Source organism: Phycodurus eques, chromosome 6 (assembly GCF_024500275.1).
Source record: "Phycodurus eques isolate BA_2022a chromosome 6, UOR_Pequ_1.1, whole genome shotgun sequence".
Lineage (NCBI taxonomy): Eukaryota > Metazoa > Chordata > Actinopteri > Syngnathiformes > Syngnathidae > Phycodurus > Phycodurus eques.
Genome location: NC_084530.1, coordinates 15,708,323 through 15,813,518, shown reverse-complemented (window position 1 = coordinate 15,813,518; position 105,196 = coordinate 15,708,323). Strand labels below are relative to the sequence as shown.

Sequence of the window (105,196 nt, the reverse complement as noted above, 5' to 3'; positions counted from 1 at the left end):
CCCTGGCCATCTGTGTGTAACGTTTAATATTTGTATTGTGGAGTTACTTAATTTGGGCATCTGTGCATGTGGGTTGTTTCATGTGTTCCGTCAGTGTAAACACAGCCATATCGGATACGTGTCACTTGAAATGGACATGTGAATTGACAGTCTACAAATAGCATATAGGCATTCAATCAGAAGTGGGCACGTGGACCTGCAGTAATCTCTCCACTAAGACAAATGCCATTTTAAACTACTTTTAGCCAGCTAGACGATTTAGTGTATTTAGTGTGCGGAATTTAAAAGTCCTCTATGAACAGTGCTGTCTGAAAATTTTAGGCATTTTCAAATGTGTTTTTTTAGCAACGCCATCCATCCATTTTCCAATTCGTAGTGTTTGTCATCATTAGGGTTAGGATAAATTTAATCTTATGCCAGCTGACTTTGAGTGAGAGGCGTTCTGGTGGCCAGTCAGTCGCAGGCCACATAATCCAGACAAAAAAACATTTACGTTCTCATTCACATCTATGGGCAATTTAGTGTCTCCAATAAACCTAACATCCATATTTTGAAATGTGGGAGGACGCTGCATTACCCGGGGAAAACCCACGCAAGCACGGGAAGAACATGCGAACTCCACACAGGGCAGCCTAAACTAAGATTACAAAGTGAGCCCTCTCCGCTGTGAGACAGAAGAGCAAACCGTAACACCGTAAATATCATACTGTATGTATTTATTGATCACAGACAACAATACAGAATCAAACCAAGGAGCAAGTATTATGTGCTCTCCGTATACTGTAAATTTTAAATGTCACTTGTAATTATACTTATACAGGGGGGGGAGCAAAATGCAATGTTTGTCAAAAGTTTTTTGGTGAGTAAAAAAACAACACACACACCAATTCAGCAGGTGCAGGACCAAAACAAGACAATCCAGCAGATTTGGTAGCGTAAAAAGATGAACCAACTTTTACAGGCTTCAATCCTGCCTGTTCCCCAAAGGAAATTAACTGGCGGATTCTTCCTGACAGACAGCTGTTCCTCCCACAGTGGGATTTTTTTTTTATAACCTGCTCCTCTCTCTGACACACACACACACACACACACACACACACACAGACACACACACACACACTCTTCTCCCTCCCAAGAGAATAAATCTGCAATCAACTGGGCTTATAAATAGCCATGGCACACTTCACTGCTGCTGAGCCCCCCTTTGCTCTTCCCCAAAAGCTACTGCTACGCTCTCCAATCCGCATACAAAGTGTCCGATACCCTTCCTCCATGCTACTGTTTTCTACTGCTGACGTTATAACATTTCAGTAAACACATTAACATCTTCTAATTAAAGTAATTTGTCCTTCACGTAGCTGTGCATTAGTCCTAATAGCTTTCGGGCAATTAGGCTTCTGGAGCACCAGCCAGATTAACCATTCCTTCTGACTCACTGTGCTCGGAGCCTCACAGAGGGCCGAGAACCCCTCAGCAAGCTCCTGCTAGTTATTGGTAGCCTGGGCTAATCACCTCATTAGTCGGTAAGATTAATGAGATGTGTTTTTTAAGGCGCTTTTAATTTTAGGCAAGAAGCTCTTATTTTGAAGTAAATGCAGTGCAAACATGGAGAATCATATCCTGGAAATACTGTAAACTTGTATCTACACATTAATGGCTTTACATCAAAGCATAATGAAAAATCAATAATAAAAACTGTGACTGGAAATGCCTTTTAGTCTAACAGGAATGTAGACATAAAAGAAACGAAAAGCCTCTCACTGAGACAATACTACACACATTAGTACAAGCACAAGGGGAGAACCTACAACTACCGGCCAAATAATTAGGCACACCTACAATTTAAAGATATCTCATACAGGAGCTGTTTAAAAAGTGTGCCTTTACAAAAATAAATAAATAAAATGCTCATATAACTATCCAGAAACAATTATATATAATTGTTTATTATTTTGCTTGTAGTTTGCACTCCATCATACTGAGATGTTTCTAATCCTTACAGTTGAAACTAGATATTTACATACACTATATAAAAAGACACATGCTCTTTTTTTCTCACTATCTGAGATGAAATCAGACTAACGTTTGCTGTTTTAGGTCAATTAGGATTACCAAAATTATTTCTAAATTATTTCTGCTAATTGACAGAATATTGAGATTTTGTTTTGGGGGGTTTTTGAAGATTTTTCAACACTTTCCTCCAAGTCGGAAGTTTGCCATCGCCATTGGTACCATTCCTTTTAAACTGTATGACTTGGGTAAAACGTTTTGGATATGCTTCCACAAGCGTCTTACAGTGGTTGGCGGGCATTTTGGGCCATTCCTCCTGACAGAACTGGTGTACCTGAGTCAACTTTGTAGGCCACCTTCTTCGCACATGCCTTTTCAGATCTGACAATACATTTTCAGTACGATTGCGATCAGGGTTTTGCAATGGCCACTCCAATGCTCCTTCCTGAGTGGTATAATGGCTGTATATTCACAATATACTTGCAGATAATTGTTTGAACTGATGAACGTGGCACTTTCAAGCATCTGGAAATTGCACCCAGGGATGGACCAGACTTGTGCAATTCCACAGTTTTCTTCCTGATATCTTTTCTTTTGAGTTTCCCATGATGTTACATGAAGAAGCAGTGTGTTTTGGGTCTGCCCTAGCTCAAATACATCAAAAGGTGTGTCTCTAATTAACTCAAATGTTTTTAATAAACCTGTCAGAAGCTTCCAAACAAAAGACATCTTCATCTGGGTTTCCCCAAATTGTTTCAAAGCAATGTAATCTTACTGTAGGTCGACTTCTGACTTTGAAGAAAGTAATTAAAATTTACCTTAAAAAATCCTTCTCTAATTATTCCTGCATTTAGGAAATAGAAATAATTTTGGTAGTCCTAATTGACGTAAAAAAGGAAACGTTTAGTCTGATATCATGTCTAACAGTGAGTCTTTTTGCATAGTGTGTGTAAATACAGTATCTGGTTTCAACTGTATGTTGACTTTTACCTACCGAGATAAGATACTGAAATGTAAAAATATTGTAAAATGCTCTCAGTAAGCCCATTAGATTGTACATGTGGTCATATGTGTGCCCAGTCCGTTTATGCAATGCTGTAAAAAATGGTCTGATAACCATGCATATCTCAAAAGAAAGCAAAAACTATATAACTCCAAAACAAAGTTAAAAAAATAAATAAATAATCATTGAAGCCTCTCTGTCTCAGTCACACAGGTGTGCTGCATATGTTTTTTGCTTTGTTTTCCAAGATGGAAAAAGGAAACGGGAAAAACAATGTTCGCTCGTATACACTGTTACTCATAAAGTCGGGATAAGTCTTTCCATAAAATGATTATGACAACGTGATTCATTCTTGACACATGGAGTGGATATATTCTCAAAAGTAATAGTTGCCTCTGGTCAAAAGTGCATTTAAATAAACTGAGGAAACAAAACTATTCCAACATTATGGGTACCAGTATATTATCACTAACATTGCAAACAGCAAAAATGTATAAGATATTGCAGATTAGAAAAAAAATATTATATTTTTCCTAATCAAAAATGAAACATTGAAATGTGAATATTTGACACGTTTTGAAACAATCTTTTTCATATTTATGAACAATTTTTTATTTAAACCTTTTTAGCTGCATTGAAAAAAATGGGTCATTTACCAATTCCATTTGTTTGTTATTTTGTTTATATCAATACTACAATACGACTACTACTAGTACAGTGAATTGTTTTCTTTATTTTGTATCTTTTTCACGGAAAAAAGATCTGAAAGGTTTTTCAGTACCTACAGTAAGCATCACAAGCACATGAAAGATGAAAGACCAAAACGGCAGCAGACACTATTTATCTTAGCACCGAAAGAAAAAACTCATCCCTTTATTGTGAACATCTAATAAAAGATTCAAAGATTCTGCTTTTGAAATAATTTTACAACTCCAGAAATGATTTGTCTGCAGGTGCTTTTTGTTAGCAGGTAGATGCTAAATATATATATATATTTTTTTTTAAAGCAGGTAGATGTGCATATTATTGTGTGCGTGTATGTGCGCTTGTGCGTGTGTGTGTGTGTGTGGGTGGGTGTGTGAGTGTGTGTGTGCGCGCGCGCACGTGCACGTCTGTGGTTACTGCGGTGCTACCAGACCCCTGACCTTTCCATGTCCTGATAGTGTCTCCAGGGAGAGAAGGAGGGAGGGATGGGGGAGAGGGGGAGTCAGGGGGAGGAGAGCTGAAGGCCTTTGTCTTTGTGCTGGAGGCCTTAATATGACTGCAGCCTGCACAATCATGAAACAAACCAGCTGTTTTCTGACACCTGCAACCAGACACCAGTCACAGAATTATGATGTATCTAGAAAAAAAAAAAACATTAAAAATAAAAATCTCAAATATTGATGTTATTGTCAAAATCGCAATGTAAATGAATCTCCTCTTTGTTAATGTGTTCTGCTTGCTGTTAACACAAACAAGAGAGATTTGTATCTTTCCGAGGAGATGGCAAATTAAATTGTCTGGGGCAAAGGCTAGTGTAAACTGCATGCCTCACAGACAATAAGTGCGAGTGTTACCAGCAGGCTGCACGACGTGTTAATGGAGAAGCCGCACATAGCCTTCGTCCTCCTTCCCCCGCTCCGCCTCGTTCCCCCTTCTCACAGCCACCATTTGCTCATCCATCACCATCGCCTCTCGTCTGCTTCTTCCATCACTCCACCCAGCCAATTTAGTCCTCAACCATCTTTCTCTCCTCTGCAGCGTACTGGGCTTTTGTCCTCCATCCTAACCTGTCCCTCACCCGTCCCCGGTGTTGAATGACAGCTGCATTTTTGTTTTTGTGGATGTGTGTGTTTGCATTTGTTTTTTAGAAGGTGTTTTTAATAAATGTAAAGGTGAGTATGTATGTATTCATGTCTGGGTGTGTGTGTCCATGTATCCCAAGTCTTTGTTAGTGATTAAAACTAATGAAGGGAAGAAAAAAGAAACACACACAAACCGCATCCAGGCTTTGCCATCTGTCTAACCCTAAACCTGATACTGCTGAACTGACTGTCTTGATTCCCAGGTTTACCTCAGTCCTCACACACACATACATACGCATAATGTACATATCTGCTTTTCACCCAAACAACCTTTTTCAGGATACAGTGCATAAGTCATAGAGCCAAAGAAATGTAAGGGCATTACTTATGCCTCCCGGCAGGGTACGGAACTTTGGCCTCAACCTATCATGTTCACACCATTTCAAACAGATAGACAAACATTTAAATCGCCAATCCATTCACACGCCCAAGCCGTCCGTCCATATACACACATTTACCATGGTGCAGACCCCTGCTCCCCCCCCCCCCCCCCCGCACCCCCTAGGGTGGTCCCTAGGCTCTCTTTGCCACTCATTAACCTTGTCACGTTTATGCTATGAATTAAATGATACCAGTGATGCATCCCCACGCACCAGGAGCACACTGTCCCAGAAACCCCCACAATGCACCACCACCCCCCTGCCCGCCACAACCACCCCTCCTCGCTGGCTGCAGGGACTGCCCCGGGCGCCACCATGCACCCTCATTATTACAAGCACAGTGGTCGTGGGTTTGGAGAGGGACAAAATAAGATAAGGCAGGAAATGATACATTTCGTTTCATGAAAAAATGCCCCAAATGAGATGACATCAGAAAAAAAAAGTTTTCAAAATGTCCAATGATGATGTCTACTTGAAATTTGTGACTCATAATCTATGAACCAACACCTCATCCATGAACATTTCTTCCTCAGGATCACATGATGTGTGAACACTTTTAACATCCTGGAAGGTCCTCTTGTAGAATGAATCACTCTTCGAGAATATACATTTGAAAACAACACATTTAACATGATTTTCAGTGAAGGGTACTTGTCCTGTTTTATATGCAGTCCGCATCTGCAATCTGCATTTATTACATTGTCTGCTTCGTAATGCACTGTTACTGTTCATTTATTAGGCCATATTTCTATCGATTGTTGGAATGTTTAGGCCTGGTACTTCTTGTAGATTTATGACTTTCTGCATATCAGCTATTCTCATATTGCGACATCCTGTGACAATATGTGCATTATTGCTCGTTATGCCTCCTTGAGTCATCACCTGACCATGCTGGAACGGTTTGTTGTCCCAGTGATCCTAGGAGCTAAATTGTCCGGGGCTCTCAGACCTTGATAGGGTCATAAAGGGCAAACAGGTCCTGGCATGTCAAAGCATGGTCCCTCCCTATGTTGACAAAGAAAATTAGACCTTGTTTTTGCTTTTTTGCGGCAACCTATCCTCCATTATTCGTGGGCAAACTTGCATATTCGTGAATCTCTAACATGGACAAAAAGTCCCCAATTTTATTTTTTTTTGTCTATAGTGTGTATTGTTATTGTAGTGTCACTGTAATTGAGACAAAGAACATTTACTGTCTTCTGTGAACACGCCAAAAAAAACACCACACTAGTTGCTCGCTCAACCAAACTTCGGCAGCTGAAGATAGAATGCTGTTGTGCGTGGAGGCGGAGGTTCCTCTCCACACGCTCGTTAACCCAAATGCAAGAGTAGCCATATTAGATTTGTGTTTGACAGGCAGCGGGAGTTTATAGCAAAGATGGCGGCGCCTATGTTTGCTGGAGCTGCTTTGGCTCAAAATAGTTTCACCAAACTATGACTGAAGACAGCATCAAAACCAGTGGAATCCATAACAACAGTTTAGCAGAACATCGTTAAACCTATCTTAATTTTACGCTGGCTGGCTGGCCAGACATTTCAGAGACCCGACTATTTGTACAAAAAGATTACAAAGTCAGTTTTCTAGAATATTTCCCTTTAACCCATGTTATGACTAATGGTTGCATTGAAAGGTCAAAAAGGTTTTGGAAAAGCTGCATGGAACAACTGAACTTGGCATGAGTTAGTGACTTCTCACTTAAAGCATAGTTACATGGTCAGAAGTCCGAAGTGATTAACAAAGTGTAGTTTTGACTACATCACTTTATTAGAATATTATAAAGAAGTCTGTTTTTATTTTTTTTCAAAATTATTTTTTAGACACTACACAAAACTGACTAACCCAGCTAATTACATACAAGGTGTGTCAGAAATGTTCCAGGACTGGCGTCACAACAAATATACATTTTAAAATCAAATGACAAATTATGAGTTATCACCTTCAATGTGGGCTAGGCGATCAACCAGCACGTCTCCAAATAGATCCTGACGCATTTGCTTCGTTCAGTGTGCGAGAAGAGGCGAGAGTTGCAGCAACTTGTGGCTGCTTAACAATGACAACACGCCTGCTCCCAATGCCCTGAGCATCCGACAGTTCCGAGCTGAGAAGTACATCGGCGTGCTGCAGCAACATCCCTACTCATTTGACCTAGCTCTGCCTATTTTTTTTCCTCTTTTCCAAGCTCAAGGAGGTGATCGAGGGGACCCCTTCCGAAGACATGAACGGCATTAAGATAGCCGTAATGGCGGAGCTGCAGAGGATACCGGTAGAATCCTTCCAGCAGTGTAAGAATGCAAAGCAGAGAAGACTGGGAACGTGTGTTAGACTCCAAGGGGATTACTTTGAAGTGGAAAATGTAGTTTGCATTTGAAATATCTTTTGTGACACTAGTCCTGGAACTTTTCTGACACTCTTCCTATTTTACCCTTATTTATCTTAACTTTCTTATCTTTAATCTTGGAGTTTCAAACTTATTCTATTCAAAGTCTTTCATTATTAAGGATTTGAGTGTGTGTGTGTGTGTGTGTGTGCGTGCGTGCGTGCGCGTGTGTGTGTGTGTGTGTGTGTGTGTGCGTGTAATAACTGCAGTCTACCTTATGCTTTCCATTCTGAATGTCACCTCGAAAGCTGATATATTGAAATATTGATTTGTAGTCACTCGGGACACTTCTTATTTTATGTCATCTATGTTAGAGCCGGCGGCACGGCGGGCGACTGGTTAGGAAGGAACGGAAGATGAATGAATGTAAGTTAGAGCCAGACATCACCTCCCAATGAATAAGGGCTAATAAGGTGTAATCGGTTTATTTTATTATTTTCTAAAAGTTTATTTAGAAAATAATCATCTCCTCCTGAATTATCCCTTGAAATACTGATCATGATGTTGCATGTGGGTAGCATCCCCAATTAGTGCCATGGAATGTAATGTGCTGTGGGTTCAACTGTGTAGTTAAAGTATGAAAACACGGACGCGCGCACACACACACACACTCACATTCCATATTGCTCTCTTTAAAAGGATTGCACGCATATAATCTTGTTCTTTTCGAGAAGAGCCGAGTACATGAATCACCAGTTTTCGGAAAGGAACGGCTGAAGGACTGCAGGGCAAAGTTGAAATTAAAGAGTGACAACACAGAAGAGACACGTGAGAAGGGGAATTTCTCAACAACAATGAAAGAACCACTAATAACATTTCAGAACTTAAGGACAGATTCATTTTCAATTTACAGCCAGAGAGTCGAGAAATTGTTTTCATATTTCGCTGAGGCTTCTCCTACAGTCGAAGGTCGAGTCTTGCTCACTTTGCTTTTTATTTGTTGTGCTAGAGCAATCGAAACATTTTGAGAAGCTTACTTTGAGTTTATGGTTAAGATGGTTTATGTTTCAGAATCATCTCAAGATGTTTGAGGTTTTGTGGCCCCACCAACCGCGTCACAAGGTGCAGTTGTGAATTTTTTCTTATGTTGTGGTTCATGTGCATTTTAGCTGAGTGTTTATGGCATTCTTCTATGTCAAATATATAGACATATATTTTACTTGTTCTATTTAAAGTAAAAATAAAAAATCAATGTAGTGTGATTGTCATTGGAGTTCAGAGTGATGTTTTTACTGTGGAAATGTTGGAAGCAAAATAATAATAATAATACATCAAATCATAATGGAAAAAAACAGCTGTTGCACATGTGTTTAATGTAGTATTAACCAGAAGGTGAACTCTCACTCCTCTGGAGTGCATGTTTGGATCTTCCAGTTTATCCGGTTGCTGACGTGCACTTTAAAATAGTTTTCACACGTTTACAGAACAAATGTCATTAGCATACATTAGCGTACCTCTCAAGTGAAAGATGATGGTATTGCATTTAATCCATTGGCATGTCAATATGTGGAGGACCGTTGACCAGGGGTGCAACGCTGCAGCGTGACATGATGGATAAAATGAAAACTTTACGCTGCTCCACAGCTCTCATTGGTCAGCACTATGCTGATTAGAGTTCATTTTTCAAGGCCTATGTTTTTCAGCACTGGACTTGATCAACAGCAAATCACAGCAGGATATGCTCTCGGGTGGCCACTTGGCCATGGGCCTGACCCCTGGCTACGCCCGAGACAAACCGCTTCCAGAAGGCAATCTGTCATCTCATCAGGAGCATGCGCAGACTGTACAGGCCGTACGCAAAACTGCGCCACTGAGTTGTTTTAATTGGAGTTGGGTGCAGTCTGTATACTTGATGTAATTGTTCTGAGTTTATTTCATTGGGTTCATTATTGATTGATTGTTCTTCCATCATTTTATTCTCAGCATATGTAAATCAGTAAAGATTTTCAACTGTAAATTTTCATTCAAGATGTGGAATATTGTAAAGTGTGTTCTTTTGTTTTGAGCTGTGTAGTTGAATTGTTGGAGCATGGGAAAAGATAGAAGATCTCATAGGTTCACAGCTCGTAAACTTCTTTTTCACTGACTTTAATTATGTGTTACATTTCAATATTCTTTCTTGTATCATGTGTGTGTATGATGCCTCTGTCTTTACACACAGCCCTTGGTAGCTCGTGTTCTCCTTTTCTCGCTGACAACTCTTCTAGCTGCAAACACATGAACTCACACATGCAAACAATATGACTGTGCCCGCACACACATACACGTACATATACACGCGTGCACACAAAACCATACACAACCCACGAGAGAGCTCAAGCAACCAGAAGAAAAACAGTATTGGACGAGAGCAAGTTGAGATTTGACAATTGAAGAATGAAGAATAACTTTACGTATTTCAGGTTTCAAAATGTGAAGGAGTTAGGAGTTTACTACTACTTCAATCAGAAATTTGTTAGTGGATTTGTAGGGCTGTAATTGGAATGGATTAGATTAGACTACATTAGATTAGATTAGATTAGATTAGATTAGATTAGATTGTCATTACACGTGTCACAAGCACAAAATGCAGATTGCATCTAACCAAAAGTGCATGAGCAGAAATGAAATAGCATATACATTGTATACAGCGTGTAAGGTGAGGTTGTTGAAATAAACAAAAACGTTTGCAACTATGCAACAAAAAAACTACGGGATGTATGCCTGCAGTTGCGAAATGCTGAAAGGACTGGCAAGTTTTCAGTCTGACTTTGACATCCCCCCGTTTCAGGGGAGGTAGCCTTCAGTTTAAGAATGATGCCCTCCCCTCAATCAAAATAACAGCACATGATTTTGCAGAACACCAGCTCGAATTTGTCATATCGCACGGGATTTATTGAGACTGGACGAACACGGTATTATCTGAGTCAATATTAATGGCAGAGTAAGCAGTTTAGCATAGGAAATGAAGCATTGGCAAATTGGCAAAAAAGGCACACACTCGGTTATGCTGTACATGCGGCAAATGCATATTCCTCACGAACGGGGGCGCCTGTTAAAAGGCAAATAAATGGGTTTTCCAACAGTATTACATTTATTGTCAAAAAGCATTGTTACAACAGAGAACTAATACACACATTTTTAAACTTTTGTTTTTATGTCTGATACAGTAATTGAATCAACGTTGCAGATGGTGCCGTGGTTCGCTTACCTGTGGGTTCAGTTCCCCCTTGGTTATCTTAATTTATTTGTGGCCTTTGATTGACGGGTTGTCATCTGCTTTTTGCCCAAAGTCGTCTGGGATCAGCTCCAGCTACCCGCAAGCCTGAACACAATAAACAGTATACAAAAATGGATAGATCCAGCATAATCATCTCCCCAAAAGGGATCCACATTCCTGACTAGTCCCTAAAATAAAGATTTTAGCAATACGCCAGCAGGGGACATTCAAGCTGAGAAGTTAGATTGAATTCACAGAGTAAGATTTACATGTGGATGAAAAAGCCATTGTTGAATTGTCTGCATATTATTATAATACTACCTTAGAGTCTTTTAACACTTTCTTGGACAATTTCCAGCTAAACATTCGCTAAATGAAAATTCACTCCACAAAACAAATGTCCAGGTTATAAATAATAACAGTGACTGTGTCCCCTTCATTCTGAATCTCTGTATGACTGAGGGAGTCAACAGAACAGTTTATGCGAAATTGGCATTCTTTGGTGCGATTTGTGGCGTACAGTATAGTTTTCAAAATACTCTGGTTGAAGTCCAGCTTCGGGATATGGCTGTACAGCGCAAACCTTACTAGTCTCAATCAACAAAACAGATGTGATCACAACATGAACTGTGGTGCACCACAATGAGCCAATGTAGAAACCTTTATGATAGCACAGTGATTATGACAACCATTTGAGGTTTAACGTATAGGTCAGTCCCTGTGGACTGAAAACAGCTGAGTCTGCTTGCAGCTCTGAGAAAGATGTGTTGGTCCAAAGAGAGGTGGGGGAGTTATTGTCACAAACACACACACACACACACACTTGCAGGATGTTTTCTACAGCTGTGATTACAATGTGTTACCCCCACAGATACCAACTGAGACACTGAATACAACTCACATACCATCTCAGCCACGAATGTGCACTTGTGGTTTATATGATATGCATCTGGCTGAGCACAAAGTGTATCTGAGGGGCGATGATTATTATTCCCTTCCGTACACACACGAACAACATATACTGTAGTACTCCCCTCTGCAGAGTCTTGCACTCGTGGGCGACCCACATATTACAAAATCTGGACTCCATGACACTTACATTGACCAATGTCTTCTTACCGTCAGCAGAGCTTATCAACTTGTATAATATGTAATTGGAGCCTGTCATACTCTTAAATGAAAAATTACACTTTTAGGCATTCTCAGCTATACAAAGCACAGTGACCCCCCCAATGTATCACGATTTGTCATTAGCACCCACTCAATACTATATCGCAGATTTTTAACCAATTGTTTTTGAGCTTTTACAGTATACAGACGCGTCCAAATTTGTAGTTGTGTATTATTATTTTGACTTGAGTTATAAATGCGCTTCAGACACTTCACCATTCTGTTAAATGAAAAAAATTTGCAATTAAGGTGGAACGTTTTAATGTGACCTCTGTTCACTCACAAATTTGTTGACTAACAAATCTTTCAGACAAACATTGTTTAGCTTTACAAAGTGTACCTCCTGACATCCATGCGAAACATTCACTCTATCTTCATTTTTTGCTGTAAATTAGCCCTCACCATTCATCCCAACTGAAACGAAATGTGCAAAATGTTTGTGAAAAAGTTATTGTGCTATTAAAAATCTGAAGTTTTTGGAATGTCACCTTTTTAAAAGAAAGACAGATGGCCTGCCTGCTGCAGTAACAATGAGCTGCAAAAAGAGAGAGACAGCACTCATTTAAAGGAACAGCACATGAACGGAGGTACCGCAGTGTTTAATATGTATTGTATGTTTTTCAATACGGTGCTATTTTAATTTATTAAAAACGTACCAAACATTTTTTTGGGTGGGGTTGCAACAGATTAATGGCAAATCCATTCATTTCAGTGGGGAGTGTTGATTTGAGATGTGAGTGATTTGAGTTACTCGTAGGTCAAGGCACCACATATCCATCCATTCATTTTCCATACCACTTATTCTCACTAGAGTCGCATGCATGCTGGGGCCTAGCCCTGCTGACTTTGGGGGAGAGGCGGGGTACACTTTGAACTGGTCCCCAGCCAATCGCAGGGCACATATAAACAAACAACCACTCAGCACTCACATTCACACCTACGGTCAATTTAGAGTCTTTGTTCAAGGCTACCATGCATCTTTTTAGGATGCGGGAGGAAATCGAAGGACCTGGAGAAAACCCACGCAGGCACGCGGAGAACATGTAAACTCCACACAGGCGAGGCCGAATTTGAACTCGGGTCCTCGGAGCTGTGAGGCAGATGTGCTAACCAGTCTTCCACCGTCCCGCCAGTATATATATATATATATATATATATATATATATATATATATATATATTTTAAAAATGGTATGTTTTCTTCATATTTTAGGTTATTTTCACCTCCCGCAGGTGGGTCTGACACATATCCCTCGTGAAAAACGAGGCCTCACTGTACTTCTTCAAGGGCACATGCTGCAAGTTTCATTTCTCAAATCATCATCCGTTGCTCTCAACCAAATTTCTAGTTGCCTTGTACGTCTGCAGCCTCATCAGCGAGACATTTCTTCTTTAGGGAATGTCCACAGTTAGCATATTTCATTCCTACATTATGTGTATCTATAAAAAAAAAAAGAAAAGAGGTTTAAAATCCCGACATACATCATTTCAAATGTACTTATGGCACACAGCGTAATACATCGTCATGTGACACAAAAGTTACACTCAGTTACTGCTGTACTTACCATGTTTCATTTGATTGTTTTATATTCATGGCCTAGAAGTGTTTAATGAAAAAAAAAAAAAAGTCCCATCCATCCATCCATTTTCCGGACCGCTTATCCTCACTAGGATCACGGGTATGCTGGAGCCCATCCCAGCTAACCGTGGGCAGGAGACGGGATACAACCTGCACTGGTTGCAAGCCAATCGCAGGGCACATATAAACAAACAACCATTCACACACACATTCACACCTACGGGCAATTTTGAGTCTTCAATCAACCTACCATGCATCTTTTTTGGGATGTGGGATGAAACCCACGCAGGCACGTGGAAAATATGCAAACTCCACACAGGCGAGGCCGAATTTGAACCTGGGTACTCAGAAATGTGAGGCAGATGTGCTAACCAGTCGTTCACCCTGCCCCCAAAAAGAACTATATTTTACTTTTTGGGGGGTTTTCTTTACTTTTCATGATGCATGTACAGCTCTGTACATTCCTGTTACAACAACCGGTACGCAGCACCATCAATATCAACTCCCCCGTCGACACTTTTTTTCAAGTGGTTGGCACCTTAAAAATGTTTTGGGCAAAACATCCCCGTGTGTTGAAGCCCTTTCAGGGAAAATTATTGAGTGTTTAATTCTCTTTTGTTTTATGGTTCAGTTTGAGTGTAAACATCAATTGGGAGTTTAAAAAAAAGAACTCTGAGCCAGACAGTCACAACAGACACTAAGAAATACTTTAAAATGTGTATTTTAATAATTGTAGTTGTGTTTTTAAAAATTTAAATGTGTTTAAAGCATGTGAAAAATGAAACATTTGAAAAAACAAAGAGGGCAAATCAAGATAAGAAAAACAGTATGTTTGATCTTGGCAGTTGACAGTGAACGCTGACTCTTATCTGTAACTGGCAAGACCTCTGTGTGTATGTGTGTGTGTGTGTGCGTGTGTTTGCATTATCAGCACTCGAGTTTTACTGTCTGTGTTAAAGCGTTTCCACTGCAAAAATGTTTTGACCCGTTACCTCGCATGGTTAAGCATTCACCACTTCACACTGTGCCCCTTCTGACTGCAGCCTGAGGACAAAAAAAAGGAGGTTGTTCTACTGCCGTTCGTCCAGCAAGTCTATTCGATCACCCTGACCTCTGTATATTTATATAAATAAATATATATAAAAAATATTTATTAAAAATAAATTATATACTGAGGGATTTTTCTAATTGATTTTTTTTACATTTAAAGTTTCATTCTTGTTTTTGTCATGCAATTCTCTGACTTCACCCATCGAATAGCAAGGGGAAATCCTTCAGAATCCATAATTCACGCTTCACTGCTCCTCTCCCTCATCTCCCACTATTTCTCCCTCTGTAGGCCTCGGTGTGTGTGTGTGTGTGTGTGTGTGTGTGAAACCAAGAAAGCTTTGGACCTGAATACAGATTTCCTCGTAGAGAAGTACAAGAAAATTGTGCATTTTCACCTTTGCACATACACACAAACTCTCAAGCCCTCGTGCAAGCAGCTACCAATTTGAATGATTTGGTATGCGAAGCAGGGCAAAATTTAAACCTGAGAGCACATGAGCACCAGAGGTATATCAAAGAGTTTTGTGGGACACAAATCAAATTGCATGCAAACTCAACCTACTGGGTCGGCAAGTCATCAGGGATGAAATTCAATAAACCTGGAAAATGTTCCCCAAATATTTTGTTTATATTCCTTGCATGTATTTTTTTAAAGTCAGAGGAGAAAAGACTCTATGAGTGTTTCTGTCCAAATGAACAATTCTCCTCCTTTGTAGGACAAAATCCATCAACTGAATTTGTGTTGGTGAAGATAAGCTGCCATTAATTCCATGTTTCCTGTTTTGACAGGTCGATAAAAATGTTATACCAGAGTAATATTGTTATGTTACGAATTCCATTATGTTGCTCCATTTTCTTTTTTATCTCTCATACAATTTTCCTACTATGTGTTGTCATACCTTTTGTACATATCAATCAAAGTAGCGAAAGAGATCGCATACAAAGGCTTCTGCTTTTACAAATATCGTAATGCCCAGTTTTAATTGACACAATCAGAGATTATTTGTATGAATGGAAGCATACTGTATGTTTATTACTGTGGTATGACAAAGGTTGCATTATATTGTCTCTTGAGTAGCTAATCCAATAAACTTGCTATGAATGGGGTTGCACAGGCCTGGTGGTAAGGTGGGCGTCTCCCTACTCAAAGGTTGTGGGTTCGTTACGCAACCCCAGTGACCATGAGCAAGTGTCCTTGAGCAAGATATGGAACCGCCCATTACTTCTGATGCTGATGTGAAGGTAAATGAGGAGATTATACCTTCAAGGTAAAAGTGTTATACAAGTAAAAGTTAATGGATGGTACACAGTAAAAGTTAAAAGTTAAATTAGGAGACGTGATGTCAAAACTGACCATCATCATCTCTGCAAAGGTTTAGTGACATTAAAAACATTAAAAACAGCAAAACATTTAAGATTTTCTACTCCTTATAAGGCCACGCTGAGTGTCTTGTTCAACTGAAACTAAATGATTTGGCCAAATGTGTTTTTCTGAATGCCGAACAATTCTTTACTTTTGCTTTCAATATAAAGAGGAGTCATTCCTTTCGCAATATGGTATGAGTGTCACACTCTCTCTAATCGCCTCAATTACACACACACACAGGCACGCACACACACACACACACACACACACACACACACACATACAGACACACAAACACACGCACGATTGGCCTCATAAATCAGCAGGTTCTCTAAGACTGCTAGAACCCAAGGACAGCCCCGACACGTGGCGCTGACATTGCCAAAACCTTCTGGTCCCACGCCACCCTCAGTGTGTGTGTGCGTGTGTGTGTGTGTGTGTGCGTGTGTGCGTGTGTGTGCGTGTGTGCGTGTATGTGCGTGTGTGCGTGTGTTGCCAAATTGGACTCTGAACCCTGTAGACTTGCACAATACTCAGAGAATTTAGTCTTTTCTTACAACACTGGCATTGCTTTTATTAGAATTATTTATTACATTTCTCTATTCTTTATCCATTTGACGTTTCAAAATGAGAAAACAAAAGACTCAGTGTGACTCAGTGAGATTTTAGTGAAGATCAGTGCTGAAAACGTGCAAAGACAGAACAGATTAAGTACTGGATTTGTTGAGATACGGCGTTAAACTCTTTTTCACCATTTCAGTTGTCTGGATTTTTGGGGCGGGGCTAAAACAAAGCCCAAGGATGCGGACCTTGAACCGGCGTAGCTCGCTAGCTCACTAGCACGCCGGCCCGCTAGCTCTCTAGCCTGCATTGCCGTCATCCAGTAAGTTAGCACCTCACTCGATTTTGTGTCGTGTGTGGGTCCCCAAATTACACAGACACTTCAGGCCAAGTTAACTGTTTATAAAACACAGCGGCACACGTTATTCAGCTTGTGGCTCACGCTACCGACATTGGAGCACATACTATAAAAACATATTTGAGTCACAGGTGAAAGCCGAGCAGAGCGTGCATTCAACGCATTCAGTGAACACGGCAACAGGGTCAGAGAGCTCAGAGAACGTTTTGATCTTTCATCATTTTGAAGCGTCTTGACGATTTTTTTTATTCATTCAAATTTGGCAAGCTGGTTAATGACACTATTTTTTGTGGTGTGTCAAACTTACAAGACATTTTTATTTTCACTTTTTTTTTTTTTTTTCACAAATGACTCGCCACTTCAAAGCTAGAGTGGCAGTCAGTACAGTAAAGACGTCCATCAAGGCCAACAATTTGAATTAGAATCATAACAGAATGTGAGTGTGCACTCCACACCTTCTGTCCAATTTATGTCCACCGACTGACATAATTTTTTTAGATGTTGAAAAATACCCACGCACTGTAAAAATAAATAAAAATCCTTGATCCATACCTAAAGTCCACAGGTTCTTCCTGAAATCAGCATTTCTTTTAGCTTTGTATTTGTTGTTGTTTGTTTTTGTAGTAGTGGCTTTTGCACAATCCTGCTAATTGACCCCAAAAATACGGCAATGAAAACATAGCCTCCTTGGCGTAGGTAATGAGCCGTTAATAACCACCTGTTCAGGGCCTGGTTGGGGGGGCGTGCCGTAGCCAAACACAGTGTTGTTTAAACATGATTACCACAAGACATTGCGGGGTGGGGACACAGGATGGCGTGTGCGTGGAAAGGGAGCCATCGGGTTTTAATGATGTTTTGGAGGCTGGAACAGACTTCAGAGTTGAGACTACTCAAGTGAGACAGAGGTAGCGTAGCTCCTGTTGTCTTCTCTGCATGTGGACGACGACACTGGGGGCAGTTTATGAGCTCCATAAAACCCACTGACCGGACAGCAAAAGGTGACGAGACGCTCACGAGGCCTCATTTGGCAAGACGGTGGCACCTCGACTCCCGAGTTTAATTTGTTCCACGACCAAGTCCGCAAGTCAGGAGCTGTCGTCAGTCGGATTGGCCTGTTACAATGCGGTTAGTTCAGTGCTAGCGTCTTTTCCATGGTCATTCGGACTGTTTTCATTGTGCATTTGTGTTTGACTGCACTGAAAAAAATAAGCAATGCATTACGTAAAACCTTTTAGGTAATCCGTCACTTTTAACATTTTAGCTTTGATTCAATACAAATGATTCATTTAGGGTATCCTGAAAGTTTAACATGAACGTTTTTATTTTATGTAAACCGTGTTTGAATGTTTGGAACAGACATTACCAGTGTTAGCCAAAACGTTAGCTCTTGCTAACTTAGCTTAGTTTAGTTTAAAAGCACACCGGCGAGATTCAGTGTTCATACACATTCACACGCTTATACAAGCTTCACACCAGGAAAAAGCTTTTACCGTTGTTATTTAACGTTTAATGGTGTCTTTATGGTTTATCTGAGAGAAATATATACATTTAAGCAGAAGCTCCTCCCGTCCCCAGCAGGCTACTGTCGAGTTGGCCTGCACACTCCAGACAGTCGTACGTCGGGTTCAAGCACTGAATATTATGTCCAGTCAAGGACAGAGACATGTTTAAAAACATAAATGACTTCAAACTAACTGTAATGTTACCAAATACAAAGTTTATAAAAAACAATTCAACGTCGCTTCTTCCCTCCAAATCCGCAATAAATGTGCTAATTACATTCAATTAAAGAAAATCCTAAATCTAAATGAAACATTTCAGTTTGGTGTCCTGCAGTAAATTTAAATTATGGTGAAGTAACCAAAATCCAGTTACATCAATTGAAACGAGTAAACTAAGATTTTTCAACAATTTCAATTTTAAAAATTCATAAACGAATGATAGCTTTCCTATACTTTTTTCAGTGTGTTTGTCCTATTCAATAAATGACTGAAAGTGCCTTGGTGACTGTAGCTTTCCTTGTTTTGTTTTGTTTTATTTTATTTTTTTTATTCACTTCACTCAAGCGGTGGCGTATCTAAAGCATGCTCAGAAATCAAATTTTGGCTCTCAACACAAAACAAAATATTGACCAAACGACAGCTTGCAACACGAAAAACTCATATTTGGGGTACTCGATTCAAGGTGCCACCGTCCAGCTTTTTTCTGATTCCGTTCACAAAATTCAATCCCATTCCTCTTCTCGCTCACTTTGACTTTTTCCTCTTTCGACTTTTCACAGATCTGAAGGATAATAGTCACCCCCCCCATCGCTCAGCCTCTGAATCAAATCTAATTTCTCTCAGGCCCACTCCTGCTAATTTAGCCTTAATGCTCCAAATCTCCCTCCTTCACCCCCAGCGCTCTTATCTGTCTGCAGCTCTTTTACTCACAATGAAATTCAAGTGTAATTCTAAAACCTCCCTCTGAATCTAATCAAATTCTTCTCACTGTCTCACACTCTAATGTGTATTTAAAAAGATCTAATGCTATACAGTACTTTCTCCCTTGCACACTCAAGACCTATCCCCTTCCTTATACCCATTTGTGTCTATCAAGGAAACGGGTAGGAACACGGATGAAAAAAGGAAGTTTAAAGCATATGAACAGGGTTTAAAATGCCAGATGAAAAGACATTTCGGACTATAAAGGTTTGAGAAATACCCTCCGATACTTAGCTATGCCACCAATCTATTCGGTGACATTATAGCCTATGATATTGTGCCACAATTTCTTCCCTTTCGGAGCATTTATTTCCCACTCTCCTTTTTTTCTCTTCTCACTCTCTCTGACCCCCCTCTCCTCTCGAGCCCATCCTCGCATCCAAGGTGTTACCAAGGGTGCGAGATGTCTGGTCAGAGAAAATGTTCCCACATATCAAAAAAGCTCCTGGGTTGTGAGTGGATGTGTCCAAGAGGAGGAAAAGGTCAAGTTGAATACAGTGGGTGAGGAGAGAGCGATGAGTGCAAAGCTGGTAATGAAGGTGATTAATACCAGCAGAGCAGAGGCTATGCTGCTGAAAGGAGGGGAGCACTACACTGCTTTGTACTTAATTTACTCCTGACAAATCTATTTTTTAATTGTGTTAAATGTTCTAGCACCGTCTCTTGCTTTATTCGTTTTAATTTGGATTATAACAGGACAGCATCTTGCAGCTTGCAGCACTTTGAAGTTGGTCAATCTGATGCATGCCTTGATGGGGCTCACTCTGGGTCTTGCCCAAATTATTCCCACAAAACAAATCTTTAGCCGTAATGAGTTGATCAGATTAAACATAGAAATTCGGGAAGAACAACTTCTGAATGACTGAAGAAGGTTTTTTGGGTCAATAGGGTTTTTAAAAAAAAAAACTGAAATGACATACTCTCATTGTTTGTTACACTAAAATGTTGTAATTGTAGTATCATCATATTTGTTGCCAGCCAGCTGGATCTGTGTCCGTGGAGGGTATTTTTATGTAAAGAATTAGAATCTTAAAAATAGAAGAATTTTACCGATTTGATCAAATCCCACATAGGACATTGGCAGAATTGTCCAAAAGGTTTCGGTAGTAAGCAAGGAGTCTATCCCAACCCTTTATTCATGTGTTGATTGAGAGAAGTGCTTCATGCCTTTGTTCATATTTTGGTCAATGTTTGAGCATTTTCCAAAAAAATATATAGAAGTAATTTTAAAACTCTTTTATTGCCTTATCAAGAGTTGTGCTTTTTGTCTATATCGCAGAGGGTGCCGAATTTCCCCTGTAAACGCAAAGCATTGTGGATTCCTGCACAACAGACAAACTGCTTGCAGATGGGGATCAATCATGTGACTCGAGGGACTTGTTCATCAGCCGTGTACTGTGTGTGAGTCAGATTGTGTTATCGCAATCGTTTAAACTATGTGACTCCAGTTCAGCTATTTTCCACAGAGGAATAAAACTGACTCCTTGTTTTTTTGCTGCATAGTCCTTGTTAGGCAGGTGTGGGCTGTCCATTCATGTGGGCATTAACAATATTTGCTTATGTTTCACTTTCTTTTATTTTTATTTAACATGTCTAGAAACTAATTAGCAATACTGACCTGAGATTACTGTGTCACATCTCTCCCTCTCTCCCTTAAGGCCTGTTTCCTCGCAGCATATAACAACCTCTTGAAAAATTAAAATGAACTCACAATAAGCATATTTGCTCCCCCACAGGACACTATTGAGGGGTGCTCAGCAACAGTGCGAGGTGCTCCAATCAATGGCCTTGTTCCCTCAACGCGGGCCTGCAGCTTGTAATTTGCATGACATTAGCAGATAGGCTCCCTCTCGCTGTCACGCGCACAACTGCTTGGATATTTAGCATATACACACTTAGCGCACCCCATGAGACACAAAAGGGTTTTAGATAAAGTATTAATAAAATATGATGATGACGCAGGAGGGGGAAAAAACATAAAGGCGGTTTCCCTCTACGTGTAATTGAAGATTCCTCCAAAAAATAATGAACACAATTTCAAAGCTTTTCTGCGTTCTGAAAAACTACTCCTAAGAAAACATGTTCTCCCACTCTCCATCAAGAATAAGAAGATAAAAAAAGTATTCTGTCAAATTTTGGGAGTGATATACTGTATACGAGCTTGTGCGAGCTGTGAAGGAGAAGGTACAGTATGATGAAAAAGGACATTTTATTGAGTCACATCACGCCCGCTTTTAGTTTTGCTCAGATAAGTTCACACTTTGGACGGCGTTCCAGAAAAAGGAAGTGAAATGGATGCATTTGCACTTAACAACAACTCTCAGAGCATCCACACGTCTTTTAAGGCTGAAACTTGGTTTGACATTAAAGGACAGGTTTTTTTTTGCACATTTATACACTTGCCAAGTGTCTTGAACATGTCAGTGAAATGCCTTAGTCAAAATACCCTAAAGATCAATAATGACACTCTTGAAAAGCAGCTGTTTTTGACAACCACGAGAGGCAAAGCTGTTTTGAGCCCCGATTCAGAATTTGAAGAAAGTTTTCCCTTGTAAAGGCAGCACTTCATCACACAGTTGCCAAATTACAGTTGTCAATTACATAGTGTGCCTCTGCCAATGTGGCGTATGCGCTAGACACGTCACCAAATGGTGACATAAGAATTGGGCACACTTGGTGGGTGGACAGGCACTTACAGTACTTGTACAGTATATATGATTTGTATACAACCAATTCAAAATTCTAACCCAACATACACATGCACGCAAAATTATTTCACATTACCGTAATGTCTTGGTGTCCATTAAGATAAATATTAATTTCAAATAATTGTTTCAATTTTACAATTGGATAATTTTATTATGTCAAACATGTGTGGATTGTTATCATTGTTATCATTTAAACACCTGACCTATCATGAAATAATATTTTTTTAAATTCCGGTTCTGATGTCAAAAACCCAGGAGGTTGCATGCAATTGAATAAACGACACTGAGGAAATATGACATGGGAGAGATCCATCCATCCATCCATCTATTTTCAACACCGCTTATCCTGATTAGGGTTGCGGGATGCTGGAGCCTATCCCAGCTGACTTCGGGCGAAAGGCAGACTACACCCTGAACTGGTCGCCAGTCAGTCACAGGGCACATATAGACACGGACGACCAGTTGCACTCGCATTCACACCGTCACTGAGTGGGAACTGAACCCACGCTGCCCGCACCAAAAGTCAGGCGAGTGTACCACTACACCATCAGTGACTACATGGTAGATATAAAAACCTCAAATACATTTTGTTGAATGTACAGTATGTTTACAAAATGTTATAAACTAGCCTTAGACGATGAAGTTCGCATTTTCATTGCTGCTCAAGCAAGCTACCCTTATTTTATAGTATGCGATGCTAAAAGAAGCACAGCAACAGTAGCCTGGGTTGGGGGTGCACACAAACGCTCACAATCCGTCTCCACTGTGTAGCAGACAGAGAGCAGAGAAAAGGTTCGTTCATTTGGCAGCTAAGTGACTCAATGTGATATCGACTAGCTCACCGTGGCAACCTGCAGAATTCCACCGCCTCCCCGCAAGCCTGGCAGACTATCTCTTCAGTCCTGCCTCCGCCTCTTTCTCTCCCATCCCCCACTCCACAAGCTCCAGGGAAGCAATGGCACAGGGTGGGGGGAGAGTGAGACACATGGAAAAGAAGGCCTGGCAGCCTTGTGGAGGGTGAGGAGAGGAGAAAAGACAGATCTGCAGCACACAGCAGCCGAGCAAAGGAACAGGAAAGAAAAGATGAAAATCCTCCCACTCCCAGCCCTTGTTGACAGTGACACTGGGCGAGTCATTTTGAGGCAATGAGCCAGAAAACACAGAGCAGTCACTGCCATTCATCCACAAGCACGACACTCACTGCCATCTCACAATCGCATTCATCTTGGGGAGAAAAGGACAGGGGCGATGAAATGTATGGCAGCCTTATCAAAACAGCCCTTTTGGATGCATTGACTCATATTCACGCTGAAGTGTTCAAGCGCTGATAATACTAATAACGGTTTCTCTGTGTATAAAATAAACACCAATGTAAGACTTACAGCATTATTTTCTGTAGTGCTATATAACTTAATTAGGGCTGTACAGCAATGAAAATAACAAAGCTGCAAATGTAAAGTACATTATTTGATTTGATCCCCACCCCGCTGTACTGTATATAAAACTGAAAACACCCACTAATTATTCTGCGGGACATGTTGGAATTGATGTGACGTGAATATTAATCCCCAGCTAGCACTGTCTCTTTCTCTCTCCCTCTCTCGACAAATAAAAAAAGGAAAACATCAAAATATCATTTCATTTCCTCCCAATCAGCCCCAGGTCATGTGCTCATGATAACAACGAAAACACAGCATGTCGTTAAGCTGTCAGCTAATCAGCATTTGCTGGTAATCCTCCTCCCTTCCATCACATCTTCCAAACAGATACCCAACCAAAATCCACCCACCCTCTCTCTCTCCATCCTTCTCCACTACCGTTAGCCTGCATGTGAAATGGATGGCACACCCACTACACTGCACCATCAGCGTGGCTGCAGGGCAATCTTAACATTTACACCACAGGGCTCATTTTCATCTAATTTCATCTATAACGGTAAAGACAATTAGTACATTTGCAATTTTTTGTGCCATCCTGGTTTTCTATGGCTTAAGGCCTCCCATGCTGAAACAGCCACACTTCAAGTCCTATTTTCAAAAAGTTATTGATTATTTAGAATTTTAGGCATTCATACTAAAGGAAATCCTAACTCCACACAGGCAGGGCCGGGATTTGAACCACAGTCCCCAGAACTGTGAGGCAGATGTGCTAACCAGTCGACCACCACCATTGAAGAACAATTCTTTTCAAAAAATGTAAAGATGTGAAAAGCATGAACCGTGGCATAATTTACGTGTTGCCATTCAAACTCTGCCGATACAAGTGCATAAATTATCCTGACTACTCATTAAACCCATTAAACTCATGTCTTTATACAATCGTAATAATGGCAAAGGCATGCAAATAGTTCCGACAATTTCATAAATTCATACATAGTCATTCATATCTCCCTCTGGTGTATTGCAACAACATAATGAGGCTCTCTCCAGTGGCAAGACAGTTTCATTGAAGAAGGACCATTTTTAAATGAAGCAAAAAAACAAAAAGAACTCTGAAGACACTAAGATGTATTTGCGTTTTCATGGAAAAGGCATATTAAGCAAAAGGAGAGAATCTGATATACAGTGATCCCTCGTTTTTTGCGGTTAATGGGGACCAGAACCCCCCGCGAAAGGTGAAAAAACGCAAAGTAGGATTTGCCCCCCCCCCTTGGAATTTTCGTGTATGTGGGTACCAGATTGTTTAAAATATGTAAACAGTATTTATACTTTACATATTTGAGACAAAGATTACAACAGTACATGCATTTACTTAACTCTTTAATGATAAAACCTTACAGAGTAATTAACGTTCATCAACATTGCCTTCTGAGAGAGGCGGAGAGGCTTGCGTTGGTGGCGGAGGAGAGGCTCTCACTTGACTCGTAGAGGCTTTAGGTTCACTCGGAGACTCTTCTGCTGGAGGCGCTGATGGTGTAGCTGGGGTTTTACCTTAGAGAAAATCATGGTGATGGGTAGTTGTTGTCTTTGTTTTTTCTTTTGCTTCAAAATTCCCCTGTACAAGGACATAAGCCCGTCTCTTATTACGCGGAGTTACCACACGTTTCGCTTCCTTATAGGAAGCAGTTTTGCGGATGTTTGCTTCCTCTTTCTTGATGTACCGCACTGTAGAGTCATTCACACCGTAATGGCGTGCCGCAGATGCATAACTTCTCCCCTCTTTGATCATATCTAAAAGTTTCACTTTTTCGCTGATGGTCATCATCTTCTTCTTCCCCTTGGGTGCCCCGGAAAAAGCTTTCGCAGGGGCACAGCGCTTAGGCGGCATTGTAAGCATTGTAATCAAAAAAGGTTATCGCTTAAACAAAAAAAGTTATCACGAACACAACACTAAGATACAGTATGCGAGATAGTCAACAGCGTGGACGAGACTGGCGAGAGACAACAAGGGAAGATGCTGGGTGAGCCTGCGATGATGCGCAGCCTATCAGCTCACGGGGTGAATCCACTCGTGCTCTCATTGGTCGATGTCACGCCAGGAACCAATCATGCGCCTTTGTATGAGTGCCTGTGGCATGTACAGTACAGAACAGGCATGTACAAAACCTCTGAGTCAACTCATCTCTTTGTTTGGCATGGACGGAAACCTCTCTCGTGCATCAACATGAAACAACGCGTCTTTCCGCAATATGGCTGCTGATATTACTTTAAAATATTTTTTTTCTTCGAAACAATTATGACCTTTCGATGGATAACAACTGCCAATAATTCAAATACTCATATCAGTAAAATTAGCTGATTTTCAAAAGGAAATTCAGTGGGCCATGTCTTTTCCCGTTGTTTATCAAATTATATGAAAATAACCCAAATGAATACCGTATTTCTCAGACTATAAGGCGCACCGGATTATAAAGTGCACTATCAATGAACGGGTCTATTTTCATACATAAGGCGCGCCGGATTATAAGGCGCATTAAGCAAAACAAAACAGTCAGATAAGTCACTTATTCACACCCCCTAATATTATGTTGAAGCAAAGTATGTATTACTCCGTGAGGCTCCTCACTACAATAGCCGTAATGCTCCGACAATCCGGCTTCGTAGTTTACCAGTCATACTAAAACATTTTGACAGATTTTTGAGCGCCGTGTACCACATCAAATCGGTTCGAGGTCAGTAAGCACAACCAGAATTCATACGTTCATACAAGGCGCACCAGATTATAAGGCGCACTGTCGATTTTTGAGAAAGTTTAAGGATTTTAAGTGTGCCTTACAGTCCGAAAAATACAGTATACACAAACTAAGAAGTACCTTGGATTTCACTTCAGTTGTCAACATCTACACAAATACAGATATACACTTTTGCCATTTTCCCTATCAAAAAGTCAGCTCAAATATATTCAGTCGAATGCACCTGTTCCTTCGGAGATGAGATACAGTATGTGTGCCACCTCCTCACAGAACGACATCGTTTTATTTCCAAACTGCATACCCATCTTTTTTACTTCCGAAGCCGTATTTGGATATGACGAAGTTGTCTTTGTAAGTCACCACAGCGCTCATCAAGATTTAATTCAAGTTTAGAATTTATGCTTTAATTTAATTGCTTTCACAAGAAAATACTGCATTTCCTTTAACTTGCCTTCATAGTATTTTTAGGGTCACTATTTGTCTGCAGTGCACTGCCCAGACTCAGACACACACGCTTTTTTGTAAGGTATCCTAAATTTAGAACAATCAATTTACATTATCAGGCGCTTCATAGTAGCAATGGAATTGCGCACGGAGGTGAAGTTGGCGGTTGCCACAGGCAGTGATGCAGAATTTCAGAAGAAGAGCAAATACGCAATATGAGTGGTTGTAATTAGGTTTCCAAGGGCATCCTGGCAGAGGCACTGTTTTGCCCAAATCAGTGTTATTAATACAGCTTTAAAAGAGACTATTTTATAGTTTGTATACAAATAGTTGGGTCTCTTGAGTGCTTTACCACCCATCAAGTGTGAAATTAAACAACATAGTAAATCTTAAGGCATCTGTCTCTTTTTTTAAATGTGTCTCAAGGCCTAAGACCATTCGTACTTCTGTCCTACTGTTATGAATTTACATAGCCACATTCACGCGTCTGACCACTGCAAACCTAGGGCGCAATGGGTTTTGGGTCATTTTTAATTCATGATCAAGTTCTGTTAAGTTTTATTACAGTCTATCACTGTATCTGTGAGGGGCCGTGACGGAGAAGTAGCTGCTAAGTTCATTTTTCATGTTCTGTCAAGGCTTTCTATGGATGAAACGAGGAAGCTGGGCAACTGCGGAGCACGTTTGTGGCCACAGTAGACTTAAATGAAGCTCCCCTGCTGAGACTGGCTTTATACTTCCTCCCAGACCACGTATCAGACCATAGTAGAACGCAGCACGAAGTACATTATCGCACCAGCCAGTAAATCGTCACATGCCAGGATGTCAATTTCATATTTTTTCAAAAGAAGTCTCTACTATTTGTCCCTCCCCACTCCATCCATCCATTTTCTGAGCCGCTTCTCCTCACTAGGGTCGCGGGCGTGCTGGAGCCTATCCCAGCTATCATCGGGCAGGAGGCGGGGTACACCCTGAACTGGTTGCCAGCCAATCGCAGGGCACATACAAACAAACAACCATTCGCAATCACATTCACAACTACAGGCAATTTAGAGTTGTCAATTAACCCCCCATGCATGTTTTTGGGATGTGGGGGGAAACCGGAATGCCCGGAGAAATCCTACACAGACAGGGGGAGAACATGCAAACTCCACACAGGCGGGGCCGGGATTCGAAGCCCTGGTCCTCAGTGCGATGAGGCAGATGTGGTCATAAGTCATGCACTCTGCTGCCTGAATAGTTGCCAAAAAGAACATTGCATTATCCCCTACTTCTGTGTTTTTTTTAAAATTTTGTATGTATTTTATTTTGAATTGTATGCAAATTAAATACAATTCTGAATAATTACTATTAAAATGTTTATACTCTTATGAAATTCACAGTGATAAAAGAGCCTCAAACGGTGTTCAAATTTTTATTTGATCTCAATGTAAAAATCTTTGAAAATAGAACAAATTCGAAGTCACACAGCATTACAGAACATATTGTAGTTGGAGGTTCCCCTGTATCAAATACTAAGTTAATATAATATAAAGCATATAAAACTGTCCTTTTAAACAATATGATGCTAAATGACAAAATGTCAAATATTACAGGAGGGGTTGAGCTCCACGCTTGAATTCCCCTCAAATCCCCTTGAATCCTATCTTACCAATACATTTTAGACAAACCTATCCTTTGATTGAACCCCGCTTCTCAGAACTGTGAGGCAGACGCTCTAACCAGTCGTCCACCGTGCCGCCCGTCCCCACTTTTGTTGTTGTTTTTAAGCAATATTAACCAATTTGAAGTGGTGACTAGCTTGAGAACAAATTTATTAACTCTCTTGAACACGCTAAATGTCTGGCAAGTGTTGTAAAATCCCACCTCTTTCCTCATTCTGCGGAAGGCGTGCGGAATATGTGTTCCCTATATTGGCTGGATGTCTTTAGACAATAACAAGTGAAAATAGTAAGTTTTGATGCATTTGAGTAGGCCTGTTTTGCAGCATAGTTTAGTAATGAGATTACTAAACTATGCTGTTTAGTAATCTCATTGTTTTATTTATTGCGTCACTCATGCCTCTAGACCTCTGAAAAAGAGTTTAGGAAGACGATGTAACACAGACGTTTGCTTTTCTGACGTCTTTTTTATGACGAAGGCTTTTTTTACGATCGCCGGCTTTGCGTGAGAGCACACGTTTGATGTGTGGGCGATGTGCTGGTGCCATGTATTCTACCATTTTAATCAATGACAGCATAATAAATTAGCCACTTCTTAGCATATTAAATTAGCGAATGAACATGATTTGGTATATGATAGCAATATAAGGTAAAATGCCAACTTGAACAAAGCGTTTTTTGGAAACTCAAGCATGCATCTTGGAGGTGCGAGAATTCCACCCAACAGCAACGATATGCTTCCCTTCCCACTGCAAAACTGCCTCGAATTTTTGTTATGCCCTTTTAACTACTGACACAGGGCACAGCCATGGAAAATGGAAATTCCTCCAAGCTGTTCCCCTGTATTTGGAAGCATTAAAGCGTTAAATAATAAAGGCGACATGTATGTGTTGAGTTTTTGTTTCAGTATGCCGAAAGCAAAACTGTTTTGTTAAATAAGGCATCTGGTATTTCATACTACCCTAAATTCATTCTCATTGAATTTAGGGTAGTATGAAATTTCAAATCAACTGTGCAAAGCTTTACTTTTATATGTTGCAGTCTAATTGCCCAAAAAATGACATTATATTTTTGCTTGCTATTTCCTGAGGCACTATCCTCCGCCACACCTTGGCTTTTGGTATTGTATTATTATTCCTCCGGCATAAATACTCAGTATCTTTGCTCCAAATCGCCTGAGAAAATATTTTGAAAAATAGTTTGAATCTGTTTGCCATTTTATCTCTCACTCCTGTAGCTCACCAGTCCTTCCTTCCTTCATGGCAGTCTTTCTCACAAACCTAAATTTTAATCTTAATTTTCTTTTAAAATAAGTAAAATACCTTGCCCGCACACTTTTGCATCCACGCTTGAGTTTCTGTATGTGTGAATGGTCACAGTTTGTTTGAGGGTCTGCGAGTCCAAATGTGTACACATGACATGGACCCTTGTTGATCTCAAACCTGATAATTGTCTACACCTAGTGAGGATAAGCGGTAAAGACAATGGATGGATGGAAAGCCAACAAGACTCAGACAGTGTCTCCTATGTGAAGCACATTGCACTACACAGCGAACCAGGACCCTTCTCATGTGACTCCAAAACAATTGCACTCCTTTCATATAGAGAAAAACAACATGACTGTCGTTGTTGGCCTCATCTTAATATGCAGCTGGGGGATGGTAAGTGATGTCATAAACCAAACACTAAAATCTCTTATCATATGTGTACACATATGGTACAGCCGATTGTCAGTGAGTCACTCAATGGAACACGTCATAGCAAGTGTGCGTAAAATGTGTGCATGTGCGTGCGTTTCTGTGTGTGCGCCTCGGCCACGTCAACAAGCCCAAGGCTCCATTATGTGCACGTCTTTGCTTGTGAGTCAGCCAAGTGCTGTGGTCACAGCTCACATAGTCAACGCTGTTACCTGCTTCTGACGTACAAGCAAAAGCACTTTTCTGATCACCGATGAGTATTGATGAGAGGCTGCCTGACATCTTTCCCTATTCCACAATTTGAACGAGTAGTATGAGTAAACACGAGCTACAGCGTCAATATGTCACTGTATGCTATGTATTGTACTCTCTATTTGGTGACTGTGAATGCCTTGCAAAAGCTTTTTCTTATTATTGTCCGATATTATTGGCTCTTTACATAACCAAACAAATCAGTGGTCAACAAGCAACAATTTCAGCAATACAATTAATTTCACCTAATAGATGTCATGTTGACAACCAATTATATAAACAATACATGGTAAAAACAAAACACAAAGGTCAAGATGGGTTCTTGTGCTGCCTATCAAAAGAAACACAATTAGGTCATTCCAGCAATAATTGTAAAACACCTCCAGGTCACAGTATCGCTCTGCAAAAACCTTCTCGTTTCATCTTCATTAAGTGTCTTTACTTTATTTTTGTTTTATTTGACAGAGGTTACCCTCCCTTTAAACGAATATGACAGTAAAAAAATATTGACACCAAGCATTACTTGTTCAGTTAATAAAGGTTTTGTGATGGCGACAGTTTGACCCTGGAACAAATTCATTCACTTTACATCATTTCCTATGAGCAATTTAGTTTTGAAAGTGGACCAACTTCAAAGTCCATCAATGAGATGGAACTGATTGTTCAACTGTGGAAGTTTGACAGAATAATGGCAAACATGCGTGTGTTGCCTCAAACTTTTTACACTAAGTACCACCATCATGACCAACGTTAAAATGATACATATCGCAGAGTAGGCCTAGATGTTCATGAAAAACAAAGCAGATTTTAAAAAATTCCCTAAAATGTGTATTTGATATTATTGTAAACCACTGTAACATTATGCGCAGTTGGAACTTTAACACTCTACTTAAATAGAGGAAAATATCAAACTGTAGCTACATTCCAGCGCCCTGAGCTCGCCGACGTCGCATCAGCCTCTCATGGCTCCCGTCTCTATGCACAAGGCACTCTGGCATTCCGTGTTGTCATGTCAACTTCCGGTCAAGTCAAGCTTGTGAAAGTTCACTCGCTATCTGTTGGAATTACTATTTATTTATTTTTTACGTGTTTGTACCTCTGCAATTTTTAAGCTATATTTGCTAACATTGGCTGCTAGCTTGCGGGAATCAATACAGATGAACGCGTGCGTGTGTGTGTGTGTGTGTGTGTGTTGATCCTTTATTCATCACTTCTGCTCTTGTTTAAGGTAATTACAAAATACTGTACATAGCACAACTAAAACATCAGTAATGTTAGTGCACCTCATTCGCTAGTCGCTACGCCCGGTATTTTACGAGGCTGGGATTTTAGCCTAGCGGTTAGCGCACTTGACTCCCAACAGGTGAGAATGGTGGCAGCACAGGTTTGAGGCCAACGTTGCTTGGACCACGCAGAACACCACCGTTACACAGACACGTTATATGAAGTTATTGTTAATAACGAATGCTGTTTAAAACAGAAGGTTGAGACCCCATAGATTATTATTTTAAACACTTTAATAGGCTTGGAAATGTGTCAGCTATTGTAAATTAAAAGGGGAGAAATTCCTAATTAGTTATCCATCCATGCTTCTTCTGTACCGCTTCTCCTCACTAGGGTCGCGGGCGTGCTGGAGCCTATCCCAGCTATCTTCGGGCGAGAGGCGGGGTACACCCTGAACTGGTCGCCAGCCAATCGCAGGTCACATGGAAACCAACAACCATTTGCACTCATATTCACACCTGCGGAGTCTTCAATCAATCTACCACGTACGTTTTTGGGATGTGGGAGGAAAGCGGAGTAGCCGGGGAAAACCCACGCAGGCACGGGGAGAACATGCAAACTCCACACAGGTGAGGCCGGATTTTAACCCGGGTCCTCAGAACTGTGAGGCAGATGTGCTAACCAGTCACCCACCGTGCCGCCCCCAATTAGTTATATTTTATATATATATAAAAAACATTCACACTCAATTTTTTAAGAGTCTTCAATTACCCGCATGTTTTGGGAATGTGGGAGGAAAATTGATTGATTGATTGATTGATTGATTGATTGATTGATTGATTGATTTGACCTTTATTTAACAAGGTAATATAATTGAGAATAGTTTCTCTTTTACAATGTCGACCTGACTGCAGACAGCAATGAATATGCAAATAAACCCTTCTGGGTTCTTCTGGAGTGTGAGTCAGCTGTGCTAACCACTTTCCTACCATGCTACCCAGCTCTTAACTATTTTTTTTGCATTTTGGTTCCTCTATGTTGTTACAAACTGTTCCTAATGACCTCAACCCTCCCATTCCTTTGTTTTGCAACAGCTGTCAGCTGATCGACTGTACAGGGCTGTGATGCAGGCAAGGACCAATTTTTTTTTTTCAAAGATCACCACACCTGCTCTTCATCCTCTGCACTGTCAATATAGATGTGCCACAAAAATCAGATTTACAACCTGTGACTACTTTGAGGTTTCACACATTATTTGATAGACTTAAAACAGACGTTCTCCTCATCACTGCTCCTACTGATAAGCATCAAATGTTCCCTTCATTTCCTCCTGGAATGAAATGGGAGGAAACCGCAAAGCAATTACATGCTTTGTTGGTTTATAAAGAGTAAAGCCGTAAACAAAACATTATTTTTTTGAAGAAGGAGAATGATGGAAATATAGTCACCATCCACAACATTAGATATGAATTTAATAAAGTTTAGTATATTGGTTGTCGTTAGCAATGGCACAACTGCTGCTAAATTACACCAAGCGATTTGTAATTGTTTGCCCTGTTAATGCAGCCAAAACCACAATTGACTCGGGTCTTACATAAAGTCAGACACTGGTTAGGAATTAATTTCTAAACACTCTCAGAAGATTTTTTTATGAGCCATCTTGCACTTGTCACCCATTGGCATTTTATTTACATTTATTCATGATTACTTAACAGTTTTATATAACCAATCCGAAAACTGCAAAGTGCTGACGATTTATATAGTAGTGCCCAATACATAATCGTGCAGCACTTGTGGCATCACATTGCATTGTGCAAACGGTGTTCTGTAAAGGTAAAATAAAGACAAGACAGGGAAGATTTGTTGCATGGTTAGAGTGTGAAAGAATGTCACATAATATCCGCACCCCAAAGAAACAAACTCCAAAAGATCTATTTGGACTTGAACAGATTTTCATGATCAGAACGCAGATCTTCTCATTGTTTGATATACGGATTGTTGCGTCGGTTACAGTATTATCTGACAGAGAACAAAACGTATGTGTGATTGTGAAATCTCACCATCAAGGAAGCGTCACTGTACAGGTGCATTCTCACTACCTGATCGGATCAGATAACGAAGCGATATTGAAGAATGTCAGCAGTTTGGTTGGCACCGGGTAACGTTCAATTTTATGGTAGGCCAGTTAAACTTCCTTTAACTTTACTTTACTTTCCTTTTTTTTTTTTTTTTTTTTTTTTGGCTGCTAATTTTGAGCAGAAATTGGCAGCGGGCGCAGGCAGGAGGAAGCGATAAAAGCGCATCTCACCTATTACACGCACCTCCTTTCTTTATTTTTAATAAGAAATGTGCCGTGAATGCAAATGAACGGAAACGGGGTGTGTGCATCGCAATGCGCGCGGACCCTGGCGCGCGCGCCCCACACAAAACTCGGTGGAGGCAAAATCCGCGTGTGCGACTGTCGAAAATAGACATCGTCACGTTTAGATAGTTCAAGTGCAACGGTCGGCCCTGTGCTACAATCCAGCGCCGAGCTTCGCCCATGACCATTTAAGGAAAGAAAGTCGTGCTTCGCTGCAATAGGCCGAGCTTTGCAGCCTGCCGGTAGCCTCCACATTAACCCCTACGCTGCTGAATTTGATTGTTGGAAGCAATGCAAGTGGGCTTCCGGAGGTTCTGGCGTTGTTTACTGTCTCTCGCGACGGTATTAATAACATTGAACTACAAGATTTAAGGACAATTTTCGTAACCATGTCTCGTTAGGTGCGCGCGTGGCCGTCCTCCCGGGGTCAGAAAGAGGCTGCCGGATGATCCTGCATGACCTACACCTCACGCAGCACGACGAAAATCCGACAGAAAATTGGCGAAACGCGGTGCCGAGAGAAATGTCATTGTCATGCGCACACAACAGCGACCCGCCCCGCACATTGAACCAGGCAAAATAACTGTATATCCCTGAACCTTTTCATATTCTTCCCTTCGTCACAGACAAGGCATTTGATCCATGATTGCAAGTATTTGGTTTATGTCTAATTTAAAGGCATTAACATCGTGCACATTTGTTTTGCACGATCAGCCAATACTCGCGCATGGAGATAGGCAGGACGGCAAAAGGGCTTCTGCGTAATACGTTGTAGTGTAGACGTGTAGAACGCGCACAGGCCGTGCACGGCACCTAATCTATTCATGGCGCCCTCCTGCAGCATCTCCATGCTCATCCAGACTGGGGGAGCCAGTTATCTTGATGCGTTCAGTGTCTCACCTCAGCTCGTATTTTGGACTACCACTCACGCGGCTGCTGCTGAACACGAGAGAAATAGAATAGTTTCTGTCTCGTATTTGCAAATTACGATGCCTTGATTTACGAGTTTAATTTGTTCCGTACCTCAGTTTACTCCCATATCAAATCATACAATTATAAAATATAATGTCAATTGTTTTTTTTTTTAATAAGGTAGAGAGGCCTAATGGCCCCGAAAGTCACACACATTCTGTATAGTATTCATGTATTGATATGTGGTTGACGTCAGGGGCGCTGACTCTGGCTCAGAATGGGCATTTACCACGCGGTTTGTTCAGTGTTAGTGTCTAGTCCATGCTCCTTGCGAGTGTTTTCATTTTATATTTGTATGTTTGACCGTTTGTGTGCGTGTTAGTTTCGGCTTGTCCTGTCAGGGGTTGCCGCAGCGGGTCGCCCGCGTGTTTTGTTTGGCACAGTTTGTACGTTGGATGCCCTCCTGTGTCATATGTGCCTGATTTTGGCACATACATCTTAAACATACATTACTGTATGTTTAAGAGTTTAAAAGGTGTTTAACAGTAAAGAAAAAGTGTTCATATAAATTTGGTAACAGTTAATAGGATTGTGGGGAAGATTAATAAGAGTATTGGAACTGGGGAGGTTCACACAGCTTTACACTATGCATAAATAATCCCCCCCAAAAAATGTGGTCGCTGATTGGGGATTTCACCTATTGCGAGGGTGGTCCAGAACCTAATCCCCGCGATAAACGAGGGATTACTGTACACATAGATTATATTTATGTGATTTTGTCACACAACAAGCAGCAAATAGGAATAATTGGAGAACTTGTGAGCAGCACGAGAAGACATTAGAAGGTGTCTTTGAATTAAAGACACTGTAAAGTGAATTCAGAGTTTTGTTTCTACATTACACATGTTTGAAGATAATTGCTAAAAATGTGCAAACACTGAGAACTATGAAGTACTCACTTGTGTACATATAGTGTAAAACATTTTTCATCATTTCTTTTTCACACATTTTTGGGGCTTGGCCAACTCGTGGCTCAGTGATGCACGTCTCACCCCTCCCCCATTATATGAGGACTTGAGCACCTTCATTTGGATCAGCGTTTGTTCGGAACAATTGCGACAAAAATTGCAATTAGCTAGCTAGCTAGCTATGCCTATACCACAAAAAAAAAAATTCCCTTCGGCTAGTCCGCTGGTATGGTCACTAGAGTGCCTCAGTATCAGCCGTGAGTGAGTCACCGTGACAAAGGTGAAAGCACCAGGACGGGGAAAGGAAGGGATAAAGAAAAAACATAAACAAGTCCGACTTGACAGCCAGCATGTGGACCGGGGCTCCACGCTGGTGTGGCCACTTTAGAGCGCCTCGTTGTTGGCCATGTGTACACGCACATCACGATCAGAGGTGGGTAGAGTAGCCAAATATTGTACTCAAGTAAGAGTACTGTTATTTTTAGAATAATATGACTCACGTAAAAGTAAAAAGTAGTCATCCAAATATTTACTTGAGTAAGAGTAAGAAAATACTCAATTAAAAAAATACTCAAGTAAAGAGTAACTTTCTAAAATCAGACCAAGAACAGCAAATAAAATAAATACAATAATTGGGTAATAATAATATGGGAGTCGACACACACCTGCCGCCATTTCAATTTTTAATTGCCCAAAGACCAACAGCACATCCATTGGGCCCTACAGAAACAGGATTTGCTTTATTCACTTAAATGACTTCATGAAGAAGCTGTTTGCTGACCAGACTTAATGATTGTGTGTGCGTGTGCATCTGCGACACCATGGGATAGAGCTAATGTTTTCATATCCACTGACAAAACAACAATACAAACATCTACAACTTACCACAAGGTGTATGCTCAAGTTAGAAGTGGGGTGAAATATCCAGGTTTGGGTAGTCACAATGTTAGAGCTGCATGACAAAGCTGTTGTTTTTTTTAAGTCTGTAAAATAAACATACTCGCGCGGCTATCCCCCCCAAAAATTAGTAATTTTGATTGGCTCGCAAAGGCTAGGTCATGTGACTGCCTTGTGTCGTTTGATTGGTGGACATGAGTCAAACGTCACTGTGGTAACGTCAATCCAGCGCAACGGGCGCCGTATGCGGAAGTCGAAGATGGAGTCTAAAAATAGCCGCGCACACGCAAGAATGGATAAATAAAAGTAGCAAACGGCATCCTTCTTCACATGAATACTCAAATAAAAGTAAAAAGTACAGTGCAGTTAAAGTACGTTGACAAGTACAGTTTATCGAAAATGTTATTTGAGTAAATGTAACGGAGTAAATGTAGCGCGTTACTACCCACCCCTGATCACGGTGAGAAAGGCAGACGCGAAAAAGAAGGGATACAAAAATAAAGTCAGACTTGACAGCCAGTGTGTGGACCAGTGCTCCAGGCTGACGTGGGCACTTTAGAGCGCCTCTTGCCATGAGGACCCGGTAGGATATATTCCAATCACCGGAGGCTTTAAGTGGATATATTGTCACTTCTCAAACGTGTGGTTATGTGCAGGCATAAGAAAGATGCTAAATGAAGTAGCATCCATTTTTCCAGGTCACAGTAGTAGTATTTGACTGACAGTTGACAGTTGAGCAGATGTGGTTCCACCACATTCAGCGAACACGACCACAGTGTCTGAGAGCGAAGACACTGACTTGATTTTTCACAATTTTGAGGCTTCATTTTATGTACCGGGCTATTTTTTTGAATCATTCAAATTTGGCAGGGTTTGTTTTTTTTACAACACCTCTCTGTGTTGTGTCAAATTTAGAAGACTTTTCATGGACTTTAAACATCATTTAGAAAAGAAACAATGACACAGGCTCAGAAAACAGAGAAAAAGCAACAGTATAATCCGTCTTGAATGTATTACTGTGAAAGCGTTTATTATTATAATAATTATTATTATTATTATTTGTTGTTGTTTTTGTCTTGACTAGTCTTTGGAGTGTTGGCTCACGATTTTTAATATTCCAAGCGTCCGTGAAATCAGCATCCAAATTCCCCCGCCCCCTTGTGCCCGCCCCTCCTCTGACGTGCCACTAACGCCGATTTGCATGAAGTGTTTTGTGGCCGCATGCAGCTTGCACTGCTGCACACAGCGAGTGTCGGAGGGCAAAGCCACGGATGCGCAGGAGTGTTCTTGTCCTTTTTCATTTGAAGGAGATACGGTGTCGGACGTCGAAAGAAACCAGGGAATTTAAAAAAAAAAAAAAAAAAAAACAGGAGACGCTACACTTGAATGTGAAAATGGAGCTTCCCGCCGCGGGAGAGCACGTCTTTGCGGTGGAGAGCATCGAGAAGAAGCGGAGCCGGAAGGTTAGTCACATGGAAACGAAGATTTTCTTCTCTTTATATGTTTTGACGACTCGTGATTATTATGATTATTTTTATAAAGATGACCCGATTAGCGTGTTTTATTTATTTATTTATTATTTTTACATTTTTTTTTTTTTTTTTTTTTTTTTGTCTGCTTATGTGTCTATTCACAGGGAAGGATTGAGTATCTGGTCAAGTGGCGTGGATGGTCCCCAAAGTAAGTGACCCCCAACCGTCAGCAATGATTACTGCGACTATCACATTCTAACACGAATGACTGCGTGGGATCATGGGTGCTTGTTTGGAATCACTTTGGGATCTTTGCACCTTAGCCCAAAATGATGGATGCGGTTTTACAATGCACGCAATGCCCCAATTAAAGACACACTGCGCCTTTATTTGGACATTCATTGGCAGGCCCTTCTAAGTTAGTTGTGGTTCATTATAGATGCATCCACAGGCTTGCGTGTGTTTCAGCATGTTTACCAATACATCGAGAAAAATCCTATTTTTGCTAGTATTGATGTGTTTTGTTTGTCCACTAATGAGCTCCTCTCCAAACAGGTACAATACATGGGAACCAGAGGAGAACATTCTGGACCCAAGGCTGCTTGATGCTTTTGAAGACAGGTACGTTTTTTTTTTTGTGTTTGTTTGTTTGTTTTTTTTCTCTCTTCAAGTTGGACAAACCAGCCTTACAAGTGTCAAAGTCCCCAACGCGCATTAACATGACAAAACGTGTTTACACTCTCCCGTCCCTACTCTTCCTGTTTTCAATACAATACTTCACGTGTGTCAGTCATCAACATGTTTTCAGCAAGAGTCTTGTGTGTTTATAGCATAAACTTTGCAGCCTCGCCAAGCATCCATGAAAATCCAGTGCTGACGATGAACTGTCCGCATCATGCGTCAATTAGTCGACACCATCGTAAGGATAGGATTAGGATTAAAACCGGTGTCATCAGCGGGTCAAATCGGGGTTAAAGTCAGAGCAGACATACCAGAGCAAAGTGGAGCATCTACAGGCCTTTTGTCACATGATCGTTCTTTGCATGTCAGCATCAGGTTATCATGCTTGAGTGCAGCCTGCTGTCCCACCATCCGCTCACCACATGCACCTGCGACAACATCCACAGAACGTGGAAAACTACTTTATTACTTTCTTTCTTCAGTGCACATGGCTTTCTTTAGCTACTGAAGAAAGTTCTTGTCCATCAGTGACTGATTGCACCCACGATGATAAAAAACATTTATCATCACACATTACATTTATTATTAAATACAAAAGTGTTTTATCCCTAGCATGTCTCCAAAGTAAAGTGGCTGTTTTAGTTTGTTTCTTTCAGCATCACACTTTGCGTTAGTCCCTCCGTAGTTAACTAGCGCTGACACAACATTGGAAATGCACAACGTACACCTATGTGAAGGAGAGCGTTCTCACTTCTGTCAGTGGAAGTCCAATATCCCCATGAAGTATTAAAACACTTGTCTGAGAGGAAGAAGGAGACTTTAGGGTACGCATCTTGCCTTCATCTGTGCCTAACTTATTGAAAATGAACGTAGAAATGAAGTTTTTGTTTACCACTGAACTAAATTGGAGTCATAAATCAAACGATCTTTCAATGTCAAATTGTGACCAACTTCCTTGTGCTCCACATTAGTGGAAGGCCTTCTGTGGTTAACTTCTGGCTAACTGCTAAAAAGTCTGGTGACTGACTTGCCTCATAAACGTGCAACTGAGTATTTTCAATGCATACATATTGTTTTAACCTGTCACTGGCCTTTCTCTAAGCCTGTGTGTTCTTACACACACTGCAACCTTTCAGGCGCAGGTCACACGCTAACATGGACATCACTCTCCGTCTGTTTTAGCAATTACCTCCCTCTCTTGCTCGCTCTCACTCTATTGCTAAAGGAGAGATTTTATTGAAACTAATTGCATGTCTCTCCAGGGAGCCAAATTGTCCAAATACCAGGCTATGAAAATACACTGAGTCGTCACTGTAATTAGATGTGAGGGAAGTGGTTGGGGGAGGGGACTGACATCACTTCTGTCTGCAGTATTGAGTTACTGTTTGGGAGAAAAGAGTGGGGAGAAAAAAAAGTCAACAAGGGTCTAACCCTTTAGCTCCTGGATACATTCACAAAACCAGTGGAGTGTTCTCTTGGAAGGATGAGGCTCATTAGACTGCAGTATCACACTTTTCCAGATCACTAGCTCTCGTTGGGCTCAAGTATTGATAATTGAATGTACATTGCGTTGCCATGCGACAGTAACTTTACTCAAAACAAGGTGGTCTCCTTCACCGACTGCTGTTTCTCTCTCTTACAGGGAACGTCAAGAGCAGCTGATGGGCTATCGCAAGAGAGGACCGAAGCCCAAGCACCTTCTGGTTCAGGTAAGAAAATAGCACTGCAGGTGAATGAAGAATTACAACTTATAACAGAACACTAGAATTTTATATTTAATAAAGTGTGGAGACTTTCATGAGACAGAAGAGCTCAGAATAGTGAGTTACTTTTTGACAGTTCTTTAAAATGTATTCCATTACTGTCGTTTCTTACTGCTGTGAACAACCAGTTCAGTTCAGTTTGCTATGCAGTATACACACATTATTTGACTTCAGTGAGCTTCTTCATGGCCAATGAGAAATATGCATTCCTGTGAGTTACAGATCTCATCCTTGTAATTTCCAAAATATACCAAAATTTAAACTTGAAAAAATCATTGCTGAACTCCAGCCCTGTTAGACAGTAATGTTTATTGCGAAGGTGGTGCCAATTCCCACATGCGACAAGCTTTGTATTACCCTCAGCTTTATCTGGTGACTCTGTTGACCCTAATTCAAGCGGACTGTAACAGCCAAAAGTTCCAATAACTGACTCAGTCTACTCAGCACATTTGTCTGGAATGTACACCAAAATGTAACGGGTAATTTCTTGTCCCGTGTACCACCCGTCTACGAAGTTTTGTGGAATAGGTGATGTAAATGATAGCTAGCTCGCTAAAGTTTTTGAGTCTGCAATTGTGACCTAACTAGCTGTAGCTTTATGAATGTGAGTAGCACATTTAGCGCATCATTTATCCGTCCCAAAGGTCAGGGGTACCACTCAAAGGACTGCTTCTATTCCTCTTAGGAAATGTCAGTGGTAGCACGTGCTAAAAAGTCAGTGACAAGTCACAAAGCATACCGGTGGCATTCCTCCAAGCTGAGGTCACTGCCACAGGAAACACTTGAAACAAATGCTCGTGAATGGCAGGGGGGCTAAGTGAAGACGAACGCAGCCTATGACAGGAAGGAACTATACTATGTGGTGCAGGGGATACCTTCCATGTACAGTAGATCAAGTGCAGTCTGTCAGCACAACTTGTGAAGCTAATACTGAATGGAAGAACACATTTTTTTCACTGACAGGGCATTTTTGCGACATTTCTCAGTGAATAATACAATGCTAGTAAATATATAATTCAGTTTATCTAAGAAGTTGTCAAATGTATTACTGATCCAAATTACAATTGTTGGGCCTTGGCAGCAGTGTACTTGGTCCGCAGACTTTTTGAGAGCTGTTTTAGTTTCTACCTTCACCAAGACTATGATTTAATCGATGTTATGCGTGTGGTCAACTGAATTCCATTCTGATGTTTTGAGTGATCAAAAGTGCTATTCTTTAATGATTGTGTACTTGAACAGGTCCCTTCTTTTGCCCGGAGATCCAGTATACTTGCTGGCCTTCATGAGTCATCCCTGCAAGAAGACAGCTGTCACAACACCAGTTCAGTTCCAATGCTGCGTCCCCAGAGCCAGCAGTACCAGCTGAACAGCAAGAGGCACCATCAGTACCAGCCCATGAGCCGAGACGGTGAGACGGAGCCGCACGCCAATGGCAAGAAGTTCTACTATCAGCTCAACACCAAGAAGCACCACCACTACCAGCCAGACCTGCAGGTGTGCGAGTCTGTGTTTGCAAAACCCAGAGAGGTCAACGCTCCGGAGCAGCCTATTAAGGGGTACAATCTCCCCCCTGTGCTGCAGCAAAAATGGTTCCGGGACAAGACTTCAGGCGTCTTGACTAAAGTAAAGGACATCACCATGGAGCTGAAAAAGCTCCCTGCAGACCTCAATGGTCACAAAGAACTAGAGAATGCAAAGCCTAAAGACCATGCATCAGCACAGCAGCATAATTGTGTCAGTGGCAGTAAACTAAAAATTGTGCAAAACAAAAACAAGAATGGACGGATTGTTATTGTCATGAGCAAATACATGGAAAATGGAATGGAGGCGGCAAAAGTCACAAATGGTGAATCCCAGTCTGTCGAGACATTTTCGCAAGGAGCAGACAATACAGAAAGGCACCTCGAGAAGATGAAGCTGGTCAAACATCTTGGCCTCGTTAATGGATTTGCAGAGAAACCCAAAGCCGTCTCCAAATTCACGGGAGATTGTACCAAAGAAAATGAACAGTCCGCCCAAACTAAGCTCGCTGTGACGGAACAGGATAAATGTGTTGAGGTCAGGGGTCAGTGTCTGCTTTCAAAGGATCAGCCTTTACAATTGACAACCAAGCCTAATCTGCTCTCTTTGCCTGTGGACACTACGGTTCCCGCGTTCAGTGACAGAAAAACAACCCAAGATGAATTTCAAGGATTAAAGCGACACCTTTCTGACACTGACAGCAAGGAGCATGGGAGTAACAAGAGGTTTTTAAGCTCCCGCCACACAGTCTCCTCACCCAACCAAAGCATTAGCACTCACCAAAATGGCCTCCAGGGTCCCTTTGCATTGCAGTACTGCGACTATGCTGATCGCGATCAAGAGGAGCCTATTGACTTGAGCATTGTTAAGTCCAGGCCTCAAGTTGCCACTTCCGCAGCGAGCCAGCCGGAGCTACTCACACAGGATGGAACACAGACCGACATGCAAGTGAAAGAGCAAACTGAAAGTCAGCCGCAGGCTGGAACACAAAAGATTGCAAATGTGGACACGCTTGATTCGTCGCTTGTTGGTGACCAGGAAAAAGGGAAAGTGGAGATGTTTCCCTCTTTCCAGCCGTTCCTTGGGAATATCGTCATCACAGACATAACTACAAACTGCCTCACAGTTACCTTCAAGGAGTATGTTACAGTGTAACTGTGTACATGTGCATAAAATATAATTGTATTTTCAAAGGCTTGAATGTGCAAACAGAACCAGTTTTATATATATATATATATATATATATATATATATATATATATATATAATTTTGTATAGCTCAAAAAGACAAGCATTTGGATTCTTTATTTGCTTATTTCCTGCATGATATTATTCATTTGTTGTGACTTTATTATATGCAGTATTTCAAACTTAGTTCAGAAAGCAAGGAAAAGAATGTTAGAACTAACTGAAAATGCACTTACATTCTTGTTAATGTTTTTTTTTTGCAATTTCTGCTCTCTACAGTATACAGTCAAACACTTGTAAAGAATATAGGCTTTATAGAATTGTTTGTACAGAAGAAATTTATATTGAAACATGGTCAAATACACTGTATGTGTGCGTGTGTGCTTGCGTGTTAGCAAAAAGTGTGAATACATGGACAGATACGTGCTGTTTGGATACGTGTTTAAAACGAATAAGAAAAGCACCTTTTTCAACAAGTGTCATTTGTATTTTTGAGGAGGAGTGTCAAATGAAACTTTATCAATGTTGCTTATGGTTTGATTTGTCCCTGTTGGTATTGTCTGACACTGCCTCGGCCACTCTAAGATGGTGCAACCATGTACGTATTTAATTTATGATTTGCAGCACTGCAGTGTGAATTCTTTGTGTGAAATGTATAACAATAGTTGAGCTGTGTAGTCCATTCGATTCGTACCACCAGCTGGGTAATCCATCATTTGACTCCACGCTCTGTGCGGCCCACACATCTGTGTAGCGGGTTTTGCGTGTGTTTCGTAAGCACATATCAAACCCTTATTGAATATCTTTGATGACAGTGGTAATTTAAAACGATTCTACAAGCATATCCAGAGGTTCTCTTGTATCTTACTGAATGCCTCTCACTTTATATGGCATGTTTTCACAGAAATAATCATTACAACACGTGATTTGTATCCAGAGGGTGCAGTGATGTACTTTCATGTTTTGTGTGCAGAGTAAGCGAATGCTTCCTAAACATTTTTGCAATAATAAAATTATTTGCAGATTCAAGTTAGTCTTTGGGTTGATATTCGGATTTTTACACTGGATTGCATGTTCACTGATATCCTACATTGATGGTGAGCATTCCTCTATGCACTTGTACTTTTCATTTGGATGTGCTATTGTGTAACCGTATATATATACATATATATATATATATATATATATTTTTTTTTTTATAAATGTGTGTGGCTCATTATAATCATTTATTATGCGCAATATGGACAACACTATTCCAGGGATTGGACCGTCGCTTACTAGCCAACATGTTGACGCATCAAGCAAGGACCAAGGAGGCTGGACCAGGCGGACGAAACTGCTGCCATGTGGCGACAGGAGAGCACGACGCACGGTGTATTTTCGATCAAGGTGGCAGCAGCGGTTTCCTATTTCATTTCACTTCGTTGCTGTTCCGCTCTAAAACTGAAGGGCGCTTTAAAGGGGAGATATGCAGAGGAAAGCGACTTCCACCTCCCAAAAGCAATCGCGTTGCCCGACATTGTCGTCTTTCGCTGCACGTGATCTGTAAATGCTTGTCAAACGCTGCGTGTATAAAGCGGGCAATTTCCTGTGCCTCAGCCCTCCACTCGACGTGTTTCACACGCGCGGATGTGCGCACATGCAGAGGAGGAGAAAATGGCTGTCCTTTCTGCGCCATCCCATCGCTCTCGCTCTCGCTCTCGTCCTGCATGCGTGGTGTCTGAAAAACGCCTCGCAGCAGCTGCGGCGGAATCAGAATGTCGTGGTTTTTTTGTTGTTGTTTTTTTAAAAAAATTTTTAAGAGCGCAGACAGCTGCGAAGTCCGCACAGGCTCGACGAGCGAATAAAAGGTGGTTCGAAGCTGCTCGTTTGCATAAAGCTCCGACGCGTTGTTTTGCGCTTGAGTGTCACGTTGTCATCTTGTTTTCCTCATCTCATGCACGCTGTGCATGCAAGGCCTGCTCTTCGGCGTCTTTTAAACGAGCAACGTTCGGTTCATATTCTGTTGCGAATAATCGGAATAGGGATGCATAAGAGTGTAACCGTAGGGAGTTGAGATGGGTAGTTGTAACCATTCCATTTGGCTTTTGAGATTTCGAAAGGCGCAACATTACGCACGTAAGCGTCTCACGGGCTTATTTTAAGGTCTGGAAATTGTACAGATGTAAATGTCTGCAAGAGACGGTGTACTGCGAGATCTGGAGTCGCCGCAGGTGAACAGAGAAGAAAGGATCGAGCTTTTAAAGCCACTGTTTAGTTGTCATTGAGCCGCCTGGTCGCGCGAGCCAATGTGACTGCAGTGGCTTCAGGGAGTACAGTGTGTACATACAGTTATACGGCTGTGGCCTGCAGCAGCCTGCGTGCTCCATGCGCGACTACATACATACCTGCACTCAGCGCTCCTGTGCATCGAGATAACGACGCGTGGACGCAATTTTGCCTCGTTGCACGGTCAGAGTGAATATTTATAAATGAGTGCGGACGTCCATGTGCATGTTGATAAACGTTTCAACGACATTTAATGATTGCAGACTGACGTACGTACTTGGGAAATGTTAAAAAAAAAAAAAAAAAAAGATCCATTTTGTGTCCAGTGGGTTAAACAACATGAAATCCAAATGTATCTCATTTTGCATGTATATGGCGTAGCAAGTTACTGCATGTTTGTACTGTATTTCCACATATTGTGTACACGTGATCTCACCCCGGATACAAGCCGACCAATAAATTGTCTTCAAACAGTAGCAACTCTAATTACTGAGACCAATCGCATCTGTTTCCATCTTCCTCCTCCTCGCTCAAGGACTTGACTTTGTAGGGGGGAAAAGGTACGGCTAATGCTCAATGGTAACCACGTTGTTAAATTACACGGCGGAAACATTAAAGTGCAGCTTTAATAAAATCATGACGTGCTACACTCAAATGCGAAGCTCTCTTGATAATTGTGGAAGGTCATCGAACAAACGGTGCCCCAGGAAACTCGCTTTGCACAATCTATTTCCATCGTCAACACTCGAAACTAATTGAAGAATTCGATGAACCAATGTATAACGTTTTTAACCTAGTCTGCTTTAAAATATTTGTTGAGAAATATGTGCCCAAAACGGCACAATATGAAAACATGTTTTTTTAAAAAAACAACACATTTTTAAATGCACTCGGTACTACAATCGACTCTATGTGTTACTGTTACACAGTCGTTTTTGTATATTTATAGTTTAAAGAGGTTTATGTATTGTTTGGAAATATGTGTCATAATTTTGGCTTTTATCTCACGTGTGCCCCTCTTTCCCCCAAAACAATCATCATCGTATTTTAAAATCGTATTTTAAAACCCTTATATTCGTAGAAATAAAAAAACTTCCAAATAAAAAAAAACAAAAACAATTAAGATCCATTCAATCTCTATTCTGCTTCTCCTCATTAGGGTTGCGGGATGATTGAAATTATTATTATAATTTATATTTAACATTTATGTTTTCCGTCCTAATATGAAACCTATATAAAGGGTCTTATTCAAATGACTATTTTAATTTTTATTAAACAACATAGACATATATGAGAATAAAAAATATATCATCATACCATTATTATTATTATTATTTAGTAGTGGTAGTAGTAGAATATAACTTTTAGCATTATTACCACCGTTTTTCTTTTAGATTTAATTTCCTATTCTTTTTATATATATATAATTTTCAAATAATTTTAAATGGGCAAATTAGCATGGTTTGTGATCGATCTCATCAAAATGGAAGCTGCTTCATTAATGGGATAAAGTCACGTCATTTTTACTATTTTAAGGCTCGTATAAAACGACTGGACAATTTTTGCCACATTCATAATCGGTAATGTTTTGTGTATCGCTCTCAGTTCTTGGAATGATTTGAACAAATAAAGCCGCTGTTCATTCCCTTTCCAGGTTTTTTTTTTTTTTTTTTTTGGTTGAGTCATCTCAGTAGGGCTGTACCAGGAGCAAAACCGACATGAAATTTGTGAGCGTCTTTTAAAATCACCGAGGTCACATTCGTGGCATCATTCTGCAGGAAAACACCCAAAAGCATCAAGCACTCAGCAACCCATTGGAATACTCACTTTCCTTCAATTTCCTTCATCTCTGTTCTGATGATACCATTTTTTAAAAAAAAAGTCATATACTAGCAAAAAAATAACGTACTGAGATGCCGTGAGACGTCTTTCTCGAAATTAAGATTATTCTTGTATTATTTTTAAACATCAGAGGGACCCAGGTGAGTAAAATTATTGTGAGCACACGTCACTCTGAAAATAAGTATTTTTTAGTTAATTCGAATATGTACATCGGTTACACATTATTAAAATGTGTTAAACTAATATTATTTGATTATTTTCAAAGCGGGCAAAATGACGTCAGTTTAACACATTTTGATCACGTGCAACCAAAAATAGACTACCCGTTTTTTTTCCCCCAGTGCAGGATGGAAATGCCTTTATGGAAATGATAAACGAAAATACTTGTCTCATATAGAATAGGGGAAAAAACTCATCATCGATCATGTACATCGGTTGAACATGATTCAATATAGGAAACGGACATAATTTCCCCAATTTCCCCCTCCACTCATCTAAAATAATAGAATAGTATGTTAGTTTAACACATTTTAATTATGTGCAACCGATGTTCAATTTAAATTCAGAGGACTTATTTTTCTCGTGTCGAATAGAAAGCCTTTATTGTCATTGTATGACGCAAATATGCTGGTCTTAATGCTATGTGCTTAAAATGTCTTTTTATTTCATAAAATAGCAACACGGCCGAAAACGCAAAAGTCACTGTCTTTACATTTTCGTTTTTTCACCCAACATCCAAATGTGAAATCATGAAGCAAGCGGGCAATCGCGCTCTCCCGAAGCTAAAAAGCTCCTCCCCTCACTTAGCAACCCGATCACGTGGCAACTGCTGAGCCAATAGGCGTCGTCGTAGTGGGTCCACCAACTGCGGTTCCTTAGCAACGCCGTCAAAAAAAAACTGCGCTGACGTCCTTTCTCTGCTGGAGAGTATTATGGTCTGTCGGGAATTCAGAGTGGCAGGGACTGGAGAAAAAAGCAAGCTAGCAAGCTAACGGTAGGTAGCACTGGAGTAAACATGGAGCTGTCGGCCGTCGGGGAGAGGGTGTTCGCCGCCGAGTCGATCATCAAACGCAGGATAAGGAAGGTACGCATGCCTCCGTCTGACTAAATCAGACGCTGTAGGGTAATTGTACTGTTGCCCTGCAAGCTAAGTGACGCCTGTTGTGTTTGTAACGGCATGCAGGGTCGACTCGAGTACCTTGTGAAATGGAAGGGCTGGTCTCCTAAGTAAGTCTCGCCCGGTTCGGTGCTATTCTGTCTTGTCTGCGTGCGTGTGTGGCGCATGTTGTGTCAATGCCGTTGTAGCCGTCGTTAGCTCGCCCCGGCTAGCATGAGTCAAGCTCGACGGGGGAGTGGAGCTCGCGGGGCTAACGCGACGACCACGCCGTGTCCGCCCGAGCCCTCGCTTCCTCAAACCGAATGTACAGTCATGTAATAAAAGGGGAGAAAAATAATAATGAAAAAAAAAAAACCAACAGATACAGCACATGGGAACCGGAGGAAAATATTCTGGACTCCCGTCTGTTCGCCGCTTTCGAGCAGAGGTACGTTCGATGTTGATGTGACCGTAACATGTCGTCATGTGCACTTTGCTCGGCTGACACGTCAAAGTAGCGTCCCGCTGTTGTGTGTTGGGAACAGGGAGCGTGAAAGGGAGCTCTTCGGGCCCAAAAAGAGAGGACCGAAACCCAAGACGTTTCTCCTCAAGGTAAGGAAAGGCAATATTTTGTTCGTTTGACGAGTACTTAATGAGCCGCCTAACAATGAACGTATATTCAAATGAGCGTGTTGTCTTGGAAGCCGATGCTTCCCTAACCGTTATCGAGCCAGGACACATTTGACGTCACAAAAATAGAACAGAACGCCAGTGCTTAATTATTCCGCCTGTCACTATATGTGGCTGGCATAGATATACGACCAGACATACATTCTTTTTAGCATCTAAATAATTTGTAGACCAATTAGGTAAATTAGGATAATTCCTGGGATTCACGTGATCTCATGGCACACACAAGGAAAAATCTCACTGCACACCATCAAACAAAAATGTCACAAAAACATTAATACTAATAATAATAATACGAAGGTCTAGTCGAAGAGCATTATTTGTGATGCCCGTCACCATACGTTGCTGGCGTAGCTAGATGAACAAACGTACATTATTTTTAGTGACTCATTTTTAGACCATTTAGGTGAAAAAAGGGTCATTTCTCACAGCACACCTGATATCGCACATCTAATGTGCTGTAGCTCAGTCTTTGGTATTTACTGCTTTAGGAACGCACAACCAATAAATTCTGTTGTAGCTCGTTAAGACAGAGCTATACTGGCAAAAAAAACGTTTTTTAAACACAAATGCTTTTGTGTCATATACTACTTTTCGCAACCACAAGAAGCTTATTTTACTTATTTGAAAATAGATAACCAGCCTCAAGTTTATCTCGATCTTAAATGGCAGCATGTGAAATGACAAGTGTTGTTAAACAGGGTCAGTGGAAGTTCAGAGGTGAATACAAGGTCCAGGAAGGAACTTGGTGCTGTAATTGTCCGTTTTATAGCAGTGTCACACGCTAATTACACTTTTGAAGCCTGGTTCCCTGTGCAGCGAAAAGTCTTTCAACATGCGTTTTTCTTAGGGTTACTCCACAGTAATACACCTCTGTAAAATGTAAATTAAAAATGTCATGAAATGGAACATGTTCAAATAAGTATGAAATGTGAGAAACCGTGACTAAAATTGAACCATAAACATGTAAGAATGTTTGTATATTTGTATGTGTTGCCTCTAACTGGTCTCATTTTCTAATAGGCCCAAGTTAAAGATAGCGCCAAGTCTTATGAGTTTAGGAACGAGGCAATGCGAGGGATGCACATGAGCTACCCCACAGCAGAGCCAGTTGCCACTCCGAGGGCCAGAGAAGGCCTGAGAGCCGTTGTCCCCACAATTTTCCCACCCAGCACTGTTAACCGAGGAGAGAGCGTATTTGTCGGCCCGCCGGATCTGACCTATGAACGACAAGCCGACGGCCTCGTGCATTTACCCAAAAAGAGAGGGCCGAAGCCCAAGCTCCGTTTCCAGGACGACGTCTGTGCGGGCTCAGAGGCCGGCAAGAGGAGAGCAGACGAGCTCGTGAGCCGCAGCCCTCAAAAACTGCTGAAGCTACAGAGCAGCGGAGACGTGAGACTAGTCAAAGCGTCCCATCACAGGCAACCCGAAAACCACAGTCACGGCCATACACACCACCGGCACCACCACCGCCGCCACCATCACCACCACCATCATTCACACAACCGGCCAATGACAGCTGAGGGCTCCTACAAGCAGCTTTACGCAGGCAGTGACGCGCACAGGACTCAGAACAGCTCAGGCCCCTCCAAGCAGCAGAGTCGCCCCACCCAGCTGCTGCCCACGGAAAAGCCTTACTTCTTAGACAAGCCCTCCCCGACCCGACTCGACGTCGACTCGGACGAGGTGACGTGGCGGCCGTCCCTGTGCAGCGTGGAGAAGGTCCTGGTGACGGACGTGACCGCCAACTTCCTGACCGTCACCATCAAGGAGAGCAGCACTTCAAAAGGCTTCTTCAAAGACAAGAGATGACTTCCACACTTCACTCTCACAAGTATCATGCGGAACTTTATAGGGTGATTATTACATGACGTTTTTGTGTAATGTAATCTATAAAGACAGATTATGTCATGTACATAGGCAAAGTATGACATGTACATAGCCTATCAAGCAGTTGGGCATAATGTACTGACCAAAGTTAAATGAAGTCCTGTTCCAATTATGCACTGGTACATTATGCATTCATACATGCATACATTTCTTTTGTAAAATTTGTACATTTGACTAATATCAAAATATAACAAGATGGATTGTATGACTTCCCCCCCCCCCCACACACCTTATGATAGGAGATAGTGAGAATTGTTTTCTGTTTATAAAAATCCATTCTTTGGGTTGAAATATTTTGCTGTAATTTAAAAAGATTGGACACAGTGTTTTTTTTTGAAACTGTTCTTAAGCACTTTGTGTTGAAAGTATTAATCTGTTCCTGTTGCTTTCAAAGTCCAACTTTGCTGCAATTGTCCAGCATTTCTAAATGTTAGCTAAACCACGGGTTGTTGAGGCCTAACTTCATTGTTTATTGACATTAACATATTTCATTATGCATATTGAAGTGGTAAGATAACACTCGGTGTCAAACTTGTTTTAATAAATCTAACGTTTTCACCTGTTAACGGCCTCATTGTTTAAATTGCACAACGGAAGCTCACGTTAACAAGAATGGGTCGTCAATGCATTGAGATCTTTTAAAGCTTCACGGAAATACAATAATTCAATATATTTAGTCATTCTGTGCAACTGTTAGCTAAACTATGGCAGAAGGCCACAATTGTTCCGTAAATTCAATAACAATTTAGGGCAGGCCTATTTTTATTCGCTCGCTAATCTGAAAATATCTACATATAAACTCGTCAAATAGTAACTACAAATAGTCAATCGCGCTTTTCTGAAGATTTGAAGACATTTCCGAATAAATAAACGGTTTAATTGAGCGGATATAGGTGCAATATTCCACGCACCCTGCCGCGGTGTGATGGTGCACGGGCCGCGCTTTGCACACTTTATTTCAGCACTTGCACGCGCATGAGGGCATTTTCGCGGCTCGCGAACGTTCATGTGCGTGCGCGGCGGCCTTTCAACCAATTTCAAAGCTCAGCTATTGTCCTTTGTGCCTTTAAAATAATCGGACATAAATTAACCAGGCACGAGCAAAGCTCCGATTTGACCGACACGTCAACAAACAAACAAAACATTTAGACCAAATTACCACTGCACAACTGCGCTATTTTTATATTCATGTTTTAATCAATTATTGAGTCGTGATTTTGCATATTTTTATTCACTCATTCCACAAAGTTTACCATGTTATGCTATATGATACTAATTGGCAATACACATATTATAAGAAACGAACATGCATTCTTAGACAAGCAACATTATATACTCATTATCCACTCGCATGTGTTCACGGATCCGTTTGAGGAAGTCTTTCCATTTCCAACCAGTTTTATCGTATTGACGCTGTTCTTTTCTGCAGAGAAAAGACAATTAAAACAACATCAGTAGTTCAGCTAGTTTAGTCAAAGGTGAATATTTGAATGTATTTTGTATTTTTCCCTTATTCTGGGATGAGGCATTCCATTGATGATTTATTGGTCTCAGACAAATTCATCTTACATTGCTTAAAACAGAAATGTATTTACTTTTCAAGGTATGTTTTCCAAACGTGGTAAGAGTGAAAATAAAAAAAAAAAAAAAAAAAGGAACACGATCTTGTAGTTCCACATTCCTGTGTGAGTGGGCCACAAATCTTGTGGCTGACGTGTGGATTATTTTAATTCGAGTGATCAACAAAATTGCAGCTGGATGAATCTGAAATACATTTCAAAGTTTTTGAAGTTTCCCGTTGTTCTTTTTCCTCTTTCAAACATTTCGAGGGGGTTAACTCCCAAAAACAGGAACACAATTAACATTTGATATTTTATTATCAGTGTAAATAAATCACTATCAGGGGAAACCTTATTCACAGAGTACACCCAAGAGGGAGACCTTTTTTTTTTTTTTTTTAACTCTTGTACTTTGTCACCTGTCAATTGAATTTATGTCGTTCATTGTATGTTTTTGTTGTTGCTTTTTTTCATACAGGTGGCTACATTTATGTTAAGTATGTATTTGGGTTACAGGACACAGGGGTGCGACCTTTCATCATCAGACAGGGTATCCATAGTTCCTGTCACAGTGTGGGTAGCAGTGAGGATTGAGCCAGTGCTCCATGTTGGTCTCCTGTGCTCTCTGGTCCAGAGCCTGCATATGAAGCATGTGCTCCTGCATGACGTGGACATGAACAAATGGTGGGGCGTCATTATCACAAGAAAAAATAGCATTGCGCATATAGCAGTAATGGCAAAAAATACAAAACAGTCACAATGAAACAAAAACCTGTGAAAAGTTCTGCTTTCATTTTGAAAACACATTCAGATTAAAAGAAAAAGTTTGCTAAAAAAAAAACATGCTTGGACTTGTCCCTCAGACTTCACTGCCATATTCTGCTTTAATCAGGTAAGCACACATGCACACAGCATAATGTTAGACCAGATTACATATCTGACAAGTAAATTGCCTTCGTTTTCAGGATATCAAATTTGGAAAAAGTCACATATTGTAAATATAGCCATCATTTACTTGGATAAAAATCAGGAACGCAAAATCATCCCATCCAGTTGTCGTAGAAAAGCAACTCAAGACTTGATGAAGGCAGAAAAAAATAAAAAATAAATACAAAACTCTTCAATGGCCAATTCAATGGCCTGAGCTCAGCCATGCAATTCTTCACTGCAAACGATTTTCATCCAAGTATTACAATTACACATGTACCAATTAAGTCATCTTGCTAAAAATACTTTTGATTGCCTGAAAATATATTTTGTAATTAATTGTGTGGATGTTTAAAGGACAAACCATGACTCTGTCACTGTCCAAATACTTCCGGACCTTATTTTAGGAATACATGTTTGTTATTCCTAAATCCCTAGATGTCCAAGGAAACACATTTGCGTAAAAATGCCTCGTCCGTACTAGAAACAGTTATGAGGTACTTGTCGACTCAATAGTAAAGGCTTTTGGAGAGGATATGGGAAAGAAAAGTCAGAAAGGTTAATAGGCCAAATATCAGCGTGTGTCGAAGAGCCAGCTGTACATGTGCCCTGTACTCTGAATGACCCCCGGGGCCTCACCCTCATGGGTTCATCGGGGTGGCCTGCCTTCCTGGGCCTCTCCTGTCTCTTGCTACGCAGAAGCTGCTTAGCAAAGCTCTCCTTGATGATGGGGTTGGCATCTAAGGAGAAGACACACAAAAGAAAATCCAACGTATAATGCAACCCACCTTCACAATATTGAAATACCGACTACATAATGCTACAGTTCTTCTCCCTCATTGTAGGAACAGTTTCTTTGTTTTATACCCTGGACTATAGGCATTTTTTTGTCAATAGTTTGCTCAATAATGAGTAGTTGTCCTGTCCAGCAACCCTTGTGGTAAAGGCCACTAAGAAAAATGTTACTACCATTGGCTGCTGCGAGCTGTGATTTGGCCTAAGGTGTTTTGGAAGTTTCCTCAGCATCGGTCGCAAGGGAAGGGAGCACTCGCTGTTTCTAGCAAACATAACACATCACTGACACTCTCTCAAGCTGGTCCAACCCATGCACCCCTTTTCACTCCTCCCTCTCTCTCTCTCTCTCTCTCTATTTCTCTCTACAACCAGGCCTCTTTTGGGAAGTGGGATATTTGCTGAAAGGTAACAAAGTGCCCATTCATCGTCCTCACTCCCCGGGGAGGCAGGCCCGTGCAGCACCATCCGGCTGGGCGGACTGGTTTTCGAACGCAGCTCTCAGTGTGTCAACAACACACGGTCAGATCTGTGGCCGCTGCTGTCACGGCAACGTGGCAAAACACGAACTACCTGGTGAAGACTGATGATTTGCTTTTGGGCAAAATGAGAAACACATATCGTGCATGCTCTTTATACCACAAATGTTGACGAATTAGGCAGGTATTGCCATGCAAATTGCAACGAGATGGGGAAATAAAGTTGAAACATCAAGTATGATGATTGAATATAAACATACGGTATATTAATCACCGTGGTTCACTCACATAAATGCACAGACAACGTGATGTAAATTGTGAGTGCCTTCAAGTATAATTTTCAGACGGTTCCTACCTGTATAGATGGTCAAGACGACCAAGCAAAGCAAAAACACCACCAGACTCTTCATCTTCAACAGGTTTTTTTCCAGCTCAAATATGTTCTGCTCTGGCGTCTGGACTTGAAGTCCAAAAGGAGTGAAGGGGGAAAATCTCCTCCTCCTCTGTAATGCACCACCCACAAAACATACATCAGGGCTTATGTTACTGACATGCAAAATAATATATAAATAATAATTTTTAAAAAGACTGGAAAGAGTAGAAGTACTGATTCGACTCCTGATTAAAAAAGTAGACTCGAAAATTTTTACTGTCATTGATAGAGAAGACACAATGGGAGGGGGGGAACAAAACTGCACACAAACGGGTTTCCTCTTTTATTAATTTATACCTGTACATTGTGCTCGTCCTGAGAAAAACAATCAGAAGATCACACTACATAATTCATGTTGACGTTTCAGAGCTCGACCTTTATGCTATTGAAACATGTTCCCATAGCTTTGCTAACATTGGGAACTGAGTATCAAAAAATGCTAATTTAGCTAACAACTAGCCCTACTGAGAAGACAGTCATCTTACTAGCATGCATTTTTCAGATTAGACTAAGAATCTTTGAACAGCAGAGGTTTCTGTCCCTTACACATCGGAAATTTTGGAAATAACTGCATTGCAATGTGACGTATTGTTCTCGTGGGTAACAATATGGCGCCCTTCTTCCGTCACTTTCCAGCCTTTGTTTTATACGGCGTCGGGCGTTGCGTCAGGGCATTATCTTGCCTCCTTGATACTCTTTGTTGGCCTGGCAAAGAAGCTCGTCGGCCTTACGTCACGTGTACTTCCGCGAATTGTGGCAGTGGAAATGTTTGCGCGGAAGGGCTCCACTGTTGCACTTCCACGCAGCTCTGCATCAACATGAGTGTCACCGGGAAGACGTGCGTTGTCTGTACTCGGCCTGGTTGTTGTTTACCGAACACCCGCTTTTCTCCAATGTGTCCCTCTCCTGCTCCTCGGCGCCATTGACTTCCAGCCCGGCCGCCATGTCCGCGGAGGAGGACGGGGTGCGGGAGGAGTGGTCGCTGCTCTTCTGGACCGCCGCGGCCGTGGTCGTCCCGGTCCTCATCACGCTGTGGTGCAGCGTCCAACGCTCCAAGCGGAAAACGCACATGAAGCAGTTCTTCCGTCAGAGCAGACATGGCTGGCACTACACGGACTTGTTCAGTAAGCCCACCTACTGCTGCGTGTGTTCCCAGCACATCATGCACGGGGCCTTCTGCGATAGCTGCGGCGTGTGCGCTGACGAGCAGTGCCTGCGCCGGGCGGACCGGGAGCTGTCGTGCAAGGAGATTATGGCCCCTTCCCGTGCGGACGGGGCAGTGGCCCACCGGTGGGTCAGGGGCAACGTGCCCCTGGCCAGCTACTGTATAGTGTGCAAGCAGCAGTGTGGAACGCAGCCGAAGCTTTGTGATCTCAGGTACGGGATGCCCCGGATGTAGTATGTACGTTCTCACAGGTGGAGGGACTCGGAGTCTTACCTGTTTACATCACACTACACTGAGTGGAAAGTTTGGTGGGGGATGGATTATGGTGTGCTGGTGTTTTTCAGAAGAGGTCATCTGACTGTTTTAGCACCGCGCTTCTCAAATTATTAACACAAAATTACCGCTTCAAAAAAATACTTAGCTTTTACCATAATCATGATCGACACTGGGGGGGGGGGGGACAGTAGCATAGTGGGTCTCAGTGTTCATCCAAAACAGGACAGGTTTAATTCCTAAATGTAATATTATTGTAAGCAAGCAAGAAAAGAGACATTTGTATGTATGATGAGATGGAACACACAACTTCCTGCTTCCGCGAGTTCTGTCTGAAAGGGACAGAAGACTGCAGGTGTACCTAATGGTGTGGCGGGTGGGTGTACATTAAATACTAGTTGTGAAATGTTCAAAAGATGCTTTGTTTGTCAACAGAAAAATAAGCTCCATTAAAATCAACAGCCTGGCTGTGCTTCACCTCAAAGTTGAACGAAAATAGGCCAAGCAGTTTTCAACATAATGTTTAGCTCCGCTAGCCTTTGCAATTAACTAAACAGGGCTCTACACTAACTTTTGCACGGGTGGCACTGGTGTGACCAACTGAAAAAGTTGGTCGTACTGGTGTGACCAACTGAAAAAGTTGGTCGCACTGGTGTGACCAACTGAAAAAGTTGGTCGCAAAATATGTTACTGTGAACAAGCGTTAGCAGACAAAACAGGTCAATTAAATGAAATTTTAAAAAAAAAAAAAACACACAAAGGCTTTACTTATATTTGATAATTTGTTCGACTACAGGGGTGTGCAGCCAGCTCTTATAGTGAGGGGCCCTAACCTTTCCTGAGAAAAAACACTTAATTTTGACCATTACCACAACCATATGATTGACACGCATTTGTGTACCGCAACCATTTAAAAGTATGGTTTGATTATTCACACAGTTTTGAATATTTTATTTTTTTTGCTAGAAAAAAATAAAATAAAATTCGCCTCTTTAAATTCATAGTCCCAAAGTCTTGGTGCGGGCTAGCTAGCTTGCTCACCAGTAGTCAATATAGGTACGTGGTGGCCACTGGCCAGACATAACCGCGTATTAGCCAGTGTGTGACGAGCATATGTGGTGCGCATGTATGCGACGGTGTTGTGTTAATAGCGCGTCTTAAGCAGTCAATTGTGTTGCAGCAGGCAGCTAATCGTATTGGAGTGGGTCGCTTTTAACTCGAATGAAATTCATAACGATTGAGATGATCTCAGAGTGCTCTCTCTCTCTCTCTCTCTCTCTCTCGCAGAGCATGTACAGAGCGACTTTCAACCATTAAAACATGCACTCGCACAAGTGCAACAAGAAGACATTTTTAATCGCACAAGCTGAAAAAAAGGTTGCATATGGACCAATTTGGTCGCAGTCTCGAGTCCTGCTAAAATGATTAGAGAACTTGCTTGTTATGTTCTTGATACATCTGTGTGTCTTTTCACCATTTCTAGATGTGTGTGGTGTCAGACAACAGTGCATGATGAGTGCATGGACAGCCTGGTAGATGCAACCCAGTGTGACCTGGGCGAGTTCCACAACCTCATCATTCCTCCTCACTATCTGTACCAAGTCAACAAGCTCCGCCGTAGACACCCTGACGAGTATACAAAGGTGGGTGTGCTGTGGGCTCATGTAGCAGCAACAGCAGTAGCGACTCCCACATGATGCTCTAAAGTTTTTTAAGCTACACTTGTGTCATGTGCTTGTTTTGCTTGTAGCTCGCGATGGACTGTGGGTGTGGCTGGACTCCTGTGTTGGTCTTGGCGAACACCCGGAGTGGAAATAACATGGGGGAGGCTTTGCTGGGAGAGTTTCGCACCATCCTCAACCCTGTGCAGGTTAGTCAGCAGATATTTCCCACAGTCTCCATGAATCTGTTTAAGGTCTATACATACTTCGCAAGAACAAAGAAATTCGCACACATCATCTCAACACAACTTGGTGTTGGCCACACACGTAAGGATTTATGATAGGCAGTATTTGACAACATTTCAATTCTTGGGGAGGAAACAATCAATCTTACCACCCCAGATCAGAGGATAATCGGTCATAATAATCAGATTATCGAACGTCAGATAATTGTGCCTTTGCTGACTTTAATCAGTAGGTGAGAATCGGGCTCATGGCCTAATGATTGGTATGTGTGTACCCCATTTTAGGAGTGTAAGAACTCAAAAATAGCAAATAATTCATGGGAAGAGGTGGGAATATTATCATTGTTGGCACTGGGTCATGAAACCTCTTAGCCAATGTGGCTAAACATTATATAAATCTCCTAGCCACACAAAGTCACGCGTGTTTATGTGGCTAAACCTTTAGCCACACTTAGCCAGTCCTTGTCACTGGGAAGGAAATAAGCTTTAACGATTTGGGCCCGGTTAAAATTACCTAGTCATCAATCAGGAGTAGGACTGAACGATATGGGAAAATACTCTTATTTATGAGTTTTTTTGTTTTGTTTCTTTTAAACAAATATTGCCGTTGCGATTTAGCATGTGATTTTTCAAGTTTATCTTTTGCATTATTCCCTAAACACAAGAACTAAATTATTCTATAGTATGACCAACACAACACTGGATATAGCCAACAAATAAGAATTCTTTGCTGTAGGCCACCCCTAAATGTTATGATGAATTGATATGTAGAACAAAACTTTATTTTACTATCGAACTGTAAAAAGAAAAACCTTCAATTACAGTAGAATATTGACTTATTGATTTAACTGAATGCGATTGGCTGGCGACCAGTTCAGGGTGTACCCTGCCTCTCGCCCAGAGTCAGCTGGGATAGGCTCCAGCATGCCCGTGATCCTAGTGAGGATAAGCGGTACTGAAAATGGATGGATGAATGAATGATTGATGATGATCCATGATGATGATGATGATAAGAACATTAAAGTAAAAGTGTTATAGATTCAATTGTTATTTGATAATCCTCGAGAAGGATCTTAAGTGCTTTATATGGAATTTTCTCAAATTCAAAATTTTTTCGTTGAAGTTAAACAATAACTTTCCAAATCTTTGGTGTTGAGTTTTGACATAGGCAATTTTGATTCGCCAGGATAGGAAGCGTGGGCAATATTCGCTTCGCCACATCCTGTTTCAGTTAGTCATTGGCGAGTTGGTGAACGGGCAGCGCAAACCCTGATTATTATTATTCTGTCGGCCAAGACATACAACGCTTGGCGTGCGATGTGTGCTGCAGTGGACAGGCCAAATGAGGACTTCTTGTGAAGAGTTCTCATGAAGTATGAAATGTCCTGGCCAGAACAAATGTTGTTTTTGTTCTTGGCACCTTGAGACATTTCTTTGCTCTTGCAGAGTATGCAGGTTTTTAGAGCCAGTTCTCAGTTCCATTCCTACAGCGGCAAGTTAAACCAAATTTGTATGCATGTCGAAAAGCATCGTAGTCTCTTACTAACCTACATGAATGCAGTAGCAATGTCACAATTATTGTAAATATTTTGTATGAAAACACTTCTCGCCCATACATATAAAACAGTCAATTGAAAAACAGTAAGTGCGGTGGGTTTTTTTGGTGCCGCGTCTCGACTTATTCCTACGCCGCTGCGCAAATTGGTTGATTCATAATCTCGAAACGTCGTATGTCGGAGCCCTAATGTTAACGCGCTCTCTTTTCCCTCTTAGGTTTTTGACCTGTCACAGCTTGCACCTTCCAAGGCCCTTCAACTGTGCACCCTTTTGCCCCCTGGTTGTGTCAGGGTGCTGGTGTGTGGAGGTGATGGCACAGTGGGATGGGTGCTTGATGCCGTTGACGGTATGAAGCTCAAGGTGGGAGTGCACTGTTTTAGCTTTTCAAGTACACAAATGGTGGAAATGTTTTGTTGACAGTGAAACTTCAGAACGATTGATTTAGATGTCCATCCCAAGCGCCAATAGATTCATAGTTATTGACAATCTTTGTGGTTTGGTAATCTTTGGCTGAATATCTGCACATCTCTGGGTCAGGGTCAAGACCAGTTCATCCCAAGGGTGACCATCCTCCCTCTCGGAACAGGAAATGACCTTTCCCACACTCTGGGCTGGGGTGCGGGCTATGCTGGGGAGATCCCTGTAGAACAGGTTCTTCGCAACATCCTAGATGCGGGCGTGGTCAAAATGGACAGGTGGGGTCTTAAGATCACATCAGCAGTGTATACTATGTTTCCAAAAGCAACACATTATTACCAAGAAATTGCAGTTTCTAAAAATACATCTGCTCAGATTATGATAATTTAGAAACAGAAAAATGCCATGGCATCTTTGAATCACTATTTGAGAAACACGCATAACGTCACCTGTCATAAATGAAACCAATGTTTTGCTCTTTCGGTTGGAATCCGTTAAGTGATGGTGCTGACCTTAACCACAGTTAAAACAAGCTGTATAGTGAGAAAAATGTTGGACACAATAGCATTAGTGGGACTGCTTCACTGTTAGGATTCACACAAGAATCCTATGCAATTCGAATTCTAAACAATCTTCTGCAGTTTGGCCATTGTGTTCATCTCTGTGATTACTGGCTACATAATCCTTTTCAGATGGAAAGTGCAGGTGTCTTCCAAAGGCCTCTCTATTCGAAAACCAAAGGTGAGTGTGGAATCTATTAGAATCACTGTGTATTCTTCTGACAAATGAATCGCCCTTTTATGGACCGCAACAAGTCACCCACCCGGCTTTTTTATTTTTGTAATATTTTTTTTAAGCAGGGTCGCTAGCCACTTAAAATCTGAAGTGAGAAGCCAGAAATCCTGGCAGAATAAGCTAGAGCGCAATTCTATCACTGAGCGAAAAAGTGGTGGAGTTGAATATAAGAGGGGAAGAAAGTGAAATGAATTGTTAAAATGTGTTATATTAAAATGTATAAAGTTGAGTTTGTCACTTGTGTTGAGAAATAGGAAACATAAAAGGGGGAACTCCAAACTGTTCCCTTGTTTTGTTTTTCTGAAGTTGAACACTTTGTGTGAACACAATTATTTGCTCTTATTTTGAAATGCAGACCTACTTTTATTTAGTAAATGAAAGAACATTACAAAGTTGTGCTAATCATTTTGATAACTGTGGCAGAATTTGTCAGATGTGTACCAGGCAAAGCACTTTTTTTTCTTATTTTTTTTTTTATGGGACTCAAATTAAACTGAAACACACAATCATTAAATAAAACATTATGATCTTCTGGATCTTTGCGTCAAGAAATTCTCTCAAACTGGACCTCTTTAACTTTTTGTTGCAAACCCCTGTCCTAGAAGATTTGGCAGATCAATTTCAAATTTAAGTATATGAGACAGATTGACAGTGAGGAGGTTGCAAATACTGTAACACTATGCCTGCATGTCTACGGTCTCTCCATTGGCATTCCCTAGTGGTAGAAAACTCTAAAGTTGTAACGGTACTGATGTACATGTTCTGATCTGATTTGGTTGGTTAGGACACCAGACCGCACCCTTCTGTCTACATAGTTGTTTCCCAACCTTTATTTACCCAAGGCAACCATTTTACATGAAAAAAAATCTCACCACACCACCAAATATAAATGTCACAAAAAGTATGAATGCTGAAATATAGAGAATCTCCTTTCAATGTAGTCACAAATTGACTGATAATACACGCGGGAAGCCATGACTTACTTATTCTGTAGTATGAATGGCAACAGCTGGATACACAGTTTTATTATACCTTCTGCCATCTAGTGGAAGATAATTTAATTGTTCTGCCTGTCACTATCCGCCGCTACCATAGTTGGATGTAGATAAATATATTTGTAAAGAATAAATAATAATTTTCGGGCAAATTGTATCATTTCCCACAGCACCCTAACGTGCAACAACACCCTGGTTGGGAATCTTTGGTCTACAGAGTCTCCAGTGGTGCACCTTTGTGATAGGGAAGTATAAAGCTATACCGATAGTTAACATGCTCTGATTGAAACTGAAATTTTATGTGGTGGGTTCGGACACTAGCTGCTAACCCACCGAGCCCATTTGTCGTCATTTGACTTTACTGGAGCCCCTGAGGGGGGGTCGAAGTTTATAACTTCTGCTGTAAATACATTCCACAAGGTCTGACCTTCTCAAAATGTTATGTGACATGTTCAGAGAAATGTTTAAATGTTTTGTGGTTGTAGTTACGGTCGAGGTTATTACTCTATATGCGTTGCCGTTGTGGTTCATCACAACATGAGACAAACGAAGGTATCCTCCACATTTTTTAAAATTTTTTAGTAAGAATGTTCTACTTGGTTGTCTTTTCTAAAACTAGAAAAACAAGCTGGTGCATTTGTTTTTCTTTTTGCTATTTTTTTCAAAATAGAAAAAGGGTGTAACGTAGATATGTCATCAACACAAACTGCCTAAGCATGTTACTATTAGTAAAACTCAAGTTGCTCCTGATATTGTCATCAGTGTATTAATGATGAGCATAAACCTCATTACCACAAAGTAGTGTGCATTTAACAGACAGTATGACCACCTCAGGTTCTGTCCATGAACAACTACTTCTCTGTGGGTCCTGACGCTCTGATGGCGCTCAACTTCCACACACATCGTGAGAAAACACCCTCTTTCTTCACCAGTCGAATCATCAACAAGGTCAGAGCAGCCTCATTTGCATTCCGCACATCACAAAACTTTGTTTTTGGATTTGAATCTATTGTCACCACTTCACTCCCATGATCATGTCTTTTTGTCTTTCTTTTACCAGGCTGTGTATTTCTTATACGGCACCAGGGACTGTTTAGTGCAGGAATGTAAAGATCTGGATAAAAGGATTGAGGTACAGCAGCTTTGCTTACGCTATGAAACGTCATGTTTACTGCAGGTTTTTTTTTTTTTTTTTTTTGGTCCACAGAAGTCACCTGTAAATGTGTCATAGTTGTCTTTGACTGAATTTCAAACTGGTGGCGTGGCGGATGAGTCGTTAGCACATCCGCCCAACATTTCTCGTGAGGGTGGGGATTTGAATCTGTTTACATATTCTCGGTGTGCTTCTGTTGGTTTTCTCGGGGTTCTCCGGTTTCCTTCCACATTCCAGAAGCATGCATGTTTGGAACATTGAAGACTCTAAATTGTCCTTGGGTATGAATGCGAGTGTGAGTACTTGTTTGTCTGTGTGTGCCCTGCAATTGTCTGGCGACCAGTCCAGGATCCAGGATCTACCCCGCCTCCCGCCCAAGGAGGGAGGCTGCGATAGGTTCTAGCACAATCGCGACCTTCGTGAGGTATATAAAATGAATGGTTGGACGGATGAATGTTACTCTCACCTGCCTTAATATTAGGTACCCCTGCTCAGTCTCTTGAGATCCAATACAAGGGCTATTTGAAAGGTTCTGCCTTTGACAATAATACTCTGATGTCAGTTATTCGTTCCTCACTGAGTTTATCAACGCGGTCGCCATTTGCAGTTGGGCTGTCACTTTTGAATCTTTTTAGAATCGATTCTCCTCTTGATTATTGATGGAACAATAATCTCCTCCGCCACTACTATTACATAAAAAAATGTAAAAAAAAAAAAAAAAAACGTTTTTTTTTTGTTTTTTTTTTTTAACTACTAACAAGCATTTTATTCTCATTTATGAGGAATGGACTTAAATCCTTAAGCTGCAGATGTTGGTATTGAGTGTATGGTATAAATTTGCTGTACAGAATTTGAGACAGCAAAAAGCTAAATGCCAAACGGTCCGCAATCGTGATTAGCATTAGCATTAGCGCGCTAACGATGACCATTTTAGGTCAAAAAACACTACAACTACCATTCAGCTCCGTCATAATTACCATGTTATATGTACATTAAACATCTAACATCTTAAAAAAATAGTTTTTTATTATATAGTTTATTATTGTCCCAACACTGCGTCCGTCTGCACTAAATGTCCGTGTGAAACATGGATTCTGGCGGTGCAAACATCAGTCCGGGCGGAATTATTTTATTTATTTATTTGGTACTGGTGAAGTTTTGTGGTTATCTATTTTGTAAGTCGACTTCGCAGAGTTATTAGATAAAAAAAAAAAATCCCCCCCCCCCCAGCCCTAATTTGCAGTGATGTTTAGAAAATTTTAACTTTATATTATATATAATATATATATATTTTGCTGTGTGAGAGAGCCAAAACCAGTAGAGAGCCAATTTCTCAGTAGGACGTCGTACAGTTCTACATTACTGCAAGCTACAAAAATCTCGAACATAATGAATTGTCCTGAAAACCCCACAGCCTTGGTTTTAAATCGTGTGGTATGTGCGTTTGTTTCTTCCCATCATAGCTAGAGCTCGATGGTGAGAGGGTTACGTTGCCGAGCCTGGAGGGCATCATTGTTTGTAACATTGGCTACTGGGGGGGCGGCTGCAGACTCTGGGAGGGAATGGGGGACGAACCCTGTGCCCCCACACGGTAAGACAAGCATCAGCATGACACAGAGCGGGCTTATGTCACGTGTTGTTCGGTCCCCATGGCGACAAGCGACGTTTGCTGTCTGTGCGGCAGGTTGGACGACGGTCTGCTGGAGGTGATGGGTGTGTTTGGTTCCTTCCACTGTGCTCAGATCCAGGTCAAGCTGGCTAACCCAGTACGACTGGGACAGGCCCACACAGTCAGGGTGAGGCCACATCGCCCACATTGGCTATTGCATTTCCCGAGGAAGTCTCGAAACACTTACTCAAGTCAAATTGTATCCTCATATAGTACTTCTTTAGCACAAGTTAACAAAAAGTACAAGAAGCACACGCATATTTAATCCTTTGATGCTAAATGAGCTGAGGTCTCACGTGTGTCACACATGACAGTGGCTCGAATTCTTATGTTTTGTTTGATATTAGAGGTGTATTCTCCCAAATGATTTTGGTCTCATACAAGTCGAGAGGTTGCAAAATAGATGTACTCCCATTAAAAAAAAAAAAAGAAAAAAAGAAAGGCATGTTTGGAATTAGCTGAAATAGCAACTCAAATAAGAATGATAGTTTAATCTGCTAGTACAAGGAAGTTTTCCAAGACAAGTTTTGAATCAAATCCCAATTATCATGGTTGTATGTGTGTATGCATGTTGGAGTGCAACAAATGAGTTCACAATTTTGTTTTAGGTCACTTGTAATCAAAAGAGAATTTTATGTAGCTTGTTAATCATTGACTAAAACACACAGAATTGTACTAGGAAAAACAATCTCAGAAAAACTCTGTCCTTGTTTGAATGTTTTATAAACTAAAAATAAAAATACAGGCAGTTTTTGTTTAATCCGAAACAAAGGAAATAACCGCTTGTGTGTCAGGCTTATAATTAAAACCGAAATTTGCATCTATTCAACCAGCTGTACAACTGGGTATCAAGGAAAGACATTTTTTCAAATTTGTAGATGGTGCAGAGTGGATGGTGGCACCCAGGAAAGTTGTTTGAGCATTTATTTGATATCGACCGAATATCGAGTATCGAGCGTATCACCAATAAATCGACATCGGTCGATGTGTAACTGACGTATTAACTTTTTTGCTGCATGGATTCTGTTGCATGCTTATTATTTATAAAATGTTCCAAGTTACAACTAATGCCTTCAGTTGTAATCTTACGTTTTGCATGTTTTGAAAGCAGCTATATTGTTACTTAAAATCTAGTTTAGTCCCTTGTATTAAGTCTTGTAACGGGATGCATGTTTTGGTTGTTTCTAATTTTGTTTGTAATCAACTGTTTTGGGTGACCTTTTAATGTCTGCTTCAGCATTTCCTTTTTTTTTTTTTTTTGCAAATACCCAATGGCTGCAGATACAACTTTTCAAATTGAGATTGCTAAGATGTTTTTGTGAATTAGTAGTGTTCTGCTTCTATGTCTGACAGTAGAACAACTGCGTTTCACTGTTTTGTTCACTACTAGTGCCACTTTGGCCTACTAATACAGAATTAAACCAGACTTGTAAACTACTGTGCTGCACTAATGACACTACTAGACCCAACTAGTAGGCATGTGTCACATACTTATTGACCTCCTTATCAATGATATCAAATAAATGCTCTAATGGTTTACCATTAAGTGGTTTAAGCATGTATCCGATATCCTTCACATCCATCTTAAGGTCGATGTACTAGTACGATCTTTGCCCTCACTAGTAGGACAACTTTGGCATACTAGTCGGACATGTTACTAGTGATGCAAAATTGCATTAGTTGCCATGTGTGCTACTACTAGTGAAGCGCTAGATGTTAACATAGGATTTTATGTCACTAGTAGTATGCTGCTGTCAACTAGTGCACAGTTTTGTCTTCACTACTAACCTGTAGTTGTTCTACTTGTGGGCCAAAGTTGTCCTTTAGCTTGATATCCTTGATCAGTGGGTTGACTAGTACATGACACATGCCTACTAGTTGGGCCTAGTAGTGTTACTAGTCCAGCATAGTAATTGTCTGCTGCTTGGCCAAACATGGCACTAGTCAAGGGGGAAAAAATTATACGAGTTAGATACAATCATTCTACTTGTGCACCCCAGTTGTTCTACTAGTGTGCTGAATTGTCTTAGTAGTGAGGACAAAGCGCATACTAGCACGTGGACCTCAAGATGGATATAAAGGATAATGAATAACTTCTCCAACAACTTTGCACAGCCATTAACCGGGTAACGTTTTCCTCGCCAGCTGGTCCTTAAAAGCTCCACGATGCCGATGCAAGTGGACGGCGAGCCGTGGGCGCAGGGCCCGTGCACCGTCACCATCACCCATAAGACCCAGGCTCTCATGCTCTACCACAGCTCGGAGCAAACGGACGACGACGACGACGACGACGACAATGAATCCAGCGCCTCCGAGACCGAGAGCCCCACCCCTCAGGACTCACCCAGGCCCCCGGGGGCGGCGTCCGCACGAGCTTGACTCAACACATTTTTCAGCACATTATACAGTACAATACTCTGTAATCATATCTGTGTATCATATGTTCTTTCCATTTTCAATTGCCAATTGAAAAACAACAAATGACTAATTATTGGAAAAAAAACCAAGTTTTTAATGTAACACAAAAAGTACTTTTTTTTAATAGTTACATTTTCGGCTCACATCAAAAATAAAAAAATGAATGAAAAACAGGCCACAATATTACAATTATTTGGGTTTATGATGCCCGGAGGTTTGGTAATGAGCATCAGTAAAGATACATTAGCTTGTTCGCTGCCACAATAACCACGATCCATCAGCCATATTATAACATGGACAATTATGTATTGTTTAGAGCAGGGCTGTCCGGGCCGCATACAGAATAATTGAAGGATGCAAGGGCCACTTTAAAATTCTTTGACTTGAATGTAAGAAACACTCTAAAATCACTCAAGAAATGTTACCTTGTTTATGTAGTAGTTCTTTTGAAAAACTGGATGGATGGATGCTACATCAAGGCTTTTTGTTAAAGGTGATAAGGCAAATAGTTTAGGATGTCTCAGGATTTAGGGGTCGTCCCACGGCCCTGCATTCCACTAGAGTAGATCCACCCCTCCGCTGAGCAGCGGCTGAATCTCATCTGAATCTGAAGTACGCTGTTCACAAATTGAACGCTGACACTGAGCAGAAAGTGGGAACCAGTTTTTCTTCTAAAACTGAATTATCTTTGTTCTCCGTGTTACTAAAATTCTGTTACTATTTAATTCTAAATTTGTCTTTGCATATCGAGAAAAGCTTTCATTAGCCGTAGTCGTGATAGTCCCCATCACTCACATCCCCCAACAACCAAACTTCTAGCAATGCAAATCCCCCACCCTTTTTTAAAAATATATTTTTTTTTTAAAAATTGCATTTAATGCAGTTTGTCAATTCATACTCTTCTCAACATGGGTCCACATGGGTCACCAAATGTAGACTTGGGGCAAATCACTTGCAACGCAATTGTTTTCATTCTTCTTTTAATCCTTGTGTAATGATATATGCGAAGAGCTCTGTGTCTGTCTAAAACTTGCTGCTTTTTAATTCTGTATATATATATATATATATATATATTTTTTTTAAATCTATAATTGAATTTAAAACAGTGGATTGTTTTGTAAGTCACTTTTTGTTTTTTGATTTTGGGTTACTGTTTGAAAATGGAAAGAACAAATAACAGATTTCAAAAAGCTGCATGTTTGATATTTTAATTTTGTGTATTATGGTATTTCATCCCTTCTGACAGCAAAGTCAGTTAGAGGTAAATGTGAAAGAGATTGCTGTCATGATTGCACTTTCTAATATTGCTGACGAAACTGTTGATTTATGTTCTGTTTTTACAGACACGTAGAGTTGTAGAGCTCGTAAAGCGTTGGGCCTTATCCCCTCCAAGCTGCAGGAGACTAAAGTTCTGCCATGTGGATGTCATGCTGCACATGGCTGCACTGTTTTCATACTCCACAAAGAGAACAATCATTTTCAGGACAGTACTAAAATCACAAATCAAGCAAATTAGACTAATTGAATGCAGATAATTATGTAATTCATCGGTTTTTCTACTGCATTTTTACAAAGAAAATACATTATTTATATTACAGATAAGGTTATTGTTTTTTTTATTTTGTAGTGCTGCAAAACAATCACTGGATGCTGTATCAAACAGGTCATAGATTGATTTTTGTTTAACTCTGCCATTAGCTTGACCGGAAACTACCTTGCAGATGTTATAAAACGTTGTGCAAAATGCTTTGCATTTATGAACCATTTGTCCTTGTTCTCACTTTGGTTTTGACTATTCACAATTTTGATGTCCCGGGTGGCTTGTGTTGCACATTAATCACTGCTGATAAGATTGTCAGATGACACTGGGCTTTCAGTTAATACATTGCTATAGCGCCTTTCATTAAGGGCACATGGTTAAGTTTTATGGATAGTCTCTTTCCTAAGTCCTGCATGAATGTATGCAGGCAAGCATTGATTGATATGGGTACATTTTATGTTGTGGTGTTACTTTTTCCTTTCGCTACAGCCATATTCGAAACGGTAGGCCTAATAGTCAATCGATGGCTGTTTCTTGAATGTGCACATCCTTGATTGCTAATTTTATTTTACCCATTTCTTATCACTTTATGCCACCTAGTTTGACTTTTGTAGCCATCCTTGTTTACCAGTGTTTTATTTTGTTTGTGTGTGTGTGTTGTATCGCACTAAATTGACTTCTTTCGTGTAGGAGGCAGGATTTTAGCCATGTTAGCATCAGGGCTTTTTTTTTTTTCCCATGAATGCCTCGCAACAATAAAGAAGCCAATGGAAATGTGGACGTCAAGGTTGTAACACAATGGCAAATGAAAGGAAACATGACTCAATGATAAGTCTTTCAGTGATCAAACAAAATGCATGCATCACTGACTCAACATGGTTCCCAGCATGGCGAAACCTTTTTGCGGCGATCTAAAATGTAGTAGGAATGTGGTTGTACTGATTATTCAGAATCTCCTTAGTTATTACGTTGTATGCTATACAATTTTAAAGCAGTATTTGTATAACGTCTAGGCAAAATGAGTGGTACTCAACGTGTATCAAATTTGCTTCTAGCTGACCAAGCACTGGATTTTTTTAATTCAAAATGTATGCTCACATTTCCACTGTTATGCTTTATATTGATATATAATGTATTTATGTGTTCATTTGCTTTGTCGAATATCTGAACCTCCGAACTTATAACGCGTATGATTGTTTTATTTTGACTGTCATATTACTGCTTAAAAGAAGCCATTTTTGCCTCTGCCAAATAGAAATGGGCACATAAGTACAGTGTTGGTTGTTAATGGGAGCCTTTAGTAAGACCGTTAAGGTTCTGCGAATTTGTTACTTTGGATATTAAGTTTGACTTAGTTGAATGTAAGAGGGTAATGTTTATGGATTTGATTATTTTCCCATAAATACTTTCATAATAAACTGATTGTCCACACTCCGCTGTGATGTGAAGCGATACATGTTTAGCAAGGAGCTTGGTTTCAAGTAAACAGAAAGAGGGCTCTCAACGAAAACACTGATCCCAGCTACCTTAACCATCTTGGACAGGACATTTAAAATCAGTGTGTTTCTACTACTAATAGAGAAATAGCCCATGTTTTTATAGTGTGATAAAAGTTGTAAGGAAGAAAACATCAATCCTTGTTAAATGGGATATTAGCATTTAAGTACATATTCAACTATTTTAATCATGAAGGAAAACAAAGTAATCATATGAAACTTTATTTTTTTCCCAATTATAATCAATATACATTGCTTGCACTGTGATGACAATGCAAAGGCATATAACATCGATGAGAAAGCCTTTTAAGAGACATTAAATGATGATTAGTAATGCAAATTATACAACACCAAACAGACTCACACAATTGGCAGCCAGAAAATGTAATAACATATAAGACTTGCTTAAAACGTCACTTAAGAACCACAAATTATTTTAAGTACAACATTTCAAATCGGAATTGACGCAGAAAAAGAAATTCAACAAAACACAATTCAAAAGAGTGAATTATTTTGCTCGAGCAAACATTTACAGCATTGTAGCAGTGTATTAAATTTTACCACCAAGTCAAATATAGCCACTCCCAAAGAGATAAGAGAACAACACTCAATCAATAAGCACACTTTTGTACATGTTGGCCCCATTCAGCGGCCCTCTGATACAATGTACTGTCGGTATGGATTGGTAGGCTATAAGACATATTGTGTGCTTTATTTAATATATTTTTATTATTAAATTAAATTAATATTTTGTGTATATATATATATTTTATTTTTTTATTTTATTTTATTTTTATATACAAATACAATTGAGAGGGCAACTAAACGTTTCAGGAAAACGCTGCCTTGGAATGTTGATCAAGTTTAGGCCAATGAACTGCAATAATGTGTGACATTAGCATATTACACAAGCCATCAATATACCTCACAAGACTTCATGTCAGTCGACATCGAAGGATTCCTTCTGTGTGTGTCTTTCTTTTTCTTTTGGCCCATTGAACACACAAAGCTGTGGTGGTTTAAAATATTTGTGTGTGAGGTTTATTACCAATCAATCGTCAAAGTAGACCCGAGTGTTTAAAGTTTTTTTTTTATTTAATCGTTGATTGTTTATACGTACCCTGGAAATAGCGGGCAACCTGTCAAGGGTAAACACAGGCTCTCACTAAAACTCAGCTGGGATAGGCTCCAGCTCATCATCCACTCTAATGAGGACAAGTGCTACAGAAAATGATTGATTTTAAATTCCAAATATAATTGATGGGAATTTTTGCTTAGAAGGTCAAACAAATTGGAAGTTGACAAATGTCCCTGAATGGAAGGTGATCGACTTTTGAGGTTCTGCTGTGAGTGATGCTTGGTTTTGCCAGGTAGCAAAAACCAAAAACTTTGGGTGGGTACATTCATTCACACACACACACACACACACACACACACACACACACACACACACACAATACAAGTGACCTGAATATGTCTTACCAGAGTTTAGGAGAGAACTTTTAAAGACAACATTAGTAATGTATTCTACGCATTGTAAAAGATTAGCCAGTCATCTGCAGTGTGAAGTGACTTCATCTTATTTATTTATTTTTTTAAATTGACTTGAATGCAAGATTTTTGTTGTTTGTAATTTAGCGTTAGAGCATCGAATGTTCTTTTAACCCCTGCATTTAAGAATTACCTGTAAAAATTTAATGTAATGCATCTAACACAGGCACCTATAACGAAACTTAAGGATTTTCTTTGGCCATTCAACGACAAATGCACTAGCGATAATGATATACCCCAAAAATTCCAATGGCACACTATTGACTATTATTGTACCACTACTATATGGCGTGTGGCGAATGTCAATGTGTTCCTCAGGCCTGCAGTTTGCACAGTGAAATAGATGACTCAGAGGAGAAAATCCAGAAAGCTGGATATACAGCCTCAGTGAATGGGTACGCGAAAGAATAGATGGGATAGGCTCTATCTGTTACATTGTAGAACGCAGCAGAGCCCGAGTCACAATCCACCAACACACCAACACGTTTTGGATTGGTATGGTCGACAACAATCTCGCTGCTGTTGTGCCAAGCTGACAGCTTGCTGTTAAACCACTCCACACACCAGGACTTGGCGTTGCGGCCAAGTCGACTGGTGGGACCTTTGCGGTCAATGCTACCGTAAGCCAACCCAACGCCAGTGAAGTTGTTGTTATTAATCCGGACTTCCCAGTAGTGGCACCCATGCATGAAACCCTGAGAGGCGAGCACCTGAGAGCAGACAGAGAAGCGTTCGGGGCAATTGTACTTTGCAGGATTAGGTTGGTCTGATACAGATGCCAGGGTGAAACCCTCAGTTAGTACGATGCGATTGTGTGCCGTCTTTGGATCAAAATGGAGTGCAGCGCCATCTGTTAGCACAGAAAAATTAAAGATAAGGTCATTCAAATTACTGTATTCTTCTGTTGCATCTCAAATCATTCAAGAGTATCAAACACATTTTCATCATGAGCCACATTGTAGTTATGGTTTAGCCCAGAGGTCCGTTATGACTAAAAACCATATACAGTGGAGGAAAAAGTATGCGAACCGTTTGGAATTTCTGCAGTGGTGCTGAGAGATACGAGTGAGCCGACTCCGGTTTCGCTTTGACTTGTGAGCTCTAACATACTGTATGAGCGTTGTATGGTGTAACTGAACTAAACTCACTTCTCAATAGCAGCACTTTGGCAAACAGTGAACAATTCGTCAAAAAAGAGGCTTCAAGATGTCGAATGCCACACCCAGTTGAGGTTTACCGTCACACTAAACAAAGACAATTACACCTTGTGTTTATTTAAAACAACCATAGCTTTGCCTTTCAGTCCACTAGCTGAATACATCCATCCGTTTTCTGTACCGCTTATCCTCACTAGGGTTGCGGGCGAGCTGGAGCCTATCCCAGCTATCTTCGGGCGAGAGGCGGGGTACACCCTGAACCGGTCGCCAGCCAATCGCAGACATATAGACAAATAACCATTCGCACTCACATTCACACCTACGGACAATTTAGAGTCTTCAAATAACCTACCACGCATGTTTTTGGGATGTGGGAGGAAACCGGCGTGCCCGGAGAAAACTCACGCAGGCATGGGGAGAACATGCAAAGTCCACACAGGCAGGGGATTTGAACCCCGGTCCTCAGAACTCTGAGGCAGATGTGCTAACCAGTCGGTCACCATGCCGCCCACTAACTTAATGTCAATTCTAATTAACATCTGTTGCTGCGCTTTGACCCTGTAAGCAACGGACTGAACACTGACAATATAACAGTACTCACATTCATATATGCTTTATCCTTTGCTTAGAATGACCAAGATTAATGTCGTACTGATGACTCACTATTCCAATACGTTTGAAAGGGTGTGTGTAAGTCTAGTGAAACAAAAGTTGAAATCACAATGAAAGGAACATTCAAGAGTCAGTGCAGAGGCAAAGTGGACGGAATTAATCTTGCCGCAGGAACATAAAAATGGATGCATATAAGAATGCAGAGCTGGCTTTAACTGGAACACGAACCACTGAGAAATATGACATCTCCATCTCCATGAGACCATATTATTAATATTATGCAGGGACACCAGGCAGCCAGCAAGACTTCACACTTTGATTTATCTGAGTGTTTTTCTGATTAAGTAAGCGCCATTGTTTTGATTATCAAAGGAATTCTTTCTGAGGGGAAAAAGAGGAGGTGTGTATTTGCGGACGACGTAGGCAGATGACACGCCCGAGGATTGATTGAGACATGTCCTCTATTGGAGTGGAGGAAATACAGTCATAATAATAAAATTAAAATGGAAAAGAAGAAGATAACGTACACATCAGAAGATGGTGTCTATTTTCAGCGATAAGGTGTGAAGAACGGTCCATCGTTTCTAAAGCCAAAATGAGAAACACAGAGCTGCTGAAAGAAATCTGTCATCCTTTTACATGGTTTTAAGCTATGTATTCATGCAGACAAGGTGTACCTGTTTTTTCTTTGGGTTGAGAAGGTGTCTGAGTCAGGTGGGGTATGAGTTTTACTTTCCCACCAGACCCCAGGAGGTTTTCCAAAGAACGAGACAAATTTTGTGTCCGTTCTTTGCTGTCGCGCAGGAATGGATTGGGTTTATTGGGTTTTTCTAAAGAAAACATTATTGACAGCATTAGATAATCTGACTTTTGGTTATTAAAAATAATACAGTATTGTAATATTTTCTGACTGTGCGGCGTCTTCTTCTTGTCAGCTTTGACGTTGACTGCCTTCGCCGCTGGGGGATGGTCCTTTATGGGATATCTTGTCGGGATTTTCTCCTCCTCTAACAAAGACAAATATTTTATTCTTGAACACTATGTTGTCATTAATTGTCATATGTGTGTGTGTGTATACACACACACACACACACACACACACACACACACATACACACACAACCCCAATTCCAATGAAGTCGGGACAAATTCCTTATGTGTTTTTGGACATACTTGGCAAATAAAGATGATTCTGATTCTGATGTTAATGCAAACATTTGCAAATCATGTTCAACCTATATTTAATTGAATACACTACAAAGACAATTTTTAATGTGCAAACTGATCAACTTGATTGTTTTTAGCAAATAATCATTAACGTATAATTTTATGGCTGCAACACATTCCAAAAAAGATGGGACAGGGTGAGTTTACCAAAGTGTTACATCACCATTTCTTTTACCATCATTCAATAAACGTTTGGGAACTGAGGACACAAATTTTTGAAGCTTTGTAGGTGGAATTCTTTCCCATTCTTGCTTGATGTACAGCTTCAACTGTTCAATAGTCCGGGCTCTCTGTTTTTTTTTTTTACGCTTCATAATGCGCCACACATTTTCAATGGGAGACAGGTCTGGACTGCAGGCAGGCCAGTCTAGTACCCGCACTCTTTTACTACGAAGCCACGCTGTTGTAACACGTGCAGAATGAAGTTTGGCATTGTGTTGCTGAAATAAGCAGAGTCGTCCATGAAAAAGACGTTGCTTGGATGGCAGCATATGTTTCTCCAAAACCTGTATGTACCCTTCTACATTAATGGTGCCTACACAGATGTGTAAGTTACCCATGCCATTGGTACTAACAAAGCCCCCTGACATCACAGATGCTGACTTTTGAACTTTGCATCCATAACAGTCCGGATGGTTCTTTTCCTCTTTGGCGTGGAGGACACGATGTCCACAATTTCCAAAAATAATTTTAAATGTGGACTCGTTGGACCACAGAACACTTTTCCAGTTTGCATCAGTCCATCTTAGATGAGCTCTGGCCCAGAGGAGCCGGCGGTGTTTCTGGGTGTTGTGGATAAATGGCTTTTGCTTTGCATAGTAGAGTTTCAAGTTGCACTTATGGATGTAGCGCCCAACTGTACTGACGTTGGTTTTCTGAAGTGTTCCTGATCCCATGTGGTGACATCCTTTACACATTGATGTCGGTTTTTGACGCAGTGCCGCCTGAGGGTTCGAAGGTCACAGGCATTCAATGTTGGTTTTCGGCCTTGCCGCTTACACGCAGTGATTTCTCCTGATTCTCTGAACATTTTGGATGATATTATGGACCGTAGATGATGAAATCCCTAAATTCCTTGCAATTGTACGTTGAGTAACATTGCCCTGAAACTGTTCGACTATTTTCCCACGCACTTGTTCACAAAGAGGTGAACCTCGCCCCATCTTTGTTTGTGAATGACTGAGCAATTCAGGGAAGCTCCTTTTATACCCAATAATGGCACCCACCTGTTCCCAATTAGCCTGTTCACCTGTGAGATGTTCCAAACAGGTGTTTGATGAGCATTCCTCAACTTTCTCAGTCTTTTTTGCCACCTGTCCCAGATTTGTGGGAACATGTTGCAGCCATAAAATTCTTAGTTAATAATTATTTGCTAAAAACAATAAAGTTAATCAGTTTGAGCATTAAATATCTGGCCTTTGTAGTTTATGCAATTAAATATAGGTTGAACATGATATGCAAATCATTGTATTCTGTTTTTATTTATGTTATATATATATATATATATCCCACATTTTGTTATGTTAGTCCCGAGTTCCAGAATTTGTTCAATGATTTAAATGACTCAAAAACAAAGTAAAAAACTTTTTGAAATGTTTGCAGACTTAATACAAATAAACCACCACAATGCTTCACTGAAGGTATGGTGTTCTTTTGGTTATAATCCATGTATTAAATGTGGCAAACATACTGTTTGGAATTTTGTCCTGAAAGTTCATCTTTGGTTTCATTAGACCATAACAGATTTTCCCACGGGTTTTTGTTTTGGTCCGATGAAATAGGCAAATGCTCCCACTGAAAATGTTACCTGTTTTAATTAATGGTAGTCTGGCATCAATAGGCTGATTCAGGATGTCACACATCTGTTTCTTCAGATTAACAGCAAACTCCTCGGTTGCTATCAACCTTTTGGAGTCCAAGTTGATTCGAGGGGCGTAAGGATCAAAGGTTGCAGCTTTGGGCAGGTTAAATGAAGCCTGTGAGGAAGGAAGCACAGCTGATAATTAAATGGATAATGTTGATGCAAGAAGAGATATGAATGTGGATACAAAATTGGTAACTATGATTAAAAAAACAAAGTATAACATCCAGGGAACCAACACTCAATACATTTACGTACACGCACACACTGTGTTACCAATATATTCTCTCCATGTGCTGGGCGTAATTGGGCCAGCCTGTATGCACCTCCTCAACACTACTCCAGTAGATGTCAAAAAGTACTCATAATGTCTGTGGAGAAATGTTGTTAATTATCAAACTGATGTATATCGGTCATTCTTCCTCCTGTAACTTAGGTTAAATGTAATACTGTAGTTTTTGTGGACGCTCTTCTCATTACTCCAAATATTTCATTAGGGAAAGAGGGTAGAGGCACAGTGGATTGCGTTTTGTTTTATTTGTTTGTTGGCATTATTGTGCATTTGTCATAGATGAACACAATAAAGGTACATAATTTATTTTTATTCAAATCTGTTTTAGTTTTGGATATGTTTTGCTTTATTTGCTGAGGTGTCTATTTAAAAACTGACATGTCCCATCAGTCTAGACCGGCGAGCGCCCCTTCCCTTTCTGTTGCAGTCGTTAGCAACTATGTTACCAGTCTACTCGAGCAAATTTACACTTCCCCTTCCCAAAAATGGCCAAAAGAAAGATGGAAAATGGTTAACTTCCAAGACAGGTGGGAGGCAGATTGTCTGTTCACTAAAGTAAAAGACAGACCTGTTTGTCGTGGGCGGAGCAACGTGGCTGTAACAAAGAATAACATAATAGAATTTTTATTTTTTTTAATGCCCTTTAACAAGTCCTAGGCAGGGACTGTTAATAGCTTGAAGTTTGGATTTTTACTGAAGGACATTCTTATTTTTGGGGGTTGTTTTGTTGTTGGCCTTTGAAAAAAGATTGACATCAAATGGAAAGGTAGTTGGAAATAGATAAATAGAAGATGAAGACACGGAAGAAGTCATATTATCTATTTAAATTCAAAACAACAAACAAATACCACTGATGTCCTTTCTAGCAAATTTGATTTGCTAGAAATATAATATAAAATATTAACAAGATTTGCCGTGTTTATAATATTAAAGTCTATTCCAGACTCAAGTGTGTAAGCAAAATTTAACTTTGTTGTCATATGATAAACTTTAACGCTACATTTCTGCAGAGAAGGGAAGGGCACATCGCAGTGATTTTTTATTAAATATTGAGTTTGGCCCCCGACATTGTCCCAATTTTTTATTTTGGCCCACCGTGAATTTGAGTTTGACACCCCTGTTCTAGATGCGTCACCACTTTTTAAAATATGTTCGCGGCCCTCATGTATCTATACCCACCCCTGATCATTCATCGCCCATAGCTGTGCCGGCCAGTGGGATCATTTAAAAAATATAATGATGATGATGATGATGATAATGATAATCATAACAATAATAATGATGCAATCAATGAATTAATTTCTACAAAGATTCCTGAGTGTTCAATGCCCGCTGTTCACATATTTATGAACCAAATACGCCATCCACCACACATGTCCGCGGTGCTCAGAATATGTCTGCGGAGCGGTCTGCCAAACACGCAGGAAGCCTTGCGCTTGCACAAAAATCAGGATACGCCAGCATTTGTGCTCCGCCGCAGACGCACTGCATTGTCTATTAAAATAGAACCCTAAGTCCAATGGTCAATTTTAATCATTTTATTTTCTGTATCGCATTTAAATGCAGTGATTAAGCTAGATGAGGCATTATGAAAACAATATGCTACATTATGTAACAGTATAACTACTGCATCATAAACTGCTGACAATGTTGCTGCACACCTTGAAAATACAACAACACTCAGGATTTATGTCTCTTAAAAAGACTGTAAAATTTCACTAAGGATTGACGGTGATATTCTGCTGTGCCCACATAGTTCCTTGGAAGGCCACTATAACCTTTGGCTAAATGTCACAGTACAGTGGAAGCTTGGTTTTACGAACAATTTGGTTTATGAACAGTTGTTTTTTTTTAAAGAAAAATTACCTCAGGTTACACACTAGTTAAGGTTTACAGTCTTGTTGTGGAAGGTTCAGAACACTGCGCCTTTTCTCAGGTTGCATAAACATCATCGGCTCCGTGCTTCAGGTATCCTTATTTTTTTGCCTAAAAGGGCCACCAGCGTAGTCAACTGCGCAGGAAGTGTCGCCGTAGTTGCGTAACCCAGAACACAACGTAGAGGCACAAAATCAGACGGGTTACATATACCCAATGTCAAAGTATGATTTGATAGCGGCAGCTACGTCACTGGTATCACCGGTAACACTCATTTAAAAACAACACGCTCGATGCGGAATAACTTCCTGGTCAAAGCATCCACTCAAGACCTCCCTCTCGTCCAATCATTGATGAGTCTCATCTCCCCCACCAGTGCCTACCTCTTCCGGTAGCTTCATTTGTTTTTTTGTTTTTTTTCCATTTGCTGTTGTGATTTTTTATTTGCTGTTGTGTTTAGTTATTTGTTGTTGTTGTTTTTTCATTTGCTGTTATGTTTAGTTATTTGTCGTTGTGATTAGTTACAGTATTTCTTGTGTTTTTTTTATTTGCTGTTGTGTTTGGTTAATAGTCATAGTGATTAGTTGTTTGCTGTTGTCTTTTTTAACTTGCCGTCGTGTTTACTTATTTGCTGTTGTGTTTTGTACCTCAGGGTCACCATATAATACAGTATCAACATACTGTATATCAAAAGGAAAAAGGAAGATTAAAAAAATAAATTAAAAAAGCTGTTGTTTTGCCTGACCAATTGGAGAATTTGGGCTTATTTTACCAGTCAAAATTCCATGTTTGCAATATTTTCAGTTTCACGTAAACAGCAAGATGTCGAGAATCATCAGTGTGTTGAATGAGAGTAAACAACAGGAAAAACCATCATTGTTATCTTACCTGCAGAAAGGCCATTGTTTGTGGCTGACCAAGTAGTCTCTGGATGTCCACTTTAGCCACGCTCAAGCTATTAATATTGTCAGAAAACCTTTTCACGATAACCCTGAGCTTGGTCTGAGAAGACTCCAGCTCTTGGTCCACCACGTTCATAGCGGCACACTCCTCAGTGGCCAGCATGTCTCGAATCTGTTGATACTGATGAGCAATAGCCAATTTCTTGGTGGTGGCACTGCCCTGGAATATGAACACAAAAGGATCCACAACCCAATATTATATATGTCAGTATTTTCTTTACAAATGTCCTTTTAGTACTAGCGAATTAAATACACATCTGACAGCTGAACAAACACTAGCTAAGGCGTCACATGATGCAGTGATGTCACTGGGCTAATGGATTATACATTTTGTAGATGATTCCACCCCCTCAAAAAAAGGCAATCAGCATAAAGATATTTTAAAGAAAGAAGGAGTTTTGGTAAATCAATTTGTTACCTATTTCCATAAACACAACTAAAAAGATGAGGAATTATTTTTTTTTTTTCCCCCAATGTACTGTACACAACTATACCTTGAGCTAATTTGATGCATATGACCTCCAAACCTGGCATGACACCGCTTTAGCCTATGATATGATGATGACACTTGTGGTGTAAACACACAGTATCACAGCCAAACAGGAGATTTTGATGACATTACACTTCAGAATCATCTTTATTTTCCAAGTATGTCAAAAACACACAAGGAATTTGTCTCTGAGACACTTTAATAGCATTTGTTGGAAGCCAGGCAAAATTGGTAAATACTTTTCCTGATTTGGTGGGAATTCGCAAGTATCATATTCAGGGCATCACATTCAAAATGAGAGAATATTTGCAACAACAATATATATCAGATTGAACATTCACCATCTTTTCTTTCTAGTGTATTCAATTGAATATAGGTTGGAAAGGATTTGCAAATCATTGTATTCTGTTTTTATTTACATTTTACACAACACCCCAACAACTTCATTGGAATTAAGGTTTTTACTTGTCTTTGAAGCCATGTTGTACTCCTAGGACTATTGCACCTGCACCGTACACAATAAAAATGCATGGTTACCTTCAGGGTTTGCTGCATGTCTCTCATTTGAAATAGCACGGCCTCGTTCTGTTTAACCTTCTTGTCAACGAAACCCAACTTCTGTCTCAAGTTGGACTGCAAATACAATAAAACAGATGCATTTAAAGTCCAATCCTGGACTGGTTGCCAGTCAATCGGAGCGAGTCATACAGACAGACAACAATGTACTCACATTCACACCAATAGACAATTTACTGTAGAGACTTCAATGAACCTAACATTAATGTTTTTGGATTGTGGGCAGAAGCCCATGGAAGCACAGGGAGAACATGCAAACTCCACACAGGAAGCCAGAACCTCAGAACTGTGAGGAGGCAGACGTGCTGCCGGACCACAAACTATTTGAGACTGCACTTCGAATTCATCGACTAATCAATGACTGAAGAACATACCAGGGAATTGCTTCTGACCGATATACGACTGTGATTCTGTGCGTTGTTCACTGAGCACCTGATGTCCTCCTACGTGTAGTTACAGACCTCTTGCTTGGTCCTTTGCTGCTCGGGTGGGATGAAGTCGCAGGTTTTGTGCACTTGCTGGAGGCAGAGGGCGCAGATGAGGCAGTCGTGCTCGGTGCAGAAGAGCTCCTTGAGCTTGTGGTGATCCGGGCAGATGCGCTCCAACAGGTCGCTGAGGGGCTCGGTCAGCTGATGGACGCGGAACACCGGGTTGTCGCGGTGCGGCCGCAGGTGCTGGTCGCAATAGGAGGCCATGCAGGTCAGGCACGTCTTGACCGCCTTTGCTTCCATACACGTATCACAGCGTATGGCTTCAACTGTGGCCGCTTTGCTCGGCGCCATTCCGGAAGCGGACGCATCCGCCTCGTCCTTGGTCGACCGCAGTTTAAAGGTCTCGACCACGGCGCTGAGGACAGTGTTTTTCTTCAGTTCCGGCTTGGTGGGGTAGTGGGTCCGACATTGCGGACAGCTGTAGGTTTCCTTCCAAGTGGAGAGGAGGCACTCCTGGCAGAAGTTGTGGCCACAAGGGATTGTCACCGGGCTGTCGAAAGTACACAGGCAGATACAGCAGGTCAGCTCGTCGCTCAGGCTGAGCAGAGACAGCTCGGAGTCGTCCACGTCCGCCATCTTGCTTCAACATGAGGCTGACGGGACAAAGCGAAACTTAACTCCACTTTTCACCAAAACGAAAGCAAAGCTGAGCCTTTCGTCACATGACTGTGGCGGTTGGCAACAAAACTTAAAGTGCATTACCGCCACCTACTGTTAGAAAGTGTGTCTCAGCTATGCGACTAATTTATGAGTCCCAATAAATAAATACAAAAAATATTTCAAAACAATCTCTACCCTATATCCTAATAATAATTGTCCTCATATTCTTTTCTGAACTCATACGTTCCCATTTTTTTAGTTGACTGTTCAAACCAGTGTATCCAGATAACTCTTGATATTATGACTTTTCCTTTTCTTTCACTTCTTATCCTTTTCTTGTGAAAACAATTATCCACCCATCCTGCTGCTATCACGATAAACCGAATTCTTTCCTTTTTAGGTTTTAAATCAGCCGTTGCATTTATTACTCCCGCCACAAAAGTCACATTTTTTTTTCTTTTCTACCCACACCACCTTACCTAGCATTTCCTTTTTCTGCTACTTCCTTCTTATTGCATCCTGCCCCCTCATTGCACTCTTCTCTTCCTGTCATCTTTAACTCTTCCGCATAAGACATTTTTTTTTCATATATATTTTTCATATATTTGTTTATTTTATTTCCAATATTAATTTTTTTCATATATATATATATATATATATATATATATATATATATATATATATATATATATATATATATAAATGTTTATTTCGTCACGGTGGCTGGACACAGCGCCATAGTGGCTGGCAATATCGGATGCTGGATTTTCCCCCCCAACCAGTACCCAGAACAATCGGTGTTACGGCCGTAACAAGTCAGCGTTAAGTGATTTCCGTAACAAAATACGGACGTTACGTCACATTTGACAGCTCTTTTACTATCGTGTGAAGGTGAATAATTTGTAAGATGGGATGTGATGTTAGAGATCATTCTGAAAGAAGTATTACTGAGACAAAGCTAGTGCTTCTGAGGTCAGATCAGCAGTATAGACCGCCAAGCAGTCTGCTGCGATCTGCCAAAAGAAACACAATCAGGCTTCTGCCCTTCAACGTATCCAAGACCATTCATTTGTATTGCTATATTTGTGTCTGGTGCAAGGGAGTTGGTTATTCAAAATTACCTTGTCAGGTTTCGGGTGGGGCCTTCTTACAAAAAAGCCAAAGAGAAAGTAGAAAACAATGTTGACTGTCTTACCTGGACAGTCATGGTGAGTTTATCACCAGTGTTTTTTAAAATTTATTATTACTTTGAACCTTGTTGTTTGTGACTTTGTTTATTTCTTGTTTTTTCGCATGCCTTTTTTGCCTTTTTGTGTTTTAGCAATCAATCTTTTTTGAGATTCATCATGCCTTACCTCGCTGTTTCTTTCCCTGTGCTGGGGCCCTACACTTAATCCACCATCACCACAAAACTGTGACACAATAATACATCATTGATAACACTTTCGGAGGAACCGAGGGTGCTCTACAAAATTAGTCAAAGTAAATGCCCTGGAAAGTATTAGTCTGTGTTACTCCTTTCAGCACAAAGTCAAGGTAAATTTATGATATTGTATATCATGTAAAAGAAATGTCACACAGTGCAACCTTGGTTCGTGTACTTAATTAATTCGCAGACTCCATTTGCTAACTGCAACGTTAATGAACCAACGCAATGTTACGCATTGAAATGTATGCGGTGTTTAAGCACCTTCATAGGAGAGGATAGCATTTTATTGTCAGTCCTCATATATGTGGGACATATAAAGGTCCAAAAAGGCCACTGTTACAAAAACCATATAAAGAACATACATCATAAAGCAAAGATATAAAACATACATTCAAACACACTCTTTGTTGTATGAAGCGGTTATAGATGAAAGAGGAGGTCTGCAGTCACCCCTCACCAGTCGATCAAAGATAGATCATAGTGTAACGGTATATAAAGTCACTCCCGTTTGCCACAAGCAAAGTTCAAAGTAAACCAGTAACTGTAGTGTCCATGTTGATATGGACACTATATCAACATGGACACTAAATGATTAGGCTTCTTAATAATGACACCCTTGCGAACAGTTTTCCACACAGCGTAAACCGAGGCAATACTTTCTTCCGAAAATCTCCGAAACCAGGGAGTTCATAAACCCAGGTTGTACTGTATTTCCTTCTATTTAGGTTTCCACTATGAGCGGAACGCAGACTATTGAAGCGCTTCATAGCTAACAGCAAAAAATCCCCTTAAAATTTCCATGTTGTGTAAGAATTTGAATTGTTAATACTCAACTGCAAATACAGTATGCAAGTAGTTGTGGTCCCAGATTGGATGCTCATGTGTATGAACTACCGGAGACAAATTCCTTGTGTGTTTTGGGCATACTTGGCAAATAAAGATGATTCCGATTCTGATTCTGATGTGTCACGAATGAACTATCTGCTATCTGCGTGCCCCAAACATTGGCTCGCACAGAGAACTTGTAAGGGCCACAAGGGGTGCAAGGGCATCACATCTGGGGGATTCAACGCGCACATTGTTCTCTGTGAAAGGGTTTAAAAACTCAAGTTTTCCCACTGTTAATGCACAAACGTTTATTTTTTTTAAAATCCTTATTCTACTGCAACGACTGGTATGCTATGCCATCAATAGGAACACCATACATATTTTGAGGGGTCAGCAACTTTAAATGGTTACAGTAGTTGCAGTACAACCACACTATTGCACACATTGCTTTGTGTCTGCGGGCGGGCGTGTCGAGTGTGCCACACTCAAGCGGGCTTAATAGGTGTCATTTCTCCTTCCTCTGATTCCTTCATTGACAGTCGCTAGATAAGGTAACTTATATTAAGACCACGAGGACACGACGACACAGAAGATTAGCTTTAGGTTATCCTTGATGAATCTCCTACTCTGATCACTATGGATGTCGCTGACATCACAATTGAACCTTCTGAGTGGGTGAGGCAAGACTCAGACGAGAACAAGGCTCTCTTTGGGCATTGTGGTTGGCACGCATTGGAGGATACATCCAGACCAACTGCTGCACTGAACTGATTCAGCTTTTGAAGCTTGCGGGACCCGTGGTAAGAAGACAAGATGTAATGAATGACGAGGTTTCATTTGTCCTTAATTGCATGTGTATAGATGCCTTTATCAACAGGCTGGTGTGCAATATGTACAGTGTTAGTTAGCATTGAAAGAACATTTGGAATGGTAGAGAATGTTTTAAAATCGCAACAAGTGATGGCACTGAAAAAGCTTTGATTGATAAATAAAATACAAGTGGCAGCTTTTATTTAATTTAGTCTTCCATTTTTCAGTTTTAAATTCCTCAGCGCTGTTACGATGGGCGGCTGGTTAGCACATCTGCCTCACAGTTCTGGGGACCGAGGTTAAAGTCCCGGCCCTGCCTGTGTGGAGTTTGCATGTTCTCTCCCCGTGCCTGGGTGGGTTTTCTCCGGGCACTCCAGTTTCCTCCCACATCCCAAAAACATGCGTGGTAGGTTGATTGAGGACTCTACATTGCCCGTAGGTATGAATGTGAGTGTGAATGGTGGTTTGTTTATGTGTGCCCTGCGATTGGCTGGTGACCGGTGTATCCTGCCTCTCGCCCGGAGATAGCTGGGATAGGCTCCAGCACGCCCGCGACCCTTGTGAGGATAAGCGGTTCAGAAAATGGATGGATGGATATAATATGCTATTCCTCCCATTTGGACAAAACTCAATAATAAGTCCTTTGCTCCTTCATATTTGAGCTGCTGAGAATTAGAGTGGGGTAAGATAGCATAAATGCATCCATTTATGTGCAGTCAAGTGCAGAAATTAATAGAGAAAAGACATGTCTTTCAGATAAATACTGGTCTAAATCAAGATTCTGTTCCAATTACGAAATACAGGGACAGTCCTTTTTTGCACTTTTCCTCATTTATCAGTGCAACACTGCGCCAACTTCCATTTCCAAGATGGCTGTGTCCGTGATACCAGGCTTCACAAAAAAAAGAAAAAAAAAAAAAAAGGGAGGCTGACGGATGAGATGAGCTGCAAGCCACATCGGGGCAGCCAAAGAGTTGCACGTGTCTGAGCGTTGTGTTGGCCACCCTGATCTAAATGGTCTTATTTCATGGAATTCTGATAGACTCATAAGTGTTTCTACACATTATACTTTTGCAGTTGTCACTTGGAATTTCTGCTGCTGCTCGTGTCCGAGTTGGGAATGCTCTTGGTGCCGGAAACAGTGAGGAAGCTAAGCTGTCTGGCAAAGTTGCCATCATCTTTACATGTAAGAGAATGGGATCATTTGTAAAGAGGCTCACGCTGAAAATCACGGCAACATTTTGTCACATTTAGCTTCAGTGTTTAACAAAAAAAACACTGAATTTTTGAGTTATTTTTTTGGTCAACTTAAATAATTGAATTTTTTTCATTATTCATCTTGCTGATGCTATTGGGGTGAGAAAAATAATCATGTCTGACATTTTAGGTGAAAAAAATGATAAATGTTAACCATTTTAAATCAATAACACTACAATTATCATGACAGAATGTGGGTGGAGGTGTCATTCGAGGAGTTGCAAAAATGAAGTTCGGTGCTGTGTTTAACTTGATTGTACGCTACTGCATTGGCCTTCCCATTGGTTTGCCCTTCATGTTCACAACAACAATGGGCGTCGTAGGTAAGAAGCGACCATTATCATGGACTCATACTGTTATGTTCTGGAACCACAATGTGACACGAGATTCAGTATGCTTCTGTTGTTTCTTGAACAGGACTTTGGACTGGTCTTACCATCTCTGTTGGACTACAGGCTATTTTCTTCAGTGCATTTTTGTACAAACTTGATTGGAGAAAGGCTGCTGAAGAGGTATGTCACCAAGTTCCTTGAAAACACTTTTTTAACATATTCGAATGTTTCTGAGCAGGCTCAAACGAGAGCAGGGGTCCAGGTCACTTTTGAAAACATGGTGGAGATGCAAGACTGCGAGCCAGGCAAGTGGCTGACGAGTGGTCGGAATTGCAGAATAAATCATGATGGCAATATTATAGAATATTTATTTCAGCAATAATGAGGATATCATGATGTAGCAATTATGTATTAATCTTGACTTGAACATTTTGAACATCTTTATTGACGATATACAAAACAAATCAACCCAAACAGGCTATAGACAAAATGGGAAAACAAAAACAAATGAAACAAAATGTACAATGTACATGTTCAATAGGAGTAGGAAGAAGTTAAAAAACCTCATGTCCTACTATTGCTGGGTGATATGGCGATATATATCGTGGGGACGATAGAAAACGTTCTATCGTGCCATTTGTCTTCTATCGTTTTTATCGTCCTTCATCCAATTTTCAAGCAAAGATTTCCACAATGTCTGCTGTCGGGCTGTGGTGTTCAACCTAAGGCCTGGGGGCCATTTGCTGGTCATCCTCCATTTTTGTGTGGCCCACATTTACTCAATATGGGCCATAACTTTGCACTTGTCCTACAGCGTGGTGTCCAAACTACCTCCCGCTTACTTCATCATGCCAATACCCCAACCTGCCAGGACCTAAACCTCCGGCCTGGGGGCCATTTGCGGGCCATCCCCCATTTTTGTCCAGCCAGGATTTTCTCAAAATAATCTTTGACACCGTTTTGCACTTCTCTTATTACAACCCCAATTCCAATGAAGTTGGGATGTTGTGCTAAACATAAATAAAAACAGAATACAATGATTTGCAAATCATGTTCAACCTATATTTAATTGAATACAAAGACAACATATTTAATGTTCAAACTGATCAACTTGATTGTTTTTAGCAAATAATCATTAACTTAGAACTTTATGGCTGTAACTGGTTCCAAAAAAGCTGGGATAGGGTCATTTTTATCACTGTGTTACATCACCTTTTCTTTTAACAACATTCAATAAACATTTGGGAACTGAGGACACTAATTGTTGTAGCTTTGTAGGTGGAATTTCCCCTTCTTGCTTGATGTACAGCTTCAACTGTTCCAACAGTCTGGGGTCTCCGTTGTCGTATTTTGCAATTTGTGCTTGAAATTGCCTCACTGGAAATGTAGATGAAGACAATTGTATCTAAGAAAATGCAGTTTGCTGCGTATGCACAATGTTCATTTAAGAAAATAGGTTGATTACGTTAAAAAGGAAACCAATTGGTAATTCATTATTAAGAGAAATAACTTATTTTGTCTTGTGTATTCAGAATTGCTCTTTAGCCAACCGAAAATATATACTTTATCCAAATTCTTGATCATTCAATAGCATTCTTAGTCGGATACTCGGTTACTAAAATACTCTATAGCTTCAGCCCTAATTGCAGCACTACTGGATGGTGGATACATTTCTCATTTTTGACTGGTCTGTTTAATGTAAACCTGAAATAAAGTGAGTAAAAGTAAGCAGTCATACTACATTGTATAGTCTTTCATAGAATAGCTGAAAATGTACTATATTCTAGCGTTATTATGATATAGAATGGCCCATATTGTGAGAGATTTTCTCCATATCGCCCAGCACTGGGTCCTACTCCTAATTCCGAGTATAGATTTGACTTTGTGTAATAGTACTTAAAAGTATAGATTTTACTTGTACAATATTATTGTTATAGGAAGCTAATCGTATATAGTATTCTAATAATCTAGGTATGCTAAATTAACGGGTCCATGTAAAGTAATAATGACGTAATAAATTAGGGAGCTAATCATTTGCAGTATATTCTAATTATCCAATTATCCATTTGCAGTATATTCTAATTATCCAAAAAATAATAGGTCCATCCAATGTGTAACGGAAATTTTAACAATTGATACAGTATATATATACATACATAGCCCAGCTAGCATTTCTAAATGCTTCATCATCTTCATATTACATAGCCCAGCTAGCATTTCTAAATGCTTCATCATCTTCATATTTTCTATTTGTGTTTATTTATTATATGCACATACAGTATATACATATAATAGACACACAATATACATGTACATACACTTTTTTTTCTCCTTATACCAGATTCTTTACAGTATCACTCTTTTGTTTTAAACATTTTTTTAAACAAAGTTAGAGAGCTACATGTTTTCAGTTCACTATCGTAATCGCTGCAAAGGTTTACTCATCCAACGGAGACACATCTGTGTTTTATATTTGTTCTTGTCTTATACTTTTCAAAGGTCTCATATTTTGGCTATTTAGACCTCCACAGAGTTACTCTCTAACATGGACTTAGTATACAAGTGTGAATTTAATTTCAAAAAGCACCTTGGTTTCATCATACGACTGTACAGAAAAGGCCACCCTGACAGCTACTTCTGTTTGACCCACTTTTGTGTCTGCTTTGTCCATATCTGGCCTAGACCTTTTCCTCTGATTGATTGCCTCAGTGTAGAAGACTTACCTGTTAGAGCACACGTGTTTGTTATGTTGACAGCGTTGGCATGGGAGTGGAAAGGGAAGGCGGAGACCTTCGTTAGTGACGTAGATAAGATGGAGAAATTCGAATGACCTGCTTTCAGGCCTCTCAACAGAAAAACGTCTGTGACTGAGGAACGTGTGGGCGATTTTAATTCATATTTCACATGATTACTGAGGCATCATAGAGCCAATATTACATCTCAAAACACTCGAAAAAAATGGTTTGGTAAAATATGGCACCTTTACATACCCCTGTTCCTCTCATTCATTTTTACCATGGGCAAATAAACCAGGTCAGCTGTAAAGCTATACTTCATTTTCACCGTTTTTAACAATAGATATCAGTAAAGTGACATGCAGCAAGCAAGTACCTGAGCAGAAAATTGTCTTAATTGGTTGCTTACAGAACATGGAGGTGAATACAGAGATTTGGAGATCCCATTAAAAAGTTAAAATTTGCCATCAAGTGCACAACAATATATACTTGCATAGTGGGAAGCAACAGTTGATATCTGATGCTGATATCTTAAAGTATATGTCAAGTGCTAATCTGCCTCAAGTTTTTATGATTTCAATTCTAGACTCCAAACACTAATCAGGCTCCGCTTCCTGCCCTTACACCAAGACGTGAGAGCACTGCAGAGGACCACAGGTTCCTACAGATTCCGGAGCAGCAGGACACTGCAACCAACAAGGTCAAAGATGTTCCTACAGTAAAAGAGATGCTTTTACGTCATGGCTTGGTGTTACTCGCCTTGGTTGTCACCTTTGCGGCTGGAATCATTCTGACAAAGAAGTCAATGCTGAAGTGAGTCTTGGGTAGGGTTGTAACTGACAGTTATCAGGAGAACACTGGATCAGCCAATTATAGTAAAAGAGCAACGGTCCTTATTGTGTAGTTTCTTCTAATAATTGTTTGCTGAGTAAAACATTGTGCTCAGATGCACTATAGTATTATAAATTGATAAAAAAAAGTAGTTATACTTTGTACATAAAAGCTGTGTTCGTTTAGTAATGATTTAACAATCTTGTGTTCAATTGTCCATCCATCCATTTTGTGAGCCGCTTCTCCTCACTAGGGTCGCGGACGTGCTGGAGCCTATCCCAGCTGTCATCGGGCAGGAGGCGGGGTACAACACTGGGTCTTACCCGCCTCCTAGCAGAGTTACGCCAGGTGCAGCACTATATATACGCGGGTCACGAAAATAGAGGCCAATACCTCAAAACATTCTGCCATTACAAAGATGATGCTCACAATTGAACCAATGTTATTAATTGATAAAATGTTCGTCCTTGTAGTTTGCAGTGGTGTAAAACTGTGCTTCATCATAATTAAAGCTATGTTGAATATTTTGGTTATCTGAATTAGTTACATGAGACACTCAAAATGATTATATACAGCTCTCATTGCAAGCCACAACGACAATCATGAACATATTGTCATATTAAAACTTAACAGGACATCAAAACTCTAAACTGAAGATCACAATCATCATAAAGGCAGAATATTTGACACATCTCTAAATTGGATATTATTGTGCGAGTACCCATAATGCGACTGGTGCATACAGTATATAAGTCTTTATACCGAGAGGTTTATCTTATGTTGTACTCCTCTCAAGAACTTGTAGCTTACTGACCATTTTTGTTTTCACAAGGGCATCATTCTTAAAGGTTTTATTTTGGATCTCATTAGACTGTGTTAGTGAACCAAATGTGACCGATGAGTGTATGTCTACTGCTATTTTGTGGGAATTTTTATCTTCTATACAGTGCTTAATATAAATGAGTACACCCCAACAGATTTGCGAGAAAACATTGTGTTTCCTTTGAGAATAATTATTTTAATGGGGTACAATGCTACAATATACTCCATGATCAATGTTATTGTTAAGCCATTTGTCAATGTGAACTCAAAACATTTTATTTTTGAGGTAAAACATAATTTGATGTTCCATACCAATAAAAGTGTAGCAAGGCTAAGTTTAGATTAGTTTTGTTTACTGAGAAATGGATGAAAAGCTTACTTGGTGGGGGTATACTCATTTACTATATATTGAACATTGTAACTATACAAAACTGTGGCAAGGCCTCAGAACTAAATTATCGTCTACTGACAATTTGTTACTTTTCATCAGCTTGCTCATTGTTGCATGTCTCATTGAGGTGATGAATGTCCTTCATCAAACTGGCAAACTGCTCCTCCTGTGAGTACATGGACAAAACAATTTAAAATAAAGATTTGGAAAAAAATAATCAGCAGGTCATTCATCACTGTAACCTGAATTTCCGTTCCAATAATGTTGCAAATCGCAATGAAGAGATTTACACCATGTACAAAAACAATATATTTTTTAATTTGAATGCTAACATATTGTGTTTTCATATTTCATACACACACACATAAATTCTCTTTTCTGGCAACTTACCAGTATGTTCATCCGCTCAGCTGCTGCAATTGCGACATTCAGCTTGCGCTCATCATCCTCCCTCTCCTCCTCAATCACACCCAACCTTTCAAAGGCACAAACAGTCGAGACATATGAACTGGTTACTTAAAGTGTGATATTAAAGCCATTTTGACAATAATATGCAAATGCAATTCCAACAAGGCCAGCCATCAAAGTGTTGAGTGTAGTGTAATGATGACTAAATACAAGCACATATACTGTTGTCTGTCTGTTTTTCTACCTGAAGGTGGCGCTAGCAAGCTGCTGCTCTCTTGTAGCCAGCAGATGCCGGAGCTCATTCATTTCAGCCTGCAGTATTGCATTCTGGTCCTGACTTTGGTTAATGAAGTCCTCCAGGCGCTTTGCCATTTCCAGCTCACGCTCAGTCACCTGGTCTAGTCCAAGGCGAAGCTCGGACAGTTCCTGGGCATGCTGGTGTATGGAATGCAAAAACATTTTCTGAGATGTGAATCCATAAAGGGTTGCCATCGTCGGGAAAGTTTTATGAACCAGGTATGACATGCCCTATCGAGTAAGCTGAGCTCCTCCTGTTCAGAAGTCATCTCTCTGGGCTCTCTGCTTTGCGTGTCTTTAATCCAGGGAACTGGTGCACATGGTTTAATTGCTTCACTCTGATCAAGAGAAGAAAATGTCCTATTACTTGATAAAAAGTCACATTATCAGTCTCTTGCTCAAAATCAGCTGCATTACAGCTCAGAATATTCAATATGGAGAATGGGTAAATGGAAGTCATACTATCCAGTGGAGACTCCGCATTAAGTACTCATATGTATTTTATAATAAATAATAGAGCAATGATTTAATGAATGTGTGTCAATAAACTTATCTATTTTAGGAGTAATATAGCTACAGTGAGTGACTGACTGACTCATCCTGCTCCTGCTGGTTCACTATCAAAGGGGCATGGCACCCTCAGCCCATGGTTTGCCATTCAAACCACTTATGATGGAGTCCTACTAAATCTGCCTTGCAAACATTTAACGTGAATAGGGAAAAAGAAGAATCCGAGCAATTCCGTTACACTGAACAGAAACTTAAATTTTAAAAAGCACATCAGCCGTTGAAAGAAAGTACTGTAATTTTCCACCTACAGTATGCACCTAAGTGGTTGGTGCCCAACATTTTTCACATAGACACACCACTGTTACGTAAACATCAGCATGTAAAATTTAAAAGTAGGCTAGATTACCTTACTTTGACAAATTTTGTTTTTTTCACACTCACAGTTTTTGGTGACGAGATCAGGGGCTGGTTTGTTTCCAAATCTTGTTCATGGTTAGCTGTAGGCAGAGCTTCAGAACTTGTTTGCCTCTTCAGTCTTTTTTCAGGACGTCTATGTGGAGCACTTTGAGTTCTGGTGACTGGGTTCCTTCTCCTAGCTTTGACATCTCTGCAAAAGGAACAAACTTACATGTCATTCTTAAATTTTTAAGATTTCGAAGTGAAAGAATGGAATTTGACAAATCCACCCATGTGATGTCTGCACACAATATAGGTTGTTGACTGGCAAAAGAATGTATATTGACAGTTAACTGTTGGTGAGATACCTTTTTGAACTATTCAAGATACTAAATACCACTACTCATTAGGGAGATGAACATAATTCAAACTGTTAACAACATACACTGGAGTCAAACTGGTAACTATGTTTCACAGTATATAACTAATTAATTGATCAACTAATATAATAGCCAGCGTGTGGACCGGGGATTCGGGCTGGCGTGACCGTTTTAGTGTGCCTCGTTGTCATGGCGTGAGTATGTGCATGTTGCGCGGAGAGTGGCAGAAGAGTGAGGAGGTAAAACAATTACAAAAAAGTCAAGGCTTTTCAGCCAGTGTATGGGCCGGGGCTTCGGGCTGGCATTGCAGCTTTAGAGTGCCTTGTTGTCAGCAGCGAGTGCGTGCACGTCACGCACAGAAGGCGGAACAGCAAGGCAAAAAAATAATAATGTTATCTGTGGTGTCTTTAGATGTCAAAAGGGTATTGTGGCTTCCGGTGTTCTTTTGTCCTTGGTAAATGGTTGAAATGGCTCTCTGAGTACTTAGTCAAGGGGATCATATCCTCCACGATAAACGAGGGTTCACTGTTTACACCAATTACTGGCATACTTCTTTGTATTTGCCCAAGAAATGAAAGATTCTTTCGCATCCCTTAAATTAACTCACAAAGAATATTCATTAAAAAATATCTCCAAATTGTGTGCTTATTGTTCTTGTCTTAAAAGATGAAACTATTATATGAAAAAAAGAGGGGGGAAAAAACATAGCATTGCAAGGATATGCATCGTTTTCATTGAACAGTTGGGATACTGCTTGGCCTTTAGACACCCTGCATGTTCTGAAGGATCATATACCCACATACCCATCTCTTAGGTTCCTGGATTCCTGAGGAAGCTGCTGGAGGGACGATTGATGAGGGCTGAATTTGCCCAAGTCTTTTGGAGGAACATACTTTGGCTTAGCTTGTTTCCTTGGGCTGTGAGAAAGAGTATGCCTTTACAAAAGTAGGACACCAACAACATCGATATAGATCTGGGCATTTTATACATCTATATCTTACAACATACTTGTTAATTGTGATCTGACGTATCTCAGGGCCCAGTGACTCTGTTATCTGGTTCAGAATCATAGGCAGAGGGTGCAATTTCTCAATTGTTTCCTAAACAATGTAAATGCTCCATGTCAGCATGTATGGAAATGAAATTCATGCAGCTGCACAAACACACACAGATCAAAAACCAGAAGAAAGCAGCCAGATAAAAGAGCATAATAATAGCACTGTTTTGTCAGCAATTTAAGGGCTTGCTTGTCACCACAATCACAACTAAAATACAATAGATTTTAGTCCAACTCAACGAGATAAATCCCTCTTTGTACATTTTATCAAAAATAAATGTTGGACTTAAATGCTGCCATCATTTTGGTATCTGTATTTATTTGTATTTGTATTTTTATGTATGTATGTATTTATTTATTTAAATGACCTATGCGATCAATATAAAGCGTGCAACCTACTGTTAAAATGCCACGTTTTTGTAATGACCAAGATAAACGTGAGACATTGCGGCAAACTGGATGTCTCTCCAAAATTTAGAAAGGATGAGAAGAAAACTGTTCAGGGAGGCAGAAAAACTGAAGTGTGTGTGTGTGTTTAAATAATTTTGTTTTATGTTCTCTATTTACCCTTTCATTATGATTTTATATTACTGGTGATTATATTTATGTATTTAAAAGACCCCCTTGGAAAGTGTTTTCTTGAAATCCATCCATCCATCCATTTTCTTTACCGCTTATCCTCACTAGGGTCGCGGGCTGCTGGAGCCTATCCCTTTTCAGAATCACAATCAGCTTTATTGGCCAAGTATGTTCTTAGACACACAAGGAATTCAAACAATATATTTGCATATTCAGAATTAATAATTTTGCACATACTAAACCACACTTTGTTTAACTGCACTGTGGTCTTTTGTACATCGAAGTACACTATTGTCTTTCTCATCTCAACAATTTATTCCTTTTGTTTTTCTATATTATGGCCTTTTTTAAATTATATTTTGGGCTGTGTGTGAGAAACTCGTGAAGAATTCTATTTTTTAGTGTTTCTGCTGACAATAAAATCTTAAATCTAAGGGGTAGGGTGATAAGATCAATGCTGTTCTTATGAAGAAAAACATCCAGCCCCACAAAATATTGGAAAACAAACAAAAATGTGTCGGGAAAATGTTTGGATGGAGGTTGAACTTTTGGCCATAATTCCAAAAAGTAAGTTTGAAGCAAAAACAGCATTGCAAATCACCCAAAAACACATTACTGACAGCGCAACATGGTGGTGGTGGTATAATGCTTTGAGGCTGTTTTTCTCTAGCTGGAAATGGGGCTTTAGTCAAGTTTGAGAGAATTAGGAAGAGTTCTAAATAACAATCAATTTTGGCACCAAACCTTCAGACTTAAGCTTTTATGCATGCGTTCGTTCAGCATGATCACAACATAGTCGCATTATCACCAAATCAACTTTTGCTTTCTGTTGTCCTTTTGACATCAAGGAAAACATACAGTACAAACCCAAACACCACAATATATGCACAAATGATATTCTATTGTAAAATTGACGAGCTCAGGTTTTCCTGAGTCGTACCTGGTCCCTCAGATGAATGATGTCCACCAGCAGGCCATGCAGCACGGCCAGTCGCAGAGGTAGATCCACATAGCCATCAAAAGAGCTCATTGGGACCTCAGTGTATGGATTGGATACCGTTTTGAGAAACCCCCTCATTCCGTCCCAATGCTGCTGTAAGAATTCATTCATAAACAGCATGTACTCCTCCTTCTCTCCAAACCTGCAGTAGAATGAACCAAACGGGAACTGTAATTTTCTTAAATATATTCATGAAGGTATTCTGGGGAGGGACTTTGAAAAGTTATGCGTATTTAGACTGTCAGTGCAAATAAAGCTACTCACAGAGTGAAGTTTGCCAAGTTTTGGATGACTTTGGCAGTTAAGGTGAGTGTGCGCAGGGTGTTTGGCTCTGGGTATGGTTGCGTCAAACCAAAAAGAGACGGACTGAGGACAGCGGGACACAAGAAGCGAAGGAAGAGGGAAGCAGAGATGAGACGTTGACCAATCTCTGGTCTTCCTTGGTCTTCACACAGCTCCGCCCAGCTTGAGAAAATCTTGTTCAGCTCTTCGGGAAAGTGTCTGAAGACGTTAAAACATTTCCATAAGTTGAATACTTTTACCAAGATCCAAAAGTGCTTTTCTCCCCTGTGATTTTTATGATCTTACTTGTGGGGGTCAATAATTTTCCGCACCACCTGGTCACACATTTCCCTCAAGTGCCTCTGGTTGTTTGGTAGTTCAGAGGCATGACATTTGCGGGGGTCAACTTCACAGTTGTTCCCCATTCCATAGAGACATATGATAAAGTCCCCTGAAATGAATGAGAAAGACAGCTCAGTGAAAGTATTTCTAAGGGGAGCCACTTTAATCTAAGACATTTACCTAGTGTGTCGATGAGATATTTTTGTCCAACCAGCTTCATATATTCATCTATGGCTTTAGTGGCAAGTGTGTTCTCTCTGAAGATAAGCGCCTCCTTGTCTCCGAGACGCTCAATCTCGGCGACGCCCAAATCAACAAGAAACTCCTGAAACATTATATATTATGATATCAATATATTATGTGAATTAAAAAATAATAATCCCAAAACAAGGGAGGTCAACCAGCGGCCCCTCACTGATTGTGTTGGACGTTTCACTGTTTACATACTTTTCACATTTTTACCTTTGCTTTGCCGATACTCTGCAGCACATGTACAAGAGCCCCGGCGAGCTCCTCCTTTTCTTTCACATTCAAGAGTGGCTCCAAGCTTGTGCACATTTCCACATAATTCACAGTTACATACTCAGCAAACTCCTTGTATTTTTCCATAGGTAGAACCTGTAGGTTCTGGAAACGGGCCTTGATGCGGAGAGAAGCCTGTGGCCCCAGATGCTCTTTGGTGCACCCTATGCCTGACAGCTTGGAAGGAATGATGGGATACCACTTCTCCTGATAGGTCCTCCCTCGGATATCAGCCAAGTTTATATTCACACTACCCAGTGGATGCAGACTGACCTCATCTCGGGAATGACGCTTTTTCTTGGGGTCTTCTTCACGGAAGAGGTGCAAGGTGATTTGGGAGATGCAGGGAAGATTGTCAAGTTCAAAGAACTCTCCCCAGAATAACTGACATCCCCCAGGAACACCTCCGCTGCCGCCCAGGTATCGTGAAGAGCCATTAGCGCTTTCCCCGGGCAGGGTGGAGCCACTGGACACCTTTCCAACAGGGCGAGTGGTGGTACGGGCAAACAGAGTCCCATCCAAGTGTACCTCACAGTAATAACGTTGTTTGGGTGGCAGATCCTTTGCTTCCTTTACCCACAGATTTAGAGAGTTCTCTGTGCGCTCAATGTTATCCTGCGAATAATTACATAGAGTAAGGGACACGTGTCTTAGCATTTTCTTTTCATCTTATCAGTACATTACATTGAATTATTTTGGACCAAATAGATCACCTTATTAGGCTGGGCAGCCCTTCTCAGGTCTTCAATCCAACGATCACGCTCTGCAGCTGAGGAGCAGCCAAAGCAGTGTGTGTTCTCAGAGTTTATGACCTATATAGTAAGAGCAACAACAAAAACATTAAATATTGAGGAAAAGTAACAGAAATGCATTTTTATTTTAACTCCAGGACACATTTTTTTTTATCCCATTTTAGCTTAGCCAGTGTGTGGTTTACATTTTTTTTTAAAAATGTGTGACATGGCTCTGACAGTAAATACACAGCCTACCTACCTCGAACCAATGTGCCCTCAATGATTTTAACCTGTTGGTTTAAGATAAAACTACATATTGTAACTTTAAGAAAAAGAGGGTACCTTGATGATTACATTTATTTTAGAAAACACAACATTTTAGACTCAAAATGAAGAATGCATGGGTTGAAGTGTACTATACCTCAAAACAGTACTTCTCCCCTAAAATGGAGCTGTGCACTGGCCTGATCACGGTACTGGCATCTGCATTTAGATCCAGACTTCCAACTGGACTCACAGGAATGGATACAGACTCCTTAGATCCATAGTGCCTTAAATAAATAGAGTGGAAGTTCTGTCACAATGGAGATAATAAGGTTTCAAAGACCAGGACTCAGTCATTAATTGGGGGGAATGAAATGCAGGATAGATGCTCTTATTGCTGTCGCGTAATTTGATAGTGCTCATTATTTTGAAAAGTAGAGTTTTTGTCGCAGCTAAGCTACACTTAGGTCTCAAGGGCACGTGGACTCCAAATGCAGGAAAACGCAGAACAGCAAAAGTGCGGGCAGGAAATCATCAAATATTTATTGCAAAAAAAAGAAAAAAACTTAAGAGGACTGGGTAGGTTCCAGGAATAAACGCAAATCCAAAGGCGCAGGGAAATTTGAAATAGACACACAACTAAACAACGACACAAACAATAGGCAAGAACAACATCATTGGTTGTAGTAGATTTCATTTCATTAGTCGTTTGTTAAAACTCAACCATTACCTGTGTTAGCCATGTAACTTGAGCGAGGTATTACAATGGTTCGAACTTCGGCTCTGGCCTTCCTGTGTGTAGTTTGTATGTCCTCCCTGTGCTTGGGTGTGTTTTCTACGGTTTTTCAGTTTCCTTCCATTCCCCCAATACATGCATGGTATCTTAATTTAAGACTCTAGAGTGCACATATACTGTAACTGTGACTGTATTCCATTACAGTTACAGAAAAAAACATGTAATCAGAGATACATTTATTAAAAAATTGGACAGAAAAAAAAAAAAAAATATATATATATATTATTGACATTGAATTTCTTTTGTCATATTTTCTATTGGAGTCATTCAAAAGTAATTGAATGTAATCATGTTACATTACTTCAATATTGTGGTACTTGGATTACGTTACTGACCAGATTTTTTTAAAACAGGTAACAAACTAGTAACTAGTAACCCTTCCAACCGTGGATATAGATATGTAATAACCACATGTGGGACTTGTGGATGTGGATGGCGCCATCCAGAATGTGTCCTAAATTTAGCCTTTAGTTTACCTGCCACCTTTGTTTAGTCCGATGTGGTTCAGTTGAGTGTTGCTAGTTCTCTTGGCCTTGTTCTCAAGACGTCGCTTAATCAGTGCCTTCAGGGTTAAACGTAAGAACATTTCAAATGTTAATGAATCATTACATCTGACGTGTGCCACACTCACTCGCACGCCGCCATCTTCTTTCTTGGGTCGAGGGCCCACGTGGTCAGGACTACATTCTAAAAGGAACACATCCAAGAGAAAAACAATGTTAGTAATTGACTTGATTTTGTTTAATTAGTTATCTAATTGCTCAAAAACAAGTGCTTGTTTGAAGGCACCCTCAAATATCTATGGGCACTCCTAAATTAGCACACATTTCCACTGGAGGAAGGTTGACATTTCAAACTTTGGCCAATACAGAATGCAGTTTTAAGTGGAGGTGGTGAAAGTACTCACACTCTGTACTTAAGTAGAAGTACAGATACTTGTAAAAATACAAATAAAAAGACTCCAATATAAGTAGAAATACTGACTCAACACATTTACATAAGACAAAGTAAAAAAGTACACACCGTGACGTGTACAAATGTTTACCATCAGTTGTATACACTACCCATTCTGATAACTTGTTGTAATGACAAAAAGACATATTTGCATACAAAATAGTTCCCTCTTGTATTCATTTTCATAGTGCTTGTACTAAGACGAAAGTGCCACCAAAACAAGATGTTTAGATAGCTTTGTTAATGTTGTGAACTGACAAAAAAAAACTGCTGAAAAATAAACAATTTTAAGGCCATGGATGCTTCTCAGACGCTGCTGCATCATCATTTTGTATGCCTTATATAAGTCCCCATATATCTTGATCAATAAATCCATCATTCAAAATCTCAACTACTGTTTACTTTTACCTCTCTATTCACATCTTTTTTTTCATGTGGTGTCGTTATCCATGTATTTAAGTTGAAAAACATTTTGACAAAGTAAGGCATGTAAAGTATACATACCTCTTTTTAAACGTCAGGAGTAAAAGTAAAAAGTCATCAGTAAAAGAAAATATTTAAGTAAGGTACAGATAGCTGAAAAAAAAATCTATGTAAGTAAATGAAATAAGTTGTGCTTTGTTACTTCCCAGTATTGGTTTTAAGCAGGTTTTCTCAGCCATTGAAGTAAAGTTTACTTACACTGCACTTATTTTGTCACTTACCCAACGCCCCACCACATACAATCCAGCGTCTGAACCCCATCATTTAGTACCAATGGTCTTCTTTCATCAATATGTCCCCATGTGACGTTCCCTCGAGCCTCTCTTTGGGCGTCCAATGTTAATACAAACAGCCAGCACATCAACCAACACAAATAAATGCTAACTCCATGCAGCCTCTGATTGCCTTGAATGAAAAGTGGACTATGCCTTCTGCTTTCACTGGGCCACAAGAACAACCGGTGATGCTATCATACACACACACACAAAGAGGAAGCAATTTGACTTTCACACTCATATAAACATTCTGCTACTTCCTCTGTGGATGTCTGCGGCAGTCTGCTTGAGCTGATGTCAGTATGGTAGCTCTTCTCTTTTTTAGGCAAGTGAGTTTGAAATGCTCTCTCTTTTATTAAATACAATAATTTGATTATTGACCTGTGTCGATGTCCACAAGATTCTGCATGCTGAGGTTAGACAGGCAGCTGTTAACACGGTTTCGGGTCCACAATGTTGGCTGGAGACACATAGACAAGCGAAACCCTGAAGGATTGTTTTGGTAATTGTTATTCAAATTGAAAACAACATTGTGTGGATGTTACTTCTTCCTCGGGGCAGATGAGAATCTGTCCATCTTGAAGAACACAGTTGCTAATGTTCCATAAGGGAAGCGCCTGGGGTTGCGACCACTGGTGTTTCTGGAGTTCTGTGGACACAGCTTCTTGCGCACCTTCCCGCAAACACAGTCAGCAGAAAAGCAAGCACACAGTTAACCAAAGTGCTTTGATACAACTCAAAACCTGTCCGTAATTCTTATCAGAAAGCATCGCTTACAGAACATCCAACCTTTCAAAGCCAGCAAAAACTGGACCATAAGTACATGCATATGTTAGCCTCTGTGTGTTTCGTATTTTTGCTTTGTACCTATCTCCTCATCACACTTGGCCACTCCCATTTGAAAAGTGGAAAGTGATGCTATCTGTCTTTACAAGACACACACACACACACACAACACATAGCTACACACATCCTGTGTTTTCCTCAGTGTCCATTTCCACCCACATGTGTATGAGGTTTGAAGCACCGGAATATATTATATAGTCAAATAAAATCTATCGATAATCTATATAAGTTTGTCTCAATCCGTTTTCTTTGCATGACAGAAAATGTATACTTATAATTTTCCTCTTGGCAGACATTTCGCCACATTCTTTTCCTTACAGTCATTGCACAGCTTACAGTCTCTTGCCGCTTTTCTGTATCATTTGACCAAAGCTCCAAATTTTGGCAGGGGAATGGATCATTTTGGTCTTCACCATTGATTTTTACATTGTGTTTGTGTTTTTACAATTGTATAATTTCAGTCATACATGTGGCCATTGCCTTAATTTTCTGATGTTTTTCATGAATTGATTGTCTCCTTGCATCAAATAATTAAATAGGCAAATATTTGTTTTTGTTTTTTACATCCCTCATGTGTTGAAATGATCTATTACGGTATTAATTGAATCAAACATCACATTTACTGTATCATTGCTAAAACTAATGAACACACTCAGACATCTCACCTGGTAACAATGCAGGGGTGCTGTTCCGACTGTACAGTCTGGGCCTTTTGAGCTTCTGCGACACAGACCTCCAATACTTTTTGAAGCGAGCCTCCCCTCCTCCTTTCTCAGGTTCCACAGTGGCTCCTGCAGCAGAAGATGATGACGGTTCTTCTTGTGGCGTACCGGCAGAGCTGGAGGAGTGGGTAAGGGTGGCAAAAAGCGACGGAGGAGGCAAAGACAGGGCCCTTCTGAAAGGATTCTTTCCCGTTGAGTTCATTTTGGTTGTTTTGTCGTCCTCGCTCAGGGTCTTACGCCACAATTGCATCTTGCTCCATTTGGTGCCCCTTTGAATCCTTTCAGTTGTAGATGCTGCAGAGGCAGCTCCAACTGCAGTCACAGTATGAAGTGATTCCTCTGAGCCAGTTTGCCATTTGTATGTGTCGAGAGGGTCACCAGACTTGGCTGTTTGTCCCTGGAGATGTTCTGCAGGAGGATTCTTCTTCTTCTTCTCTGGTGATCCTTGTTCTTTTGGAGGTGGATGAGCTACAGGCTCCACTTCTTTTTCCTCAGTGCCCATTTTAACTATCAGGCTGTTATTGATATTAGTTCTTGTCCAGGCTGTGTGAAATAAAATCAATATCAAAAATTGTGCAATGTACTGAATGTAATGAATTGGGCGGCAACCTATTTTCCCATCTGACTTACCTTCAGGTTGGATGTATTCATGTACAAAGAGTGAGATGAATACCCGCTGGTTCTCTCTGCATCTTTCATCATTTCCTGTTTCCAGTTGACACAACATGAAACCCTCCTGAAGGCCCGTCTGTGGTTGCTTTGGTGCTGCACCCAACTACTTACTTCCTCACTCTTTTTGGCAAATATTTTTGCTTAATACAACTCATCCTTTTCATTTCCTATTCTATTTTTTTCCTCTTTAGATGGCGTTTGAGACTTGCATAGTGTTTTTTTTTCTTTCTATTTAGTGATTTATTTGAAAGAAGCTGAAATGTTCAAACATTAAATTCTGTCATGTGTAGCCTTACCTCAAACAAAGCCTGTTAGCCTGTCTGGTTTTGAATCATTCTGTCTCTCAGTAATTTCTTGGAGCATAATTGAATACATAAACTACATACATACATACATTAACTGTGGCTTACCATCCTTCATGTTTTCTTCATGAGGTAAAGTGTTAATATTTTCAGATAAAATAATACATGAAGAACTCATACCACATAGGCTACCTTATCCGGATCTTTTGATTAATGCTTAATAACACTGCACATGAGCAATATGGAAACGAGGGCGACAGTAGCAACTGATCCATTTATGTATATTGACTGTTGAGATAAGTTTCCTGTGAAGCGAGGCGGCACTTCCTGCACATTGGTTTGACAGACACTGAAAACCACTTCCTGTGTTCACACTATTCTATGCACTGCTACATTTCATCCATCCATCCATCCATTTTCCATACTGCTTACCTCACTAGGGTCGCAGGCGTGCTGGAGGTACAACCGGAACTGGTCGCCAGTCAGTCGCAGGGCACATAGAAAAAAACAACCATTCGCACTCACATTCACACTTATGGGCAATTTAGAGTCTGCAATTAACCTACCACGCATGTTTTTTGGGATGTGGGCGGAAACCGGCGTTCCCGGGGAAAACCTACGCGGGCACGGGGAGAACGTCCAAACTCCACACAGGCGAGGCCTCAGAACTGTGAGGCAGATGTGCTAACCAGACATCCACTGTGCTGTGGTACTTTTCTTAAAGATATCAATTCGATATTGAAATACCATGTTATCAATATTTCTTGATTATTTTGCTTAATAACAGTATTATATACAGTATATACATGTTATACATTCATTTTAATTATAATGATTGCGTCATATAAAACGTGTATTAAATAATACTCTGTATAAAATAAATAATTCAACAGAAAATATCTTAGCTATCATTCAAGATTATTAACTTTTGAGAAAATGGCGGCTGTTCCTATCACATACTGTAAATGAAGGGAACAGGGTCCATGATCTACTGTAATCAGCCACCAGAGGGCTTCAAAGCTTCTGAAGCAATATTTCGATTCAAGCCACCTTCACGGCCACAATAATGCGAACTTTCACAATAGTCACAGTAGTAACGTTTTACCTGGTTTCTTAAACTAAGTCATAATTACTTGCGTATTACTAACACGTGACAAGACAGGCTATAAATGTTTATTTGATGAAGTTTCCATTTAGATTATTTTTTGGAGAGGAGTGGCAATTAAATGTTCTGTACAGTAAGGTGCGTTCTTTAAATAGAAAATGTCCGTGTTCTGCACTTAATCAAAAACCACAGAACAATTACACTTTTTTTTTAATTTACTCTATTTTCCTTTTTCTATCTTTGACTTTTCATCTTGGAAATACACATGCAACTTTTCAGATATGGAAATAGTACAAACATTTACCTTGGAGGAAAACAGTTAGCCTCTGACGTACATTAGCACGAGGTGTGGCAGAAAAATTACAGGACTGGTGTTACAAAACTGTTTCAAACCCAAACAACAAACTATGAGTTTTCCCCGACGACAGAATCGCCCTAGAGTATGTAACCGTGACCTCGTTGAACGTTTTCCCCACACTCTTTTCTATACTCTGTGTCAGGTCGTCAAGCAATGAA

At 40.4% G+C, this 105,196-nt stretch overlaps 7 protein-coding genes and 1 long non-coding RNA gene across 9 annotated transcripts; 5 read left to right on the top strand and 3 right to left on the bottom strand.

The window, feature by feature from the left end:
* The first annotated feature begins 8,449 nt into the window (after positions 1 to 8,449).
* Positions 8,450 to 9,366, top strand: LOC133404282 (uncharacterized). The gene is made up of 3 exons (XR_009768798.1): positions 8,450 to 8,527; positions 8,630 to 8,680; positions 9,262 to 9,366. It is a non-coding gene; the product is annotated as an uncharacterized LOC133404282 (long non-coding RNA).
* Positions 9,367 to 37,854: 28,488 nt separating this feature from the next.
* Positions 37,855 to 44,294, top strand: LOC133404273 (E3 SUMO-protein ligase CBX4-like). The gene is made up of 5 exons (XM_061680017.1): positions 37,855 to 38,103; positions 38,277 to 38,320; positions 38,668 to 38,733; positions 40,436 to 40,502; positions 41,796 to 44,294. Exons 1-5 carry the CDS (start codon positions 37,912 to 37,914, stop codon positions 43,230 to 43,232), a joined length of 1,806 nt encoding a protein of 601 aa, XP_061536001.1. The 5' UTR covers positions 37,855 to 37,911; the 3' UTR covers positions 43,233 to 44,294.
* Positions 44,295 to 48,305: 4,011 nt separating this feature from the next.
* Positions 48,306 to 51,617, top strand: cbx8b (chromobox homolog 8b). 2 transcript variants are annotated; one of them, XM_061680020.1, is made up of 5 exons: positions 48,306 to 48,459; positions 48,559 to 48,602; positions 48,854 to 48,919; positions 49,017 to 49,083; positions 50,185 to 51,617. In XM_061680020.1, exons 1-5 carry the CDS (start codon positions 48,391 to 48,393, stop codon positions 50,971 to 50,973), a joined length of 1,035 nt encoding a protein of 344 aa, XP_061536004.1. In that variant the 5' UTR covers positions 48,306 to 48,390; the 3' UTR covers positions 50,974 to 51,617. The 2 variants fall into 2 exon arrangements, with proteins under 2 accessions (XP_061536004.1, XP_061536003.1); XM_061680019.1 differs by having other exon boundaries at positions 48,990 to 49,083.
* A 660-nt stretch (positions 51,618 to 52,277) lies between these two features.
* On the bottom strand, positions 52,278 to 55,299 carry c6h17orf67 (chromosome 6 C17orf67 homolog). Its single transcript, XM_061680025.1, has 4 exons — positions 55,164 to 55,299; positions 54,177 to 54,277; positions 53,143 to 53,268; positions 52,278 to 52,474 (listed from the first exon to the last, which is right to left on the bottom strand). Exons 1-3 carry the CDS (start codon positions 55,216 to 55,218, stop codon positions 53,152 to 53,154), a joined length of 273 nt encoding a protein of 90 aa, XP_061536009.1. The 5' UTR covers positions 55,219 to 55,299; the 3' UTR covers positions 52,278 to 52,474; positions 53,143 to 53,151.
* A 679-nt stretch (positions 55,300 to 55,978) lies between these two features.
* dgke (diacylglycerol kinase, epsilon) lies at positions 55,979 to 70,560 on the top strand. The gene is made up of 11 exons (XM_061680018.1): positions 55,979 to 56,618; positions 58,163 to 58,322; positions 58,430 to 58,549; positions 60,359 to 60,502; positions 60,680 to 60,837; positions 61,252 to 61,300; positions 63,184 to 63,297; positions 63,410 to 63,481; positions 64,966 to 65,093; positions 65,187 to 65,298; positions 67,317 to 70,560. Exons 1-11 carry the CDS (start codon positions 56,185 to 56,187, stop codon positions 67,548 to 67,550), a joined length of 1,725 nt encoding a protein of 574 aa, XP_061536002.1. The 5' UTR covers positions 55,979 to 56,184; the 3' UTR covers positions 67,551 to 70,560.
* A 271-nt stretch (positions 70,561 to 70,831) lies between these two features.
* On the bottom strand, positions 70,832 to 82,401 carry trim25 (tripartite motif containing 25). Its single transcript, XM_061680016.1, has 8 exons — positions 81,690 to 82,401; positions 81,190 to 81,285; positions 80,089 to 80,322; positions 76,980 to 77,148; positions 74,857 to 74,952; positions 74,623 to 74,775; positions 74,473 to 74,529; positions 70,832 to 73,026 (listed from the first exon to the last, which is right to left on the bottom strand). Exons 1-8 carry the CDS (start codon positions 82,293 to 82,295, stop codon positions 72,491 to 72,493), a joined length of 1,947 nt encoding a protein of 648 aa, XP_061536000.1. The 5' UTR covers positions 82,296 to 82,401; the 3' UTR covers positions 70,832 to 72,490.
* Positions 82,402 to 85,745: 3,344 nt separating this feature from the next.
* On the top strand, positions 85,746 to 91,116 carry LOC133404278 (multidrug and toxin extrusion protein 1-like). Its single transcript, XM_061680024.1, has 5 exons — positions 85,746 to 85,792; positions 86,464 to 86,572; positions 86,834 to 86,966; positions 87,061 to 87,155; positions 90,297 to 91,116. The coding sequence occupies exons 2-5, from the start codon at positions 86,507 to 86,509 to the stop codon at positions 90,525 to 90,527; spliced, it is 525 nt and encodes a 174-aa protein (XP_061536008.1). The 5' UTR covers positions 85,746 to 85,792; positions 86,464 to 86,506; the 3' UTR covers positions 90,528 to 91,116.
* On the bottom strand, positions 88,359 to 103,300 carry rasal3 (RAS protein activator like 3). Its single transcript, XM_061679997.1, has 20 exons — positions 103,232 to 103,300; positions 102,545 to 103,144; positions 101,579 to 101,706; positions 101,415 to 101,493; positions 99,953 to 100,008; positions 99,798 to 99,883; positions 98,683 to 98,812; positions 98,241 to 98,339; positions 97,468 to 98,142; positions 97,186 to 97,330; positions 96,970 to 97,114; positions 96,646 to 96,882; positions 96,322 to 96,523; positions 94,754 to 94,845; positions 94,549 to 94,662; positions 93,411 to 93,576; positions 92,690 to 92,797; positions 92,407 to 92,597; positions 92,145 to 92,229; positions 88,359 to 91,920 (listed from the first exon to the last, which is right to left on the bottom strand). The coding sequence occupies exons 2-20, from the start codon at positions 103,101 to 103,103 to the stop codon at positions 91,840 to 91,842; spliced, it is 3,378 nt and encodes a 1,125-aa protein (XP_061535981.1). The 5' UTR covers positions 103,104 to 103,144; positions 103,232 to 103,300; the 3' UTR covers positions 88,359 to 91,839.
* Between the last annotated feature and the right edge of the window lie 1,896 nt (positions 103,301 to 105,196).

What these genes read in the sequence shown, in the direction of transcription:
- c6h17orf67 (XM_061680025.1), bottom strand. Translation starts at nt 55,218, where the DNA reads ATGAAGAGTCTGGTGGTGTTTTTGCTTTGCTTGGTCGTCTTGACCATC. An exon ending in CGTCTTGACCATCTATACAG is followed by an intron (nt 54,278 to 55,163) that starts GTAGGAACCGTC and finishes TCTTCTCCTTAG; the next exon opens with ATGCCAACCCCATCATCAAG. An exon ending in ACCCCGATGAACCCATGAGG is followed by an intron (nt 53,269 to 54,176) that starts GTGAGGCCCCGG and finishes CACGTCATGCAG; the next exon opens with GAGCACATGCTTCATATGCA.
- rasal3 (XM_061679997.1), bottom strand. Translation starts at nt 103,103, where the DNA reads ATGGGCACTGAGGAAAAAGAAGTGGAGCCTGTAGCTCATCCACCTCCA. An exon ending in AAGAAGATGGCGGCGTGCGA is followed by an intron (nt 99,884 to 99,952) that starts GTGAGTGTGGCA and finishes TTAACCCTGAAG; the next exon opens with GCACTGATTAAGCGACGTCT. An exon ending in GGGCTGCCCAGCCTAATAAG is followed by an intron (nt 98,143 to 98,240) that starts GTGATCTATTTG and finishes AATTATTCGCAG; the next exon opens with GATAACATTGAGCGCACAGA.
- LOC133404273 (XM_061680017.1), top strand. Translation starts at nt 37,912, where the DNA reads ATGCGCAGGAGTGTTCTTGTCCTTTTTCATTTGAAGGAGATACGGTGT. An exon ending in AGAAGAAGCGGAGCCGGAAG is followed by an intron (nt 38,104 to 38,276) that starts GTTAGTCACATG and finishes GTCTATTCACAG; the next exon opens with GGAAGGATTGAGTATCTGGT. An exon ending in CCAAGCACCTTCTGGTTCAG is followed by an intron (nt 40,503 to 41,795) that starts GTAAGAAAATAG and finishes GTACTTGAACAG; the next exon opens with GTCCCTTCTTTTGCCCGGAG.
- trim25 (XM_061680016.1), bottom strand. Translation starts at nt 82,295, where the DNA reads ATGGCGGACGTGGACGACTCCGAGCTGTCTCTGCTCAGCCTGAGCGAC. An exon ending in ACATGCAGCAAACCCTGAAG is followed by an intron (nt 80,323 to 81,189) that starts GTAACCATGCAT and finishes TTCATATTCCAG; the next exon opens with GGCAGTGCCACCACCAAGAA. An exon ending in ACTACCATTAATTAAAACAG is followed by an intron (nt 74,953 to 76,979) that starts GTAACATTTTCA and finishes TGTCTTTGTTAG; the next exon opens with AGGAGGAGAAAATCCCGACA.
- dgke (XM_061680018.1), top strand. Translation starts at nt 56,185, where the DNA reads ATGTCCGCGGAGGAGGACGGGGTGCGGGAGGAGTGGTCGCTGCTCTTC. An exon ending in GGCGTGGTCAAAATGGACAG is followed by an intron (nt 60,838 to 61,251) that starts GTGGGGTCTTAA and finishes AATCCTTTTCAG; the next exon opens with ATGGAAAGTGCAGGTGTCTT. An exon ending in GACAGGCCCACACAGTCAGG is followed by an intron (nt 65,299 to 67,316) that starts GTGAGGCCACAT and finishes TTTCCTCGCCAG; the next exon opens with CTGGTCCTTAAAAGCTCCAC.
- LOC133404278 (XM_061680024.1), top strand. Translation starts at nt 86,507, where the DNA reads ATGCTCTTGGTGCCGGAAACAGTGAGGAAGCTAAGCTGTCTGGCAAAG. An exon ending in AACAACAATGGGCGTCGTAG is followed by an intron (nt 86,967 to 87,060) that starts GTAAGAAGCGAC and finishes TTTCTTGAACAG; the next exon opens with GACTTTGGACTGGTCTTACC. An exon ending in GGAGAAAGGCTGCTGAAGAG is followed by an intron (nt 87,156 to 90,296) that starts GTATGTCACCAA and finishes TTTCAATTCTAG; the next exon opens with ACTCCAAACACTAATCAGGC.
- cbx8b (XM_061680019.1), top strand. Translation starts at nt 48,391, where the DNA reads ATGGAGCTGTCGGCCGTCGGGGAGAGGGTGTTCGCCGCCGAGTCGATC. An exon ending in TCAAACGCAGGATAAGGAAG is followed by an intron (nt 48,460 to 48,558) that starts GTACGCATGCCT and finishes AACGGCATGCAG; the next exon opens with GGTCGACTCGAGTACCTTGT. An exon ending in CCAAGACGTTTCTCCTCAAG is followed by an intron (nt 49,084 to 50,184) that starts GTAAGGAAAGGC and finishes ATTTTCTAATAG; the next exon opens with GCCCAAGTTAAAGATAGCGC.